The following is a 132,551-nucleotide window of genomic DNA, read 5'->3' on the forward strand; positions in this document are numbered from 1 at the left end:
GCCCTAAGGCCCCAGCCCCAGGAATCACTAGTGAGGAGGCAGGGTTCTGGCCTTCAGGTCCCCAAGGCGCAGCAGGCAGACAGGAGGAGGGGGGACACAAGGCCGCAGGGGAAGGTGTAGACCGCAGCAGGTGACGCTGTAGCAGAGGCCTCATTAATCACCTCTCCAGCCCCCAGCTCTGCAGTGGTGAGACCATATTAGATTTTAAATTGGAAAGCGGAGAACGTGGCAGTTAGCAGGGAGCTCCTTCCACCCCAGGCCCCTGATCACAGCCTCACAGGGGGGAAGGGACAGTGCAGTGAAAAGGGGGTTACCCTGACTGCAGCTCAGAGCAGTGTCCCCTCCCTCTCCCTTCCTCCTCAGAGCCTGGAGGGCTGTAAGATAAACGGCTCTGGGAAAGATTAGGTTAGGGTCCAAGGAGGAGACAGTTAAAATAAGGGGCCACGGCAGCCTTTGTGGGAACAGGGTCTTTCTGGGCTTACGGTTCTAGAGTGTGATCTTCCTAAGCAAGGACAAATGGTAATGACAAGTGGCCTGAGCATTAGCTTGGATTTGTACACAGACAGATAGGCGGACAGGCAGGCAGGCAGACGCTCAAACATACCCACACACACACACACACAAGCACCCATGCTACCAGATGACTATATGTCTTTTCCTCACCCACACGTGCCAGCAACAAAGCAGCCACCAATACAATAGCAGTGTTGATCCCAGGCTGTGAGACAGGCAGATTCTTGATGGCCATTTTACCTTCATAAGAAGTAGGACGGTCTTGTCCACGCTGCCTGTCAGCCTCAAATTCTCCACATGGAAATTGTAGAATACAGATTCCAAGCACCAAGAGCAGCCAGCAGTTCTGAAGGGAAGATGGTTCTGGCAGAGGGTTTGTGCCGGGCTCACAGGGTAGGAGTGTCCTACCCTAGCCCCATGGCTGGGCAGCTGCCCCAGGACTCTACCCCTGGCCCCCCGCCCCGGGGTACTCAGCCCTCTGCTGCTGACTGGGCAGTGAGAAAAGAAGAGAAAGCAAAACAGGTGTTCCCACAAGACACATACATGCCTGGGCTCACCTTGGTTGGAACACAGGAGGCCAGATGTCCCCCCTGCTGTAAAGTCAGAATTCTCTTGAACTGTCTCTGCTCCAGCCCGCAGAATTGCCCATCAAACACACACACACACACACACACACACACACACACACACACACACACACATACACACACAGACACACACACACAGACACACACACACACACATACACACACAGACACACACACACACACAGACACACACACATACACACACACACATATACACACAGACACACACACACACACACACACAGACACACACACACACACACACACACACACATATACACAGACACTCAGCTCCATCAACCTGGGGCTGGCAAGATGGCTCAGCACTTGCTGCTCTTACAGAGGACCCCAGGCAAGTACCCATCACCCACATGCTAGCTAACAATTGCATATTATTTCCGTTATAGGGGATCCGACGCCCTCTTCTGGCCTCTGTAAGCCTTACATTCATGTGGTGCGCATAATATACGCGCGGGCAAACGTATATGCAAAATAAAAGTAAAAAAATCTTTTTCTTTTTAATCTGTAAAGCATCCCTGTTGTTGAAAAAAATTTTTTTTTATTGCAAACAGTACTGCTTGAGGGCTAGACACCTCATGTCTATGATATGATCATCTCGGGAACTGTTGCTGTCCTGGTTCTGTTCCATCAAGTGTACAGTGGGGTGATACAATTTGAACTAAGTGATGTCCAGTGAGCTGACTCTGGTAAAAAAAAAATACTTGGGATGTCACTGTGCATGTGGTAAATGCTAGCTAAACAGCAGCTTGCGATATTTCCACGCACTAAACCCTTCATGGTTCACGCTGTTGTAGTATGTGAGAGTAGGCAGGACCCTTAACCCTTCTCCATTTTATCAAAGGGTGTGGACGCTTGGTTTGGCAAAGTGGCCTGGACAACATCCCCAGGCCTCACCTATCAGGGCCAGGGCCACTTCGAGGTGGCCTGACTCCTGGTTTTGTGCCACTACCTCACTTTTATTTGTTTGTTTTGTGTTTTGTTTTTCTGTGTAGCCTTAGCTGTCCTGGACTCACTTTGTAGACCAGGCTGGCCTGGAATTCACAGATATCTGCCTGCCTCTGCTTCCCTGAGTGCTGGGATTACAGGTGTGCGCCACGGTGCCCAGCTTCTCCTGGTCACCTAGGAGTCAGTGAGTGCTCTGACCCCTGAGGTATGGCCATGGATGGCAGACATTGGAGGGCTCCCTCTGTGAGCATCTGGCGCAGGTACCTTCCTAATCCCAACACTCTAACCCTGGCCCTACCCCTAATTTGCTGTGGAAACCCTTCTGGATGGTTTCCTCCTGGGCAAGTGGAAGAGGTGTGAGGTGCTCACAGAAGGCACAAGAACCCAAGTTCCAAAAACCAGCCACTTCTCAACCCAGAATCTGGCTGAGAGGAGCTGCCCCTGCTCTCAGTTTTCTTGTTGGTTTGGTTTGGTTTGATTTTTGAGACAGGGGTGGTTTTGTGTGTTTGTTTGTGTGTGTGTGTGTGTGTGTGTGTGTGTGTGTGTGTGTGTGTGTGTGTGTGGCCTTGGCTAGTCCTGGAACTAGCTCTGTAGACCAAGCTGGCCTCACAGTGATCCGCCTGCCTCTGCCTGCCATATGCTGGGATTAAAGTACATTTGGCTCCCGCTAGTATTTAAAGTCTGGACTTTATTGGATCAACAGGGGCTGAGCAGGAATGAGAGTGGTGACAAAGCATGATGGGAGACTAGTCACAGAAAGGGACAATAGACGTGGATGAGGGGACCCGCTGGCTTCTGCTAACAGACGTTCCCATCAATTGCCAAGGGCAGCTGCCCAGCTTCTCCCTGTTGGACCCACCTCTGGACCCACCCCTGCTGCCAGAGAGCCAGGCTTTGGAGAGCAGGATGGATCCTGGTTGTATAGACAAGCAGACCTGGGTTTAGGAACTGTGTCCCCTAGACTACCTTTCACCGAGCCAGCACCAGGGGCCAACATTTGAGGGCAGAGCTACATGGGGAGAGAGGTGAGTGATGCTGCCTGTATCCTTGCTACAGCGCAAGCTATTTTTTTGCTCAGGACCCGTCAGGAAGTATCCCAGGAGGTCAGAGGACAGCCAGGCAGAGATGGCCATCCAGAGAAGAGACGGGAATTGGACCTGGAAGGATGGGGGAGAGACAAAGGGGGGGGGGGAGAAAGCGTAGCAGGAGGATGGGTCAATATGAGTGAATGGGGCATTTAGGGGAGGTACCTGTTCTGACAATGGAAAATCTCTTTTCCCGTGCCCATCTCAAAATACTAACCCTCCAGGACGCCATCGAGCCTCCTGTCACCACAAGCTGCAGGATTCCCCACACGGATGTTCTAGTACAGCAGCACCCAGACTGGTGGGGAGATAGGAGGCCCAGTGAGAGCAGCCAAGAGTGCTAGGCTGCGGGTTCCGATCTTAGGCCTCTGCGTGGTCATGAATGAGTCACTTAACTACTTCTGGGACAATGGCACCAACTCCCCTGGATTGCGGAGGTGCCGACAGTACAGTCAGCATTCAGGGAGCCCTGAGGAATTAGCAGCAGCTCCAGCTGTTGGTCCCAGACCACAACAGGAAGTGTGTGTCCATTCTGGATCTTGTATTTAGCAACCTTAGAAAAACTACATATCCCATCTCGGGGCCTCAACTTCCCTCTATATAGTATGAGGGTTATATTGCCTCTCCTACCAGTACAAGCAGCCGCACGGTGGCGTTGAACCTGCTCAGAGGCTGGGTCCTGTGCTGGGGGCGGGCAGTGAGTGTGGAATCAGAAGCTTCTAGAACCGGACTTCAGGGCCCTGTGGCTCCGCCAACTTCTACCAGGTACCTCGGTACAGAGACGGCACTGGGCCACCACCCTGTCAGTGTGGTGATCAGACTCAGGCCTGGGAGTGCCCACACTCTCTGACACACAGGGCCCCCTTCCTTCCCTCATACTCTGGGATAATAGGGGTCTGCAGAGCCAGGCCCTCACTAATCCCCTATTAAAACTTGAAAGGGGCCAAGAAACCTCCAGAATAAACTCATTAATTTTTATGGGATAATAAATGGATCCCATTAAATTCTCATTCTTCCAATGCTGGGCCGGCTTAACCTTTAGCACTCAGAAGAGTGGACTCCCTGCCCACTGCACCCCCAGGCTCTCCTGGACCCCAATGTTCTCATACTCCCTCCTCCAAGCTGAGACTTGGTTCTACCCTATGGTGGCAGAATTCATCCGAACACATCCCAAAACCACAGGGCCTCTCCCCATACTGGACTTAAGCCTCTTAAGACTTTCTGACTCTGAGACGTTGAGTCTTGGTCATACATGGGGGGAGCCTGTCCACACTGGGCTTTGAAGTGACAGACAGCCCCCACCCTTCACCCCCCCCCACCTCCTTGTAGAAGATGGAGGTGGGGTTGGCAGGTGGAAGCCCTGTCTTTCAGGAGATTCTTGCTTCCAGAACTCAAATGTCCTCCCTTCACAGGCAGGGAGACAGTGCATATGATAGTGAGGCACGGTTTTGGAATTAGAACCCAAGGCTGAGTGGTGCAGAAAGATCTACAGATTCCTGATAGTGCTGAGGGCAGCTATTGTCTGGGACAGCAAATCCTCCAGTAAGAGACACTGTAGAATACCACCCGATTCACTGCTCATCTGCCGTGAGGCCCTAAGCCTCAGTTTATCTAACTGTAAGACAGAGACTATAAGACAGCTCCCAGGAGCTGGAAAGGACTCCAGACTTCCATCCTGAGCCACACCTGCCAGGTGTGGGACAGACACACAGGCCTTATCTGTGCTTGACCCCTTCGGGCTCTACCTGGAGGGTGAGGCAAAATAGGGCAGGGAACTACCAGGCTGAGGTGGAGGGGTGGGAGTTCTATTCCTAAGGGGGGGGGGCGGTGACACCAGGGCCGGGAGGCGGAGCGGGAGAGAATCCACTGGGGAGGCATCCTGAATGGCTCATTAGTGCCGATGAAAGCCTTTTTTCATTTCGTCTAAATACTTTAAACAGGGCTCCCTCCGATGTCTATTTGCATAGCTTAAGAGCTAATGCGGGAGGAGGGCCTTTGCTGCAGCGCCCAGGGCTGGGGGTTGCTGGGAGTCTCTACTGCTGTAGGGGACCGGCTGAGCGAAGGAGGGTCCTTTCCAGACCTAGACCTTTAGAGGGGCAGCCCCAGCCCCTTGGAGCTCTGCAGGGAGCTGCGGGAATTCTTCCCTGTGTCCAGGCACCAGGTGAATAGAGAAAACATGGATCATGGAAGTTTATGTGGTCGTACCCTCCCCCAGCTTTGTCCCCTAGGCCCAGCAAGGCCTAGAGGTGACTGCCCTCTCCAAGGATGATGCAGAACTAGGTCTGTTTTGTGGATGGCATGCCCCATGGTCGTAACATTGTCACCCAACAGGGATTGCTGTTTCCCAGAGAGAAGAGACCTCACTTTTAGCTAAATCCCCTCTATCCTGGTGGACAGCCTCCCTCTCTTCCTGTATCTCTGCTCCCAGGACGTTGCTGTCTACAGCGGTCAGAGGACACCTTTCCCACTTTTCTTTCCTCCTCTTCCCTCCTTGTTTTGTTTTGTTTTTCGAGACAGTGTTTCTTTGTGTAGCCCTGGCTATCCTGGAGGTAGCTCTGAAAACCACGTTGGCCTGGAACTCACAAGAGTTCTGCCTGCCTCTGCTTCCCTGGTTCTGGGATTAAAGGTCTGAGTGAAAGCCTGCCCAAAGGCAGGAGTGACATTTTTTGTTTGGTTGTTTGGTTGGTTTTGGTTTTGGTTTTTTTTTTTAGAGACAGGGTTTCTCTGTGTATCCTTGACTGTCCTGGACTTGCTTTGTACACCAGGCTGGCCTCGAACTCACAGAGCCTCTGCCTCCCGAGTGCTGGGATTAAAGGCCTAGGCCACCACTGCTCAGCCAGAGGTGACTTTTAAATGGCAGAGCTGACACTGGAACCAAGGTCTGTGTGCCTGTGTTCTAGTACTATTGAGTAAAGTTGGGTTCCAGGCTCAGGTGTGCTTTGGGAACGGAGTGGGGAGCTCCAGTCAAGACACCTTCCCAAGGCCAGGATCACTTCCAACCAGCAGAGCCCTTGGCTGGACCCATTCCTCTCCGTTCACTTGTGGCTTCTTCAAATGGCTAGAGTGTTCACTGCTGGGAGCATTGCTCCTCTGTGCCACAAGTCAGCATGGTCTGGAACGGCTGGCCGCCATCGGTGCTGCTCTTTATTCCCAGTTCTCACACAGCCATTTCAAATGCTGTAAAGACCAGGACTAGTCTCAGAGCCTTCTCACAGCTAACAAAACAAAAACAAAAAAAAAACAAAAATAAAAAACAAACACACACACACACACACACACACAAATCAAAAAACTGAATGTGGAACCAGCATCTGCTGACCTTTTCTTGGCAGTTAAGGATCTAGGGAGCCTAGCCGGCCACACACAGAATGCGTGTCATCTCGTCAGTTTAAATGAGTCAACCTAATCAATAAATAGTGAGCTAGACAGCCAGCCGCAGATCGACTCTTGGTTCCGGCACTGGGTGAATCTTTGCCTTTACCCAGCTGTGAGCTTTAAGCAACACACGAGGAAGATCCCTCTGTCATCGAGTTGCTGTGTCAAGCTTGCTGGGGGTTGTCATCACTTGCCTGTAACCCGGGCACTAGGGTGGTAGAGGCAGAGGATCCACCCTTGACTATGTAGCAAATACAAGACCATCCTGAGCTACGTGAGACCCTGTCTTGAAAAAAATAAACAAAATAAAACCAAACCAAAACAAACCAAACAAACCTTAGCCTCTGGAAGGCTGAGGCAGGAGGATTGAAAGCTTAAGGGCTTCTTGAGCTATGTATAGCAAGATTTAAAAATAAGAATAGTAATAGCAGTAATATCAGGTCTCGAAAGGGACTGGCTTGGCAGTCTGGCCCCTCAGAGCCTTTTCTGCTGGTCCCTGTATCACACTCTGCCCTTGAGTGGGGCCCTGAACTCACCCTGGCCTCTTCACCACAACCCTTGAAGGGACCCCAGGGATGTGTTACAGAGCCCCCCCGGGGGCGCCTCCAACAGTCAACTAAGGTATCTGGCCGTACCTCCTGCAGAAATGGTTTATCTCCCAGGGATTATCTTACCCTCGCTGACAGTGGGTGGCTCCTGCAGGGAATCAATCTGCTCATTTGATATGCTATCTCGATCTCATTTAACGGAGTGCTCCGGTCCCCCTAGATAACACAATCAGCTCAATCGACAGTGACTGGAGGTGCCCATTAGCAACACTCATTGCCCGGCACCCACCTGACTGCTGGCAGGAGAGCTGTGCCAGCTATGGTCACTTCCTGAGGCAGAAGCTCTCTGTGCTCCACCCCACCCCCATGCTTCCAAAGAGGAGTCCCACGGGTGCTCACCCTGAGCCACGGGATGCACCTCTTGATAGGAACCCCTGGAAAATAGAGAGTTCCAGCGGCTCCAGCCTGTGTGTCATGCTAAGAATAGTCACTCCTTACCTGGCAAAGACAGAATGACATCTGGGGCTGGGAGAAGTAGCCTTGTCCTGGCTACTACCTCAACACCCCCTACTCCCCCCCCCCCCGCCGTCACCGTGTCACTGATTTAGATGAAAGACATCCGGCACTGTCGAACCATCTGCTCTGGGGGATATGAGCCTGGCTGGGTATCTAGTTTGGACACTGTGATATCAGTGCTTGGCACAAATGCCAGGGCACATATGGGTTACTTTAGTGGGCATCTCAGGATGTAGCAGTTGGTCCAGGTTTTCCAAGGCTTTGCATTGCCTGGGCCCTGTGACCCAGAAGAGTGGAGAGCCATCCAACCTAAGCCTGCCTTTCCCACCCCAATTTTCTCCATCCTCCCATTCGTCTGACACATCAGAGCTGTGATGGTCTCCTGAACAGAATGTAGCCCATCTGCCACTTGTTCCTGCCTGCCAATCCATGAGGTGGGTGTGTGAGCCTGTGGAATGACAGCCCCACCGGCAGGCAGACGATTAGTTAGAGGAGCCCCGACCTCCCCTGCTAGCTCGCCTGCCCTGGTTGTACTTCCTTCCCGGATCCTCAAAGCAGCCATTTTGAGATCTGCAGAGATTGAGGCTATCCCCTCAGCCTTCTTGGAGCCGACAAAATTCTGTATGAACTGAATGTGGATCCAGCATCCGCTGACTTTTTCTTGGCAGTTAAGGATCTAGGGTGTCTGGCAGGCTCCACATGCAGAATGTGCGTCATCTCTTCCGTGGTATGTTTAAATGAGTCAACATAATCAATAGCAGAGCAATCCATACTGCTGACCAGAGATAGGAAATAAGTTTCATTTTCTGTAGCCTGACCGGTTGGTGATGGCTGCCTGGATAAACCGTTGGGAAGAGTTCTGAAGTTTCATGGGACTTCAGCAAGAAATTATCAGAATCGATCAGGGACATGTGCCATGAATGGGGCCCGGGGCGACATCCCATTCTATCTCCGTTAAGACCCTGCCTAGCATCCTGAGAAAGATGGAACAAGAGGGCATGATAACGCGTGGGCACGCGCCTGTTACGCTCAGGAGGTGGAGGAGTGTGAGCTTCAGGCCAGTCTTAAGTCTGTGGAGAGAGGCTGTGTCTCAAAACAAAAGAAAGGGAAATTCAATGAGACATGTCACATGGGAAAGGGAAATAGGATCTTTGCAACCAATGATAAAAATGAAACTAACACTCTTTGCCCAGACCACATAGCCCCAGAGAAATAGCCCTGAATGGATCTGAACACATCTCTGCTTTAGGACTTGGGCCTCCCGTCTCTAGTGACATTATAAAAAAAAATCAGGTGATAGGGCCGGGCATGGTGCGCACGCCTTTAATCCCAGCACTCGGGAGGCAGAGGCAGGCAGATGTCTGGGAGTTCAAGGCCAGCCTGGTCTACAAAGTAAGTCCAAGACAGCCAAGGCTACACAGAGGAACCCTGTCTCAAAAAACAAACAAACAAAATCAGGAAAGGCATGGGACACAGGCCTTTCATCCCAGCCAGCACTCTTAGGAGGCAGAGATCTCTGGGAGTAAGAGGCTAGCCTGGTTTACATAGTGAGTTCCAGGACATGCAGAGCTATACAGAGAAACCCTGTTTAAAAAAAAAAAAATCAGGGGGGCTGGAGAGATGGCTCAAGAGTTAAGAGCACTGGCTGCTCTTCCAGAGGACCCAGGTTTAATCCCCAGCACCCACATGGCAGCTCATAGCTGTCTATAACTCCAGTTCCAGGGGATCTGACACCATCACACCTATGCACATGAAATTTTTTTTTTTTGATGGCTCACACTTGTATTTGAAAAGACTGTGGGTTCCAGGGAAGCCTGGGCTAAAGAGGGAGACCCCATTTCAAAGCAAACATACAAACAAAAACCCCAAAGGCAGGGCCTGCGGTAGGAGCCTGGCACCCGATACATCTCCAGGTCACCCTCCTGAGACAGCAAGTCTGAAGCGGACCTGGCTACATGGGTCCCTGTCTCAAATAGGAAACACCAGGGCTTCAAAGTCAGACCCAGAGATGAGGGGTCAGCCGCCGCCCATCATGTCACTAGTGCCGTGAGATGACTGGTGTCCTCGGCCACCACACCTGGCTTCGGGCTTTGTGCACACTAGGTGAGTGCTCTACCAGCTGAGCTCCTGCCCAGCCTTCATTTGTTTCTGAAACTATTTAAAATCAACTGAATGCAGCAGATACTCCAGCAAAAATTTTTTTTTTTAAATTAAAGAATTAAAGAAAATCAGAATAGGAGAGGAGAGAAATCATTTTCTGAGAAGCTAGAGCACTGGGATTTCACGGGGACCAAGCAAAGAATCCAAGCATGAGAATATCTAAAATAAAATTCCAAATGTGAGATATGATCCCTGAAACTAATGGCCAGCAGTTTCACTGGGACACAGGACACGCACTTGAATGTCTTGTCATTTCAGCTAGAAAAGTCACTGTGCTGATGGACACCACTCTTGTTAAAAATCCTTGTCTCTCCCACTAATACAAGCTATATAACTCCAAACAGGGCACTTTCTTTTTCTTTTTTTTCTTTTTTTTTTTTTGTTTTTTTTTTTTTGTTTGTTTGTTTTTGTTTTTCGAGACAGGGTTTCTCTGTGTAGCCTTGGCTGTCCTGGACTCACTTTGTAGACCAGGCTGACCTCGAACTCACAGCGATCCACCTGCCTCTGCCTCCCAAGTGCTGGGATTAAAGGCGTGCGCCACCGTGACCGGCTTGGCACTTCCCTCTTATTTTCTTTCTTTCTTTTCTTTTTATTTTTCTTCTCTTGAGGAAGGGTCTCTCTCTGTAGCTCTGATTGTCCTATTCATCGGCAGACCAGGCTTGCCCTAAACCATTTGCCTCCTGCATGCTGGAACCAAAAGGGCCACTACACCTTGTTTTTTGTTTGTTTGTTTGTTTGTTTATTTAAAGACAGGGTCCCATGTATCACTGGCCTCAAACTCACTATGTAGTTGGAGCTTGGATTTCTGATAGTCCTACCAGGGTTGCAGGTGGGAGCCATCATGCCCAGTTTATAAAGTGCTGGGTTCGAACCCAGCGCTTCATGCCCGTTATCTTGTTAGGCAAGCACTCTACCAGCTGAGCTATCGCCTCAGCTCTAGCATTTGCTTCTCACGACCCATCTCCTCATTAGTGAAATAAGGCCTTTGAGGTACATCAGGAATGGCAAATGTGTATTTGTCATGCTGTGGCTTCCTAGCATTCTGTGTTGAGAAGGACTCCGAAGCTGAATCTGGAAACAGCAGGGGAAAGTGCAATGATCGATTTGTAATGTCTGTCTCGGTTGCTGGAGGAGAAAGGATAGCTCATGTGCCATCGTTGACGTATGTGATATCACCTCGCTTCCAGCCCTAAAATTTTATAGCTCCATGATTCTCAACAATGAGCACACTCTCCAAGGCTTCTCTGTCAAAAACAAGACGGATCTCCTGCCGCCCGTGCTGGGTGGGATGGCGTTCACTGTGGCGTGGCGGGAGAACCTCTGATCGTTCGTTATTGTTTCAGGGCTCTCCTCAGAGACTCCAGTCATGGGGGAAGGTCAAGCCACAGGCATCGGGGAGATGGATGGGGAGCTGACCGCAGCCCCAACACCTGAGCAGCCAGACCGAGGAGGCGCCCACTTCGTCAGCACAGCACCCACTCTTAAGCTTCTCAACCACCACCCGCTTCTGGAGGAATTTCTCCAAGAGGGGCTAGAAAGGAGTGAGGAAGTACCGAGGCCGGCCCTGCCCTTCCAGCCAGACTCACCTACACCCTTCACGCCGAGCCCCCTCCCCCGCCTCACCAACCAGGACAGCCGCCCAGTCTTTACCAGTCCTACCCCAGCCGTGGCTGCAGCACCCACCCAGCCCCACCCCAGGGAGAAACCTTGGAACCTAGAGTCAGAGCTCCTTGACCTTCATGTCACGTCTCCCCTACCTCCGGGACCTAGTATGGCAGTGCCCACCCTGCACCCGGAAGACAGACCCAGTACTACACCCCCAAGTCGATCATGGACTCCAGCCCAAGAGGGTCCCAGGGACATGGGCAGACCTTGGGTTCCAGAGGTCATGTCTAAGACCAACGGGCTTGGTATCGAGGGGACCACGGCCACCTCCACAGCTTCAGGGGATGACGAAGAGACCACCACCACCCTTATTACCACCACCATCACCACAGTCCAGCCTCCAGGTCAGCTATCCCTGCCTGGCAGGGATGAAAGTGAGGGTGGAGGGCACACCGTGATCCCTAAGCACCTCTGTTTCTGACACTGCGCCAACCTGCGCTGCCCTTTGCACCAAGCCTGTATAAAGCCTGTGGATTGGAACCCCCCAAGTTCAAGTTCTGGTTCTTCCGACTCTAACACAGCTCTTGGGGTTTTATTTGGTCTCTCTGAGCCTCAAGTGTAAAGTGGAGATTAGAAACCCTACCTGGGAGCTGGAGAGGTCGCTTAGCAGTTAAGAACACTTGCTGTTCTTGCAGAGGACCTGGGTTCCTAGCACCCACAAGGCCGCTAACAACATCTGTAAATCTAGTTCCAGGGCATCTGATGCCCTCTTCTGGCCTCAATGGCTGCCAGGCACACACGTGGTGCACATATATCCATATAGGCGCGCACGTGCGCGCGCACACACATACACACACACACACACACACACACACACACACACACACACACACACACACACTAGCTGACTCTACTCTACCCTGCCAGAGCTGGTCTTAGCCTCCTGTCTCCTCCTGCCTCCCAGGCCCCTGTAGCTGGAATTTCTCAGGCCCAGAAGGCTCTCTGGATTCCCCCACGGCCCCCAGCTCACCCTCTGATGTTGGCCTGGATTGCTTCTACTACATCTCTGTCTATCCTGGATATGGAGTCGAGATCAAGGTGAGTGGTCTGGATCCACCGAGAGCAAATTTACCCTTTTCCCAAAAGAGGCCTACGATGGGGAGAGGTAGAAATGCTTAGGGGTACTAGTTGGGTGGGGGTGCCTAGGGCTTGGGAGATAGACAAAAAAAAAAAAACACAAAAAACAAACAAAACTGGTTGGATTCTGTCTTGTGCACCACCAGCAATGGCTGGGAAGGCTCCAGGGAAGGGCAAGTGTGCTCAGCCTCTTCCTCGGAACTTGACAGACAGGTTAGGAGAGCACGAAGCTGAAGCTCAGCCTTGGGTGGGCAGGGGACGGGGTGACTAGGAGTTCTGCATCTAAAACCACGTGGGAGGGAGCGGAGACAACACAGGACCGACCGGCCACCTGTGACGAAGCTGTGGCACCTCATTCATGTGCCTGGTCTTGTCCTGTAGCAAGCGCTGGGGCCTGGGATGCAGAGGTGCTGAAGACTGACATGGTCGCACTGGGATCAAATCTGTCCCTGGTCTCCTCAATAGCTCATCCTTCTCTGGGATTGAGAAGATGCTTGAAGCCCCAGATCTGAGCCTGGACATCATCACTGATGTTCCATGTGCTGGCTTGCCTGCTTTCTTCTTCTTTCTCCTCCTCTTCTTCCTCCTCCTCATCTTCTTCTTCCTCCTCCTCTTCTTTTTTTTTTTTTTTTTTTTTTTTTTCCCCAGAGACAGGGTCTCTCTGTGTAGCCTTGGATGTCCTGGAACTCACTTTGTAGACCAGGCTGTCTTCGAGCTCCCAGAGATCTGCCTGCCTCTGCTTCCCTAGTGCTGGGATTACAGGCATGCACCACCATGCCTGGTTTCTACAGGCTGTCAGCCTCCACAAATCCAGACCTTTCCTTTTGTCACCCCAAACCTGCTTGCCATCCCAGTAGATCCAGGTCAGAAACTATGGATAGGGCCACCATGATACAATGTGGATCATTCCCCCAAGCAGCATGGGGTCCTTTGGTCCTACGCTAGTCTAACCAGCTCACCCCCAAACTGTCACTGTAAGTGTCCCCAAAACTCTCATACTCCCCTGCTTCTCTTCTTCCATCACCCCAACCACAACCACCGTGTGGTCCACCACCCATGCCTCCTAGTGATTTAGTGGCCAAAGCACATGTTCCCTGTTATTTTCCCTTTTCCATGCAGCAATCACTTTTCACAGATGAGAGTACCACTTCTGTCTCCCACCCTACCCCAGGGAGACTCTGGATCTGGGCAGTCCTGGGCCCACCTGTTACTTCTTGCCTCATGGCCAGCTCCCTCTTTGTTTTGTTTGTTTGTTTATTTGTTTAAATATTTATTTCTTTATTTATACAGTATTCAGCCTGCATGTGAACAGAGGGCACCAGATCTCATTACAGATAGTTGTGAGCCACCATGTGGTTTCTGGGAATCGAACTCAGGACCTTTGGAAGAGCAGCTAGTGTTCTTAACCTCTGAGCCATCTCTCCAGCCCTCCCTCTTTGTTTTGACTAGCTTGCAACTGACTGAATGGACTACAGCTTCTTTCTCCCACAAACCCCAGCTGCATAGGCCAATCCCTTTGCCTGGATAAACTTAGGACACAGCACTGGTGTCAGTTTCTCCAGGCGGTCTCGTCTTGTCCTCAAAATCTTGGGCCACCATCTACCATCCGAGCCCTTGCCATTCTCCTGTTTATAGCTGTCCAGTTCCTAGATAGAAGGCCTTGTAGTACAGGGATCAACACGGGCATGGAGGAAAAACCATGGACGTTTGACCTGCATCTTTTTTTTTTTGTTTGTTTTTCGAGACAGGGTTTCTCTGTGTAGCCTTGGCCATCCTGGACTCACTTTGTAGACCAGGTTGGCCTCGAACTCACAGCGATCCACCTGCCTCTGCCTCCCGATTGACCTGCATCTTAAAGACTGTTGCAAGTAGGAAGGAGAGCACTTCACCTAGCTAAGGGAAGCAGCCAGGGAACCAGGAGGTCCCGGGAGGGAAGCGCAGAAGTCTGGAAAGCATTGCCACCGTGCTCCCTGCTCACCTCCCCTGGGCTTGCTTCCCACCTGTCCCAGCTTATACAGGCCTTGGATCTGGGCAGGCAGCCAGCTGCACGTGTCTCCAGGCAGCACCTCCAGCTCGCTGGCCCTGGGGGGGGGAGGGAATCAGCTTTAGGTCTCTCAACCAGGTAGGGAGGCAGGGGCTCTCCTACCCATACTGGCTTCCCCTTTATTTTTCTGCAACTGTTTATTCCTGTTCTATCAAGCTCCAGGCCCCTCATTCCAGGCTGACTGGAAGGACAATTAGGAACAGCCACCACCCCCCCTCAAGCCATTAGCACTCAGCGCCGCTTAATTAAGGTAATTAATGTAAAATCAGCACCAAATGAGAGGTGGCACCGGCTGTGGCTCACAGGGTGGAAGGTGCCAGCTGCAGGTGTGAGGAAGGAGATGGGAGGGGGCAAATGCCAGGCTAGGTACCCCATTGCAAACTTGGACTGGTTTTGCCTGTCCCTCAACTCTGCCACCCCAACTGAAATCTTAGGCAAGTCTGGGTCCAGCCCTGGTTCCCCATCCCCCCTCAGCCTGGAGTGTGCAAGATAATGTGACAAGATTTGCTGATGGCTCTGCCTGGCCCTACTCTTGGTGCCTAGGCCAAGTCCAAGCCCCACCCTGGGTGCCCACCCATCAGGCATCCCTGGGTCCAGCACTGGCACACTCTTCCATCAGCATGCAAAAGCGGTTACCAGGCAACCTTGAGATGAAAGCCACAGCCCTGGACTGCCATCAGGAAACATGGCATGTGGCGGCCCGCCTTCTACCTCATCCTTATAGATGTGGTCTGAGACAGAATCTGAGGCTGGCGGGGGCCGGGGGAGGGTTACCGGGGCGGGGGGCGGGGTGGTGGTGGTGGTACACAGAGTGGCCACAGCCAGCTCTCCACCTACTCTAGGGAAAGAACAAAAGATGGCCAGGCATGGTGATGCACATCTTTAATCCCAGCACTCGGGAGGCAGAGACAGGCGGATCGCTGTGAGTTCGAGGCCAGCCTGGTCTACAAAGCGAGTCTAGGACAGCCAAGGCTACACAGAGAAATCCTGTCTCAAAAAAAAAAAAAAAAAAAGATGGAACAGCAAGATATGAGGTTGGGCTATTTCTGGCTGCCTCCCCTAGACCCAATCCTTCTGGACATACCCCAAAGGCCACTTGGGACCTGGAAAATGACTGATACTATAGATCAATATGCCCACTACACAGCTGGACAAACTGAGGCCTAGGGAAGGGAAGGATTTTGCCCAAGATCATTCAGTCAGTCAGTAACTAATGGGCTTTGATTAGCAGGTTTGTTTTACAAAGAGACCTTGAGCACCACGTGCCAGGCTCTGTGCTAAGCACTGAGGATGCAGACAATGATAAGCAGTGACCATAGGATGCTCAGTGCAGGTGGAATTTGGCCACAGAAGAGCTGTGGGGTTCCAGGCTCGGGGTGCCTCCCGCACAACCCGGAAGGGCATTCTAGAGGCACACACACCCACTCTGAAGCCTGCAGGATGCCAGGCCAGCCAGGGCTGGAAAGGTGCAGGCGTGACAGGCTTGTCCCCTGGAGGCTCTCTGGGATGTTTTGAGAAGGCAGAATAGAGATGAGTGGCAGGAATGGAACTCAGCGGTGGGTGACCCCCAGTGTGAACCCCGCATCCACAAAGATCACCAGGGCAGTGTGAGGAGGAGCCAGGGAAGGGATTGTGCCAAGTGTCCACAAACCACACTTCCTGAGCAGGTCAGCCAGATTCCAAGCTAAAGCGGCTCTTCATCCAACCCTGACTCTGGCCGACCTCTTGCTCTTTTGTTTAAGGTGCGACCTGGGACTACCAGAAACTCTCAAAGCCTAGTTCTCCCACCACAGGCCTCCATGGCCTGTTTCACTCCATGCCTACCCCTTTCTCTGCAATGCTGTAGGTCTCCATGGCCTCTGAGGGACTGAGCCAGGAGGAGGCTAGGTCAGGTCCTCCGTGGTCCAAGGAGTCTGGCTTGCTTCAGCTGAGCATTGCGTGCTGGGCTAGGCTCTTTCCTGAAAGATCCAGAGAAACCCCTCAGGACAGAAGACATAATCCCTGTGACCCACATGGGTCCTCTCTCTTCCCCACATAGCCAGTCTCTCATGAGGACTCTAGGCCATTGTGGGCCTGATGCCTGCATCTCACTACATTTGGCATTCTAAGAGCCTTGCTGCTGCCAGCCTTCATCTTGGCTTGGCTGCTCTCTGTACCATCTGGAGCCTGGGCACAGCTGCCCACCGTCCCTGCCCTCACACCCAGGTGGCCCCATTGGCACACAGCTTTCACTGGCCAGCTGTCAATTTGACGGGCAGAACACCCTACCCTGCTGAGCCGGGTCAGCCCTGACCAGCCCTGATGAGAGCATCAGTTATATATGATGGGTTTGGGGTGACGGTTCTGGGCAGTTTCTTATTTTCTTGGCTCTTGGAGAGCCCATCTCAGAGTGGCTGGAAGACATGGCTCCATGATTTTAGGTCCTTCATCCCATCCCTAAAGCAGACTACACACACACACACACACACACACACACACACACACACACACACACATACACACACCCCAAATCTTAAGGGACTAGAGTCTGGTTCTGCCTTCTGTAGCCCAGCTCTAAGCCCCTGACCTTCTCTGGGCCTCAGTTTCCTTCTCCATAAAGATTAAACTAGACCAGTTCCTGTCACCCACTCCCTCTGATTCAGAACACTCCTTCCTAGCTCAGCCATGGCCTTACTTCTGAGTAGCTACAAGCAGAGGCCTCTGCTAGATGTGGGAGTGGCCAGCATCTGGGAAGGAGCGGGGGATGGGGTGGGGGGGTGGGGAGTGGGAGGGGGCGGGGGTGACATACAGGCTCACCCTGGCGTCCACTGTGATGCTGGTTGTGTACTCATGTAAATGAAGGTTAAAAAAAAAGGTAGCATCATCGCACTTGCCTAGGAGGGTCACACCATTGGAATGTGTGTATGTCAATCAGAGGCTCTCCCTCCCTCCCTTCTTCCCTCCCTCCCTCCCTCCCATCCAGGAAAGACCAGCCCCACTCAAAATGGCCATGTTTTCTACTTGAACATCCCTCTAGTCTTCCGGAAGCAGGCCAGTGCTGGACAGCCCAGGGTCCTATGGGAATTGTCCTCCAAGCTCTCTCTGCTTCTGTCTCCTGCTGCCTGGCCCCCAGGGCCCCTCCTGTCACTGGATGGGGTGTGGGAAGCCAGCCCTCATGAGCAGAGCTGACATTTCAATCTGCCTCCCCGACTCCTCAGATGCCTGCAAATTACATCAAGACTTCATCTCCCCCCCCTTGTCCAACACCCAGCCCTGTCTGGCCCCTGTCAGCCTGGCCCTCCAACAAGTGACAAATTACATTCCAGCTTCTGCAGCAGGCTTGCAAGTGGGTCTTCTAAACCCAGAGGATCAACACAGCACAGCCAGCCATGGGCTGCTCAGGGAACATATCCTAGCTCCCTCAGGATGAACTGGGAACCAGACCCCCCCTTCCTGAGCCCAAAGAGGGGGTGCAGGAAATCTCCGCTAGCAATTTCCTAAGCTTTACAGATTGCCAAGAAAAAAGATGGCTCGTGGGAACTCAAATCCTAACGTCTTGAAAAGGCCAGGGCAGGCCAAGCCAAAAATCCACCTCCCTGCTAAACCTGGGGCCCTGAAACCTGGGAATAAAGATGTCTAGAAATCTATTTCTGCAGGTAATATGCTCAGGAGACTGGGAGGGAAAGGAAGCTGCCTCGTACCTCCGGCAAGGCAAGACTTTGCTTCTTAATAGCTGTGTGCCCTTTTCAAAGTTGCTTAGCCTCTCTGGGCCTCTTCCTGTTAAGGAGGACTTTACCACCTCGACCCACTGCAGATGTTCTATGGATGGCCACTGTGGACACATCTGCAGCACCCACTCTGAGTCCAGCAGAACGAGAGCAGGTGCAGGAAGTTAGAATTCAGATGGGAGCTGTTAATCCGTGAGAAACTAGGAAGAAAACGCTTCCTTGATTTCAACCCCTCTGCCTCCTCCTACACCCAGCTCCCCGCTCTCCAAGGCACTCTGAGACCCACCTGCACCGCGATGATCTGCGAACAGCTAACTCGCCCCCCCCCCTCTCTCCCCTCGAGGATTCCTGCTGCCTGCATTCACTGCCACTTAAGGCAGAATTGTATGCTGCCTGGCATCTCTCGATAATTACAGATTCCACGTGTGTGAGGCTTGTTTTCCCAACTCTGGTATCACACAATCTCCAAGTTTGAAGGGACCTCATCCAGCCTCGCCTGCTAGGGATTCCCTGAGGGATATCCCCAGCAGATGGTCAGGCAGCCGCCACCCAAATGTGCCTGGGCGGGGAGCTCCTGGCACAGAGAGAGTGCTTCTGCCCCTAGCATCCTGCCTTGAGCCTGCTCCTCAATACCCCCGGATCCACCTGATATTTCCTCCCTGGCAGGGATGGGAGCTTCTCCTGCCAGCAAGCCCCCCCCCCCACTGTCTCCCCAAAAACATACCTATCTTCAGTTCAATCAGGGGAGTCCCTCTAAGCCTGGTAGCACTTGTCTCCCTAGACCTGACTGGGGGTCAACATGTTGTGTTTGTCAGCTCCTAGGGACACACCTGTGAGGAAGAGGCCTCTGGGGACCCACATAACTCTCTGTGCTAAGACTGGCCTATGAAGAGGGTTATGCTGACCCAGAGTAGAGGCTGGGAAAGCCACTAGGGCTGATTGAGTGGGAAGTTTGAACCTTGTCCTCTGAGCAACCTGAAGCCACCAAATGAGTTTTGAATGGGAGAAAGAAGAGGCCTGACCTGGGCCAGAATGAGAGGAGGGTAGGAAGGTAGGATGTGCTCAGAGGCCATTCTCAGAAACGGCGGGTGCAAGGAGGTGGAGCCAGCTGAGAGGCTTGGAGGATAAGATCAGAAGGGTTTGGTGACTCACTGGGCACCACTTAACCAGTCCAGGCACTTAACTCTTGAAGGCCCAGTCTCAGCAACGAGCTACAGCCAGCCTGTAGTGCTCAGAGATCAGTCTCTATTGCTCAAGTAGCTCATTAAAATCTGGAGTATGAGTTCATGGATCTGAAGTGGGGGGGGTGGCGGGGCTAAGGGTTGCCCCGTTTCTTTTCTTTACTTCCTTTCTCTCTGTGTGTGCATGCATGGCTGGTATGTGCGTGGGAGGAGGTTGCTAAAATTGCTACATAACCAAGGATGACCTTGGTTACATAGCAACTTCTGAACCACCTGTATCCACCTCCCATGTGCTGGGATTTCGGGCATATGTCACCACACACGGTTTCTGTAGCACTCAGTGTTAAACCCACAGCTGCTTGTATGCTAAGCAAAGCACCCTACCGACTGAACTACATTCCCAAGCCTGGTTCTGTTTTCCTTAGAAGTTCCATGGGATGTAGATACTGCTGGGTAGCAAAGCTCTGCTGGGCATGGTGGCACACACTTGTAATCCCAACACTCAAGAGGCCGGAGGGGGGCCGGACGTGGTGGCACACGCCTTTAATCCCAGCACTTGGGAGGCAGAGGCTGGTGGATCACTGTGAGTTCGAGGCCAGCCTGGTCTACAAAGTGAGTCCAGGACTCACAGCCCAAGCTACACAGAGAGACCCTGTCGCGAACTCCACCCCCCCCCAAAAAAAAGAGGCAGGAGGATCATGAATTTGAGACCAGCCTGGGCCACATAATGAGACTCTAGTAAAAAAAATAATAATAAAATAAATAAATAAAATGAGGCCCAAATAGTGTACTTGTCCAGGAACACAGGGTCAAGACCCGTCCCTCTGTTTCTAGGCTCTCCATCCAGCGCTCCACCTACCAACCCACAGCATCCTTTCCTCTCTGGTCAGAATCTGCTGTCGTCTGGTCCCTGAATGGAAGCATAGCACCCAGAAGCATGCTCAGGGATTAAGGGTCTAAGGGGCAGAATGGTATCAAAGGGGCCTCTGACAACCAAAACAAGCGATCAGAGCAGGTATCGTGGCATGAGACAAGGCCAAGCTGAGGGGCCAGCAGGGACCATGTTTGGCAGAGCCTGTAGAGCTAGCAGCCAGAGTCTGATGTGATACCACAGGCTAGAGGCTCGGTGGAGAGATGCTGGGTGATTTAGACAAGAAATCCCTGTGATGAGCAGCAGGAACTGAGAGTATTAATAATGGCTTCGGTTCAGAAAGTATTGATGTGAAGGGAGGCGTGGGTTAAGCCCTCCAGGCAGGGAGGCTGCCGAGGAAGCCGCTCTGCTGATCTAGGTGAGCCATTATAGTGATGAGCTAGGGAAATGGCCGTCAGGACAAAGTGGAGTGACCAGATCTGCCATCCATCCCGGCGGACTAAATGACGGATGGATGCAGGCCGTGAGGGAAGAGGCAAGGCGTGGGTGCCCAGGTAGTGAGTGAAGCTATTGTCAGCTGCGTGGGGGATCTGCTGGCTGGGGGAAGAGGTAGCTCACCGCAAGGCATGCTGGGAGTGAGGAGTACGAGGAGCAGCATGGAACAGGGATTTCCAGGGCAGTCCAGGCACACGGTCTGATATGTAGGGCCTCACACTCCTGGCCGGACCCTTACGAACCATCAAATCTTCTACAAGTGAGAAAGTAGAGCCTAAAGAAGGAAACAATAGGAAGCGGTCGGTGGATCTGCTCACAGTCTCCGTGAACTTGCTTAATACCTCTGACCTTTGGGTCCCATCACATACTTACGATGGGCTTTTCCTGTGTGAAGTGCCAAGAACGGGGCTTCGGTGGGGGGGCTCCCAGTGTATGAGAGGCTTCTCCTGCGTGACACTGATGAAGTCATTGGGCAGCAGGGCTCAGGCACCAGACGTCCTGATAACACTGCCCTGTTCTCTCCCATCTGCCTGCAGGTGGAGAACATCAGCCTCCAGGAAGGGGAGACCATAAGCGTGGAGAGCCTCGGGGGCCCTGACCCACTGCCCCTGGCGAACCAGTCCTTCCTGCTGAGGGGCCAAGTCATCCGCAGCCCCACCCACCAAGCAGCCCTGAGATTCCAGAGCCTTCCACTCCCTGGTGGGCCTGGCACTTTCCATTTCCACTACCAAGGTAAGGCCTGAGCAACTGAGAGAGAGGAGCCAGCCAGTCGCGACCCGGCTGGTCTCCTGGGTGGCTTTGGTGTTACTACAGTCTGGGTCGTGAGTGGCTGAAGGGATTTGACAATAACCATCTGGAGGTCTGTAGCTAACCAGCCTGGCTTTCCTCACCCACCTGGGACCCAGCCCACATGGCAACTCAGAATGCCTCAGGAAAGGTGCAGGCCACACTCTGAGGAGATCTCTTGCTGGCTGCTGACTTTGAACAGGGTCATTCGGTTTCTCTGATTTTTTTTTTCCTTCTATTTTTATTTTTTTTAGTACACTAGTTGTCATTTTTAAATTTTTCACATTTTGTGCATTTAATGAGTTTATTTATTTGTTTTGTGTGAGGGCGGCTTGTGGGAGTCAGAGCTCCCCCTTCTGCCGTGTGGGGCCCCAGGGATCAAACTCAGGTCATCAGGCTTGGGAGCAGGTGTCATTATATCTCATCATCTCTCTGGCCCTTATTTTCAATTTTAATAAGTAAGATAATTTCACGTTACATAGGGAATCAAGACTAATCCATTCATTACCGATAAAATTTTGGAAATATTTTCTGTAAAATGTTTAGTATTTATACTAGGCTTGGTGGTGGGTGCATTTAGTCTCAGCACTGGAAAGGCTGAAGGAGGCAGATCTCCATGTGTTCGAGGCCAGCCTGGTCTACATACTGAGCTCCAGGCCAGCCAGGTCTGTGCAGTGAGATTCTGTCTCAAAACCAACCCCCCCCCCCCGCCCAAAGAAAGCAATTAAAAGTATTTGATTGCAAATTAATCTGTTGTAATATTTCTACAAATTCAGAGTCCAGTCCCCACCTTCACCACAATTCTCATTGATTTTGAAAATATTTAAAACTGCAGAAAAGTAAAAAAAAAAAAAAAAGACAAACTGTCTTACATGTCACAGTTCAGAATTAACCAGCATCTTCACATATTATTTGTATCACATATTCCTGATGCTCAGAGAACAACTTGACAGGAGACGTCTTCTTCTTTTACCATGTAGGTTCAGGGGGTTGAACTCTGTCAAGCTTGACAGTAGATGCCTTTACGGGACAAGCCTTCTCACCAGCCCTTGTGTTGCTCAGGCTGACCTCAAATTCACCACGACCCTCCTGCCTCGGCCTCCAGAATGTAAGGATTACAGGCCTGAGCTACCATGCTGACTGGAATGAATGTTTATAGGAAGTGCTGGAGCTGCTTTCCCAGTGCTCTGGGCCACACTCAGTGCTTTTCCCTTCTCTGCTTGTCACAGGCCGTCACTATCTGACCCCTCCCTTTCCTGCTGTAAAGTAAGGCTAAACCATCTAGACCACCAAGTGACGGCTTGACTTTAAACAAAAAAGCACTTAGCGTGTCCTCCACCAAGGTTTGCAGGATGGGGGCGGGGGGAGGGTGGCAAAGCTGCCTCTTCCCCATAGGGCTCCTTCTGGCCCATCCCTTTCCCTGGGCTGGAAGTCAGTTCCATCCTTTGCAGGGTTTACTTTAATTCAGACCCTGGAGCACCAATAGGGAAATAATTGGTAGGAACAGTCAAGGCATTGTCTTGCATTGGCATGGACCACTTCTGCAGCCCTGTGGGGGGGGGGGGGAAGGGCTACCGGGTGGGCCAGCACTCTGGAGCTAGGAATGCTCCGACCCTGTCTGCTCACCTTGGCAGGGCCAGGGGTGGGTGGTGGGGGCAGCCTGATGGGACAGCAGGGATCCTAGTGGTGGGCAGAGGTTGTTCAGGCTCTCAGCAGAGGTGGGTCCCCCACCCAGGCAGGGGTGACCATCTGGGTGACCCCTCCAGCCTCCCTAATGGCTCATCAATCCTCCTCAGCAGCAGGCATAATTTCATGCCACAGTAACCTTTTCTCTTGCTGCAAATTCCTTTGCACAGAACTCCAGTTCCCTCTTTGTGTTAGCAGAATGCACTGGAGGCCAGAGGCCTTAGCAAGGGGAAGCAGATCCCTAGGAGACACTGGGAGAGCTGGCCCACTCCTGCTCTTTTATCCCAGAAGCCCTCCCTCCTCTGCCCAGTTTTTGTCAATGATCAGCTCTTTCCTTAATGAGTGTAATTCCCCTAATTATAGACTGTAATTAGCCCTGATCCCAGAGATGGGAACAGGAGGAGCCTGTGCTCACGGGCGCTTCTCATGGCCCGGAGAAAGAGGGTGCCAGAAGACTGAGTGAGGGCCTGGAAACCACACCTATGCAGACTGCTGTCCAAGCTGACAGAGGAGGTCACAATTATGAGCTTCCACACGGTCCTTGTGGCCAGATAGATTTCTCTGGCCCAGGCCCAGTCTGGGTAGGGAGGGAGCGTGCCCGATAGGCTCCTCCCTCCTCCATCCTAGCATTCCTGGCACTGGACTTGGCTCCAGAAACAAGCTGCCAGCAAGAAAATAACTCAACAGATTGTGGTGGTGCAGACTCCCTGGGAAACGGTTGGTTGTCATGGCAACGGGAGGAAGCTCATCTTGGGAAGTGGCACTTACTTACCCATGATGGAGTCTGGGGGCGCCTTTCAACACCACCACCCTCCCGCTTACACATCATCCCAGCCCACTCCCTTCCCAGGTTGTGCTGGGACTCACAGGGAAGATGACATTGCAGGTGCTGAGCCTGACACCTGGCCTATGGCTCCCAGGGTGACAGACAGCTCCTCACCCATCCTCCCTGGCCTAGCCTAGCGGGGAGCGAATCGTATGCTGAACAACCTCCAAGGTCAGCCTCATCTGCTGCTACGCTCACAGGTCTCCTCAGGCCAGGATTCCATATTAACTAGGGCCAGGTAGGAAGCAGAGAGCATCGAGAGCCTGCAACTCAAACCCCTACCCTAGACACATTTGCAGCATGATGAGGGTTCATAGGCCCCTTGAACCTCAGTCTCTCCCAACCTCAGCTTTCGTTATCATTACGTGGGTTAACAGCCCCTACCCCTACGTTCTTTCTCCCAAGAATATTAGGGGTACTAAGCGAGAAGGGGTCTGCATTTAAACTGAGGGGATCCTGACCCCAGAACCCATCTCCCAAACATTGTTTTTAACCACCTGCCAGTCACAACTACCTCTTGTCAGTCTATCAGTCACACCGTCAAAACTCTCTTCTTCTTTTCACACAGCAACTAGGAATAAGAAGGTGCAATAAGCCTCAAAACTGAGTCACAGTCACCTCAAGTTGTGGGAGCCCATCTGCCCAAAGGCATCCCCTTTTTCTTCTCACATCAAGGCGCGGTGACACAGCCAAGGCTTCTCCTCACTTTTCTCCTTGTCTGCTCCAGGCATTCTTAGAGCCTAGGCAAACTCCCCGTTTATAAGCTATTTCTGGGGCTTAGCCTAAGGCTTAGGGTTTACCAGGCAATTTTGTGGGATTTGCTGCCACTATGTGGTCACAAATGGTATGGCAACTCCAAAAGCTACCAGGTTTCCCAGAGTAGCTAATACCACCTCCAACTTCAAAAAAGTAAGTGCCAGGACAGCCAGGGCTCTGTGTAACAGAGAGACCCTGTCTATTGGGGGGGTGGGGGAACCCACCCCCTCCACTGTCTTTAAAAGTCATTTGCTGACCTACTGACCTTGCCTCTTAGTAATGTCGGAAGCTACATCTATAAAGTGTCACCAACACAACTGACTAACCCTGAGCTTAAGAAGGAAGACAATAGGTATGCCGAAGAAGCAGACACTGCAAAGAGCACCTCAGCCCCACACAAAAAACTGCAGGCAACTATGGGATGCCGAGAGCAGGGAGAAATAGTCCCCCCCCCCCCCCCAAGGAAGAGCACAGCGATTGGTTAGCCAGTACCAAACGGCCAGCCCTGAAAACATCCATACATGTAACATGGCCATACTTAAGAGCATATATGTACACACTTATACGTATATGCATGTAACAACAATTAATGAAAAAAAAAAAAAAAGGCCGTGAATTTGAAAAGGGGCAAAGAGGGTATGTGGGAGGGGCTTGGATGGAGAAAAGGGAAGTGATCAATGATGCCATTTATATTATAATTTCAAAACTGGAAGAAAAATTTCAAAAACAAGGCAACAAAGATGCAAGAGGACTTTATTGCTGGTATCGATCTGTGTAAGGTTTCTCGGGAATACCGAGACCGTTGCTGTCTGACTTCAGTCTCTCTTGAAATTCGTGTTTGCTTCCTACGGGAAAAGTAGCATCCGCAAGTCATCCATCACATTTCTCTTTTAGCGCTGAGTCTCAAATATGGGGGGGTACCCTACCCCTGGGCTATGATATATGCACCCAGACTTCTAGATGACTTGTTATCAGTTAGATGCCAAAGGGCTGGTGGCTTCTGTATGGTTTGGTTTGGTTGGTTGGTTGTTTTTGAGACATGCTCTAACTATGTAGCCCAGGCTGACCTTGAACTCGGGACCCTTTGGCTTCAGTGCCCCAGAGATCACAGGTGTACCACCATACCTGCCAGGCATTTCCAGCCTCACTTAAGAAGAAGGAAACAGCTGGGCAGTGGTGGTGCACACCTTTAATCCCAGCACTGAGGAGGCAAAGGCAGGTGGATCACTGTGAGTTTGAGGCCAGCCTGGTCTATAGAGTGAGTTCCAGGACAGCCAGGGCTACACAGAGAAACCCTGTTTCAAAAGAAAAAGAAGAAAAGGAGGAGGAGGAGGAGGAGGAGGAGGAGGAAAGCAAATTGTGGGTGTAGGTGTGGTATCACTCGCCTTTACTCCCAGCTCTTGGGAGGCAGAGGCAGATGGATCTCTGACTTCTGAGTAGCCTGGTCTACAAAGCGAGTTCCAGGACAACCAGGGATATACAAATCGGGGGGTGGGGGGTGGGGGGGGGGGGTGGGGGTGGGGGGAGGAAATGAAGAAGTAAAGAAACACAGAGAAAGCTTAGGTCGGCTGCCCAGTGTGTTACTGGACTTGGGTCAATCTCCAAGGTTTCAGCTCTCTGCTGTTCTGCTAACCAACCCCCACTGACCTCTACAAGGGAACAAATGGGAGGCTTCTGTGGAGTTTCCATTGCTTCCTCTGAGCCCAAAAACACCTGGAGCAGGCTAGGCAGGCCCTCCTCTGCCTTACTGTCACCCATTCTCTCTCTACATAGCCTATCTCCTGAGCTGCCACTTTCCCCGCCGTCCAGCTTATGGCGATGTGACAGTCACCAGCCTCCACCCAGGAGGCAGCGCCCGCTTCCACTGTGCCACTGGCTACCAGCTGAAGGGTGCCAAGTTTCTCACCTGTCTCAATGCCACTCAGCCCTTTTGGGATTCCCAAGAGCCTGTCTGCATTGGTGAGTGGGTCCCCACAGAGAAGGCTTGGTGCCAAACAGAAGTGCAAAGTGGGAGGGGGGGTGTCATCTCTGATTTCCATTGCTGCCTAGAACTTTCAATCATTTTCTATCAGGAACTCAGAAGATGGTCACACAGATCTGTGGTATTGAGCCAACCTACATTTACACGTCAGCATCACAGGTTGGGTTCAGAGTTGGTTTTCAATGTTGGATGAGCAAAATATGTGCCTGGATTATAGAGTGGAGGTGGGACCGGTCAGGGATGACCCGGGCCTTGGCAGACCGCTAGCCACAGGTGGCCTGAGATACCTTCTGCAGGAGCTCTCCAGGCATCCCCTGCCTGACTGCTAAGGAATGCTCAGCGCTGACCCCTGTGGCCTGGGGCTGCCTCTTCTTCCCCTAAGGAAAGGCTGAGCTGCTTGCCTGGGCCCACCCAGCAGTGAGGGTTTCTGGGACATTTGAACAACAGAATTCATGGAAGGTGAGGGGGCCTGAGAAGGGGTCTGACTTCTGCCCGCAGAGCCCCACCTGCAGTTCCAGGGAAGGGGGAAAGACAGAGATGCTGAAGAGATGGGTCAGTGGTTAAGAGTGCTTGCTGCTCTTAAAGAGGACTGGAGTTCTAGTCCCAGCACACAGTCAAGTGGTTCACAGTAGCCTGTAACTCCAGTTCGGGGATCCACAAACACTGCCCTTACATATACACACTCATATACACGTAACTTTTAAAAATATAGTTTATTAATTTATTCATATTACATCTCAATGGTTATCCCATCCCTTGTATCCTCCCATTCCTCCCTCCCTCCCATTTTCCCCTTCTTCCCCTCCCCTATGACTGTGACTGAGAGGGACCTCCTCCCCCTGTATATGCTCATAGGGTATCAAGTCTCTTCTTGGTAGCCTGCTATCCTTCCTCTGAGTGCCACCAGGCCTCCCCATTCAGGGGACATGGTCAAATATGGGGCACCAGAGTTTGTGTGAAAGTCAGTCCCCACTCTCCACTCAACTGTGGAGAATGTCCTGTCCATTGGGTAGATCTGGGTAGGAGTTCGAAGTTTGCTGCATGAATTGTCACTGGCTGGTGCCATAGTTTGAGAAGGAACCCTACATATAACTTTTAAAATAATAAATAAGCAAGAAGCACAGATCACTAATTCTAAAACAGGGAGTAAAAGGTACCAAGGAGCACTTGGAAGGCAGAGGCAGGCAGATTGCTGTGAGTTCAAGGCCAGCCTGGTCTACAAATTGAGTCTAGGATGGCCAAAACTACACAGAGAAGCCCTGTCTCAAAAAACTAAAAAAAAGAAAAAAAAAGAAAAAAAGTGCCAAGGAAGTCATAACGTAGCTGGCATGGTAGACACAACTGTAATCCCAGCATCAGAAAGCTTGAGACATGAAAGTGTTGAGTTCTGGGACAGCCTGAGCTACATAGCTAGACCTTGCCAAAGGGTGGAGGTTGAGGCGACCTGAGAAGAAAGCAGTCATCCATTCCCAGTTGGTATTAAGATAGCTCCCCGGAGGAGGTAGCGCTGGAGGAGTGTGCGCCATCCTGCCCGGCTTTTGAACTGTATTTCCTTTTATATTCTGCCTAGTGCTGGTCACCAGACATGTTCTCTTGCCTCCAAGGAGCGCCATCTAGTGAGGAGGCTGAAAAGTGGCTTAGTGTGGACAACACTGGGATGGGGTAGTCTCCGTGTGGCAGGTGTATGTGCAAGGGAGGTGAATTCTGTGTGCAGAAACAGCACGACCTAAGAAGTGTGTCTGAAGGTTTCAGGGAGAAAAGACTGGCAAGGAATGAAGAGAAATCTGGCCACAATGGCCTTGAACTCCATCCATCTAAGGGCCATTGAAGGATTCCAAGCCATTGAGTTCCATGCTGAGACCAAGCAGAAAGTTAGAGTGCTCCTCTATAGAGAATGAGAAAAGAGCCGGGGAGGTGGTGGCGCACGCCTTTAATCCCAGCACTCAGGAGGCAGAGGCAGGTGGATCACTGTGAGTTCAAGGCCAGCCTGGTTTACAAAGCGAGTCCAGGACAGTCAAGACTACACAGAGAGACCCTGTCTCAAAAAAAAAAAAAAAAACCAGAGAGAGAGAGAGGGAATGAGACAAGATACATCCTGGGCCCCCAAGATTAAATTCTGCTCTTGTCATCCGGAGCCTTTGGGACAACGGTGTTCTGTGTGAGCAATGGTGGTCTGGCCCCTAAGAGCAGAGCTGTGTGTGTGTGTGTGTGTGTGTGTGTATGTGTGTGTGTGTTGTAACAAGAACTGTCTGGAACCAGTTTCCTGCTCCAGGCCCCCCCTTCCCAGCCTTATTCACCTTCTATGAATTCTGTTGTCCAAATGTCCCAGAAACCCTCACTGCTGGGTGGGCCCAGGCAAGCAGCTCAGCCTTTCCTTAGGGGAAGAAGAGGCAGCCCCAGGCCAGAGAGGTCAGCATTGAGCATTCCTTAGCAGTCAGGCAGGGGATGCCTGGAGAGCTCCTGCAGAAGGTATCTCAGGCCACCTGTGGCTAGCGGTCTGCCAAGGCCCGGGTCATCCCTGACCGGTCTCACCTCTATTCTACAACCCAGGCATTGTTCATCCAACAGTGAAAACCAACTCCAGGACTCTAGACCTTCCCTGAAAGACATGGTCTCTGCCCCAAGAGGGTCCTAGCTAAGGGACAGACTGAAACAGATAACTGACTGTTTTATGTTCTGAGGTTCAAATCCAAGGCCTGTCCTCACGCTAGGCAAGCCAGAAAACTAGTTCTAGAAAAATAGCAAGGCGTCTTGCTTGCCGTCTCAGCATTCTAGATGCTAAGCTAGAGCGCTGCAAGTTCCAAACTAGCCGAGGCCACGCAGGGAAACCGTATCTCAAAAACGGAAGACCAGGGGTGGTGGCCCATACTTTTAAATCCAGAATTCAGGAGGCAGAAGCAGGTGGATCTTTGTCTTCAAGGCCAGCCTGGTCTACATAGCAAGTTCCAGGCCAGGGCTACACAGTGAGACCCAGACCCTGTCAAAAAAAAAAAAAAAAAAAAAAAAAGCCAAGAGGAAGAAGCCAGGTGTAATGGCACATGCCTATAAGAGATGGAGGTAGGAGGATCAGCAGTTCAGAAAAAGGAGGGGAAGGAGAAAAGGGAGAACAGAAGGAAGGGGAAAGGAAGGAATGGCATATGTCCAAGAAAGTTAGAGTCTAGCCTAAGAGCTTTAATTTAATAGAGTCAGCTTGGGGGTGGAATTGGGGCTGGTCAGTAGAGGGGAAAAAAGGCTTGCCCGCAGTCAAGCAGTGACAGCTCTGTCTACAGTCAAGAAAGCTGCCACACCGTAAAGGCTCAGGGATGTGGATGCAGAGATGCAGCAGGTGGGAGCTGCAGGACTGGTTTTCAGCCTTCCCACGGCAAAGATGGTGTCCAGGCAAAGTCCCTAGGGCCCCATGCAGAGGGTACAAGGCTGGGGTGGGGAAGAGGTTTGGGAGGCTGCTTTGGCCAAGCATCCGTCTCCTGCCACCCACAGCTGCGTGTGGCGGAGTGATTCGAAATGCCACCACTGGCCGCATTGTCTCTCCTGGCTTCCCCGGCAACTACAGCAATAACCTCACCTGCCACTGGTTGCTGGAGGCTCCTGAGAGCCAGCGGCTGCACCTGCACTTTGAAAAGGTCTCCCTGGCAGAGGATGACGACAGGTGAGAGGCTGTCCTGCCCGGATGGGAGTGCCTGGCCTTACAATCACCACGTAACTGCCCCCTCTTCTGGGCCAGGCTCATCATCCGCAATGGCGACAATGTGGAGGCCCCGCCAGTGTACGATTCCTATGAAGTGGAATACCTACCCATCGAGGGCCTGCTCAGCTCTGGCAGACACTTCTTTGTGGAGTTCAGTACTGACAGCAGCGGGGCGGCGGCAGGCGTGGCCCTGCGCTATGAGGGTGAGCCTGCTGGAGCCTAACCAGGGTGCTTAGGCTCTTTCTCCTGTACCCCTATCCTCTCTGACTGCATCCCTTCACTCCTTCCAAGTTTGGACCTGCTCCCTGCCCCTTCCCTCCAGTTCAAGATTCCCATTCCGTGTTTTTTTTTTTTTTTTTTTTTTTTTTTTTTTTTTTAAGGAGCCCTTTGCTTGCACCACAGATTTCTAGCCCAAGACAATGAATCCTCCAGGTTTTAAAAAAGTAAAACAGGCTTCAGCACTGGGCTGGTGGTGGGGAAGTGCTTCAGGAGGCACTGTAGACAGGAGGCATGTACAGGCATGGGCTCACTAACTCATTAAACAGTTATTGAGCGCCTTCTGGATACTAAGCATCAAACTAGCCGACAAGAATACAATGGTTATTCAAGATGCTTTCCTGGCCAAATAGGGTTGGACGCCCTGTTCCTCTGCCTCCTGTTCCAAGCCCAGGATACACATTTCCCTGGAGGAGGGAGGGGTAGGAGAACACCTGTCCTCTGGCCTACCCCAGCGGAGGCTGAGCGTGGCTGCGCCCGCCCTGTGGTTCACAGCCTTCCAGCAAGGGCACTGCTATGAGCCCTTTGTCAAATACGGCAACTTCAGCAGCAGTGCACCCTCCTACCCTGTGGGTACCACCGTGGAGTTCAGCTGTGACCCTGGCTACACCCTGGAGCAGGGCTCCATCATCATCGAGTGTGTTGACCTCCATGACCCCCAGTGGAATGAGACAGAGCCAGCCTGCCGAGGTCAGCAGGCACCAGTGGGTTGGGTCACCCAGGGCGGCAAGCAGGGTGGGTGCTTAGGAGCCAGCCACAGAGCCAGGGGCCAGAGACCTTGTTGAGTATAATTGATATTTCCCCTAGAAGGAGGAGGGGGCATCCCCTAGCAGTGGGTGGGCACTCCTGTGGACAGGTGGCAGCCCTAGGACACCATATTGGAGAGAACGCGCCTTCCCGGGCCCCCCTTCCTTGCAGCCGTGTGCAGCGGGGAGATCACAGATTCTGCGGGCGTGGTGCTCTCTCCAAACTGGCCGGAACCTTATGGCCGAGGGCAGGACTGCATCTGGGGTGTGCATGTGGAGGAGGACAAGCGCATCATGCTGGACATCCGAGTGTGAGTGCCTCGGGTCAGGCAAGCCGGCTCCTGAGGCTGGGGACACCTCTTGTCCAGCCCATCTTGGGCCCCTCCCCCAGCCCGTCCTGCCCTGATCTTCCTCCTCTACAGGCTGCGGATAGGCTCTGGGGACGTGCTGACCTTCTACGATGGCGATGACCTGACAGCCCGGGTCCTGGGCCAATACTCAGGGCCCCGTGGCCACTTCAAGCTTTTTACCTCCATGGCTGATGTCACCATCCAGTTCCAGTCAGACCCTGGGACCTCGGCGCTGGGCTACCAGCAGGGATTTGTCATCCACTTCTTTGGTGAGTTTGTCCCCTGTCTGACTCAGACTGTTTAGACTCCAAATCATGGCAAGTCAAAGAGTGCAGGGCAACCAGGAACCTGCGAGCTCTTTCAGACAAGGGGAATGTGGGAAGGCCCCAAGTGTCACCAGGAGCTTTTGCTTAGAGCAAGAGAGATCCGGGGAGGCAGCAAGCAGAACCTCCTAACAAAAACAGGGAGCTACAAAAAAGTGTTGGTGCCTTCCTTTCTGACAGCCTTGAACGGAAGTGATGACCTCCCTCACCCTGCTTTGCTCATCTTTCAGGCCCGAGGAACTGGCCAAGTGCTTCCGAGAGCAGAGCAAAAAGCCAAAGTGACAGTTCTAGAACCTTGGAGACTCAGTGATGTCAGGGAGCAAGCAAAGTGGGGGTCGGGGCGTGAGAAGAGAGGATGGGTCCCTGAGCCTGCGCAGGCCAGTCTAGGCCCAGGATAATCTTCAAGAACCAAAGGAACCTCAGGGTTGGTGCCAGCTAGCACAGTCGCTTTGCTGCTGGCCGAGGGGCTGCATCTGCTTGCTTCTGTGTCCCCAGAGGTACCCCGCAATGACACTTGTCCAGAGCTACCCGAGATCCCCAATGGCTGGAAGAACCCATCACAGCCTGAGCTGGTGCACGGCACCGTGGTCACCTACCAGTGCTACCCTGGTTACCAGGTGGTAGGATCCAGTATTCTCATGTGCCAGTGGGACCTAAGCTGGAGCGAGGACCTGCCTTCATGCCAGCGGGGTGAGTGTGCCTGACTCCTGTGTGCTGAGAGAAAATCTAGCACTGGTCCTGTTTCTGCTAGCATCCTTCTTCCTCCTCCTCCTCCTCTTCCTCCTCCTCCTTCTTCCTGTCCCTCGGTTTCCTTAACTGTGAAATGGGATGGCCCTTTGTCAGGGGACTTCCAGATGAGTCTCCTGGCTGACTGAAGGCCAGACAAGCGCTTGCTGACTCAACACATGGGAAGGGGATCAATGGCTTTGTGGACCTTAGTGAGTGGGGAGAGGGGAAAATGGTAGGCACAGTCAGGCGTGGAGTGCTATATACCCATCACCTCAGCATTCAGGAAGGTGAGGCAGGAGATTCAGGAGTTTGAAGATTGCCTGAGGTACAGTGGGAGACATTTTTGTCCAAAAAAGGGGGATGGGAGAGAGATAGCTGGGTGGCTAAGAGCCCTTTACTGCTCTTGCAGAAGACCTAGGTTTGGTTCCCAGCATCCACATCACGCAGTTCACAGCCTCCTGTAGCCAATTCCAGGAGACAGGAAACCTTCTTCTAACCTTAGTCACGCACACACACACACACACACACACACACGCACCTAAATTAAAAAAAAAAAATTGGGGCCTAGAGAGATGGCTCAGTGGTTAAGAGCACTGTCTGCTCTTCCAAAGGTCCTCAGTTCAATTCCCAGCAACCACATGGTGGCTCATACCATCTATAATGAGATCTGGTGCCCCCTTCTGGCATGCAGGTGTACAAACAAGCAGAATAATATACATAATTATAAGTAAATAAATCGTTTTTTAAAAAAATGAAGTGAAGAAACAAAAAGGCTGGGAATGTAGCTCACTGCTAGAGTGCCACCTGGCATTCATGCCATCCTGGATTCCAGCACTGCAAAAAGAAAAAGAAAAATGTAGACATTTAAATGAGAATAGAGCCATATAGTCCGGCATTAGCTGGCCTGTAACACTTGAAGAATGCCAGAATTAACAGCCCCCCTCTTTCTCCATCTCCCTCCCTCCTGCCCCTCCCTCACTCCCTCTCCCCTTTCTCTCTGTTTTTTTCTCCCCCCCCCCCCCTTGCTCTCACTCTCTGTTGTTTCTAGCCCAGACTGGCCTCAAACTCCTATGAAGCTGAGGATTACCCTGAACTTCTGATCCTCCTGCCTCCGCTTTCTTTCTTTCTTTTTTATTTTTTTTAATATTTATTTATTTATTTTTATGTTCTTCCTGCACGTACACATGCTCACCAGATCTCATTATAGATGGTTGTGAGCCACCATGTGGTTGCTGGGAGTTGAACTCAGGACCTTTGGAAGAGCAGCAGTGCTCTTAACCTCTGAGCCATATCTCCAGCCCCCTCCACTTTCTTAATGCTGGGATTGCATCCACTTTCTGGAGTGCTGGAGTTTCAGCCATGTACCACCAGGCCGGGTCTATGCAGTGCTGTGCATGAAATCCAGGGTTGCATGCACGCTGTGAGAGCACTCTTACTGAGCTCCATCCCCAGACACTGAGCCTTCCCTGCTTCCCTCCTTCCCTCTCCGTCCATAGTGACATCCTGCCATGACCCAGGGGACGTGGAACACAGCCGTCGCCTCATATCCAGCCCCAAGTTTCCTGTGGGGGCAACTGTGCAGTACATCTGTGACCAGGGCTTTGTGTTGACCGGCAGTGCCATTCTCACCTGCCATGATCGGCAAGCTGGCAGCCCCAAGTGGAGCGATAGGGCCCCCAAGTGTCTCTGTAAGTTTAGAGTGGGGAGGCGGGGAGCCTTGGTCGAAGGACCTGTCACTGTCTCCTGATTCTGCCTGCCTTGCAGTGGAACAGTTTAAGCCATGCCACGGCCTGGGCGCCCCCGAGAATGGTGCCCGCAGCCCCGAAAAGCGGCTCCACCCAGCAGGAGCCACCGTCCACTTCTCCTGTGCCCCTGGTTATGTGTTGAAAGGTCAGGCCAGCATCAAATGTGTGCCTGGACACCCCTCACATTGGAGTGACCCCCCACCCATCTGTAGGGCTGGTGAGTACTACCACACTCCCTTAAGTACTACCCCGACCCCTCCCACGGCCCTGGTCTGGACCATACAACTATTCTAGTAGGAGCAATTCCACCTTGAGAATCAGAAGCCCTTGGCTACACTCCTTCCTGTTCCCCAGTCTCTGCTAGTCTCTGACCTAATGTCAGAGAGACAATTGGCTTGGTCCATCAGGCTCACCCTCTGCCCCTGGCCTTCCCCTCTTGTTCCAGCCTCTCTGGATGGGTTCTACAACGGCCGTAGCCTGGACGGTGAGTCCCCGTGCTTGAGAGCCAGATATGGCCCCCTCCCCTCACCCCTACCCCGCTGCACCTGGTTCTTGCAGCTCCCAGACCATGGGTTCCCACAAATCAAAGGCAGAGAAAGAGCAGTGTGGGCCTATTCGGCCATAAGGCTTCTTCCTCACCCTAGCCAGCTAATGGGAGCTGGTCTCTGGATGCCCTTGAGAAGGGAGGGGACATAGGCTCCAGGGGACAGGGACATCAGCTCTAATCCCACCCATCTTTTGCTTTTAGTTGCCAAGGCACCTGCCACCTCCAGTGCCCTGGATGCTGCCCACATGGCAGCTGCCATCTTCTTGCCATTGGTGGCCATGGTGCTGCTGGTGGGAGGTGTGTACCTCTACTTTTCCAGGTGAGCCTTTTTTTTTTTTTTTCCTGTTCTGCATGCCCAACTCACCCCTGCCCTGCACTCCTGACTCACAGGGCTTTTCTGTCCTCACAGGTTCCAGGGGAAAAGTCCTCTGCAACTTCCCCGAACTCATCCTCGTCCTTATAACCGCATCACAGTAGAGTCGGCATTTGACAATCCGACTTATGAGACTGGAGTAAGTATCCATGTTGGCCCAGATGCCTCTGCAGGACTCACTCTTTGGCTCCTCATGTGGGTATGCCTGAGGGTCCTGCCAAGCCCTCCTACTTTCCCCTTTGCCTTGGGAAGGCGGGTTCTGACTTGACAGATCTCCTACACGTTTCCAACTCCCCGCAGTCTCTTTCCTTTGCAGGAGACGAGAGAATATAAAGTGTCCATCTAGGCGGCGGGAGCGGCCTTGGGATGCACGTGCAGTCCTGCGTCACAGGCCAGTGGCAGGACTCCCAGCTCTCTGCTATCCCCTCACCTCCTGTACATACCACCTGGGAAGAGACCACCAATCCCTCACAAAGTCGTGGCCTCCCCTGCCTGCAATGCCCACGGTGACCTATTTTCTTGGTACCGCTGCCCGCTTAGGGCCCTTCTTTGGGTCCAAGTCACGGGGCACCTGACTTGGGCAAGAACATAGCTGGAGTGCATTACCACCAGCCAGTTTTCTCCTGCTTCCCTTATGCCCTGGACCTCCAGTCTGGGAGCTGCAGGCGGAGCAGGGCCACTTTGTACACGTACTCACCATGCAACCCTGGCATGTGGGAACTCCAGAAGAGCTGACTTGACAAGCGGCGGAAATGGGACCAGGGCGCACTGATGAGGTCAAAACCGGTGGCCAAAATTGTTCTCAACAATGACTTCTTGCCAACACCAGCCCCTCGGGGAGGTGTCTAGTCCCTGACTACAGGCTCAGAATTGGACAGATACTCCTTCTGCCCCGTCCCGGGGAGGTGATGATTTTAAGGAATCCTAAAAGGTTTAGAGACTCTACCCCAAGCTCAGGCTGGGCTCCACTGGATACTCATGGTCCACACCAAAGCAGGACACCCTATTGCTCCCCGGCACCCCTCTATCCCAAGGAAGGACAGATCTTCCTTGATGTTTATCTGGCTGTTATAAATGTCCCCTTCCCCACTATGGATCCCCTTCCTGCCACTGTGTCATGGCATGCCAGGAGAGGGCAGGTTCACTCTGGAGAGGAGCAGCTGTCCAAGGACCCAGGAATGTGGCACAGAACAGAAAGGCAGGAAAAAAACAAAACAAAAACAAAAACCCAAGAGGAAGCTCAGTCCGGACTGCGGGCCACTTTGTACAGATGATGTATTATATGGGGTCTGGGATCCAGCCAGAGGACAATCTTTTATTTCTGTTGTTTCCTTATTAAAATGGTGTTTTTTGAAGAAAAAAAAAAAATCAGTGTGGATGGTGCTTTCTTGGAGAGAGGAGAGGTGGCAGCTGAATGCAATTTGGCCCTTGGCATGTGGAGACCTGCTGGATGCAGAATAGGTCATTCCCAGATTTATGAGAGAGAGAAGAGGTAGATATAGAATGTTATGTGTTAAATAGGTGATGCTGCCCCAAAGGCGTTATTAGTATTACAGATGGCTGGGGAGACGAGAGGCTCCGGGGGTTAACGCCACGAGAATGTGGGAGCTCCGTAACTCGAGTGCTCATCAACCCCAATGCTTTGTTTCCTCCTCTTTGCCACAGTTAGAACCATAGATTGGCCCAGTCCCAAGGCCCTGTTAATTCCAGTGGACTGCCGAGAAGGCCAGAAGTCTGACGCATCATTCTTCCCGCTTCTTCTGCCGAGCAAAGCTTGAGAGATTGGAATGAGAGCCATAGACTAATGAGCCATACGTGAACCCTTCTACGTAAGGCCTAGCTTGGCTTGGCCTCAAAAACATCCAGATGTGAGCAAGAGGGCAGGGCAGTTCAGAGGCTCCCCAGACAGGCCAGAACTCCGCTAATGGCCTCTTTAAAGTGGCTGCTGAAAACACACATGCAGGCCTGGAGAGATGGCTCAGCGGTTAAGAGCACTGACTGCTCTTCCAGAGGTCTTAAGTTCAATTCCCAGCAACTACATGGTGGCTCACAACCATCTATAATGTGATCTGATGTATACTGTATACATAATAAATAAATCTTTTTTAAAAAAAAAGAAAACACACATATGAGTAACAATATACAAACTGGGCAGGCTGTACTTAGAACTACGTATATACATCATATATTCACATGTGTATATGACAATTAATTTCAAAAGATGTCATGAATTTGAAAAGAGCAAGAAGGGATATATGGGGGGAGTTGGAAGGAGAAAAAAAAAAGGGAGAAATGACATGATTCTCCGTTATCATCTCAAAAAATGAAAGAAGCTGAGCAGTATGGCACACACCTTTAATCCTAGCTCTCGGGAGGCAGAGGTAGACAGGAGCGAGCCTGGGCTACAGGACATCCAGGGCTACTTAGAGAAACCCTATCTCAAAAAAAAAAAAATCCAAAAAACAAAAATACGAGAAATAATTTTGTAAAAAGTGGTGACTGGCTGCCAGGATATACTTAAATTTCCCCTTTCCCTATGGCCCCTAAAACCTTCTGAGATGAAAATATCGTCCCAGGAGGCAGGCAATAGACAATTACGGGCACTCGGAAGCTATAAAACAAAAATTCCTGAAAGGAGGACGAGCAGCCACTAGCACCTTCTGCTTCTAAGTCTTCAGCGGAAGTCGCGGACCAGAAATTCCTCCCAGGCTCTGTACAAGAGGTTTCAGTTCCTTCATAGTGCAGTGCCTAGATTGACCACAAGAGGTCGCTTCCAAAGGCATCTGCATCCCACCTGCTCTCTCTCCTGAAGTCCCCTTGAATACCTACCTAGAGCTGGAGCTCTCCAAGGTGGCACCAAGTCCTGCCCGCACTGGGCTGACCTCATCCTCAGGCTCAAAAGAAAAAACAAACAAACAAACAAAAAAACAAAAAAACCCACCTCCCCTTGGTGGAGGGTCCTGGTGGCACTCAAAGAAAGAATAAGCTGGCTACCAAGATGAGACTTGATAGCCTCTGACCATATAGTGGAGGAGGAGGTCCCCCTCGGTCATAGCCCTAGGGGAGGGGAATAGGGTGAAAGCGGGAGGGAGGGAGGAACGGGAGGATACAAGTGATAGGATAACAATTGAGTTGTAATTTGAATAAGTTAATAAAATTAAAATTAAAAATTATTTAAAAAGAAAGAAAAGGAAAAAAGGGAGGGGTCTGGAGTGATTTGTTCCTCTGTCAACAGAGCCAACTTTTATTTTCCTCATTAGCCCACTGGCCGCTCCTGTTCTCAGTGCAACGGATGTGTTGATCAAAGCAAAGCCTTGCTCGCTGGGTGTGTGCCAGCAGCTTACTTCTCTGCCCAGTAACACCTCCAGGCTGACACAGCAGCACAGCTGTGCTCTGGGGAGCAGGAAGGATGCCAAGGAGAGAGGGCATATGAGGTTCCAACTTCTGAGGTTATGTAGTTGAAGGAGGCAGAACGCCTGGCCTCTTGTGGTCACGGAGCCTAGCTCGGGCCTCTCCTCTGAGAGTCACATCACAGTCCTATAGATACTAGTCTACTGTTGGCTGAGGCAACAGAAGAGCAGGCAATTTGCATGACATTCTCCACATCCCCATGACGTTATTCTTTCCAGGCACCAAAACAGGGCCACCAGAGAAGTCACACATACACACACACACACACACACACACACACACACACACACACACACCACACATACACCACACACCACACACACATACACACCACACACACACACACACACACACACAGAAACAGAGACAGATAAAAAAAAACTTCACACATTCATGTCCTTTTTGACTTAAGAGTCCTGACTGTCCTAAAAGGAGGAGCAACAATTCCTCGGATAATAAACATGTTATAATGGGCAAAGTCTGACATGTGAATCAAGAAATGTTTCCCTTTTGTTTTGTTTTGTTTTTTTTAAAGCATTTTATTTGACTTTAATTTATGTGCGTTGGTGTGAGAGTGTCCCATCTTGGAGTTACAGTTTGTGAGCTGCTATGTGGGTGCTGGGATTTGAACCCAGAGCCTTTGGAAGAGCAGGCAGTGAGTGCTCTTAATCACTGAGCCATCTCTCCAGTCCCAAGAAACGTTTCCTTTTTAGGTTTGCTATAAACTTAGTGCGTAACCTAAGCAAATCATTGCTCCATTCTGTGTATCTGGAAATGAAGAATTTAAATCAAATAGTCTCCACGTCCTTCCAAGTTTTATGACTCTGAGAAAGATGTGTGCAGTCGTAGCATACGTTAATCCAAAAAATGGGACTGGAGGCAGAGGCAGTTGTATTTGAGTTTATGGCCAATCTGGTCTACATAGCAAGTTCTAGGGCAGCTAGGGCAGCCGAGTAAGACTCTATCTTTAGAGGAGGGTTGGCGAGAGGGGGCCAGCACGCAATAGCATGTCACCAACATCGATTAACGCCTAGTGGGGCTCATCCATTCAGCGTCATCTTCAGGTAGGCAGAAATATCTGTCTATATCGGAAAACGGTTACAAGGGGATAAGAGCGAACACCCAAAGAGAGCACGTCTGTGCTCAGAATGCGAGGTGAGAGGTCCAAACTACAAATACCAGTATGCAATACGGTAGCTCTCAAAAGAATCCCTTCCCGGCAGGCTTTTCCCTTGCACAACCACCGGTACAATGCAGCGTCCGCGCGCGGAACTACAACTCCCACAACCCTTCAGACACATCGCGATTCTTACTCCCAGTGCGCAATGCGTTCCCGTTCACCCTTTGAACACTGCGCTTTGCAAGTTGGGGATTGAAGTCAGCTGTAGGCAGGTAGCTGGGCGTTGCCAGGATTACGGACTGTTTTGGGCTTTTGACTTCCTCTTTAAGAGTAGTTCCCAGGGACAGTGGTAAAGAGAGGGCAGTAACAGACAGCTCGAACTATCCTTGGTTTCCATCGCGACGCTTAGGCAGCGATACTCGTGCCAAAATTAAGTGTCTATAATGGAAATTAAGTGGAAACAGCAGTCAGCCAACCCGTCACCAAAAGCATCGTTTTTTGTTTTTTGTCGCAATGGCATTTTTCCCCCCCTCTTTACCAATATGGCGGCCTGGTCCAGCCACACCTGCCACCGGAGCCAAACAGTTCACTACAACATCCTTACGAGTACTGCTGCAGCCGAAAGCCTACCAGCTCCACATATCACATGCTCCTCCTGGGTTGTGACTGAGGACCCCAAGGGCATGGTAGCCCAAATACCACCACCAAAATGGCGAAAGGAGACGCTTTTCTTGTGCAGGCCGCCAGGTGACAATACGCCTGCGCGTGAGGCGGGTGTGTTTAAGGGAAGGGAGGGTAGCACCCCAACAACGCGTGCGCGGGAACAGAGCCCGTGGTCCGCACACAAACACCAATGAGGGAAGCGTCCCCAAGTTCTTGCGGCTGCGCCGTGACCCCTACGCTCTTTCCCAGGCGCCCGAGCGAGCCCTCAGGTCCCGCCCTTTAGTCTCAGTACGCTGGCGCACGGCGGAAAGGCGGTGCTTCTGGGCTCCAGACGAATGCCAGCGCGGCTGCGCGCTGGGGGGTACCCCATCACCGCGGCTGCGCGGGAGCCAGGCCGCCGGCTGTCACTGCGGTTGCGCGCGGCGAGCGGCGATCCCGGGGCGCCTGCGCGGGTGGCTTTGCGGGCGCTCGCGGTAAGTTTGCGCCAAGTGCGCGGCAGCCGGGACGCAGACGGCAGCGGCGGCGAGAGGCGGAGCCCGGGGACCACCCCCCTTCATCCTCCCCCGAGTCACCTCACGTACCGCAACCTCACCTAACCTCTCACCCCCACCCCCACCCCTTCTCTCCGGTCCCCCCCAACCCCGGGATGGCAGCGTCCTCCAGCCTTCCCGGCCGGACCAGCGGTCGCCAGCGCCAGCTTTAGCCTGTGGGCCTAGGCCCCGCCGAGGACTGACCCCCCCCGGAGCCGGGATCCACTGTGCAGCCAGCCGCCGGGCCGGGGCTGAGGGGTTGCTCCCCTCTCACGGCCCGTGGGGAGGACGCTGCCGTCCCAGGGACTGGGGGCCGGGGGGTGGGGGGGAGCCAGGGCGAGGAAGTCGGAACCTGTGTTGGGAAGAGAGAAGGGGACCGGGGGTCAGGAGTGCCCCCTTCCCCCGCCTCCCCCCTCCCCCCGGGGCTGGGGGGGCCGGAGCAGTGAGCGCCCAGCCCGGGAGGTGGATGAATGTGGGAGAAAATGGAGACCAAGACGATCGTGTACGACTTGGACACGTCGGGGGGGCTGATGGAGGTAAGAGTGGCCCTCACTCTCTTTCCCCCAGCGCCGGGAGGGAACCTCCGCCCCACAAAGCCTGCCCTAAGCTCGAAGCGCCAGAGGGCCGGGAAAGGGGAGGGGGGTGTTTCTTCTTCACCCAGTCTCTTCCCTCCCATCTTTGCAATTGGGGTGGGGGGGGGGAACTGAGCTCAGCTTCCGAGGACGTTTGCAGCAGTTTCACCTACCCGCCGCCCTCGATTCGCTCCTGAGGCTTCAGCCCACTCCATCTCATTGCACCGGCAGGCCTCCCCACCCCCTTCTTGTCGGTCCCTTTGTGCTTCCCCCTTGCACGTCCGGGTGCCAAGCTGAGGGCCTCTCCTGAGCCTGGCTTTGGAGTCCCCCACTGTCCATACAAGGAAGTGGCGAGAAGGGAACCGCGCACCCTCTCCCCATCCCCCCCCCCACCCTGATCCTCCCCATTTGGAAGGAGCTTTCCTGGTTGTGCTGCAGGAACGCAATTAGGGTGGGCTTCCCCCTGGTTCCGGGGACCGAGAGGTTTCTGGAAGCAGCCTGGATGGGAGGGAGAAGGACAAAAGGGGGTAGAGGGGTGGGTGACGGAGAAGCCGCGACGGGGGGACTACGGGCCGCCCAGGAGCTCCGAATGTGCACACACGCCGTTTGTATGTGTGTGCAGCAAATCCAAGCTCTGCTGGCTCCCCCAAAGACGGACGAGGCAGAAAAGCGGAGTCGGAAGCCAGAGAAGGAGTCCCGGAGAAGCGGCAGGGCCACCAACCACGACAGCTGCGATAGCTGCAAGGAAGGTGGGGATCTCTTGTGCTGCGATCACTGCCCTGCCGCCTTCCACCTCCAGTGCTGGTAAGGGCTGGGGACCCCCCCCCCCCGGAGCCCCTTTGGCAGACCCTACTCGGTACATTCCTTCACCAGGCCTGTAGAAATAACGGAAGCTTGCAGCCGCTAGCTGACTCGGCAGCCGCAGGGGCGAGCGCCTCTGCGCCCCCTGCGCCCCCCGGTATTTGCCGGGATCCGGCCGATTTTCGGGAAGGAGCAGCGGCGTGTCTGAACCCCGAGATAGGGGTTGGGAGGAGTGAGATGAGCCCCTTCTGAGATTGGAAGTAGGTAGGGAGCCGGGACTGAGCGGGCCAAGTGCAGCCGGTGGCGGGGGAGGAAGGGGAGGAGCTCCAGATCCAGTGCCGCTTGGCGGCCGCGCGCGCCCGCCGCCCTCTGGGCTCCTGCCTGGCTGGGCTCTCCTTGGGGTTGGTGCGCGAAGCCCTCGGCCGCCCAGTTCACCCTGGTCTCGACTCAAGACAAGCGGGTGCTTGCGACAGTGCTGGAAATCATGGAGGGTGTCTCAGTCCACTTCTCTGTCTCTGTGTTTACAATATGGCGACCTTCCTTTAAATTATATTTTTATTCTCAGCGCCATTTTGGCTGCATATATGATTTGCAAACGTCTCCGGGAGAACGGTGGGGGTGGCCCTTGATCCCTTTCTGCAACAGCTCCTTGAGGGCCGGGGCTGGGATCTCGCCGGCTTGATCTCTTTCTCTGCAGCTTGCCCCCTGTTGCCACTCCGGAGCTGCTGTCCTCCTCCCTCCTCACTCCTCCCTTCCCTGCTCTGCTGCCTCTTAGGAAATCGGGCCGGGTTAGACAATTAAAATTGCCCTTGGGCGCCGATTTCTCTTCTCTGCTCTGGATCAACGAGCCCTTCGCCTCAAAATTCTTTGCTGCTGGGGCAGGATTGTGTTTGGTGGCCCCGGAAAGGCAGTTTTAGGGAGCTGAGAGCTGGGGAACCTGTGTGCTCTCCCACCCCAGCTGAATGGGGTGGGGGAGGGGGGCTGGGTTGCCTGCCCGCTGTGCTGCTTGATCCTTCCAGAGCACTCCAGCAAAAAAAGAGTTTAAACTATCTTCTGCCTTGAGACCACCTTTCGGCTCTGAACAGAAATCTCTCATCTGCACTTGGAATCAGATAGCCTCATGTTCTGTTTAGCAACAGTTGACTGAGGCTAGTGCCTGGGAGAAGAGGGCTCCTGGGGGGTGGAGGTGGGGGGGGGGCTGTTCTGTTTGTTCCCACTTAGATTGAGAGGGAAGAGGTTGTTTGTTTCAAGCCCTCCTTTTTAGCCTCTGCTGCCTATTTTTAAAGTCCCTTGTTTAAAAAGAAAATGTTTAAGGCCTCTTTCCATAGTTCCATCCTCCTGTCTCTCGGATTGTGGAATAGTGGCTGCTGTATTTGTACTAATTGCAGGTTTTATTACACAGATGACTGATATTGGGCAAATTAAGACTGTGGTCAGGAGTTATGTGGGATAGTCCCATTACTAATTCCAAGGCACTTTTGCCTAGGAGAGCGCCCCATCTCAGCTTGTAATGTTCCAGGGACAAAAATTATTATCCTGGAGGAAGCTTTGCTACTGGCCTTTAAATTTTTATTATGAAATGAGTAATGCCTGCAGTGAGGTCCTGTGAGTTTTGTTTTTAGTCTTTACTTCCTCTGAAGTGCCGTAAACCTGGAGAAAATCCCTCTGGTCCATTTCTTTTGCTTTTTTTTTTTTTTTTTTTTTTTTTTAAATTTGGGCCATGGGAGGGTTAAGATGGCCTCACTCTGTAGCTCAGCTTGGCCTTGAGCTCACAGTCATCCTCCTGCCTCAGCCTCCAAAGTGTGTATCATCATGCCTGGCTCTCCCTTGCTGCCCTTGAGCATGGGACAGATTTGTATCTGAGTCTGTGTTGCTCACGTTTTGTTCTTATTATTGTTGTACTTACTTGATATATTACTAGGGCTGTTTTATTTCTTCTCTTTCTCTTTTTCTTCCTTTTTCTATAATGTTTGAGACAGTCTTGTGCTGTGTAGTCCTGTTTGGCTTGGCTTCATGCTTGTTAAATAGCCCGGGATGACTTCAGGCCATTGCCAACCATCCTGAGTCTCCTGCAAGCTGGGATTACAGATGCGCACCACCACGTCCAGCTGTGTTTTATTTTTATTTTTTTTAAAGTGTGAGTAATATCACCTCTAGGGTGAAGTGGTTATTAAATAAGATTGGTGACTCCTGTGGCGTGAACATCTGATAAACCGCATTATCTTTTTAAAAATCTCATCTAATAATGTTGAAACTGTTTTATTGACATCCGAAACATCTAAAGAGCATTTGCCGCACAATCATGAGGAACAGAGTTGAGATTCCAGCACCCACACAGCAACCTGGGGTGTCCTACATAGGCCATTAACTCCAGCTTGGGGGAAGGGAGGCAGGGCCAGCGGATTACTGGCACTTAAGTGGCTTCCAGCCTTGTTGGGATCAGGTCAGTCCAGGTCATAACTTGGCTGAGAAAGCACCCAGGTTTAGGAACCCAGCTCAAAGGAACAGGCAGAGAGCAATAGAGGAAGAGGCCGCGTCTTCCCAAGCTCAGGCGCATGAACTTGGACAAGCGTGTACCTTCATGTACACGCATACAGACACGCTTTATTTTTAGTTTTTTTTTTTTTAATTACATTTATTTATTTGTGGGGGGTGCCTGGAGCACAGGTGGAAGTCCAAACAAGAGTCAGTTTTCTCCACTATTGTGGTTTCTAGGGATCAGACTCAGGATGAGGGTGTCGTGTTTGGCCACAGGTACCTTTACCTCCTGAGCCATCTTACTGGCTCCTAAAATAAATAAATCTTTATATTTAAAAAAAGAAAATGTGGCATGGAGAAAGTATGCTTCCCCCCCCCCCCCCCTCCCCGAAGCCTAAACCCAGGATCTATTAGATAGATGCGTGTAGATCATGTCAAGTTTTAACTCTGGTTTTTGCTTTAGCTGCCAGGAGAAGGGGAGGGGCTTTATGTGGCAGGAGAAGGGGAGGAGCTTTAGCTGGCAAGAGAAAGGGAGGGGCTTTAGCTGCCAGGAGAAGGGGAGGGGCTTTATGTGGCAGGAGAAGGGGAGGAGCTTTAGCTGGCAAGAGAAAGGGAGGGGCTTTAGCTGGCAGGAGAAGGGGAGGGGTTTAGCGGCTGGGAGGGGCTTGTCCATGCCATGCATCTCATTGCCTCTTGCAGTAAGTGAGGTAGGCTTTGCTTCACATCTTTGGTTCTCCCTTCGAAGGTGTCAGTACTGAGTGTACCATTGACTTACCTCAGTTACTCGCTGAGTCACAAAACATCCTGAGAATTAGTGAAAGGGCAGGGAGCCGTCTTGTAAGTGAGCATTACCTGGGTGCTTTCATTTTACAAGTGAGGGTTTTCCCCCCACTTTCTGCCTTTTAAGCCACGTTCTCTCCAGCAAAATTGAAACACTAATTCAGGCAGGCTTGTGTGGCCAAGCAGTTAATGCCTCAGAGGATTTGATTCCTGAGTGTGTTTTCGATGGTTTTCCTGTTGCCGCTTCCTTGTGTGGGGTGAGGTGTGTTTCCTCTGCTTCCCCCTAGAGCTGGACTTAGATAACCATAGTGTGACAGTGCCCCCTGTGCGCAGAGTGTGTGACTGCTGTAGGTCACAGTTTCAGCGCTGCTGCTTTCTTCATTGAAGGTTCTGTGAAGTGACCGGGTAAGGGTTTGCTTGCCAGCACTCTAAAGAGTGGAGCTAGAGCACTGAGAATTCCAAGCTTGCCTAGCTTATATAGAAAGACCTTATCTGGAAATAAATAAGTAAATAAATAAATAAGATGAAACAGAAAAGGCTCTGTGTGACGAGTCCTTTGTCTGGATTTTTGCCAGTCTGCTTTATAGTAATCAGCATATACTAAAATGTCCCAGAAGTGGTTCTTTTGGTGGTATGGTACTAGAAATTGACCCTAGCTAGAGCGTGTTTATCCTCCTGCCTCAGTTTCCCAAGTAGCCAAGATATAAACCTGAAATACCAAGCCTAGACAGAAGTGATTCCTAGGTAAACCGTATCTCTTGAGATTAAGACACAGTACTAAACTGTTTCCTTACTGTCTTGCTTTTGTCCTGCCTTTTTTCTCAGGGATCAGTACACTGTGGAAAGTCATTCCAGTTAGGTTCTCTCTGGGTTTTCTGTTAAGATTCTCTGGGTTAGGAAATGGAGCTGTCCTGGGCGTGGTATTATAACCTCGGTGACAATAGGAGTTTCTAAGCCTGCCCTGGAGAGCTGGAAGGCTTCCAAGTGTTCCCTGGTGATTCTGACTCTTACCTTGTCATCTTACTGAAAATCTGATCCACACAGACTGATCTCTGAAAATCTGTTAAAAAGTAGAATAACTGGGCTGGAGAGATGGCTCAGCAGATGTTAGTTGCGGTTGCTTTTCCTGAGGACTGGAGTTCCGAGTCCAGCACCCACAGGTTGGCTCACAACTGTGTGTAACTAGTTCTGATGAATCTGATGCCCTCTTCTGGCCTCTGTGGGCACCGGGCACATAAGTGGTGTGTGTTAGGTCAAACACCCATGCACATAAAATAATAATTATTATTACTATTATTTATTGTGGATTTTTTTTAAAGGATAGGGTTTCTCTGTGCAACCTTGGCTGTCCTGGAACTCACTCTGTAGACCAGGCTGGCCTCAAACTCACAGATCTGCCTGCCTCTGCCTCCCCAGTGCTGGGATTAAAGGTGTCTGCTACCACCATCTGGTTTTTTTTTTTTTTTTTTTTTTTTTAATGTAGGCTAACTGGTAGAGCATAGTTGTTGGTGATCCGTCTTTCTGAGTTGGGGAAGGATTGTTGTCAACTGATGAGTGACTGCCACAGAGCAGCGTGATGAGGTGACTGGAAAGCAGCTGCTTTCTTCTCAAAACTTTTCATGCAATTCTGCTCCAAACAGACAGGGACCGAAATGGTCCGCCTGAGAAGTGCATCCACTTCAGCAGACCTCAGCGTGGTCCCTTCCTGTCAGACAGATTTCTGTAGCATTTGCCTCCGCGCGTTATATTTGGAATTGTTGGCTGGCTTTCCTCTCTCTGGTGTTGGCAGCAAGATCCAAAACGAGGTTTTCGAAGAATAAGAGTGAAAAGGTCTCTGTGCACAGCGATGCTAAGCTCCGCGTGGAGTGTGGTTTCCAGTGAGTCCTGACAAAGGCTTCACACACAGTAGTAGCATTAGACGTTTCCTATCTTGAAAAAAAATCTTTCCCTCTAAACTTTTAAGAATTTTCTGCTTTTGTTGTGTTTGGCTCATTGGACTAATTGCCAGTCAGTGAATTAAAATAAGTGGGTTTGTTTTGCATTATTTCGTTTTTTTATCTCCTGAATTTGTTTTCGACATTGTAAGTCTTTAGAAACCTGATCCTGAGGAACTAACTGAAGGTGATGGTGCCCTGGATCCCTTTCCCTCACTCTCCCATGAACTAAGATCATCCCACAACAAACCTAAATTGCTTTTATGTTACTTTATTTACTGTGATGAATTGGGGTTAGTTGTGTTTACAGCAGTCCATTTAAAAATGGAGATTCCAACTTTAGCTCAGGTTCATAATCCGTGCTTCTGACTTACTGCGGGGCTTGGCTGTTAGGTCTTAGGAGATCAGTGGTTGGTACAAAGAAAGAATGCTCATTGTTTAAAAATGCTAGACTAGGGCATTGGGCAGGGAGCTGGCCTGACAGTGAAAACACTTGATGTGTTAGTATCTGACCCCCAAACACACACACATAGCAGGTAGGTGTGGAGGCCACCTGTAACTCCAGTCCAGAAAGGCTGGGCACAAGATTCCTGGAGCAAGCTGGCTTGCAAGACGAGTCATATTGGTGAGTTCTGAGTTTGATGGAGGACCTGCCTCAAAGAATTAAGGGGGAAGAGGGAGGAATCAAGGAAGATTTCAACATCAACCTCCAGTTTCCACAAGCACACTCGCCTGTACACACACAAACTTAGAATAAGGCAGGGACAGGAGACTCCTCACAAATTTCAGCAAGCCCAGTCTCACTCCTATAGTGAGTTCTTGGCCAGCTAGTGATACATAGTGAGGCCTGTGCCCTGCCCTTTTAGGAGGTAGGGTAAAGATTAAGAACGCCAGCAGTTTTTCAAAAGGACCTGGTGTGATTCCCAGCACCTGCATCAGTTCACAACAGTATGTTGCCAGGGGCAACAGCACCCTTTTCTGAACTTTGGCATCAGGCATTCACATGGTACCTAAGCACATGCTGACTAGCTGCCAAAATTACATATTTTTAATTCAAAACAACTATGGTGTAATTTAAAAAAAATAATGATTTGGTATATTTGTGGCCCAAATGGTTTGAGTTTAAAAGGAAATAACAGATCCATAAAAAGTAGGGAAGGCTGTGCTTGGTGGCGCACGCCTTTAATCCCAGCACTCGGGAGGCAGAGGCAGGTGGATCGCTGTGAGTTCGAGGCCAGCCTGGTCTACAAAGCGAGTCCAGGACAGCGAAGGCTACACAGAGACACCCTGTCTCGAAAAACCAAATAAATAAGTAAATGTAGGAAACGAAGTACATTTTGGTGCTGGGATCAGTACTAGGGCCTTTCAAGTGCTAGTCAAGCATTTTTCACCTAACTCTACCCCAGCCCAAGTGCTTGGCTTTGTTTTTGAGACTAGGCCATGCTATACCACCAATGCTGCCCAAGAATTCAGGATTGCCCTGCCCTAGTACGGGGATGCCATTAGATTATGGACACAGGAAACCAGTCCTAGCTAGATGGCCGTTTTTGTACAAATTGAGGCTTTACTTACTTAGTGGCACTCTTGTAGTTTTTGGGGTTTTGTGGTTTTGTTTAATTGAGGACCTTTCTAAATTATACTTAATTAAAGGTAGACTGCAATTATGGCATCATCAGTCCCTGCTGTTCCTCAAGGGTCTCTCAGTGCATTACAGACATGCTCCACCAACACTTAGGATGACTTCTGACTTTGTAAATGATTGTGTTTTGTTTTCAGGCATAAGTACGCAAAGGATGTTTAGATCTCTTTTGATTTAAATCTGGAAATAAGATTCATATTGCCTGGTTTGCCTCCAGGAGTGTTGGGATTTTTGTTTTGTTTTCTTAGGTTTTTCGAGACAGGGTTTCTCTGTGTAACCTTGGCTGTCCAGTCCTAGACTTGCTTTGTAGACCAGGCTGGCCTTGAACTCACAGCGATCTGCTTGCCTCTGCCTCCTGAGTGCTGGGATTAAAGGTGTGTGCCACCACCACCTGGCTCACTTTGTCTATTTTTAATTGAATTTTTTCCCTCCAAAAGTTTTTGGCATTACTGGGCCTGGAATCCCAGACGATATGCTCTACTACTGAGCTAAGTCCCAGCTGTTGTTATTGCTGCTGCTGCTGCTGCTGCTGCTGTTGTTGTTGTTGTTGTTGTTGTTGTTATTATTATTATTATTATTATTATTATTATTATTATTATTATTATTATTTTAATTGGATCCTAAGAGATACAAGTCCCTTGTCAGATGTATGATTTGCAGGTTATCTCATTCTGTTGGGTGCCTTTTCACTTCCCTTATCTCTTTTTTGGTGTATGTGTGTGTGTCCAGGTGCCCAAGGGAGTCAGAAGAGGGTGTTGGGTTCTCTGGAACTGGAGTCAGCATGTAGATACATACATAGATAGATAGATAGATAGATAGATAGATAGATAGATAGATAGATAGAGTTAGTTAGGGAGGCACTTGGCTTAATAAGGGGGGGCTCTACATAGAGCTGAACAAGGAAGCAGGTCCAGTTCACCTCAGTGGGCAGCCTTCAGGCTGTAAACATCTTGGGTGGGGACAGAAAGCTACAGTGGACATTTTCTGCATACACTGTCAACATTTGCACTTGGAACAAAGGAAAGTTTGCCGTCCCTCCAAGCCTTGCTTGGGAAGACTTTTGTTACTCCCTGGCCGAGGCACTGGGTCCTTGGCATGGCTGTGCTCATGCCAACAGCACACGCTCACTCAGCTTCACTCACTGCCTACACTTGAACTCTGTTCCTGCAGCCCATAGGTGAGAGGAGAGAACCAATTTTTCCCCCTCCCTTCCTTCCACAGACAGGGTTTCTCCATGTAGCTCTGGCTGTTCTGGAACTCTCTGTAGGCCACGCTGTCCTCAGACTCACAGAGGTCCACCTGCCTCTGCCTCCCAAGTGCTGGGATTAAAGATGCGTGCCACCACCATGCAGCTTGGAGAACGGCTTCTTGCTGGTGTCTTCTGACCTCCGTGCACGCGCACCCATATATACACACAGTAAATAAGTGTGTGCATGTGTTTGTTTTGTTTTGTGTGTTTTTTAAGTAATACACCTCAGTGAAGAGAACCTCACTGTGTGTTTTGGGTTTTTTTGTTGTTATTTTTTTGTTTTGTTTTTGTTTTTTCGAGACAGGGTTTCTCTGTGTAGCCTTGGCCCATCCTGGACTCACTTTGTAGACCAGGCTGGCCTCGAACTCACAGTGATCCGCCTGCCTCTGCCTCCCGAGTGCTGGGGTTAAAGGCGTGCACCACCACGCCCGGCTTTCACTGTGTGTTTTGATTTAATACTGTTTCAGCATTTCTGGGTGACTCTGCAAAAAAGTCTAAGGTTAGGAGTTATACTAGAGCGGATTCTTGGTAAACTGGTTGCCTGGCTAGCATCCATAAAGCCATGGGGTCGGTCCCCAGAACTACATAAATCAGGCCTGGTGTACACACCTGTGATCCTGGGGCTCAGGCAGCAAGTCAGGGATAAGGCCCCCTCGGCCACATGCCTAATGACATGAGTTTGAGTCCCAGAGCTACTTAGTGAGAGAACCAACTCCTGCAAGCTGTGCTTTGACAGCCACATCCAGGAAGTGGCGTGCATTTGTCATCTGTCTCCCATAAATAACAAAATAAGTTAAAAAAAAATTTTTTTTTAAAGAAAAACAACAAAAACCCATTATCTGTTTTAGGCAGGACATTTGAGTACTTTTATTAGAGTTTAGGTTTAAAAAGGAATGTTTTCTTGTTTTTGTGTATGGGTGCTTTGCTTCCTTGTTTTTGTGTACGGGTGTTTTGCCCACATACATGTCTGTAACGTGTGTACAGTACCCATAGAGTAGAAGAAGGCATCAGATCCCATAGAACTGTTAGCTACAGCTCATGAGTCACATGAGCCAATGTGACTGCTGGAAATTGAACCCAGGTCTTCTTTAAGATTTATTATTTTATGTAATAATATCAATGCTATATAATAATTACAGTAATATAATATATATACCTTAAATAATAATATACATAGTATATAATTCATGTATATCTGCGTGTGTGTGCGCGCGCGCGCGCGCATGCACGCGCACACGTGCGCTGCGTATGGGTGCCCATGGAGGCCAAAAAAAAGCATCACATCTTCTAGATCTGGAGTTATAGGTGGCTGTGAGCCACCTGATACGGATGCTGGGAACCAAACTAATATTCTGGAAGAGCAGTAGATAGGCTTAACCAGAGTCATCTCTCCCAATTCCCAAAAAGGAAGGATTTTTGTGGTTTTTACATTTATTTATTTTGAGGCTGTAGAGATAGCTCAGAGGTTAGGAGCACTGTCACTTCTTCCAAAGGTCCTGAATTCAATTCCTAGCAACAACATGGTGGCCCACAACCGTCTATAGAGATCTGGTGCCCTCTTCTGGTGTACAGGCACGCATGCAGGCAGAATACTATACAAATAATAAATAAATAATTCTTTTTTTTTTTTTTTTAAGAAATACTTACTTGCCCAGCACTCAGGAAGCAGAGGCAGGCAGATCCCTGTGAGTTCGAGGCCAGCCTGTCTACAAAGTGAGTCCAGGACAGCCAAGGCTACACAGAGAAGCCTGTCTCGAAGAAGCCAAAAACAAACAAACAAAAAACTCTACTTTTATGTATGCATAGCTGTTTTGCCTGCATATGTACTGTGTACCATACAGAGATCAGAAGAGGCCAGCCAGTGTCCCAGTCCTGGAGTTAGAGAGAGCAGTAAGATACCATGTGGGTAATGGGATTGGACTCTGGTCTTTTGGAAGAACAGTCAGTGTTCTTAGCGACCGAGCCATCTCTCCACCCCCAAGAAGGAAGGTTTTGGGGGGACGGTGTTTGAGACAGAGTTTCTCTATGTAGCCTTGGCTGTCCTGGACTTGCTTTGTAGACCAGGCTGGCCTCGAACTCACAGAAATCCACCTGCCTCTGCCTCCCGAGTGCTGGGATTAAAGGTGTGCGCCACCTCACCCGGCTAAGAAAGAAGGCTTTAATTGCCTTAGTTTGACTGGTAAAAGTTTGAGGTGGAAATAGCTCCATGTTGATTAATGTTCTGCTTTTTGAACTGGTTAACAAGTTCATTGTACATTGCAGCACACCCTTGTTTTTATATCTTTATGAAAACTTAGGTAGTGATAAATATGGCCAGGTGTGATAGTAATTCCTGTAATCTCAGCACTTGGGAAGCAGAGGCAGGAGGGGCTGTGTGAGACCTTGGCCTAAAAAAAGGAAGACAGACCGAAGGCAGTAAATAAGGAATCAGAGGCAGAGAATATTTGCCCACATTTTTGCTTCTGTGACATGCAGGTATCCTTTAATGGAAAATGAGTTGCGTCTTTCTCTGTTACAAGTGAAAAAATAATAGGAAACAGATGGCACTAAATGTATGCTTTTGACTACAAGTGAGTGTTAAAATCCATCTCTGAACTCAGCCGGGTCTCCAGCGCATGCACACTTCCTTGGGTGTGTGGTTAAATGGGCCACTCAGTAGGAGAGCCTCCTTCTGCTTCTGATGGCTCTGACAGTAATTAGTACACTCTTCTTAAGACCAGTATTGGGGTTTTGTTTTGTTTCACTTAGTTAAGGGTGGGGACATTCGCCCCCTTGTGTGGAAGTCGGGCAATTCTCCTTGTCCACATAGAGGTCCTAAGGATTGGACTGAGGTCATCAGGCTTGATGGGCAGAGCCTTTTGCCTGCTGAGCCGCCTCCCCAGCCCAGTGTTCTTGCTTTAAGGTGCCAGAATTCCAAATCAACAGAATGGAAAACAAAGTCTTCCTCAGCCATGCACACACGCGTCACCCGAGCACAGCACGGCCAGCTCTTTGCTCTGTTTTTTGTGGTTACTTAATCCTTCCTCTGGGGTCCTCTTGGTTTCTCCTCATGTAGCCATTCTTTACCTGCTAATAAAAGGACCTGGCTAATTCTGTCATACCAGACATCTTGGCTGCCTGTGCTTTGTTGGTGTTGAAGTAAGCTAGATGTTAGGAAAGTGTGTACGGCTTAAGGTGAATAGCTTGTATGCTTGCTGCAGGACTTACATTTGTGTGTGCACAGATAGCCCAAAAGTGGGCCAGAGGGGAAGCCGTGGCTCTCTGTCTCTGAGAAGTGTGTTCAACGTGTAATTAGGTCACTGCAGGTAGAAGTGGAAGGGTTTGAAGGCCCAAGTCAGCACTTAGCCGTGGCCTAAGACCTGGACAGTATGGCCTGACAGCATGCCAGGAGATCAATTCAGTCCTAAAGGATGGGGGCGGGGGAAGGGAGGGAAGAGGAGAAGCCTGAGGAAGTAAGGCCTACGTAGTAGTCTTCTCCTCTGCCAGAGGATGGGAAACGAAGCAAAAGTTTCCTTAGGATTAAGTAGGAACTTACTGCCTAAAATTGAGTTAGTTATTTAAAAGAAAGAAAGAAAAAAGACATTGTTCGTATTTTTAGTTTTCTAGGTCTTTATAGAATTTTATGTGCAGTATTAATGCCTGGCCCAGATTTCAGAGTTGTCTCTGTGATAAGAGTAAGGCCCACTATCGCCTTTTCCTTGCTAGTCCTCTAAAATTTGGTGACAGAAGCTGGGTGTGAAGGCTCACACAACTGAAATCCAGTACGCAAGAGGCTGAAGCCAGAGGATCACCAGAAGTTCAAGGCCAACCTGGGCCACAGTGAGATTGTCTCAAACAAAATAAAACACAAAGTTTGACATTAGAACAGTACTTGGGTGTGGTGGCGCACACCTTTAGTCTCAGCAGAGGTAAGCTGATCTTTCTAAGTTCAAGGCCAGCCTGGTCTACAAAGCAAGTCCAGGACAGCCAGGGCTACACAGAGAAATCCTGTCTTGAAAAAAGAACAGTACTTGGTTTTAGTTTTCCATACCTCTAAGACTCTTTTTTTAAAAAAAAAGATTTATTTATTATTTATACAGTATTCTTTCCACATATACACCTGCCCACCACAAGAGGGCACCAGATCTCATCATAGATGGTTGTGAGCCTCCATGTGGTTGCTGGGAATTGTACTCCGGACCTTTGGAAGGGCAGATGCTCTTAACCTCTGAGCCATCCCTCCAGCCCCTACCTCTAAGACTCTTATTGTTGCCCAGGAGTATTAAAGAATTACTGTTGAAGCTGGGCAGCGTGGTGCATGCCTTTAACCCCAGCACTTGGGAGGCAGAGGCCAGCCTAGTTAGTGTACAGAGCAAGTTCCAGAACAGCCAGAACAATACAGAGAAACCCTGTCTCAAAAAGACAGAAAAAAATTACTGTTGAGGCCAGAACATTGACCCTTTGCCAAAGTTGGGTAGGCTGCAGTATCTCCCAGGAGGTGAGGGAGGAAAGCGCCCTTTACCAGTGCTGCTGCCAACCCATCTTTTACAAAGAATTAAAAATGGCAAGAACATAAGCTAGGCGGTAGTGGTGCACGCCTTTAATCCCAGCACACAGGAGGCAGAGGCAGGTGGATCGCTGTGAGTTCGAGGCCAGCCTGGTCTACAGAGTGAGTCCAGGTCAGCCAAGGCTACACAGAGAAACCCTTTCTTGGAAAACCAAAAAAGAAAAAAGAAAAAGAAGAATTGTAATTGTAAGGTCAGGCCACGTCTTGTTGCAAGGGGAGCAGAGGCAAAACTCTTCCTCCCCCTGCTTCCTCCCTCCAGAACTGTAGTAGTGCTCCTCCCCCTGCCTCCTCCCTCCGGAACTGTAGTAGTGCTCCTCTCCAGGTGCCCTCTGCTAGGAAATGCCACAAGCCAACTCTGCATAGAAGGCAATAGAACTTGGGGTATAGTCAGCTAGTTGAAAGGATTGTGTGCCGTAGAAGTGACACAAGTAGCTATGGTTCTCAACGGGGCATTTGTAGTTGCCTGGCACTTCATTAGTTTCCTTGTTAGCATTGTCACTGAGGCATTGAATGAAAAACTCACTCCTATGTGCTTTGTAGCATTACCTGTATTTGAGTGAGTGGTTAGGCTAAAGTAAAGAATCATTATTTAGGCACCCCATGACACTTTTCTCTCAGTGTCCTTCTGTATAGCTATTTTCTTTGCCTTTGATGGGGTAGGCCATGTTCGAAGCTAAAAGCCATTGCCCACACAGATGTCCAGAAGAAGCTTGCTGGTTTGCTGACTCTTAAGTCTCATTAAATTTTGTTCTCTTAAAGTATACAATGTTACATTTGGATATGCTGATATAAATTAATTTTCAAAAAAAATTTTTTTTAATGGGCAATGGTGACTCACACCTTTAATCCCAGCACTCAAGAGGCAGAGACAGGTGGATCTCTCAGAGTTTAAGGCTAGCCTGGTCTACAGAGTGAGTTCCAGAAGACACAGACACACACACACACACACACACACACACACACACACACTCGGCTTTATATATGTTTATTTTAATGTGTGTAAATACGTTTATATACTTTTCCTTAGTTAGCACACTCCTGAAGAGGGAATATGAGGTCTAGAACAGCCTCGAGGCTGAACACACAGCTCAGCAGTGGAGCACCTACTTGGCATTCTCAGGGACACTAGTTTCTGTCCCCAGGATCACTCAGAACGCTGCAGGAGGGTGAAAGTGAGAATGACCAGCCCTGGGACCATTCCTTAAAAGAATTTCCTTTTTTTCTTACGTAAGACAGGGTCTCATGTAAGCCAGCAGGGCCTAAAACTCATTATACAGCCAAGAGTGGCTCTGAAATCCTCATTTTCCTGCCTCTGCCTCCCAAGTTCCAGGATAACAGGCATGCATCACCGTGCCAGATTTATGGAATGCTAGTAATTGAACTCACAGTTTTGTGCCTGAGCTTTATCGCTAGGCTGATGAATTTTTTTAATTTTCAAAAAATTTTTAGCTGGCTGAGAAGGCAAAGGCGTGAAGCTCTCTTGAGTTCAAAGCCAGCCTGGACTACACAGAGAAACTGACAAAAAAACAAAGTTATCTGGGCACCATGGCACATACCTTTAATCCCAGCACTCAGGATAGAATTGGAGGCTAGCCAAAATTACATAATAAGACCCTGTCGAAAGAAAGGAAGGATATTTGTGTGTGGCATGTATGAGCACATGCCTTGTCACACACATGGAAAATAGAGGAAAACTTTGAAGAACTGGTCTCTGCCCTTCCATCTCGAGTCTGAGGGTGGAACTCAGGTTGTCAGTGTCGTGTTTCAGGAGCTCAGGTTGTCAGTGTCGTATTTCAGGAGCTCACTTACTCCGTGAGCCATCTCGCCGGCTCAGAGAGGGAAAGAGATTTAAAAATATATATATATATTTATTTATTATGTATGCAATGTTGTGTCTGCATGTTCAACTGCACACCAGAAGAGGGCATTTTAAAAAAAATTATTTATTTATTTATTATGTATGCAATGTTGTGTCTGCATGTTCAACTGCACACCAGAAGAGGGCACTAGCCCTCATTCTAGATGGTTGTGAGCCAGCACGTGGTTGCTCCGAATTGAACTTAGGACCTCTGGAATAGCAGCCAGTACTCTTAACCTCTGAGCCATCTCTCCAGCCTGAGAGAGAGATATTTAATTAAACTTCCCAAACATTCCTGGTTTAAGTTTAAATAAAGGCATATTTTCTCTCCCTTTTTTCTTTTAAGATTAAAAAATAATTTAAATTTATTTCTATTTTATGCATATAAGTGTTTTGCCTGTGTGTATGTGTGTATACCACATCTGTGTTTGGTCCTTTGGAAACTGGAAGGTATCAGGTCCCCTGGTGCTGGAGTCATAGCTGTAAGCCACCATGTAGATGTTGGGAACCAGACCTGGGTCCTCTGCTGGGGCAGTTAGTACTCCTAACCTCCGAGCCGTCGCCTCAGGTTGAAAAGGCTTATATCAGGATGACTGCTGTGAGGGTGAAACAGAACTGGTCCTGTCAGCCACCGTCTTTCCCGTTTTCGCTGGTACCAACTTTTGAGCTAGCCTGGGGCAGCAGTGTCAATCTGAGAGAGTCAACGTGTTGCAAGTGTGCCTTGTCTTTTCTCTCAGTCTTCATGATGCTGCTAAGTGTCTGTGGGGGCTTTTGATCTAGTAGTAGGTGAGTGAGGTTCATGAACTGTGACATTCAAAATCAGAACTGCTTGGTGCTGTGATCGGCTTGGTGAATACCGTGTCTCACACCGGAACAGGGCGGGGAGTGCGCTGCACCGGGGCAAGCCAGCAAGCCTTTCTCTGGGTCCGCTACTTCATTTTAACTGAAACTGCTATAAATGCCTTAGAGAGCTTAACCCTTGGAGACTGATAGTTTGTGACAGAAGGGGCCCTACCAGCTCATGTGACTGACCTCTTAACAAGCTCAGGAGAGAGAGGTTCTTGGTCTGCTGTATACAGATAGGGTTTGTACAGTGTCTCTGTTGTATACCTGTATTACAGGGAGTATTTTATCAACCCACAGAGAAAATGGGATGTTTTTCTTGAATGTTTTTTCCTTTTGTTCTATGAGACATACCAACTCCTTTGGTTAAGTGAGATTTTTCATTCTTTTTCAGGCTGCCATTGACTCCAGTTTTATGTCACTGTTGCTTAGGTGGATGGACAGTTGCAAGCCACACATCGGTCATCTCACTTTTCTTCCTTTCCTTTTTTTTTTAAACCTGCTCGTTGTGACACAAAGGAAGGGTTTGAAGTAGACGGCGTTCTTTCTGCTTCGCTGTCTCCCTCTCTCTGGCCTCTCTTTGTTCTCCTGTTCCCCTCCCCCTCTCCCTTCCAGTTCCGTAGTGAAAAACTGCTTGTGCTGGATGGATAATTAGTGCAGTGCTGTGGAGCAACAGGTCCCATTGGTGGTGACTATGTTAATGTTGTGCAGGTTCGTGTGTGTTAATAGGCCAGGGAGATGCATGCAGTTGGACTCAGATCAATGACGCTGGCATAGGACTTGACATAGGCGCTCTCAATTAGGGCGCCAAGAATCATGACAGTACTGACACCTTCCCTTTGTGGTGGTGCGCTGCAGCCTCGTCAGAGAAGGAAAGACATCTAAATTAAAACCGGTCTCCAGTCTTTGGCTGGAGGTTGGAATCATCTGGCGATGGACTTGATTCTTAGACAGAGAAGTCTGTCAGTGCGGGCATCTCAGTGACCCAGCCAGCAAGAGGTGGCTATAGTTTTCTCTGTTTGACTCCGGATTTTGACCAATCTAGACATTCCTCAGTGATAGAGACGGGCCATTTGAATTTGTTTGTGGGAGTTTAGCTGTGTTGGAGTCAGGCAGCAGAGGTTGGCTTTAAGAAGTATTGGTTTTGGGCAGGTGTTAGGGCACATGCTTTTAATCATAGCACCTGGCAGGTCGAGGCCGGTAAGCTCAAGGCCAGCCTGATCTATGCAGTGAGGTTCCAGGTGAGCCAGGGCTGTACAGTGAGACCCTGTCTCCAAAAACTGTTTTGTCTTGAAAAAGGTAATATCAAGCCAGGCCGTGGTGGCACAGGCCTTTAATCCCAGCACTCAGGAGGCAGAGTCAGATGGATCAATGTGAGTTCAAGGCCAGCCTGGTCTACAAAGTGAGTCCAGGATAGGCAAAGCTGCACACAGAGAAGCCCTGGGAGGGGGCAGGGCGGTGGGGTTGGGTTCTCTGGCCTAACAGAAAAGCTGTGCCAAAATCAAAAGGCCTTTCTTTTAGTTGCCTGTGCAATCTATGAATACTCAGAGTTTAAATATATGTACACACTTGTGGATGTCAAGGTCAACCTCTGGTTGTTATTCCTGAGGATCCATCCATCTTGGTGTTTGAAACAGGGCGTTGCTCATCGGCCTAAGGCTTATCTATTAGACTAACCTGGCTGACAGGTAAGTCCCCAGGGACTCCACTTGTCCCTGCTTTCCCAGCTCTGAGATGACATGTGTGCACATCATACCCAGGTTGGTTTTTACATGGGTGCTGCACTGAACGCAGGTCCTCATGATTGTGTGGGAAGTGCTTTACCAACTGATCATCTCCCAAACTCCAGGTACTATATCAAAGCCAGAGAATTAAGTCGAGGCTCTTGCTCTGTTGGCTAAAGAGTTAGCAGTTTTGCAAGATACGCCAGCGCAGGTGCCGAAGACACTGTTAGGACAGAGTCATCCTAGGACATGGGCGCTTCACCGGTGAAGATGCTGCAGTGCTCTTATGTACTTAAGCACCCATCTAGGAAAGTTGTCCCTACTCCCAGAGCCTTTGTCAGATCATTGTTTCCAAACGCAGAAATAAATGCTTCTTCAATTTTGGCTTCCTCTAGAATCCATGTGTTCGCGGACTGCCTGTCTTTAAAGTGTCACTGGCTGAAAAGCCATGAGTGATAGAGTGCCGTCCACCACAATACCAACTGATGGTGTGAGTCTGTCTGGAAGCGCTGACTTGTAGTTGAGTAAATGCGCTGTTGATACTAGGTACTTTTTTTCCTCTGCCTGTGATTTCTGGAAAAAGCTGCTGTCTAAAATCCCAACACTTAGCACATTGCCTGGCATAAGTGTCCAGTAAATGTTTGAGTGGACAAATAAATTATTCTGATCCTCTTCCTGGATCTCTGTTTTTGATGGGGTAGATGATCAGCTGTGTGGTGCCCACTGTGCTAACTGACTGGCAAAGGGGAACGCTCATGTTGGAGGTTAAGGTCCTCTGCTAGGCATCCCACTGTGTCTCCAAATAGCTGGAGTAGTACTAACAGTTCTTTAAAACAGCTTGGTCCTTCCGGTCCCAGGAGATTCTTTTGGGTACTCAGGTTACTCTACAGACATGACCACGTCCAAGAATCACACCACACACAACCAGTCCCAAAACAGGCACAGAAATGGAATCCAGAACCTCCGATAACAAAGCTATGATAGAGTGATCGGCCCATGTTTCTAAGGAACATCTTACCAAGTAGTAACAAGAGAGCCTGAAGGAGCTGCAGTCAGACCATGCAGAGGCAGTAAGTGCACATGCCAAGACCAACAAGACCCTTTGTAAGCCTGAGAGGGTTACACCCAGGATGCCAAAGGACCCCAACCACAAACTTACCTCAAGCTTAGAACAAGGATTTGTGGCTCCCAGGCCAAGGGCCACAGGCTCTGCCAGCCAAAGGCTACAGCACAAACCAAGGCCAAAAGTGTAGCTAGCTCCAGTTCAGGCCCCTATGAATGGGTCTGTCAGTGTGACGACAAATGGGCAAGTATGACCTTCTACACTGTAGATGGCTGGTTTCTTTTATGAATAAACTTGAAGTAGCTCTGTTTAAAAACAACAAAAATACTTGCTTGGTAAGCCAAGCATTTGCTCCTGTAGTCTTAGCTCTTGGAAGGTGAAGATGAGCGATTCAGAAATTTAGTCACCTTCACCTACATGGAGAACAAAGGCAGCCCGAAGTCACGAGTCTGTGTCTTAAAGAAGAAAATAGCTTAATTTCAAGATTTGAGAGCCAAGAGCCTGATTGAGGTTCTAAGTTTGCTAAAAAAACAAAACAAAACTGGTTCCGTGGTTTTAGATATATTAGTTCCTCATCTGTATATTGAGAATAAAAATTATTCCAGTGTGGTAATAAAGAGCAAGTAAGAGCATCCGAAGCTAAGAAGTGTGGCAGCTCACACATTTAGCCCAGGCAGTTCAAACTCAGGGCATCCCTTTGGTCTGTTTTACTAAGATGTTAGGGGGTGGGGGACAATGTTTTGAGACAGCCTCACTGTGTAGTCCAGGCTGATCTCAAACTCAAATGATGCTCCTGCCCCAAGCATCCTAAATGGTAAGGTTACAGATGTGATCCCCCATGCCTGGCTTTGAAGGCCTTTTTAATCAGAAGAGCGATAGGACGAGACTGGAAGAGGGGCCTTTTTGAAACAGGATCTTGCTTTGTAGCCTAGACTCTCGTCAAACCTGCTATTTTGCCTCCATTTGGTGAGTTTTGGTATTATAGGCATATGCCAGTACATGCCCTGCTCCGGAATTCCTCCAGATCATTGTGCTAGCAACGTTGAGAATCAAGTGAATCCTAAGAGGACGCCGACACATCATTGACAGCTTGGCAAAAAAAAAAAAAATCTAAGCCCATACCACCTTGCCTTGTCCTTCTTTGTGTTCCGTGTTTGACACAGGGTGTCTCAGTACCGTGCCAGCAGACAGATGAAAAGGACGATGAAAACCGACTTAGATTTTACTATGACAGCTGTTGTAGGCCTTCACAAAGGGCACGTTTATCTCATTACTTTAGACATGGTCTGTTTAGAAGGAGAGAGAAGTAGGGAAGATCTTACCAGTGATGTTTACTTGTGATCCAATAGGGCTGGGAGACCTGTCCCAGCAGGCCACTCTGTCACTAGTTTCTGCTTGACAGAACTCCAGAGGTTGTACTAAGAAAACAGGAAGGATGGAGGCAGTGAGCTTTGGAGGAATGGTGAGCGGCTGACATGTATATCCTGGAGGGAAGTGGCAAAGCTGGAGTGAGTGCCCGGAGGCTAAGGCCAGTCCCCATAAATGTGGGAATGTTCTTTTTTTTTTGTCCCCATCTCTTTCCATATTTCTCTTATTTTCTTAGCATTCCATATAAGTGTCTCCTAAGAACCAAAGGCAGGAATTTCTTAAGTGTAAATATGGATGGAGCCGTGTTCTGTTCAGCTTTGTTTTCTCTTTGGTTTTTCCCGAGACAGGGTTTCTCTGTGTAGCCCTGGCTTCCTGGACTCGCTTTGTAGACCAGGCTGGCCTCTGACTCCCTGAGCGTTGGGGTTAAAGGCGTGCGCCACCACACCTGGCTGCTGGGGTGCTTGTTTGTTTTTTGTTTGTTTGTTTTCAAACTTTGGTGTTCAGCAAGCAGAATCACCTTAAGAGCATGCCTGTGACGCAAGTTACTAACTCCTAGAGTTTGCATTTCTGCATTTCTTTTTCTTTCTGGAAAGAAAATTAAAACACCGCCAGGGTTGAGCTTGCCGTATAGCCAAGGATGACCTTTGAAACTTGCTCCTCCTGCTTGCACCTCGGGAGTCCATACCTGAGGTGTGCCCACTAGACAAGTGTCTGCCAACTGATATTCCCGGTCCAAAAGTTACACTTCTTATGTGTTTCCAGGTGTTGAGCTTTTAAAACAAGATATCAGTTATATGAGCAATATAAATGCGACTCTTCTGGAAATTGATAAAATTGTAACGTAACTTCAATGGGAATGAATGGCCCGAAGGATCTGTAAGGTCAATGCTGCACGGCTTGGGTGTTGTTTGTTGTTTGTCTGGTCTGGGTTTCTCTTTGATTTGAAGCAGAATTTCAAGCAGTCTAAGCTAGCCTGTAACTTACTATGTAGCCCCCGATGGCATCAAAATCAAGATCTCGCCTTAGCCTTCCAAATTCTGGAGTTTAGGAGTGTGCTGTCATGCTTGATCTAGCTCTGTTTCTGTTTGTTTGTTTGTTTGTTTTCCATTTTTGGCTTTTTGAGACAGGGTTTCTCTGTGTAGCCCTGGCTGTCCTGGAACTAGCTCTGTAGACCAGGCTGGCCTCAAACTCACATAGATCCGCCTGCTTCTGCCTCCCAAGTGCTGGAATTAAAGGCGTGCACCACCATCACCTGCCTAGCTCTGGTTTTTAATTCAGTCTTTGTTTTATTAAAAATGTACAGACAAAAAAAAAAAAATGTACAGACACAGGCTAGAAAAGATTACTTCCGGGCTGGAGAGATGGCTCAGAGGTTAAGAGCACTGACTGCTCCTCCAGAGGTCCTGAATTCAATTCCCAGCAACCACATGGTGGCTCACAACCATCTATAATATGATCTGATGCCCTCTTCTGGCCTGCAGGTGTACATGCAGCCAGAGCACTGTATACATAATAAATAAATAAATCTTTTGAAAAGAAAAGATTACTTCCAAGTTAAGGGCGCATGCTGTCCTTTCAGAGGACCTGCGTTTGGTTTCCAGAATTTACATTGGGTGGCTCACAGCTGCCTGTAACTCCAGCTCCAGGAGATCAGCGCCCTCTACTGGAGTCTGAAGGTACTTGCACTCCATGCACACACCCACACACAGAGAACAAAGGAACTCCACCTCTCAGGAAGCGTGAGATTTATGAGTAATCTAGAAAGAACTGATGGACAAGCCATATTTTGTAATCTATTAATGTATGACAGACTACCGAAACTCAGTGGCTCAAAACAGAAACTAATTTTCTCAAAATTTTGAGGCTGGAGCTGGGCTCAGTTGGGTGTTTTCTGTTGCACATGTAGTTGGCCAGACCACAATTATTTGGAGTCTCATCCGATCTGCTGTGTCTAAGGTGACTCATAGCAGTAGTTGGTACGACCTGTTGGAATTCAGCTGAAGCCATTGGTTGGAGCGCTCAGACCTCTTCCCTGTGACTCTTGGCATGACAGCAGAGCCCTGAGACCCAACATTCCAAACATTTAAGATTGGAGTTTACAGATTGCTTAAGACTCAGGCTTGGAAGTTACACCGCATCGCGTCTGTTGCATTCTGTTTGACAAAGCAAGTCACAAGACAAACCTAATTCAAGAGGAGAGCAAAGGACTACTTGTGGGTGGAAGACAAACCAAAACCGGGGAGCCCCACCATGGGCTGAGCAGAGCAAGTTTTAAGAACGGATAGTTTCAGGGTGTACAGCTTTCCTACCGGAAGGGTATGGAAAAAAAAAGAAAAAAGAAATGGCAAATGATCAATTTAACTAGAGGGTCTGGGTACCTGAGGAGGCCTACCAGGTTAGAATGGACTATGTGACAAAGTTCTGAGCCATAGAGAAAAGAAGAGTTGGGTTTGGACTTTGAAAACAGTGTGGAAGACCTGTTGGTGAGGCCTAGTTTGGAATTTGGGAATGGCTCCTCCAGCTGTCAACTAGTACTGACTCCTTTTCCTGTAAGCGCAGGGTCAGTAGCTGTGCATCTGGCTTCTCTTTCTCAGATGAGGTGGTTACAAAGGTTGTTGCACAGGCATCTTGAAGGACGTGAGCGCTCTAGTGGTGCTCCAGAACTGGCCACAGCAGTAGCTTAGGGTGTGCAGCATGGGCCAGATCTATTTTAAGCTGCCTGCAAGGGTTAGTTACTTAGTCTTGCCCTTGTCTTTTCCCCACAGTAACCCTCCACTGAGTGAAGAGATGTTGCCTCCTGGGGAGTGGATGTGTCACCGGTGCACTGTTCGCCGAAAGGTAATGCTGCTACCTTCTGAAGGCTTTCCTCAGGGTGCTAGATCTAGGCCAGGGCGCCGATGCTTCAGAGTTAAGGTGGCTTGGTCCTCAGGGCATTTTCGTCCTTTCTTGTCTCTGCCGACTCTGGACTTGTCATAACTCTCTATGTTTGCTCTAAGGCCTGAAACTCTAGCCGTGGGATATGAAAGAGGGCCGAAGAGTATGTTAATTCATTTAGTCATGGTTAGTCACTAGTGACAGGCAGTCTGGTCCTATTGGCCTCTTAGGAACTAGCCTGAACGTGGTGTCATTATCTGTGGCTCCAAAAGAGAAGGTTGCTCCTCAGTTCCATGGGGTCTCCAGAGGCTTGGTCAGCTGTATTGGAGGAGTAGATTTGGAACCCCTCTGCCCTGATTGTCTGATTTCTCTTTGTTCGCCTTCTCTCTGCTCTGTTAGTTCAGTGCTGCCTGAGTTATGAAGCATGAGTATGGCTCATTATTTTCTACTTTGAAGTTTAGTTTTCTGGGTTTTTTTTTTTTCTTAATGGACAGCGAGAGCTAAACTTTTCTTTATCAAAAAAGGAAGTAGGAGCCGGGTGTGGTGGCACACGCCTCCCAGCACTCAGGAAGCCAGTCTGGTCACACACTGAGTTCAGGACAGCCAGAGCTACACAGAGAAACCCTCTCTTATGGGGGGTCGGGGGATAGGTGTGTAGCCACCAGATTATATTTGATCCCACCGTCACATTAAAGACTGTAGATTAGAATTTGTCTGTAGGCTACCCTGTTTGCTTCCCACACTAATTGTATAACCAGAAAATTTCTTGTGACATCACTGCTGTTTGTTTGGTTCCCAACATGATGTCATAGTCAGTGATGACTTCCTCAATTGCAGAAGCAGAAGGCGCTGATCCAGAGATTGTGTATATGTGTGTAACTCTTTTCAACCTTTCAAGGGGCGAAGAAGCATTAGTTTCCCATTGTTTGTATGATGGTTCCCATTAGAGCAAACCAGAGCCAAATCAACCACCAACCAGAGTTGTGTGTACTTTGATTGCAACTGAGGTCCAAAAACCAGGCTATCCATCAGGATGCCTAGCCTCCCAAAAACCAGGCTATCCGTCAGGATGCCTAGCCTCCCAAAAACCAGGCTATCCATCAGGATGCCTAGCCCCCCAAAAACCAGGCTATCCGTCAGGATGCCTAGCCTCCCCAAAACCAGGCTATCCTGTGAATCCCTGTAGAGTGCAGCCTTATCCATTCAGAAAACCGTGCAAAGAAGGTAGGCTCAAAGGGGCTGGGATCCGCAACGAAAAGAGGTGAAAACTTGGTGCCCATTGTATGCCGGGTGCTTTACTCTTACTCCGCTTAACTTGTGCAACTCTCTAAGTTCTGGTAGTAGGTCTGAGTCATGGAGAGGAAGGAACGGAGGCTGTGAAATGCACAATACTTTTCCAAGGACCCAAAGGAATGGACAGAGTTGAGTTTGGAGCCAGATTTTATCTCATTCTAAAGCTCTGCTATGTCTTGAGTTGTCTGGAAACAGTGCTGCTTGCTAGGATTAGCATGCGTTTTTCCTAGCATAGGTCATTTCTCCTGAGATGCTGCTGTGGCCCACTTTCACATAGACCTCTGTCCTCTGCACCTAATGGTTCCAAATCGGCCTTTTCCACTATCAGCAGCAGCAGCAGCACCAATGCTCCCCTCTGGACCTCATGAGCTCCCGGTGGTCAGTCCTGTTGTGATTCCTAGTGGAAGCTAGGTCCTTTCCCAGCTCAGCGCCATGCATGCCTCTAATACATGCAGGCCTCTCTCTTGCCATCATACCTGTAAGAGGACAAAGGTGTCAGTGCTTTCCCTAAAGGAGAAGTTTCTGAGTTGCCTAGGACCCAACTTCCTGGAGATCAGTAGGACAGTGCTTCTGTGATTTTAGAGTCTTGGAGAAAAATGTATTGTCAGTGACCCAGTCCTACGAAGTGCACTGTAGTCATTTCCACCTCGTGCCTTGTAAGAAGTGTCACTTCTAGAGTTTCTAGTTAAGATTGAAAGCCAGCGTTCCTGGTCACCAGGCTTGCTGCGTTGGTGCTCTCCGCACGGCACCCTTCCATGCCAGCTCCTCTGAGAACTGAGCTCTCCGGCCTGTTTAGCCTTTGCAGACTTTTCTCTATTTAAAACTATTTTCAAAGCCTTTCATAGTCAAGATGCTCCCAGCAAGTAACAAAGACCTTAGTTTGCATTGTGGTGTTGTTCTAACCTTAATCTCACGAAATTTGTTCTTACTAAATTTAGTTTTTTAGCTGCTTGCCCTGTGTGTATATAGATGTTAAACATTATAGGATGAATTGCAGGGTTTTCTTTTTTTTTTTTTTTTTTTTTTTTTCCAAACTTTCCATACGGTTTTTGGTGCCTTCTTTGGATTTTGGTGAGTTTGGTTGCAGCTGGAGTGATGGCTCAGCAGGTAGGAGCACTGGCTGCGCTTCCAGAACTGGGGGTCCCTTCCCAGCACCCACGAAGCGGCTCACAACTGCCTACAACTCCAGTTTTGGGGGACCTGAGGCCATCTTCTGGCATTTGTGGATATCAGAAACACACATGGTGAAGGGAAAACACACAAAATAAAACTTCAAGTTTAATAGGCTGCAGCCTAAAGCACCTAGGTGGATGATTATGTGATGTGTAATGGACTTTGTAATTTTCATAAGTGGTCTAGCAAAACACTGTATACCCACCTCTATTTTGTTCTTTTCATGATGGGCCCACCTATTCATTTGCACAGAAACGAGAGCAGAAAAAGGAGCTGGGCCACGTCAATGGACTGGTGGACAAGTCTAGCAAACGGACTACATCCCCCAGCAGTGACACTGACTTGTTGGACAGATCAGCTAGCAAAACTGAACTCAAGGCTATTGCCCATGCCCGGATCCTGGAAAGGAGAGCCAGCCGGCCTGGCACCCCCACATCCAACGCCAGCACAGAGACTCCCACCTCTGAGCATAACGACGTCGATGAGGACATCATTGACGTGGACGAGGAGCCAGTAGCAACAGAAGCGGACTCTGTGCAGCCCCAGCTACGGCGGCCTTTTGAGCTGCTGATTGCTGCCGCCATGGAGCGGAACCCTACCCAATTTCAGTTGCCCAATGAACTGACTTGTACCACTGCACTACCAGGTTAGCGGCATCCTCTTCATTCCCTTTCTTGCCCTGGCCTCCCAGGGCACCATCTAGCCCCAGAGCAGTGCTGCCTGCAAGATTGCTGCCTGCAGCCACTGTCTTTTGTTCCTGCTCCTGGCTCTGCCCGGAGAAGAGCATCAAAGGTTTTGGTTGTTACAGTCCCTACTCAATTTCCCACTTTCTTCTGTCTCCTGTCCCCTGCGTCTTTTTTTTTTTTTTTTTTTTTTTTTAAGATATAAGCCAAGTATGGTGACGCACACCAGTAATCTCAGCACTTGGGAGGATAAGGCGAGAGGATCATGAGTTTGAGACCAGCCTGAGCTGCATGTTGAGACTCTGTCTCAAAAACGTAGAAAGGGCTTAAGAAGATGGCTCAGTCATTAGAAACACTAGGGACTGCAGAGGACTGAGGTTTGGTTTCCAGCCTTTACATAGTGACCCACAGCCATCAGTAAGTCCAGTTTCAGGGGATCTGATGCGCTCTCCTGGCCTTTACGGGCACCAGGCATGCACATGGTTCATAGACATACATGCTGGCAAACACTCATGCCCATAAAGAAATACATTTTAAAACTTAGTTAAAAGAGACGCTAGAGAGATGGCTCAGCAATTAAGAGCACTTGCTCCTCTTCCAGAAGACCTGAGTTCCATTCCCAGCACCCACATCAGGCAGCTCACAGCTGTCTCCACTCCACCCTCTGGGATCTGGCCGTGGCCTCTGCAGACAGCCACACTCACATGCACAAACCCATGGCCTACATATATGCACATAATTAAATGTTTTTAGTTCTTAATAAATGAAAAGAAGCAAAGTTTAGGAATGTAGTTGGGTGATAGAGCATCTCCTCACCATGCACAAAGCCCTGGGCTTTATCCCCAGCGTCTCCTTCCCTTTGCAGATAGTTAACCACTCCTGTGTGCCATGAGAGAGGGGAGAGAGTATGTATGTAAGCAAGTATCTACATGCGCTTGTGTTCTCTTCCTAAATAGTATACTACACTAACTGCTCTAAACTTTGAGGGTTTTTTATCCTGATAATGCAGTCCAGTGGTTTTAACATTCGTATAGCAAATCATTAGTTTTTTGTTCTGGCTCCATAACAGCCCATTGTATAAATGTGCTATAATTGATTTAAATAGTTTTCTATTCATTGCCATTTAAATTGTGCCTAATATGTCTTCTAATTTATTTATTTTTATGTGTATGAGTATTTTGCCTGCAAGTATGTCTTCTGTATCATGTGTGTGCCTGGTGCCCACAGAAGCCAGACGAGGGCGTCAGATCCCCTGGGACTGGAGTTGCCGATGGTTGTGAACCGCCCTGTTGGTGCTGGGAATTGAACTTGGGGCCTCGGAAACAGCAGCCAGTCCTTTAAACCATTGAACTATCTCTCTAGCCCCTCCTAATATTTTATTACAAAGGTAGTGTTTCAGCAAATAACTTTGTAAATACATCATTGTGCGCCTTTAAGATGTGAATATACCTATAGGGCAAGTTCCTAGTATTAGAGTAGCTAGGCCATGGCTGTAACAGGAGGTTTGATAGCTACTATCAGATTGCCCTTTTTACAAAGAAAATCAAGTCATGGCTTCTGTTTGATATGACAGTGCTTCTAGATCTTTATTTTTCTTCCTACGGAAAATGAAATTAACTAGGCATGCTCTCTTAAATGCCTGCAGTTCCACACTTAAGAGGCAGAAGCAGAACTGTCAAGAGTTCAGAGCTCTAGCCCGAGCTACATAAATCAATTCTTGGCCAGCCTGGGCTACAGAATGGGACCCTATCTCAAAAAACAAAACAACAAGAACAAAAAAACCAAAAGAGGGCTAGGAAGGTGGCTCAGAGAGGAAAGCATTTGCCATGCAGATGTGAGGGCTGGGGTTCATATCTTCAGAACCCATGTCTTCAACCAGATGGGCACCATAGCCTACCTGTAATCTCAGATTGCGGAGGCAGAGATGGAGTAAACTGGCTATTGAGACAAACTAAAATGGTGAACTCCACAGAAAGAATCCGCCTCAATATAGAGCAGAGCACAATCAAAGAAAACATCTGACATCAACATCACACGCACGTACATGTGCAAAAACAAGAAAATTGGCAGGCGTAAAAAGTACATATATGCCAAATGTGGTATATGCCTTTAATCCCAGCATGGGAAGGCAGGAAAGTATATCTCTGAGATTGAGGCCAGATTAGGGATTCATAAGAGAGGAGGAAGAATATGAGTGGATGGATGAATGGATGGATGGATGGATGAATGGATGGATGGGCGAGCGAGCCTGTCAAGCTACTAGCAAGATAGCTCGTACGGTAAACACCTTTGCCTTGCCATGCAAGCCTAATGAGTTTGGTCACTGGAACCCACGTAAAACTGCAAGTAGAGAAAAGTTATCTTCTGATCTTTACACACAAGTGTGGTATGTGTGCATCCCCACATTGTTTTTTAAGGGTACGTATAGTTATGCTTGTTGTCACACGTCTTTCATCCCAGCACTTAGGAGGCAGAGGCAGGTGGCTCTCTGAATTCTAGGCCAGCTTGGCCTGCGGAGCAAGTCCCAAGTCAGCCAATGCCTATGTCAAAGTGGGGAGTCAGGGTTGCCTATAGAACCTGCTCTTCTAGTTTCTATAGAAACGTGATTAAAGCCAGGCATGGTGATACACACCTTTAATCCCAGCACTCAGGAGGCAGAGGTAGGTCGTTAGCAATGAGTTCCAGGACAGCCTGGTCTACAAAGGGAGTCTAGGATAGCCAAGGCTACGCAGAAACCCTGTCTCAGATGGGGGGCGGGGACGCAGAAAGAAAGAAAGAAAGATGATTAAATTGCTCAGTTATCTTTATAGACTAGTCTTTGTTGACTGTATCTTGGACATATATATAAGTTGTGTGTGTTGTGTGTGTTGCTACTATCACAGATTTGTGATTATTTTATATTGGTAAAATCATTGTGTTTCTGCCACAAAGCAGATGACTTCTGCTCCTGGTTGCCTTGTGTCTGTCTCCTTATTTTCTTTTCCTTTTTTTTTTTTTTTTTTTTTTTTTTTTTTAACTTATTTTACTTTTTTGTCGCTTGAAACCAGCCCTAGGGTCCTCAGAAAGAAACTGTCCAAATCATGCACATGCTTTCACATGGATCTGTTCTTTCACTTAGTGTTTTCACATTCCAACAAGGAACCCTGCAGCCAAGGACAGCTCAGCACCACCAGCTTCTTTTCTAGGTTCTAGCAAGCGGAGAAGAAGGGAGGAGACCACAGGGAAGAATGTGAAAAGGACGCAGCACGAGTTAGATCACAACGGCCTAGTGCCCTTGCCGGTTAAAGTCTGCTTCACGTGTAACAGGTAACTGTTTTTTCCTATGCTTACATTCAGCAAAAGGATTTGGGCTTGCTTTGTTTGTTTGTTTGTTCGTTCCTCTGTCACCCCTTGTAGGCCCTGTGTATAAATTAAATGTGGACAGCCTATATTCTGAAGGCATAAGCACACAGGGCTAACTTGAATATGTCAATAACAAATTACCTGAAGAGACAAAGTACAGAGCCGTGTGTGTGTGTGTGTGTGTGTGTGTGTGTGTGTGTGTGTGTGTGTGTATGTATATATATATATTGCATGCCTATGATCTCAGCACTTAGGAGGTGGTAGTTTGAAGGGTCTGGGCTAGCCTAAGCTCACAAGGCCCCACCTTTCCTTGAGGGGTTATTGGTTAATAGGGAAGAAAAATACCATTTTATTTAATGGTATTGCCACTGAAAAGTCCATATTTGGTAAGTAACCCCTTCCCAGGACACATGAGCAACCCTGATTAACACAGTGGACCAGACTGATGAAACGGCTCACTGGGGCAATATTCTTACATCATCGCAATGTGACCAGAAGGACAAAACCAACTTCAACAAGTTATTTTCTGGCCTGTGCGTGGGAACTGTGATGCATGCGCATCACGTGCACACACAGACACAGACACTAAATAAATGTAAAAAAAAAATAATAATAATAAGTTTAAACTCTGGTCACACTTGTGAAATTCAGAGGGACTTGTTGGGAAGAAGGGAGGGTAAGAGGTATTGAATCTGCGACAGCCAAGGCTACCCAGAGAAATCCTGTCTGGGGAAAAAAAAGAAAAAAGATGATGATATGAAGAAGAAGCAGCGGCAGCCACCAGGTGTGTAGGACACACCTGTAATCACAAAGGCCTGTGAGTTCAAGGCTAGCCTGGTCTACATAGTAAGCTTCAGCCTAGCCAGAGCTACATAATGAGACCCTGTCAAAAAAATTAAAAAAAAAAAAAAAAAAAAAAAGCACAGATCACAGTACAGAAGTATTGTTTGTTACCTTACACTGATAGTGATTACAGTTAGAGTTAAACTGGAGAGTGAGGGGCCAATGAGATGGCTCAGTGAGTTAAGGTGCTGCCAGGCCTTGCGCTTGAGTTTAACTCTAAAGGCCCATATGGGCCCATTTAGGAAAGGAGATTCAATCCCTAAGTGAACACTGTGACATGGCTGCTCTTCCTCCCTCCATATACACATTTTAAAGTGTTACGGATATCTATCCATGGAAGTTGGTGTGCTTCAGACTGGACACTTTCCTTCAGAGAGGCCCTCTCCTCAGTCACAGGAACCAGAGGCCTCAACAACTGAAGCTGCACTTGTTGGCTTCAGTGTGTCAGAAAAACATGGCTGGAGCAGGATACGCTTGGCTCCCTGTACCCGGTGGGTCCCCCTCCTCCTGAGCTTTGGCACCACCAGAAAAATGAAAATCAGAAGACTCCTAGGCGGCTGAGGATGCAGACGTTGGTTGAGTACTTGGCTGGCATCGTTGGGTACCCAGCATCCCTTAAACCCAGGATGGTGGCAACAGCTGTTATCCCAGCCCTCAGGAGGGAGATGCAGGAGGAAAGGGAACTCAGAATCATTCCTAGGTACATCGTGAGAGCAGGCTGCACGAGACTATTTCACAACCATCCCCTCTACCAAAAGAAATATTCACAGCAAAAACTGGGAGACTGGATGGTGGTCTGTTAGAGCTGTAGAACTCTATGCCAGGAAGAGCCATGGCTGCAGCGCATCTCTGGGACCATTAGTGTTTTTTACAACCTCTCTGAAGCATGCTTACATTAATACATACAAAACCATTTTCTTGCCTCCAGCCACATTTATCAGTCTTTCTATACAAAAGAGAAATCTTTGGTTGTGTAGCTACAACTCCAGAAAGACTGCTAATACTTTTTTGTTTGTTTTGTTGTTGTATGTGTGTGGTTTCTATTTGTTGTTCGTTGGTTGGTTGGTTTTGGTGTTGGTGTTGTTTGTGGTTGGTTGGTTGCTTGGTGGTTTTTTTGTTGTTGTTGTTGTTTCGTGTTTTGAGATTATTTCTCTGTGTAGCCTTGGCTATCCTGGGCTTGCTTTGTAGACCAGGCTGGCCTTGAACTCACAGTGATCTGCCTGCCTCTGTCTCCTGAGTGCTGGGATTAAAGGCGTGTGCCACCATGCTCGGCTTAATACATTATGTTTTTATTACATTTGTGTGTGGGATGATAACACACATGGGACAACATGTGTGTGTGCAGATCAGAGGACAACTTGAACCCTGGCTCTCCCCTTTTATCAATGCGGGCTTGGTGGCAGGTTCCTTTAACACTGAGCCAGTTCACCGGCCTCTTTTTGTTTTTAATATGGAATGCTTCACGAATTTGCGTGTCATCCTTGCGCAGGGGCCATGCTAATCTTCTCTGTATCGTTCCAATTTTAGTATCTGTGCTGCCGAAGCGAGCACACCAGCCTCTTTTTGTATGTTTTAAGTGAGAATTCCTTAAAGAGTAGATGAGAGAGCAGAGCTGGGTGCTAAGCATTTGTTGTTCTTGCTCTGACAGCCACATTAGCCATACTCCAGAGAAACATGTCATTCACAAGGTGCGTCCTCCCTAGAAAACAAAACAGCGAAGAAGAGCCTGGTTTTCACGGGACAGCCCTGCAGGGAGACACGTGTGCGCAGGGCTATGAAGACTGAGGGAAACGGCTCTTCTGCAGAGTGGAGGCAGTCTTGAATTCTCCTGTCTCGCCACATAAATCACCTGTCACCTCTTGTTTCTTTACAGGAGTTGCCGAGTGGCTCCTCTCATCCAGTGTGACTATTGCCCGCTTCTGTTTCACATGGACTGCCTCGAGCCCCCGCTCACTGCCATGCCCCTGGGCAGATGGATGTGTCCGAATCACATCGAACACGTGGTGGTAAGTACAGTGCTGTCTAGTCAGCTCTCTACAGGCCCAGCTGGGGCGGGGACTGCAGTCAGCTTTGTGCCAGAGTTGAGTGTGGTCTTGCAGGTGCTGGTTTCAGCAGACCATCCCAGCTCTGTTTGCTGTGTCTTGCTTGGCTTCTTGCCTTTTCTGCTACCTTGTTCAGCGGTATAGGCAGGCTTCACTTGCTTATTTGTTTGTCATTTTTACCCCATGATGAATTAAATGGTTGCTGTTACCCCTAAAGAGTGGATATTTGAGCCAGCCTTAAGAAACAAATGGAGGGGCTGGAGAGATGGCTCAGAGGCTAAGAGCACAGTCTGCTCCTCCAGTGGTCCTGAGTTCAATTCCCAGCAACCACATGGTGGCTCACAACCATCTAGAATGTGATCTAGTGTCCACTTCTGGCCTGCAGGCGTACATTCAGGCAGAGCACTGTATACATAATAATAAATAAATAAATCTTTTAAAAGAAAGAAAGAAAGAAAGAAATGGAGTCGGGTGTGGTGGCACACGCCTTTAATCCCAGCACTCTGGGAGGCAGAGGCAGCGGGTCTCTGAGTTCGAGGCCAGCCTGGTCTCTAATGTGAGTCCAGGACAGCCAAGGCTACACAGAGAAACTCTGTCTCCAAAACAGAAAGAAAGACAGACAGACAAACTGTTGGCAGTCAGGGCTGCATGTGGCCCAAGCACTAGTTCTGTGTATGCTGGCACATCCCAGGTTTTCAGTGAGCAATTGAGTGAATGAAAGTGAATGGTGTAGACTGGAGAGATGGCTCAGGTTAAGAGCACTGCCTGCCTGCTCTTCCAGAGGTCACGAATTCAATTCCCACAACCATCTACAATGTGATCTGATGCCCTCTTCTGGCCTGCAGGTGTACATACAGGCAGAATACTGTATACATAATAAATAAATTAAAAAAGAAAGAAAGAAAGTGGTGTAAAAAAATCTTGTTTTATGTCCCAGTGGTCATAATAGTTTCTTTCTTTTTAATTTTCATTTTCTTTTTTTATTTTGAACCCCAGGCTGAGTATAGGCTGGGCAAGTGCTCTACCATTGAGCTACAGCCCGAACATGTTTTTGGCTTGGGAGTGGGTTTTGTTTTGTTTTGGTTTTTATGTGTATATTTTGCCTACGTTTATGTAAGTGCACCAGTGTATATGTGATGCCTATGGTGACCAGAAAATGGTGTTGAACTCCCCTAGAGTGAGATTTAGAAGTGTTTGTGAGCCTCCATGTGGGTGCTGGAAATTCAACCTGGGACCTCTGCAAAAGTATAACACTGAAGTCTTCTCCAGCCCCATATATATTTATTTTAAAGATTTATTTATTTATAATATAGACAATGTTCTGCCTGCATATACACCTGTACATCAGAAGAGGGCATCAGATCTCATTACAGATGGTTGTGAGCCACCATGTGGTTGCTGGGAATTGATCTCAGGACCTCTGGAAGAGTAGCCAGTGCTCTTAACCACTGAGCCATCTCTGCAGTCCTTTGGGTTTTGTTTTGTTTTTGTTTGTTTTGTTTTGTTTGTTATTGTTGTGGTTTTTTGTTTTGTTTTGTTTTGTTTTTTGTTTTTTTTGTTTTTTGTTTTTTGTTTTTTTTTGAAAGCCCTCAAACTCACCATGTAGCTGAGAATGACCTTGAACAGCTGAGCTGTCTATTGTCGCCCCAAGTGCTAGAATCACAGATGTGGATCACCACACCCAGCTTTAGTATTACTATATTTTATTACTGCTACTGTAACTGTAAGCAGATATGTGTTCTTAAGTTATTTCTCTACTTCCCCAATGTGGGTACTCGGTGATGAGTGTTCTTACCCGAGCAGCCATCTTACTAGGGCCCTCTTTCCTGTTTGGTTCTGGGAAGCAAACTCAAATCACCAGGCTTGCTTGGCATGCACCTTCGTGCACTGAGCCGTTTCACTGGCTCTACAGACGCTTTCCACACTGGTTCCTCCGGTAGAACAGACACCTGTTGTCTGCCATCTGCAAGAGAGGTGGTCCTGTGTAGTCACGCATAGTGAGGGTGACTTCGTAAGAAGGTGCTCCCTCACAAAAACAGCCTTTCCGAATCAAACCGCTGCTGCTTAAGACATACCATGAGGGAGTAGAGGCGCAGCTCAGGGGTGGGGAGAAGAGACAGGAGGGAGAATTAAGAAGCATGCGACAACCATGGAGCCTTCATTACACCGTGTGCTGAGCACTGCAGGGTCAAGGGCCAGAGTGCTTGCCTAGCAGGTATGAAGCCCTGCGTTCACTCCTGCACTGCTCCTAGCGCACACACACTGTACATAGAGAGGAACAGCGCCCTGTCTTAGATCCATACCATTCAGAGACTGACCTAGGAAGAAGCTACCCTCTGGGGCTTTGTCTCCTAGCCGCTTCCTGCTGAAACAGATAAAAGAGCCGTAAACAGTTGGCCCAAATATGCATCCTAAGGAAAAGCTCTCCAGCAGGTGAAAAATTACTAGTTAGTTAATTACATTGCCCACTTAATTTGCTAACTAGGAAGCTGCAAGAACAAATCTTGCTGGGTTCACACACATATACCTATTTTGGTTTGGATGGTTGGTTTTTTGTTTGTTTGGTGTGGTTTTTTTTTGTTGGTTTAGTTTAGTTGGGTTGGTTTTTTCAAGATAGGGTTTCTCTGTGTAACAACCCTAGCTGTCCTAGACTGGTTTTCTAGACAACACTGGCCTTGAACTCACAAAGATCCACCTGCCTCTGCTGCTCTAGTGCTGGGATTAAAGGCATATGCCACCACGCCGAGTGAGAGCTTTGTTTTTTAAGCCCAGAGAATGGGCTAGCTGGAAGGGGCAGCACCCTTAGAAATTCACAGTGGTGTTTCTGCTCTGTCCCCAGCTGAACCAGAAGAATCTGACACTGAGCAATCGATGCCAGGTGTTTGACCGTTTCCAGGACACCATTTCACAGCATGTGGTCAAAGTGGATTTCCTAAACCGAATCCATAAGAAGCACCCTCCCAACCGCCGTGTGCTCCAGTCTGTCAAAAGAAGAAGCTTAAAGGTGAGTCACACTCCAGTTAGTATAGAGACCACATGGTGGTCTCTGCACAGACTGATCACACACAAGAACACTGAAGCCCCATAGATGTGTCTTTGCTATCTTTTTTCTTTGTTTGTTTTGTTTTTTGGTTTTTCGAGACAGGGTTTCTCTGTGTAGCCTTGGCTGTCCTGGACCCGCTTTGTAGACCAGGCTGGCCTCAAACTCACAGAGATCCACCTGCCTCTGCCTCCCAGGTGCTGGGATTAAAGGCATGCACCACCATGCCCGGCTGTCTTTGGTGTCTTGGCAAATAATAAATGTGACCTGAGGATAGTAGTCAGGATTACAAAGGCAAAATTCCAGCTGTGCTTTTGAAATCTATCTATAGTTCTCCAGAGGAAAAATAACCTTCAGCCCATCACAAGCCCATTTGTGCTCCATTGTGGCATGTAACATTTTTCTTAGGATTGATTTCTTTTTTTTTTCTTTTTTTTCTTTTGATGTTCATTGGTATTTTGACTGCATGTACGTCTATTTGAGGGTGTCAGATCTCTTGGAACAAGCAGCCATGTCTTAGGGTTTCTGTTGCTGCCGTAAAACACCATGACTGCAAACAACTATTTGGGGGGGGGGTTGTGGCATTTATTTCAGCTTACAACTCTCAGATGGCACCTCATTGCCAGGTAGATCAGGGCAGGACCCTGAGGATAAGAGCTGATACACAAGCCGTGGATGAGTGCTGCTTACCAGCTTGGATCTCAGGGTCTGGTTCACCAGCCCAGAGCTGGAACTGCCCGAAGGGCAGTCTGGAAAGGGTATTTTCCCAATTGGAGTTCCCTTTTCCCAAATGATTCTGTCTTTTGTGCCAAATTACAACTAGCCAGCCTATTTGACTGTCACTTACTGTCTGTCCCTGTTATGTGGTCCCCTTCTGAGAACTCAGATGAGGTGACAATGTGATTAATCAAGCAGACAGCCTTGTAGGAAATGAATAGTAATACCCAGCTGAAATTTTAAGAAAAAATGTGTCTAAAGGAAAGTTCTGTAGGCTAACATATCACAAAGACAACTGAAGTCTTGATGTGATACTTAGTATTTATATGAACTTGACTAAACTATATCCAAAGAGACTCAGAGAATTTCCTTCATTGAAAAACAACTGCGTCCAGTATGGCCAAGGCTACACAGAGAGACCCTGTCTCGAAAAACCAAAAAAAAAAAAGAAAGAAAGAAAAACAACTGCAGGGTGGTGGTGCACACCTTTAATCCCAGCACTTGGGAGGCAAAGGCAGGTGGATTGCTGTGAGTTCAAGGCCAGCCTGGTCTACAAAGTGAGTCTAGGACAGCCAAGGCTACACAGAGAAACCCTGTCTCAAACAAAAAGAAAAACAGTCGCAGCCAGGCGTGGTGGTGCACACCTTTAATCCCAGCACTTGGGAGGCAGAGGCAGGAGAGTCACTGTGAGTTGGAGGCCAGCCTGGTCTACACAGAATGGATCTGTTTGATTTTAGAGCATGGAATGAGTATTTGATTTTTTTTTTTTCTTTTATTATTGCTATTGTGAGTGTTTTCTTTTAATTTTTAATGTTTTTGTTTTCTTGAGTTTCTGGAGACTAAACTGAACCTAGGACTTGTTTTTGCAGGTGAAAAGTGCTGAAATCAGGGTTTTGTTTGGTTGGTTGGTTTTGGTTTTTCAAGACAGGGTTTCCTCTGTGTATTCTATATATGAGTACACTGGATGACAGAAGGTGGCATCGTATCCCACTATAGATGGTTGTGAGCCACCATATAGGTGCTGGGAATTTAACACAGGACCTCTGGAAGGGCCATCAGTGCTCTTAACCCTGAGCCATCTCTCTAACCCCTGGAATCAATATTTTTAAAAATTATTTCAAGCTGGAAAGATGGCTCAGAGGTTAAGAGCACTGACTGCTCTTCCAGAGGTCCTGAGTTCGATTCCCAGCAACCACATGGTGGCTCACAACCATCTGTAATGTGATATAGTGCCCTCTTCCGGCCTGCAGGAGTACATGCAGGCAGAACACTATATACATAATAATAAGTAAATAACTCTTTAAAAAAAAAATTATTTCAATCATAGATTACGAGCTGGCTGCCAGAACAAAGATTGTTCTTGAGTGATAATATTGATTTTCTCTCTCTCTCTCTCTCTCTCTTTGGTTGTTGTTGTTGTTTGGTTGGTTTGGTTTTGGTTTTTCAAGACAGGGTTTCTCTGTGTAGCCTTGACTGTCTTGGATTTCCTTTGTAGATCAGGCTGGCCTCAAACTCACAGTGATCTACTTGCCTCTGCCTCCCGAGTGCTGGGATTAAAGGCATTTACTATCACACCCAGCCCCGATAATATTGAATCTTGGTAACTCATAATTTCTTTTTTAGAAAAAATATCTTTTTAAAATTAGACATTTTCCTGTGAAAATGATACATTTTCAACTCCAGACATGGTGGCACATGCTTTTAACCTCACCACGTGGGAGCCAGAGACTGGTAGATTTCTAAGTTCGAGGCCAGCCGTCTATAGAGTTCCAGAATGGCCAAGTCTACACAGAGAAACTTTGTTTCAAAAAACCCAAAAGAGAATCCTGAAAAGATGACTTCAAAGAGTGCTGACTGCTCTTCCAGAGGACCCGGGTTCAAAGTACTCAGTCTCTTTATTCACTTGGTGTAGAAGGCTTAGCACAGTGTATACCCACATCTGAACTCTTTGGAAATCGCCCGTTGTCGTGCTGATTGAAATTAGCAGTTCCCAGCTCGGTGTGGTGGCGCTGGCGCACTCCTTTAATCCCAGCACTTGGGCAGCAGAGGCAGGTGAATCTCTGAGTTTGAGGCCAGCCTGGTCTACAAAGCAAGTCTAGGATAACCAAGGGTACATAGAGAAACCCTGTCTGGGGGGGGGGAAAAAAGAAAGAAAGAAATTAGCAGTTCCCAAAAATGACCACTTGGTGGCGCCCATATTTTAAGCTCAATCACACTCTTCCCCATCACCTTTCATGGCTTCATTCCAGAACTAGCAAAGATGCTAAGTGTTAGAGACTGTACAGCAAACTCGTGGCTGGGTAACTGCTTACTCCTTAGTAGACCAGTTCTCTCAAAGTCAAGTGTTTTCCTTTGCAGAAGTAGGATATAAGGTGATATGCCTCATACTTCTAGTTAGTATATCTAAAAGTAATCCAGACTATTATTTATTTACCATGTATATTCAGAACATAGCCTGGATGCTGAAATGAACAAATTAGGAGGCCTTGATTAAATCCTTTAATTGGCTTCCCCCAAATATTTTTCTTATTGTTGAGGAGAAAGTCTGGGTTATAAATTGTTTTTGAGACAGTCTCTCTACATATCCCTGACTGTCCTGGAACTCACTATGTAGACCAGGCTGGCCTCAAACTCACAGAGATCCACCTGCCTCTGCCTCTGCCTCTGCCTCCCCAGTGCTGGGATTAAAGGTGTGCACCACCACGCCCAGCTGGATTTTTCCTTTTTTTCTTTTTAATTGATATAATAGATATATTGTTTATATAGTGTTCCGCCTGCATGTTACGTGCAGGCCAGAAGAGGGCGCCAGATCTCATTATAAACGGCTGTGGGCCACCATGTGGTTGCTGGGAATTGAACTCAGGACCTCTGGAAGAACAGATGGTGCCCTTAACCTCTGAGCCATCTCTCCAGCCCACTTTTCCTTTTTAATAGCACCTCAAGTGTACCTATACTCTAGGGTGCATTTTGTTGTATTGTAATAACATTTCTGTGTTTTCTCCCCTAGACTGTGAGGTCCTTGAGGGTGGGTTTTGGGTTTATATTCATCCCTAGGCCTCTAGGGTTTGGAACAGTGCCAGGCCTATTAGGCACTCAGTAAAAGTTGGTCGGTGTATGAGTGACTTGTTGTGTGGCTCTTCATTCTTTAATAATGTAAGTCAGGGTGTCTTTTCTTTGTTCAACAAAGAAGTCTTCACTTGTCTCGTGAGTCGTGAACGAATAGATGAAGAAAACCAGCATTGCTTAAGTGCTCATGTTAGTCGGGCGTCATGCTCAATCTTTCTGCTGTGAGTGTAGCCCCAGTTACCTTCACTTCTCAGTTACTAGTCAGCCTTATGCATCCTCACTGAGAAATACACACCTGCAGCCTCGACCACCCCACAGCCCAGTCTAGCATCAGTCCTGCATGTTCAGGACAAAATGGAAGACACCGTGCCGTGGGTCTAAAATTCTGCGAGGCCTTAGACCTAACGAGGAGCAATGGAGGCCCTACCTATTGTTTTCTCCTTTTTAGGATAGATGTCTATGCTGGAGTCAAAGGGAACCCAAAACAGATGCAGCACACTGAGCCTCTTTGTCTTTGGTAGACCACAGAGTCCCTTGCGTATCAGCACTACAGATGAAACAGTATCGCGTTAAGGCAGTTTCCGCTGGCCATGCTGGCTCTATCCGCCTGTCTTCCCTCCTATCCTGAACAGGTTCCTGATGCTATAAAATCTCAGTACCAGTTCCCACCCCCTCTCCTTGCCCCTGCGGCCATTCGGGATGGGGAGCTGATCTGCAATGGGATCCCTGAGGAATCACAGACGCACCTTTTGAACTCTGAGCACTTAGCCACCCAGGCAGAGCAGCAAGAGGTGAGTAAACGCAGAACTGGGCTCCCAAATCCAGACTCTCTTCCATGTTACCAGAAGCTCAGTATCTGCCATTCCTACCTCTACCCTACTTCGACCTTAGTCCCCTAAAAGTTACCTGACCCATGGAGAATCCCAAGGTCAGAAGCCAAAGGCAAGTAAGAGCAGTCAAACAGGCTGCGAGCTGGGCAGTTCTGTGGTGGGCGACGAGCAGACCCACAGAGGGTTAGATGGTAGGGCCAGCACACAGCAGATCCTGGGGCATTTGCGGAATGTTGGTCACAAGCTGAACCTTCAGGGCAAAGCCAAAACGGAAATCCCAAGTTCCACTGACAACGTAGCACCGCCGAGTGTACCAGTAAGTCTTGCTTGGGACTGAAGCGGGGTCCCTTCCTGGATTCGTGTCGGAACCTTGGACACAGTGCTTGTCGGCCCTGCTGTAGCCCTGGCCGCTGTGGCAGGATGAACCAGCACCTCCCAGGCCTCTCACCTCCTCTCCTCTCCTTCCATTGCAGTGGCTCTGTAGTGTTGTTGCGCTCCAGTGCAGCATATTGAAACATTTATCTGCTAAGCAGATGCCTTCGCATTGGGACTCTGACCAGACAGAGAAGGCTGATATTAAGCCTGTTATTGTGACTGACAGCTCAATCACCACCTCCCTGCAAACTGCTGACAAGGCACCTCTACCTTCCCACTATCCCTTATCCTGCCCCTCAGCAATTAGCACCCAGAATTCCCTGGGCTGCTCTCCACCCCACCAACCCCCAGCCCTAGAGGACATCAGCTGCAGTTCTTGTGTGGAAAAGTCCAAGAAAGCCCCCTGTGGGACTGCCAATGGGCCAGTGAACACAGAGGTAAAAGCCAATGGCCCACACCTCTACGGCAGCCCCACTGATTCCACGGATCCCCGGCGACTTCCTGGCGCCAACACCCCTTTACCAGGCCTCACACACCGGCAAGGCTGGCCCCGGCCCCTCACGCCACCATCGGCTGGGGGGCTTCAGAACCACACCGTCGGCATCATTGTGAAGACAGAAAATGCCACTGGCCCCAGCTCTTGTCCCCAGAGGAGTTTGGTACCTGTCCCAAGCCTGCCCCCTTCCATTCCCAGCTCTTGTGCCAGCATCGAGAACACCAGCACTTTGCATAGAAAGACTGTCCAATCACAGATAGGACCTTCGTTGACAGATTCGAGGCCTCTGGGCTCACCCCCAAATGCCACCCGGGTGCTCACTCCCCCACAAGCTGCAGGAGACAGTATCTTGGCCACAGGCGCCAACCAACGATTCTGCTCACCAGCGCCATCATCAGGTGAGTGATGCCCTGCATTCTTACTAGTGGATACATAAAAGTGTAAAACATTTTATCCCCATGAATGCTTGAGGCCTTGCATCTCTGTATCAGTGATCCATCCTCCCTGTGTTTCCACGACAGGAGAAAGGCTGTGTTAGCTTGTCTCAGCTATAAGATGGGACTGTTCTCACTAAGTCACTTCCTTAGGGTGGCCTGCCAGGTCAGTGGCAATACTGGAACTGCAGCTTGGGTCACCAGCCCCTCCTCTCACCTTCCGGACCTAGTCTTCTGCCTGTCTGTTCCATCACGTCAGAAGGCGCATGCTTTCTGGAGCCACTTGGGTCAGCCTGAGGTTCAGTGTTTGCAATTCACATACGAGACTAAATCTACACCTGATGCAGATTCTCAGAGCCAGCTCATTTGAGGAGAGTGATGTTCACGAGCAGGGACAGAAAGCAGCGTTGCCTTTCAGATAGCTACCAAGTGGGATGCCTGCAGAGGTTGGTCTGGCCCCAGAAGCTTCCCCTTGGCCATATGCCTACGGAAAGTCCCATAGATCTGTACTTGGCCCAGTTACAGACTTGTCCTCTCAGATGGAGTAGGCAGCATTTGGACCTCAGGGTTGCTGACCGCAGCATCTGAACCAGGTTTTAATATGCTGCTGCTCCCTGTGGCCTCCCACATGAACTGAAGTCACCCTCCTAGTCAGCTGGGAGCCTCAATCACCAGGTGCCCGTGGCTGCTTTGCATCGGAGCCCCTGGTCCTAGCCCCGACTGTGTAACGCTAGTGTGAGCAAGTTTTGCAACAGGCAGTTGTGCTTGAGCAGACAGAGGTGCAGGTGCCACCTAGAGTAGAGGTAGGTGGCCATGTATCAAAAACTAAAGCGACCTCACCACTTGCCCCAGAGTAGTAAATTGCAACAGTTCTCAGTGCTCTGGAAACTCGTGCGTGCCCGGGTGTGCTGCTGTTCCATCTACCCTTCCTCACCACACGTTTTTAGCTCTAGGAGTTCCAGAACCTATGGGTTGAGAATCAAGAAGGGAACATCACCTTGGGTCCGAAATCCAGAACTGTCTCAGCAATGGGGGATTGGACCGGTGGGTTTCCCTCAGGCGACGTAAGTAACAGTCTTCCTGCTCCGTCCCCAGATGGCAAGGTCAGCCCCGGCACGTTATCCATAGGAAGCGCTTTAACCGTACCCTCTTTCCCAGCCAACTCTACTGCCATGGTGGACCTCACCAACTCACTTCGAGCATTTATGGATGTCAATGGAGGTGAGTGGTGTCCCAGTGGCATTCAGGCCCTTTTGAAGTGGGAGAAGGAGACGGGGCTAAGCAGTTATCATTTGAGCACAAGAGTGGCCGAGAAGGCTCCATCTCCTGTCTCTGCCTTCTGGGTTTACACAAAATGTAATCAACGATGAAGAAAAGGAGGAGAGCATAGCTAAGCTGAACCAATGGGAAAGAACAGAATCACAGTATGGTACTGGCAGGACAGACCCAGGAGACTTGCTTCCATCTGTAGAAAACCCCGAAGTGGGTAGAAAAGGTCAGTCTGTATCAGACATCCGTACCTTTCCCCACAGGCAGCTGGGGGCTGTGGTTCTGCCTTTCTTTACTTAATTAGCCTACCTTACAAAAGAAGCCGCTGGACTGGGCCCCTGTCCCTGCAAATAGCGTATGAGAAGCCCACTTTCAGATCCTTGGACCACTTTGGACTTTATATTGTTTGGAAAGAAAAGTCACTTGCTGGATTTGCCCTACAGCCCCCATCTGCTTCCACATTTCATTTCTCTCAGCGTTTTTGATGTTTCTCTTTGGTTGATAGAAATCGAGATAAATATGTTGGATGAGAAGCTGATCAAGTTTCTGGCCTTGCAGAGAATACATCAGCTTTTCCCCTCCCGGGTCCAAGCTTCACCGGGCAGTGTTGGGACACATCCGCTCGCTTCTGGAGGGCACCACACAGAAGGTGCGCGTGCACACACCTGCCATCGCACCATCAGGTCTCCTGTCTGGTGTGTGTGAATGACCACCTTGCTCCACGGAGAATCTCCGCTTTCAGCAGCTCAGATTTCTTGTACCTTTGATGGGTTTAATAAAGCACCATGGGTTGTTTTTTTTTTTTTTTTCCTCAGCATGAGCAAGATGAACAACTCTTTGATCAGACTTGGGGAGTTGGCTATAACTCTCTTTCACACAAGTCCGCTTTGATTCACAGCAGGGCAGCTACCAGTACTTTGGGGTATATGTTTTCTGTTTGGGGTGTGCTTTCTGCTCAGTTACTCTGTAATATTTTAACTAGAAGGGCTTTTCAAGGTGAGAACTAAAAAAACAATAGGTAAGCCTCCTGCAAATTCTCAAATGTTAATTCTCCTTGGTTCTCTCTGAGCCCTTAGCCCTTAAGAGCCTTGCCAGCAGGAGCTTACTGAAAATACAAATTCTAGAGCCAGGGGGATAGCTCAGATGCCAAAGAGGTCTGAGTTTGGTCCCTAGAACCCTCATTAAAAAACTAGGAATGGTGATCCCAAGCTGAGCAGGTGGAGACGGGGCCCTGGGACTCGCTGTCAGCCTAGTCCACTTCCTGAGTTCTAGGACAGTGAGGAACCTTGTTTCTAAAAAATAGAATATGAGGCACAGCACCAAAGGTTGTTTGGTGTGTGTGTGTGTGTGTGTGTGCGCACTCGGCCACGAGAAATACAAATTTGCAAATTCTAGATCCTCTCTAAGTTCAAAAATCGGGGTTTTTGGGGTGTGTGTGATGGTAGTGGTGGTGGTGGTGGTCGTAGTGGTAGCAGTTCTAGAAACCAAATCCGTTGATTTCCTGGACAAGTACTGTACAACTAAAGTATAATTAACAAAATCCATAGGCAGTTGATGTGCTCATTATTATCAGTTGGAATATACCTGTTAGGCTAACCAGGAGCCGGGAACTTAAAAGTCGTAATATCCTCAAATTCTGTAACCATCTTCAGTGAAGATCTTTCCTGACCTGTGTTGGGAGTGTGATGGGTGGGTGGAGCCTCCCCCTGAAGTAGCTCTGGGTCAGGTGTGCATCACTCACTCCGTGGGAATTTTTCCAGGACACCAACCAAAAATCAGGTTTCATTGGTTTGTTTGGGTCACAGGTTCTGGGTTTCTGAATGACCCTATCCCTATGTTTGTCTTGTAGTGCAAAGAAAGGAGGTACAGGCCCGAGCTGTGTTCTACCCCCTCTTAGGGTTGGGAGGAGCTGTGAACATGTGCTATCGAACCCTCTACATCGGGACAGGTGAGCCAGCCAGGAGTCTGGAGGGCAGAGGTAGGTGGGTCCAGACAGCCCAGTGGGTGCTTCCTTGGCTCAGGCCCTTTAACTGCTTCTCAGTAGGGTCTGAAACCCTGTAGGGAAAGACTTGGAAAGAGGACACTTCCTTATACCTGGGTATAATCAGCTCACACATAATTCTCCCCTATTTGTTTGTTTTATTTTTGGTCATTGAAGTGATTTAGATAGCGTCTCCTCTGTAGTCCAGGCTGGCCTTGATTGATCTCATGTCTACCCTCCTGCCTCAGCCTCTCAAGTACTAAAACTACAAATGTAGCCCACCACACCTCAGATCACCCCTCATCCAAAAGTTGGCCTTTAAAGTGATAAGGCCTAAAGGCCCTGCACGGTTCTGTTCACATGCAGTAACTCACTGCTCTGTCTGGGTAGCAGCCATAGGTTGACATATTTAAAGCATGTTAGCTTTAGAACAAGAGGAAGTACTGGACTTGGGGACCCACATCTGTAATCCTAGAACTTACGAAATGGAGGCAAGGAGATCAGGAGTTCAAAGCTACCCCATTACCAGAAAAGAAAAAGTGAGGCCCTGAGCTACCTTGACGTTTCTACTAGCCAGACACTAACTCCCCTCTTACCTCCCCCCACAGACACTAACTCCCCTCTTACCTCCCCTGCACAGACACTAACTCCCCTCTTACCTCCCCTGCACAGACACTAACTCCCCTCTTACCTCCCCTGCACAGACACTAACTCCCCTCTTACCTCCCCTGCACAGACACTAACTCCCCTCTTACCTCCCCTGCACAGACACTAACTCCCCTCCTACCTCCCCTGCACAGACACTAACTCCCCTCTTACCTCCCCCCACAGACACTAACTCCCCTCTTACCTCCCCTGCACAGACACTAACTCCCCTCTTACCTCCCCCCACAGACAATAACTCCCCTCTTACCTCCCCTGCACAGACACTAACTCCCCTCTTACCTCCCCTGCACAGACACTAACTCCCCTCCTACCTCCCTCCCCCCACAGACACTAACTCCCCTCCTACCTCCCTCCCCCCACAGACACTAACTCCCTGCTACCTCCCCAGCATATAACCTTACTTACAGTCTGTTCTCTGCCTTTTCCTTGACTCCTGCCACCTTGCAGGAGCTGACATGGATGTGTGCCTTACAAACTATGGTCACTGTAACTACGTGTCCGGGAAACATGCCTGCATATTCTACGATGAGGTGAGGGGCAGAGATGAGTGGGGGAGAGCTTTCCCAGTCCAGGGTCTTTCCCAAGAAGTGGGTTCTGGGCTGGCGCAGGGGCAAGGGTGAAAAGCCTGTCCTCTTTCCTCCTGTCCATCTTGGAAGGGGAGACTCAGTATGAAAGGCTTGATGTTCCACCATGGCACCCTGCTTACAGGAGCAGGCCCGAAGGGGGGTGGGCAAAATAGAAGGAAGCCAGACTCTATGGGTGTGTCCCCCAGTTTCATAGTTATGTGCCAGTGGATATCGGATCAACAGGAGTCAGTATTGAGTAGGCATAGCACACGTGATACAGTTACTAGGGCAGGCTGACAAAGAGGTGAGTCTTGGTGAATTCTGAAAGAGCCAGGCTGTAGCTGAGGAAGAGTATGAGAGCTTGCTAGGTAGCGAAGCAAGCCCTATGTCCTCTCCCCTTTTCCCAAGGCTTCTCACAGCAACCCCACATCGTATCTCTCCTCTTCCTCCTCCTCCTCAGAATACCAAACATTATGAGCTGTTAAACTACAGTGAACATGGGACAACGGTGGACAATGTGCTGTATTCATGTGACTTCTCCGAGAAGACCCCGCCAACCCCCCCAAGCAGTATTGTTGCCAAAGTGCAGAGTGTCATCAGTAAGTTGGAGCAGAGGCCTGTGGCCACAGCTAAGGCCCCCGTCACCTGGTCCTACCATGCTGTCAGTAACCTACAGTTGTTTGCCTTCCCAGTCCCATTGGCCAAGCTCATTGTTGGTGGCCTGGGAAAGGCCACCAAGAATCAAGTGCTGAACACGCACATATGTATCAGACCTCTCTGGGGACTTGAGACTCCACCAACCCCGTCTGAGCATCCCTCAGCCCTGGTCATACCGTGTATAGAGTGGGGAGCCGCAGGGGCCCAGTCCTGCCAATCATCCCAGACAGGTCAGCTGGTCACTGTTCCCCTCCTATGATCATCCCCCTTTTTCCCAGGGCGCCGCCGACACCAGAAACAGGATGAAGAGCCAAGTGAGGAGGCAGCCATGATGAGTTCCCAGGCCCAGGGGCCACAGCGGAGACCCTGCAGTTGCAAAGCCAGCAGCTCAAGCTTGATTGGGGGCAGCGGGGCCGGCTGGGAGGGCACGGCCTTGCTGCACCACGGCAGCTACATCAAGCTGGGCTGCCTGCAGTTCGTCTTCAGCATCACTGAGTTTGCGACCAAACAGCCCAAAGGCGATGCCAGCTTGCTGCAGGATGGGGTCTTGGCCGAGAAGCTATCTCTCAAGCCCCATCAGGGCCCTGTGCTGCGCTCCAGCTCCGTTCCCTAGGCCGTTGGCCTGGACACTCAACCCAAGACTCCTGCAATGCAAAAATGTACACGAACCAAGCCCGGGTGTTTTCTATACCAGAAACCCTTCAACTACAATCTTTGCATGAAATGAAGAAAACCTTTTGACTGTTTTTTAAGACTTTTTTTCTTTTCTCGAGTTCTAGGGGGCATTTGCACATATATTTGTACTCAACATTTCATGGGAAAGCGGCAGACCCGAGCTGAGGAACAGCATGGGCAGGGAGGGGAAGACCCTGGTCTGGACACTTCCTCCAGCACAGCCCCTCCCCCGACTCCTGCTCCTTCCCCCTCTACGCCTGCCCGCTGTTGTAAAATAATCAGAAACTTGTTCTATTTTGTGGCAGTGACAATAGTTTTATATTAAAAGAAAAAAATACAGTTTTCATACAGCAAAATCTATACAATATCATTGTTTTATTTAATATAAAGATCGCTACCCACTTCTCTCCACGGTTCCCACCCTACAAGTTACTTCCCTTCCTGCAACGGTTGCACTACAGGTAGCTACTGTGTATATGGGCAAATGAGAAACGAATTCTTTTTCTGGCTGTCCATCTATTTTATTTCAAATAAGGAAAAGTGTATTTGGATTTTGTGTAAATACATCTAGTGATGACATTTTTTCAATGTTTTTAATAACCGTGTACAGTACATGTGGTAGAGTGTTTTCTCAAATTGTCTATTGTAGCGAAGGCGTTTTTGTCGTAAACCTGTTCTGTGTCCTTTTTTTTGTCCTCTTGCCACTTCTCTTCCTCCCCACCCCAGCTACTTCTTCTTCCCCACAACTAGTACAGTGTACATAGTAATTGTAATGTTTTAGACTTTACAGAAACTTTCCTGTATTCTGTATATAAAAAAACCAAAAATACTTCAAATTATGTCTTCTGCCTGTCTGTCCTACCTGTCATCATGCTTAAGGGAGACCTGCACCAGGTCTCACTTTCTGCACCCTTTGAATAATCATCAATCTCAAGTAGGCTCCCAGGGAGGTGTGGTGGAGAGGGAGGATGGAGAGCGGGCCTCAGCTGCCCGAGGGCAATGGAAAGGTAAGTACTTGCCTTTGGGGGCGGGGCTGTTTCTCTGGGGGGCCAAAATGTGAGGTCCATTCGCTAGACCAGTGGTCCTCAACTTTGCTAATCATGACCCTTTAGTACAGTTCCCCCAGCCATAACATACTTAATAACTGTAAATTTGCTAGTGTTATGAGTTGTAAATATCAGATATTTGGCATGTCTGATGTGAGACCTGTGAAGGGGTCGTTCAACACCTCCCCCCCCCCCCCCCACACTCACACACCCAAGAGTTGAGAACTGCTACTCTAGACTGCTGCTTTACCCTAATTCTTACTCTCTGGGCATCCTCGCCGAGCTGAACTCCCTGCTTTGGTCCTGGACACAGTAGGCAGTTGACTTCTTCAGGAAGTTCTTCTGAAAACAGTCTCCTAGGAAACACCTGTGTTCTGGCACTATTCTAAGTGGTACCTATTCATATATTGGAGTCTGTTGATGTCTGTAAGTGTGCTCCAACGACAGTGCAGATGAGTAGGGAGTTTCCCCGGCTCCCAAATTTAGGTGTAGTCTTGTCTCTGCCATCCTGCCTTTACTGCAAGGACTTCTCAAGCCGGATGTGATGGCGCACGCCTTTAACCCCAGCACTCTGGAGGCAGAGGAAGGTGGATCGCTGAGTTCAAAGCCAGCCTGGTCTACAAAGCAAGTCCAGGACAGGCAAGGCTACATAGAGAAACCGTGTCTCAAAAATAAATAAATAAATAAATAAATAAGACTTCTCAAACTCCTAAGGACAGAGGGAAGCTTTGTATTCTCGGCATTAACAGGTATTAAGTAGCTGTCTTAGACAAGCCCTTGCCGGGAGCGTCTACACCCAGATATCACTTGCTCACCTTTCCCTCAGTCACTTCTGGGTAATGGAGTGTCTATCCTTGCCACCTGTGAGAACCGTCCCAGAGACAACTTACCTCCTGATACTTCTTTCTTTTGGAAGGTGGGAGTCAGATGTAATACCCACTATTTTGGAGGTTGAGGTAGGAGGATCTCAATTTTAAAGCTACCTAAGGGAGCTAACCTCAAAACCCGAGAGAAAGGGGTAGGGTCATAGAGTCAGGAAATTACACAGTTGAGTCCTGAAAACCCTGCCAGTGCCATCGGGAGAAGCCTCAAGTCCCTCTGCCTGTACCTGCAAGAGTCCTAGAAGCAGAGGGCTGGATAATGAAAGGATGAGAAATTTAAAGAGTCGCTTCATTGAGGGAAAAGCATCCAGGACCCGACTCCAAACACGGACCCATTCATGTGCACAGGACTCCAGACTGAGACTGCTACATACTCACACCTAGAGTAAATAGAGATGTTCATTCAATCACACGCGTTGGTGGAGACTACAGATGCATGCACAGTCTGGAGGGACTCCCGCAACGAGCACAGACACCTACGCAGTGCTGTCACCCCGGCGCGCGCCCAGAATCCAAAAGCACGCCCAAACCCAGAGCTGTAATCTTAGGGCCTGGGCGTGCACACACCCACCAGTCCCTCGCGCAGATGTTCCCTGTACATACCTAGCACACACACTCGGGCGTTCACAAGCCTAGGGGGCGCTCCCGGGGTTCGAAGGTGTTCGACTAGGCATGTCGCCAGGGCATGCAGACGCACGCCTAGGGGGCGCTCGCAGAGCCCACGCGTGCGCGCACGCCCCTGCCTAGCCTCCCGCCTGCCGCCGCCCTCAAAAGGCCAGGGCGGGAGCGACAAGGCCCGGGCGGGAGCCGGGAGCACAACCGATATGGAGACGCTGCTGCTGTGCGCCGGGCTGCTGCTTGGCTCCTACGTGCTTGTCTACTATAACCTGGTGATGGCCCCATCGTGCCGCGGCACCGGCAGCCTGCGGGGCCGCACGGCCGTGGTCACGGGTGAGTGCGCGCGGGCGGGCGGTGGGGAGGCCGGGCGGGTGACCGCGGCCGGACCGGCTCAGCTGGCTCCCACCCGCCGCCCGCAGGCGCCAGCAGCGGCATCGGGAAGATGACAGCGCTGGAGCTGGCGCGCCGGGGAGCGCGCGTGGTGCTGGCCTGCCGCAGCCGGGAGCGCGGGGAGGCGGCCGCCTTCGACCTCCGCCAGGTGAGGCCATAAGGGAACGTGGGGCGCGGGTGAGCCCGGGACGCGGAGGGCGGAGCAGAGCGACGCGAGGAATCAAGAATCTGAGAGGAGAGAGCCTCACTGTCCCTTAAACACAGAGGAGGATGCAGGCACTACTGTGGACACACAGGGGAGGAACATCAGAACCAAATTCCGGATGAGGCTTGCTGAAGGAGTCGCTAGGTGTCGAGGCCTGTGAGAATCCGAAAGAGTTAATGAAGCTACGTGTGATCCCAGCCCAGGGCCAGGCGCTCAAGGCCATCCTGGGCAAAGGAAAGACAGAGAAGGAAGAGGCTGGGCTAAATGAAGAAACGCAGAAAGAATAGCAAGTGCTAATGCCATGAGACAAAGTCTAATTCGAGAGACAGGGGGCGAGGGACGAAGCAGGGAATGAGAAGAGGAATATAACGGAGGGACTCTGAGACACAGCCAGCTTCTTGGAGGTCCCTAAATAACTGCGTTGTTTAAGCCGTGGACCATCCTGATGGCTTTTTCAAACGAATCCCTTATAGCTGAGTGGTACCTAGACTGCAGAGGACGAGAGTAAGCGGAGTCAGTCTCAGTAGCACACACCTTTAACCCTAGCACTTGAGAGGCAGAGACAAGTGGATTTCTGTGAGTTCAAGACCAGCCGGGGCTACATCGGAAGTCCGTGTTTCAAAAAAAAAAAGTGTTTGAGAAGATCAAAATCTCTTAAGTTTGTTACAGCTGGTCATGGTGCACACATGTAATGTATACATCTTAAGGTAAATAATAATGGAGAGAGGAGATGATACATATATTAACTCTAGCTCGGGCAGGCCTTGAACTTGGTTTTGTTTTTGTTTTTGTTTTTTTAGGCAAGGTTTCTCTGTGTGGATTCCTGGCTGTCCTGGACTCGCTTGGTAGACCAGGCTGGCCTCGAACTCACAGCGATCCGCCTGCCTCTGCCTCCCGATGCTGGGATTAAAGGTGTGCGCTACCACGCCCGGAGGGCCCTGAACTTGTGATCCTTTGACTCGGACTCCTGAGTAGCTAGGATAACCAGTGTGACATACATATGTTTCATCTGATTTGAGCCTCACTTTTTTTTTTTTCTTCAGTAAAAAGTATTGAGCATTGTTGCTGTTTAAGAGAACAGAGGCCCAAAGAGATTAAGTGTCACGTCACACTATAGACAAAAGTCAGGATTTGAATCCACACACCAGTTACACTCTGATGTATAGCGGCAGGGTTTAGTCATGGTGGTGCCTGGGAAGAGGGAGGAAAAGGGAGCTGCGTGGTAACAACCCTAGCGCTTGCTGCTCCACAGGCGAGCGGAAACAATGAGGTCATCTTCATGGCCTTGGACTTGGCCAGTCTGGCCTCCGTGCAGGCCTTTGCCACTGCCTTCCTGAGCTCTGAGCCAAGGCTGGACATCCTCATCCACAACGCAGGTAAGAAGCAGCAGATCCTACAGGTGGGTGGCTGGTACCCGCAGAGATTGTCCCTCACAGGTGGGTCACAAAGGTTGTCCCTCACAGCTGGGCGGCTGGTACCCCACAGAAGTTGTCTCTCACAGCTGGGTGGCTGTACCCCACAGAGGTTGTCCCTCCAGCTGGGTGGCTGGTACCCCACAGAGGTTGTCCCTCACAGGTGGGTCACAAAGGTTGTCCCTCACAGCTGGGCGGCTGTACCCCACAGAGGTTGTCCCTCACAGCTGGGCGGCTGTACCCCACAGAGGTTGTCCTTCCAGCTGGGTGGCTGGTACCCACAGAGGTTGTCCCTCCATCTGGGACCTACCAGGGGCCAGCAGATACATCTCACTAGTGAAGATTCTAGAGCTGGGTGTGGTGGTGCATGTCTAATGCCAGCACTCAGGAGGCAGAGGTAGGCGGATCTTTGTGAGTTCGAGGCTAGCCTGGTCTACAAAGAGAGTCCAGGAAAGCCAAGGCTAAACAGAGAAACCCTGTCTTCAAAATTAAAACAGAGAGGGAGAGAGAGAGAGAGAGAATTCTAAGACCCATGGGGCACCTGAAACAGCAACTCATCGCCTACCTTCTGCCCTAGGCATCAGTTCCTGTGGCCGGACTCGGGAGGCCTTTAACCTACTGTTGCGAGTAAACCATGTTGGCCCTTTTCTGCTGACACACTTGCTGCTACCCCGCCTGAAGTCGTGTGCCCCAAGCCGTGTGGTAGTAGTGTCCTCAGCTGCCTACCGGCGTGGTCGTCTCGACTTCACACGTCTGGACTGCCCAGTGGTGGGCTGGCGCCAGGAGCTTCGGGCATATGCTGACAGCAAACTAGCCAATGTGCTGTTTGCCCGGAAGCTTGCCACCCAGCTTGAGGGCACTGGTGTTACCTGCTATGCGGCCCATCCAGGTGAGGCCTGACTCTAACCACTCCTAATTACATTGCCAGCATCTTTCTCCCTCACTGTGCTCACCCAGTCTCCTTGCTGAGTCACAAGATGGAAACATGGTCAAGGAGAAACCTGTTCTCGCTGATGTTGCTGGATTTTTCCCTCCTGCAAGCTTGGATGCTGGCCACTAGGTGGGGAACAAAACAAGCCCTGATGGTGGTACTGAGGGCTGGGACTGCCCTTAGTGTGAGCTAGACCCTGAGTCTGCGCTGTATTGAGGGTTGGAACTGCAGTTAGTGTGAGCAAAACCCTGAGTCTACGCTGTTTGCCTCCTTACTTGGGTTTGGGATGTTTACTTGTTTGGTTTGGTTTTGAGACAGCATCTCACTGTGTAGACTAGGCTGGCCTGGAGCTTGCTATGTAGACCAGGCTGGCCTCAAATACTCAGAGATCTGCCTGCTTCTGCCTCCAAAGTGCTCAGATCAAAGGTGTGGGACACTACTCCTGACTTTTTTGCAAGTTTTTTTTTAATGTGTGGGTATTAGTGTTTTGAATATATGTGTGTGTGTGTGTGTGTGTGTACATACATACATACATACATACCTACCATGTATGTGTCTGGTACCCACAGAGACCAGATGCCCTAGAACCGGAGTTAGGCATGGATGTGAGCTTCCATGTGGGTGCTAGGAACCAACCTGGGCCTTCTACAAGAGAATCAAGTACTCTTAACCACCAAGCCATCAGCCATCTCTGGAGCCCCTGGTTCGTTGGGTTTGGTTTTGGTTTTTTTTTTTGAGAGTTTTACTCTGGAACCCACATTGGCCTAGAATTGTATGTAGTTCAGTCCAGCCTCAAATTTGCCCCAATCCTCTTGCCTCACTCAAACCACCATGCCAAGCTGAGACCGGGTTGGATTCCCCCAACACCACCAAAAGAAAAGAAAAGAAAGAAAAAAGTTACGACAGCAGTAATGTTAAAATAATATCATCCAGGCATGGAGCCCTTCTCTGTGAGAACCCACTATACCACAGGCATGATTGACAGCCCTGGGGCAAAAACAGCCTCCAGCTGAAGCTCAGTCTCCAGGGCCTAAACATTATGCAAACGAAAACAAAGATCTGTCCGCTGTGTTTGCACACATGTTTAATCCCGGCACCCAGAGCCGTATAGTCAGACCCCATCGTCTCTCTGAAAACAAAACAAAACAAAAGCCAAAGACCTTACCCTCGCATCCAGTGCCAGAATGACAAGGAAAGATAACCAGGGGAAGGGGACCTGAAAGACATAAAGGGGCCTTTGAAGCTCAGAGAGCAGAGTAGCAAGTACAAAGGCAGTGCTGTAGGACGGCTGATGTGAGTAGGACAGAGAGGAAGCGGTGATGGCAAAAGATGAGGCTGGAGAGATGGGCAGAGCTGAAGTTTGAAGCCTTTCACCCTGAGTAAAAGAACTGGTTAAAAAAAAACAACGACGCCGGGCGGTGGTGGCGCACGCCTTTATTCCCAGCGCTTGGGAGGCAGAGGCAGGTGGATCGCTGTGAGTTCCGAGGCCAGCCTGGTCCACAAAGTGAGTCCCAGGACAGCCAAGGCTACACAGAGAAACCCTGTCTCGAAAAATAAATAAATAAAAGTGACTCACTCCGTCTTTAGACAATAGGCCAACAGGCTAGCAGCATCTGCCCTGCCTACATTATCAATCTGCATTTTAGAAAGCCATTGCCTGGGGCTTCTTTGTAATCACAGTGACAATAATATTACTGATCTTTATTAAGATTTTATAAGCCGGGCGTGGTGGCGCACAAGCCGGGCGTGGTGGCGCACGCCTTTAATCCCAGCACTCGGGAGGCAGAGGCAGGCGGATTGCTGTGAGTTCGAGGCCAGCCTGGTCTACAAAGTGAGTCCAGGATGGTCAAGGCTACACAGAGAAACCCTGTCTCGAAAAAAAAAAAAAAAAAAAAAAAAAAAAAAAAAAAAAAAAAAGATTTTATTACAGTTACAGGTCCCTAGTGTTTAAAACTGTGGTTGATCAATCTTAGGTGCTTAAAAAATGATGGCTAGGGCTGGAGAGATGGCTCAGAGGTTAAAGGCACTGACTGCTCCTCCAGAGGTCCCGAGTTCAATTCCCAGCAACCACACAGTGGCTCACAACCATCTATAATGTGATCTGATGCCCTCTTCTGGCCTGCAGGTGTATGTACAGCCAGAGCACTGTATACATAATAATAAACAAATAGATATTTTTTTTTTAAATGATAGCTACACAAAGGAACGAGGCCCAAGCTAGATGAAAAGATGGTATGAATTTGAGCACTGTGGCTTACACTAGTCATCCCATAGGAAGCTGAGGCAAGAGTGTTGCTGTGAGCCCAAGGCCAGACTGAACTATGGGGGAGGGACACTCTCTCTCTCTCAAAAAGAAAGGAAAGGACAAGAGATGTAGCTCCATTGGTAGAGTGCCTGCCAGCACGTACATAGCCCTGGGTTCAAATTCCCAACACACAAACAGAGACACACACACACAATAAAGAAATGATAGAGATTGGACACTGCATAACTACAACCTGTGGGGAGATCGGAATGTACAGAGCATTAGGCTGGTAGCTTCCTAATGGGTTAAGTCACCTTGTCGGGTCCCCCGAATACCTGGTCGATGCTAACCTGCTTTCCCAGGAACAGGATTCTGCCATCCACTCCTAGCTGCCTGGTGCCTGGGCCCCCAGCTGCCTGCCTCTACAACTCTTCTTTTCTTCCTGCCCACAGGACCTGTGAACTCGGAGCTCTTCCTACGCCACCTTCCTGGATGGCTGTGTCCTCTCTTGCGCCCACTGGCTTGGCTATTGCTCCGGGCACCTCAAGGGGGTGCCCAGACACCCCTGTATTGTGCTCTGCAGGAGGGCATTGAGCCCCTCAGTGGGAGATATTTTGCCAACTGCCATGTGGAGGAGGTCTCCCCAGCTGCTAGAGATGACCAAGCTGCCCTTAGGCTGTGGAAAGCTACCAAGAAGCTGGCAGGGCTTGGGCCTGAAGAGGATGATGACACCGATGAAGAAGCCCAACCTCAGGATCCAGGGCCCCCATCTTCTCTGCGTGCCCCCAGCCCTGAGAAAACCACAGTTTCTGGACCTTCTCGTAGCTCTCTGGGCTCACCAGACTTACCCAAATTGATACAGAGAAGATTTCAGGTGAAGGCTAAACCTACATCCTAAGTTTCCTAAACCCCCAGGCTAGAATGCTTTTATAGCAACTCAGTTTCGTGCCTGGGCACTGAGGGGTTGCCGGGCTTTTACCTCGGTTGTTACTTGGGAGGACCTCTTGTTATATCCTAAACAACCCTTTTCCCAGTGAAAGGAAATGAATACTACTTCCTAAGACTGACAGTAACCCCGTATCCAGAGACAATATGTCAGACACTGTGTTGCTCTGAAATTTGATTTTCAGATTTCTGGGCCCTCCCCGGGGAAGGGCTGGGGACTTTTCGGTTGATGCACTGCAGATGTTGAACGTTATTTAACCCAGCCCTTGGCAACTTTCTAGCTAGGTAGTTAATTTACCCCGGTTTTTTAATGGAGGCGCAATTAGGAAAGGACTCCGTAAGGACAAGGACTGGGGTTTTGAGGCCCAGGGATCTGCTGTAGAACCGGTGCATGAGGTGACGCAACGCGAAGTGTTCCTACTGAGGTTGCCCCAAAGGTGCTAAGGGGCTGAGCCCCCCAGGAATAAAGCGAGTTGACTGCGGACGCTCGGGCTCCCGCCTCTTTCTGCAAAGCGGCCCCGCCCTCCGCCGCCACACTTCCGGCGGGGCTGCGGCCGCAGAGGGGCGCAGGCGGGCGGGGCTGGGGGAGGCGGGATAGGCTGGGCGCGGCCGGTGCTGCGGACCCGCCACAGCCCTCCAGGTCGCTGCGGACCCGAGGCCTGCTTGTCTGCCCGCGGCGCCATGGGCAATTGCCACACGGTGGGGCCCAACGAGGCACTGGTGGTCTCAGGTGAGGGGGACGGCGAGGGCAGGGGTGGGGCGGGGAAGGACGGCGGGGTGGGGGGGCATGCGGGTCCGCGGCAGCACCTGAGCCACTCCCTGAAGAGCAGGCAGTCCTCCCATGGCATAGTCTCGGGCGCTCAACCCCTTCCTCCATGGTGCGTTTAGGGGCTTCTAACGTACGCGGGTTCCAAGGGCCGGTCTGGTAGCTCTGGAACGCAGGTGCCTGACGGGGAGGGGCCCGGAGCACGGGTCCCTCTTTTCCGGACGAGGCCGACCCGTTAATTCCGAGCAGGCTGGGGCTTGCCAGGACTTACTGGCATCACCCGCCCTGCAAACGCGGGTGCGGCCTCTACAGTTGGGTAACCCGGCTGTGGCCTGTACGGCTCTAGATTACAAAATGCCGCAAGCTCTAGATTTGGCTGGGTGGGGCTGGGGGATTGTAGCACTGGGAACCTTAAAGCCGATATTTATTTACATGGTGCATTTCGGATCTCTTAGGAAGGTAGCTCAAGCCACCAGGGGCCCTGTTGCATGCAAACTCGAAACTGTAACCTGTCTTCCCAGCATCAGCACTGATTTTCAGCTTGTATGCAGAATTCATAAGGCTGACTGCCAAAGAGAAGTGGAAGCCCTGAGCCAGGGCTTATAGCTGCCATTCTTAGGGAGGTGTCATGAATCCACCCGGCCCTAAACATGGCTTTAGAAGTGTTGTCTGGACCTCTTTACTGAGACATCCCCAGTCCCTGCTAAAAGCGGGAGAAATGAGATACCCTATCTCACTGAAAACCCGCAAGCCTTCGGGCAAGAAGGGAAAGCGCAGAGGCCAACTTTGGCATCCTAAAGCTCAGGCTTGTATCCCTCTTTGCCTTTTAGAGCCATGTAATGGTTTGGGTAGATTTGGGGTTCTGTTTGTTGTTGCTGTTGATGGTGGTTGGTTGGTTGGTGGCTGTTGTTGTTTTGAGGGGGCAGGGAGTTTTTTGTTTTGTTTGAGGTTTCACTGTGTGTGGTGTGTGTGTGTCTGTCTGTCTGTCTGGGAATATGTGTAAGTGAGTACAGGTGCCCCAGATGTTGAATCCTCCTGGAGCTGGAGTTACAGATGGTTGTGAGCCACCGGGCATGGATACTAGGAATTGAACTTGGGTCCTCTTAACCGTTGAGCCATCTCTCCAGCGCCTGTGTTTGTTTTGAGAAAGAGACTTGCTTAGTACTGCTGGCTGTAACTATGTAAACAAGGTTGACTAGGAGCTTGTAGTGTGATTTTTTTTGTTTTGTTTTGTTTTTTGTTTTGTTTTTCGAGACAAGGTTTCTCTATGTTATCTTGGCTGCCCTGGGCTCGCTTTGTAGTCCAGGCTGGCCTTGAACTCCGCCTGCCTTTGCCTCCCGAATACTGGGATTAAAGGCGTGCGCCACCACGCCCTGCTTTGTAGTGTGATCTTGCTGCCTCTGCCCTCCTCACTGGTGGTATTACAGGCGTACACCACCACGCCCAGCTCACTTTTGTGTGAGTGTGCTACAGGGCTGGAAAGCAAACCCTGGGACTTCAACTCCTGCTAGTCAATCACTGCACAGCACTCCTCACTCAGGCCTGGAAGCGTTTTAGACATCAGAATCTGGGGCTAAGTAGATGGTTCAACAGGTAAAGGAGATAGCCACCAAGCCTAGTGATCTGTGTATAAGCCCTGGGATTCGTCTGTTGTAAGGAAAGAACCACCTGATGAAAGACACACACACACACACACAGAAAAGAAATGTTGAAAGAAAAATTTCAAGCTGGGCACGGTAGTGCACGCCTTTAATCCCAGCACTCAAGGAGGCAGAAACAGGTGGATTGCTTTGAGTTTGAGGCCAGCCTGGTCTACAAAAGCGAGTCCAGGACAGCCAGGGTGACACAGAGAAACTTTGTCTTCGGGGGGAGGGTATTTTTTTTTAATTTCACTGGATGTAGTTGCTCATGCCTGTAATCCCACCACAAGCGAGGCAGAGGCAGATGGGCCTCTGTGACTTCCAGGACATCCTGAGCTTTGTATAAAGACCCTGTCCAAAAAAAACAAAAACATTTTCAGTGAATAAATTAAACCAAAATCTGGGGCTGGAGAAATGGCACAATTAAGAGCACTTACTGAGCCGGGCAGTGGCAGCACAAACCTTTAATCCCAGTGCTCGGGAAGCAGAGGCAGGTGGATCTCTTTGAGTTTGAGGCCAGCCTGGTCTACTAAGTGAGTCCAGGACAGCCAAGGAATACTATTCCTAAAAAGGACCTGGGTTCAATTTCAAGCACCCACAAAGCAGCTAACTCGAGACCTGGAGAGATGGTTCAGAGGTTAAGAGCACTGGTTGCTCTTGCAAAGGTCCTGACTTCAATCCCCAGCAACCACATGGTGGCTCACAACCATATATACTGAGATCGGGTGCCCTCTTCTGGCCTGCAGGTGTGCGTGCAGGCAAAGCACTATATATACATAATAATTTTTTTAAAAACAAAAAATACTTAAAAAGAAAAAAAAAAGCAGCTACCTCCAATCCTGGGGCAGACGCCCTCTTCTGGCCTCTTGGGTACTTTAAAATAAAATCTCAAAGACAAATCATTAGAAACAAACCCAGAATCTGCACTGCCCTTTTTCCTGTGGCATTTCAGGCAGCCCAGACTCTAGGCTGAGGAGGTCAAAGCTTGAGTTCTGCCTTGTGGAGAGTCTAGGGTGGGGAGGGACAGGGACGACACAACACACACAGACCTGAAATGAGCTGTTCTACCCATCTTCTACCTTCCTGGTAGCCTGCTTCTCAGGCCAGAGCCAGCGCAGTGCTGGGCGGAAGCTGTTCTGGGGGTGGAGAGAGGAATGTCATGGCTAAGAATCAAGGCTGGGCGGAGGAGGCTCTGAGGGAGGGATAACACCTAACATAGCATAGTTACCTTGGGACTTGAACAGATCCCCCAAGAGAGCAGAGCAGAGCAAAACAACTGCTGGCGCTAGTCTGTGTGTCCGTTGGACCTGCATCTAAGTCCAGAGGCGCCCAGCCCTGTGTGAGGAAGAGAAGGCTCAGAGTTCCAGTACTAATCTTCTCGTTTCTTGTTGTTATCCAGACTCTTTTCGTTCTGTGACGCGAAACTATTTTTCTCTTCCTACTTTCAGAAATTTTATTCATTCTTAGGACTGGGGATGTAGGTTAATTGTTAAAAGTATAGGCGTACCCGAGAGCAGAACCTGTCTCTAATCCCAGCACTTTGCTGGGGCGAAGGGGGCAGGAGAGTCAGAAGTTCAATGTCATTCTCATCTGCTTAGAGTTGGAGGCTAGCCTGGGCTACCTGAGACCTTGTCTCAAAGGAAACAACATTATTTTCCCACTTTAAAAATTTTTTTTTGAAGCTGGGTGGTGGTGGAGCACGCCTTTAATCCCAGCACTCAGGAGGCAGAGGCAGGCGGATCACTGTGAATTCGAGGCCAGCCTGGTCTACAAAGCGAGTCTAGGACAGCCAGGGCTACACAGAGAAACCCTGTCTCAGGAAAAAAAATTAAAAAGAAAAAGAAAGGGGGAAAAAAAACCAGTTTAAAGGAGGGCTGGAGAGATGGTTCAGCAGTTAAGAGCACTGCCTGTTCTTCCACAGCCCCCATGTCCATTCCTCAGCACCCACACAGCAGCTCACACCTGTCTCTAACTCAGGTTCAGGCGATTTGGCCCGTTAGCACATACATCCTTGCAGGTAAAATACCAATGCACATGAAATATAAATAAACAAATCAAAATATCCTTTAAAAAAAAAAACATTTTATTTTATTTTATTTTATTTTATTTTTTTTTTTTTTTTTTTTTTTTTTGGTTTTTCGAGACAGGGTCTCTCTGTGTAGCCTTGGCCATCCTGGACTCACTTTGTAGACCAGGCTGGCCTCAAACTCACAGCGATCCGCCTGCCTCTGCCTCCCGAGTGCTGGGATTAAAGGCGTGCGCCACTACACCCGGCTGCAAAAAAAACATTTTAAAGGAAAGGCTGACTGGTACCTAGCAGCTACACTAACAGCTGCTGAAATGGCCTCCTAATGTAATCTCAAGTTGAGGCAAGAGGAACAGAAGGAAGGAAACTCTGGATTTGTTTGTGACACGGTTTAACTGTGTAGACCAGGCTGGCCTCCAACTCACAGAGATCCACCTGCCTCTTAAGTGCTAGGGTTACAGGTATATACCACTAGCTTGGGGGTGGGGGGGTGGAATTAAAGGAAAACTTTTAGTTTGGAAAGGGGAAACATGTTTTATTTTCACTAACCATAACTGAAAGTTAACGGTCCCCCTATGACTGTGCCGGCCACAAGCCGAGACACTCCTGGCAGATGTTTCCTTACCACCCTGCAGCTGCTGCCCTCACAAAGTCGTCTGTACTTATTTCTAATTTGAAATTAAGCCAGTGATTGTATCTGCCACTAAATCTTTTTGGGGTTGTTTTCTGTTTTCTGAGACAGAGTTTCTCTGTATAGCCCTGGCTGTCTTTACTAGAACTTGGAGGTACACCTGCCTCTGCTGGATTCAAAGGCCTGCAAATCGTGTGTGTGTGTGTGTGTGTGTGTGTGTGTGTGTGTGTGTGTGTGTGTGACCTACATTTATGTCTGTGTGAGTGCAGTGTCCAAGGAGGCCTGCAAATCGTGTGTGTGTGTGAGTGTGAGAGAGAGAGAGAGAGACCTACATTTATGTCTGTGTGTGTGAGTGCAGTGTCCAAGGAGGCCAGAAGACGGCATCAGATCCTCTGGAACTGGAAGTACAGACAGCAGTTGTTGCCTAGCATGTGGGTGCTGTGAGCTGATCCCCAAGGTCCTCTGCAAGAGCAGCAAGTGCTCTTGATCACCAGACCATATCTCCAGCCCCTGTCATTTAATTCATTAGTAAGAAGTACAGAGCCAAGGATACAGCACAGTTTGTAGGCTGCTGGCCTAGAATGCAAAGCCCTGGGTCTGATTCCCAACGCTTGTGAGGTGGAGGTAGGAGAATTAGAAGTTCAGAGTCATCCTCAGCTACGAAGCTGGAGAGATGGCTCAGCGGTTAGGATGGGGATCCAGTGTCCTCTTCCCGCTTCTGTGGGCACTGCAAACATGTGGTGCACAGACATACATGCAAGCAAAACCCACACACACATTAAAAAATCCAAAGCCGGGCTGGAGAGATGGCTCAGAGGTTAAGAGCACTGTCTGCTCTTCCAAAGATCCTGAGTTCAATCCCCAGCAACCACATGATGGCTCAAAACCATCTATAATGAGATCTGGTGCCCTCTTCTGGTGTGCAGGTGTACATGCAGGCAGAACACTGTATATGTAGTAAATAAATAAATTTTTAAAAAAAAATCCAAAGCCAAACTGACATCATAAAACCCTGCCTTAAAAAGAGCTGTTTTCAGCCGGGTGTGGTGGCGCACACCTAGCACTCGAGAGGCAGAGGCAGGCAGATCGCTGTGAGTTCGAGGCCAGCCTGGTCTACAAAGTGACTCCAGGACAGCCAAGGCTAACACAGAGAGACCTTGTCTCAAAAAACAAACAAACAAATAAACAAAAGAGCTGTTTTCAAGCCGGGCCTGGTGGCGAATACCTGTAATCCCAGCACTCAGGAGGTAGAAGCAGGTTATCTCTGTGAGTTCCAGGACAGCCATGGCTACAAACCAAAAAAAGTCAAAAACAAACAAACAAAACAAAAGAGCTGTTTTCATAAATTACCTATTTGGTTCTTCTAGCATTTTGTTGCCCTTTATAATTTTTTTCTCTGGTATTTGATTTGATACATTTGTAGATATTTTCATAATGAATCCATAGATGCTGCTGGAATATTAAAAGCATTTGACTGGGCATGGTGTTTCATACCTATAACCTTTTATTTTGTTTTGAAGGTTCTGTTTTTGGGTATTTGTTGTTGTTGTTGTTTGTTTTATTGGTTTTTGGTTTTTCGAGACAGAGTTTCTCTGTGTAGCCTTGGCTGACCTGGACTCAATTTGTAGACCAGGCTGGCCTCGAACTCACAACTATCTACCTCTCAAGTGCTGGGATTAAAGGTGTGTACCACATGCCCTGCTCATGCCTGTAATCCTAGCACTGAGGAGACAGAGGCAATAGGATCACCACAGGCCAGTTGGAACTACCTAGGAAGACCCTGTTGCAAAGACAAAACAAGAGGCTGCAGGGATAGCCCAGTGAGTATATTTCTTGGCCCCTTCCCCCGAACCCATGTCAAGAGTGGGTGCTACAGCATGTGCCTTTAACTCTAGTGCTGACAGGAAGATGGAGTGCTGACAGAAGGATGTAGAACCTGATGGCTAACTGGCTGACACAGTGAGCTGCAGGTTTAGTGAGAGATTGTCTCAAGGGTGGAAAACAGTGAAGTGGTTGAAAAAAGATATTCCAATGTCAACCTCTGGCTTCTACATGTGCCTTCATGGACAAGTGCATGCAAACACACACACACACACACACACACACACACACACACACACAATGGTGCTTGGGCTAAAAATAATCAGAAAGCTGGGAGATACCTTTCAGGGGAAGAGGCTGCTGGGAGTAGGGGCAGCCTGCCAGGTCCCAGCTTCCTGTTTCTGCCTCTGGGAACCTGGCATTGTTGCCCTTGGCTACAGCCAAGCGTGACTGTGACAGACGGCTCCCAAGGTCAAAGACTGAGTGAAAGGTAAAGGATAGATGTCCACCACTCTGTCCCCCTCTGTCCTCCACAGCGACTGCCTATTCCACAGTGCATGGAGGAGCCTCCTAAAGCTGGTCAAAGGCAGCTAGCCATGGCCAGGCCAGAAGATGCAGGAGCCGTGATTGTCTTGGCCTTCTTCCAATTTCACTTGGTCCCAAGATGGTTTGGGTTTCAGAGTAACTGCCTCTCCTTAGAGGCTCCCTCTTACAACACTTTCCAGGCCAGAGAGGATCACGAATACTTACCTTGAAAAGCAGCCCCGTGTCTTCGCCAGGTGTGGTGGCGAATGCCTTTAATCCCAGCTGCTAGAAATTGCCAGGTGCTAAGATTATGCATACATGCAAATTCCCCCCCCCTCCTCAGGAATTTACAACCTAGTATTTAAGACAGGAGGTTTGCAGCTGGGCATTGTGTTGCACACCAGCACTAGGACACGGAGGCAGGTGGAGCTCTGTGAGTTCCAAGCCAGCCTGGTCTACAAAGCGAGTCCAGGACAGCCAAGGCTACACAGAGAAACCCTGTCTCCAAAAGCCAAAATGAATAAATTTTTTTAAAAAGCCTGGCGGTGGTGGCGCACACCTTTAATCCCAGCACTCGGAAGATAGGCAGAAGCAGACGGATCTCTGTCCATTCGAGGCCAGCCTGGTCTACAAAGAGAATCCAGGACAGCCAAGGCTACTCAGAGAAACCCTGTCTCAAAAACAGCAGCAATAAATAAATACAAAACAAAAGCGGGGATGGGGGTAGAGGGAAACCTAAAAGAGCCCAGATTTGATTCCTAGGACCCACAGTCCTAGGTTGGCTCACAGTCACCAGTAACTCCAGGCCCAGGAGCTCTAATGCTGTCTTCTGGCATCAGGAACACACAGCGGTGCACACACATACAGGAGACATGGAAGAAGTGCATCCTGGGAGAATCTTACCAAGAGGCTCACTGACCATTGTGAGTCAGGTGGCAGGGGATGGAGAGGCAGCCCATGGGGGTGAGGAAGTCTTAGGAGTCCAGGAAGCGCAGTGCATCTCATTAGGGCTGGTGCTCTACTCCCAAAGCCCCAGAGCATTCAGAGCCCCAGAGCTGTCCCCTTGTGGGAACAGGCAGAGAAGTGAGGCCTCCAAACCAAGGCCACTTTGTGGTAGTGAGAGGAGACAGGCGAAAAGCGTCAGAAGGAAGTGGTCCTGAAGACCGGCTGTGGCCAGGCTCGGCATGTTCTTTGTTTAGAAATGAATAAAAACAAACAGTTGCAAAAATTCTCACGGTGAGCTCCGTTACACAAGTTCAGGAGTGTTAGTGAAGGCTGTAGAGGGAGCTAACTGTGCAAAGAAGTGCATAAGAAACAATGAATCAAAGGAAACAGAATTTTGGAGTTTAAAAAAAATGAGAGTTTCCATGAAAGCTGCAGGATATTTGCCTGCCAAGGCTAAGGGCTAGGTGGTTATATTGTCCCTGAGTACAAATACCATCACTGGTAACTACAAAACAAACATCACTCTTCTCAAGGTAAGGGACACAGGGGGTAGGGAGCCCTTGCAGTAACCCAGGCAAGGCCCACGGCTGATACAAGCCTGTGACTTCTGGTGCAGCATGTTGTTGTTTGTTTGTTTGTTTTAAAGACAGAGTCTCATTATGCAGCTCTGGCTGCCCTGGGACTCACAGAGACTGCCTGTCTCTACCTACCAAGTTCTGGGATTTATTTATTTTTGGGTTTTTTGTTTGTTTGTTTGTTTGTTTTTTAGACAGGGTTTCTCTGTGTACTTTGTAGACCAGGCTGGCCTCAAACTCACAGCGATGCACCTGCCTCTGCCTCCCAGGTGCTGGGATTAAAGGCGTGCACCTCCACTGCCCAGCTAAGTTCTGGAATTTAAAAAGCTGGGTTTTTGGGGTTTTTTAGCTATAAGATTGAACCTGGAGTTTTGTTTTGTTTTTTCTTCTTTCAAGACAGGGTTTCTCGGGGCTGGAGAGATGGCTCAGCGGTTAGGAGCACTGACTGCTCTTCCAGAGGTCATGAGTTCAATTCCCAGCAACCACATGGTGGCTCACAACCATCTATAATGTGATCTGATATCCTCCTCTGGCCTGCAGGTGTACATGCAGGCAGATCTCTGTATACATAATAATAAATGAATAAAATCTTTAAAAAAAAAAAAAAAAAGACAGGGTTTCTCTGTGTGGCCTTGGTCGGTCTGGACTCTCTTTGTAGACCAGGCTGGCTTGGAACTCACAGAGCTCCACCTGCCTCTGTGTCCCAGTGCTGGTGTGCAACACAATGCCCAGCTGCAAACTGCCTGTCTTTTTTTTTTTTTTTTTTTTTTTTTGGTTTTTCGAGACAGGGTTTCTCTGTGTAGCCTTGGCCATCCTGGACCAAACTGCCAGTCTTAAATACTAGGCTGTAAGTCCCTGAGGACAGGGAGAACTTGCCTTGCATGCATGTGTAATCTTAGCACCTGGCAACAACATAGCTGTTGTCAAATCTCAGAACAAGCAGGCCGGGGGCGGTGCTGTTGGTGGCGGCGGCGGAGGCAGCAGCGGCGCACACCTTTAGTCCCTGCATTCAGGAAGCAGACAGAGGTGGATCTCCGAGTTCAAGGCCAGTCTGGTCTACAAAGAAAGTTCCAGGACAGCCAAGGCTACACAGAGAGACCCTGTCTTGAAAAACAACAACAAAAATCTCAGAGCAAGCAAAGGCCTGAGTTAAGCTGGGTGTGGAGGTACACACACTTGTAACCTCAGCACTAGGAAGGCAGAAGCACAAAAGTTCAGGATAGCCTGAGCTACATAGTAAAGCCCAGTTTCAAAAAGAGAGTAAGAAAGAAAGAAAAGGCACAGCCAGGCATGGTGGTTTGGATCTGTAACACAGCCTTAGGAGGCTGAGGCAAGAGGATCACTGAGCGTTTCAAGGCCAGCCTGAACTTGTCAAGTTCATAGTTGAAGACAGTCCAGCTACAGTGTTCAGTAGGCAAAGGTGCTTGCCACCAGTCCTGATGCCCTGAGCTCATTCCTCAGTCACCTCCTACAAGCTGTCCTTTGACCCATGGCACACACATTCCTGCACACACACAAATAAATGTAATTTAAACCCAGTTTTTTTGTTTGTTTGTTTGTTTGTTTTTCAAGACAGGGTTTCTCTGTGTAGCCCTGGCTGTCCTGGAACTCACTCTGTAGACCAGGCTGGCCTTGAACTCACAGAAATCCTCCTGCCTCTGCCTCCTGAGTGCTGGGATTAAAGGCGTCTGCCACCATAGCTGGCTTCACAATTTTTAATATGTAAAATGGGCCCACGTTGTTATTAGGGGACGGAGGGCAGCTGGCCCCCAAGGACTGACTGACTGACAGCGATTTGCTTTGCTCTCCAGGGGGCTGTTGTGGTTCCGACTATAAGCAATATGTGTTTGGCGGCTGGGCCTGGGCCTGGTGGTGTATCTCGGACACTCAGAGGTAAGGGTCTAGGGGCTCTGGAACCTGTCATCCTGGTGGGTGAGAAAGAGGGGGTTTCCAGCGGGCCCACTCCCTTCACACAGCCGGGTTGAGCACCTGCCGTCCCACTTCCCACCTGGTAGGGGGAGAACCCCCTGGGGAGAAACAGAAATGGGCTGCTCAGGGATACAGGAGGCACATATCAGGAAGGCCTGTCTTGTGGGTCTGTCGCAGTTGGGTTTTTGTTGCTCTAATGAAACAACATGACCAAAAGCAGCTTTAAGAGAGAAGGAAGTATTTCAGCTCACGACTCTCAGGCCACGCTCCATCACTATAGAAGTCAGAGCAGGAACTCAAGCCAAGGACCTGGAGGTGGGAGCTGATGCACCGGCCATGGAAAGGATGCTTACTGGCTTGTCTGCCAGGGCTTGCTTAACCTGTTTTCCAAGACCACGTTCAGGGTATCAACGCCCATACTGGGCTGGGCCCTCCTACATCAGTCACTAATCAAGAAAACACCTCATAGGCTTGCCTGCATCCAGCCTGCAGAGGCATTTTCTCAAGATTCCCTCTTTCCAGATGTCTAGGTTTGTGTCGAGTTGACAAAAACCAACCGACACAATTCTCCCACCCACCACCCCTCATTGACTGGGTGCCCTTTCCAATTGGAAGCGGTCCTGCTTCTGTCCCAAAGAGTGCAGAGTCACACCAAGGCAGAATCTTAGCTCCTGTGTTCCAGCTCAGTTACCCGGAAGTCCTGCCAGGCTTATGTCTGCAGTCCCAGCACTCAGGAGGGCCAAGGCGGAGGATTGCCGTAAACACAGCACCAGCCTAGGCTGCATAGTTCCAAACACAGGAAAACCCTGACTCGAGCTGGGTGTGGTGGTACACACCTTTAATCCCAGCACTCGGGAGGCAGAGGCAGGCGGATCCCTGTGAGTTCGAGGCCAGCCTGGTCTACAAAGTGAGTCCAGGACAGCCAAGGCTACACAGAGAAACCCTGTCTCGAAAGAAAAAAAAAGAAAGGAAAGAAAGAAAGAAAGACCCTGACTCACAAAAGTCTTTAATTATACAGACATGCTGGCATATGCTTGTAATCCTAAGCACTTGGGAAGTGAAGGCAGGAGAATCAGGAGTTCAAATCCAGCCTCAGCTGCATAATGAGTTTGAGAGCCTGTCTCAAACACACACACACACACACACAAAAGCCTTACCTATACACTATTTGGAAGAGGTACACAGGGCCTGAAGAGATGGCCCAGTGGTTAAGAGCACTCACTGCTTTTCTGAAGATCCTGAGTTCGATTCCCAGAACCCACATGGCAGCTCCTAACTGTCTGATGCCATCTTCTGCTGTGCAGATGTACATGCAAAGTACCCGTATACATTAAATAAATAAATAAATAGAATCTTTAAAAGAAGAAAAGAAAGGGGTGGAGAGAGGGAGGAAACATCAGGTGGAATCTACGTGCAACCCCTCCTCTACAGCCCTTGAGACAGTTCCAGCAAGGGCAAGAATACAGAAGTGACCTGTAACAGTGGTGGGTTAGAGCAAGGCCTCAGGCGTGTAAGAAATCCCTGCAGGGGGCTGGAGAGATGGCTCAGTGGTTAAGAGCATTGCCTGCTCTTCCAAAGGACCCAGGTTCAACTGTCTGTAACTCCAAGATCTGACACTCTCACACCAATGGACATAAATTAAAATTAAATAAAATATTTTTTAAAAAGAAAAAGAAAAAGTCCCTGCAGGGGCCTGGCAAGACAGCCTGGAATCCTAAGTCAGTACGGAAAATCTCCAGACTGCAACCTAACAAAGGCAGGGAAGTCTCGGCTCCCAGAGTGCCCACCATCCAGCTCTCCCTGCTGGGGCCTCCAGAGCTCAGCGCAGGGCCAGGTATAGCCTCCCCGGCCACCTCAATGCCCACAACCCAGGAGCATTCTAGCCACGGTTCTATCAGTACCGCCCTCCTCACGGTGCAGTGTGTGCATCCGACTCGGCCTGCCTTTGAAGGACTTGGCACAGCCACGATCTGTGTCACCCAGCTGTGGCACCAGCAGTTCTTCCTCGAGGCTCGGTGAATCCCCTTGCTTTCCTCTGCTGCCAACATCCTCAGCGTCCCTGGGGCCCTGATGTGAGCGGCTCTTTTTTCCTTACCTGAGGAATTCTTCCACTTCTGGCATCTGAGCTGCAGCCTGCCCCCCCCCCCCCCTTTCCTTCCTTCCTTCCCTCCTCCTTCCCTCTCTCCTTTCCCTGAAGAAAGTTCTGGTGGCTTCCTGTCTTGAGCCAGGTCAAGTTGTGGTGAAGCAGTTAGTATTTGTTCTGCATGTACAAGGCCCCGGGTTCCATCACCAGCACTGAAAATAAGAGTGTAAACAATGCTCTTAGGCCTAGGGGTGCCAGTGTTAAGGGAGCAAATGAAAGCCACCTTTGCATGCGTGGCTGGAGTCCCAGCTGCCCCCAGGAGGAGGTCTGTGTTGCCTGTCCCTCCCAAGCCTTCCCACCCCATCCACCTGGTTCTGCCTCTCCCCTCTACTCTCAGCCTCTGCTTCCCCTCCCTGGGCTTTATGGAACTCATTCTTACTATACACAGCCTGCCTCTGCCTCAGCCACTGCCCTGCACATGTGCACACAGCTGGAGGGAATCACACAGCCAGCCTGCAGGCACCTTGTTTTCTTCTCTTTTCTCTTTTTTCCCTTTTTTTTTTTTTTAAAGGGGGGTGCGGGGGAGGGCGTCGGGGTTTTTGGTTGGTTTTGGTTTTTTATTCAGGGTGTCCTGGAAGTTGCTCTGTAGACCAGGCTGGCCTCGAACTCACAGAGATCCACCTGGCTCTGCCTCCTGAGTGCTGGGATTAAAGGCGTGTGCCACCACCTCCACCAAAGTTTGTTTTCTTTACCAATACTCTTTCCTTTGCTCGTGCCCAACTTTGGAACTCCAAGTTGAATCACCCCATCACCCTTCATCCGTTCCCTGTGAACATCCTGGCATAAGATTCATTCTTTCCCAGCCTTCTTGGATCCCCCTTCCCAATTAAACACCCCAAACTTTCTTTGAGCTTTCCTGGATCTAAATTGCCTTTTTTAAGTGATATTAACCCCAACCTTGAGGGTCCATACCCCAAATAGGATTAAGTATTTGTTGTGGCTTATTAATTCCCAGAGTGGCCACCTCATCCTTATTTCTGGGAACAAGTTTTCCTATGTTAGGAGGCTGGAGATAAGGCTAAACCCCCCAGATTATGGCAGGAATCTCTTGGGAAGATGACACTGTTACAGTCTGGATGCCCTCTACATAGGCCTCCTGACCTCTGGCCCTGGGCTCTGGACACTAGTAGACCTCTCCCCCAGCCCAGCAGCTCTTTCTTGGAAAGGGATGGGGACAGGATGCTAGAAAGCCTCAGGCCAGCAGGGGCACCTGTGTTCTCCTGTAACCTCAACCTGAGCTGGCCTGGGTGGGTGGGAGTGCTGAGAGCAGCACATCGTGCCCTGATGTGTCAGGCGTCAGTGCTTATCTGGTAACCACTGTGTGTGTTTACTGTGTCCCTTCCTACCCTTCCTGTCCCTGCCTTTCCCTGTCCCCTGGCTGCTCCTCAGACTGTCTCTGGAGGTTATGACCATCCTGTGTCGCTGTGAGAATATTGAGACGTCGGAGGGGGTCCCGCTATTCGTAACAGGGGTTGCACAGGTAATAACTCACCTGCTTCCTCCTCTGTGTCTAACTTTCTCTTCCTGCCCTGCGGGGCCTGGCAGGTGGAAGCTGGATGGAGTCTCCTCCTGAGAGCGTGCCTCCCTCCCCACTTTTCTCTCTGCTGCTCTGGGTGCCAGGGTAGATTCCAGTAGGCCCCAGGTTCCTTGCCTTGCCCCCTTAAGACTACAAGTAGAGAACACCCAAGGGATTCTGGGAGTTCAGCCAGCTCAACCCAGTGACTATGACGCAGCCATGGTGGTCAGTCAGTTTTTAGCTACACACTGCTGAGCGGTCCCACAAGCTTTCTTCCTCTGTAATGTGCAGCATCTTGTCTTCCTCCCTTCAGCCCCTACCAGCTGTTACTAGTAGCTCCCCAGGCTGGGGAGGTGTAAACAGTACCTTGCCCTTCCCTTTCCTCAGCACTCGGTTGCCAGGCAGCATTCTCAGGCAAAACCCCAGCCTTCCCACCCCCTTCCTTATCCATCCCATCAGCTCTGGCAAGGAAGGGCAACCTCCTCACCCATTAGCCGTCGCAGCCCATAGAAAGGCAGCCTTCAGCACAGAGGCCCAAGTAGCAGCTCAGAATACTGTGCGGCACAAGTATGCCCAGGCTCCCCTCAGCAACTGCAGTTCCTACACCATTACTGAGCCTGCGTCCTCTGGCAATCCCCAAGTGCCTGCTAAACTCAGGTAAACAAAAATAGGAGGAGGCAGATTGTTGGGGTGCAACAAGCCCTTCTCAAAATTATTAATACGCTTGTGTAACCCCAGCCTGCATTTCCCATATGACCTGCCTAGGCCCGATACCAAAGGGTGTCCTTCAGGTCATAGCCGGTGGCCAGGGAGAGAGAGGGACCAGGCTGCTTCCCGGCAAGGGGCAAGTAGGGTTATTTATATACTGGCCATACCCTCAGCATGCCTGCCCGATAAGCAGAGCTCTCTAGATAGCCCCCTAAGGCACACAGGGTACCAAGTAGACCCAGGGAGTAAGTAGGGTCCCCTGAGGAACATTCAGGAGACACCCATGCACAGCCTCCATGACAGTCTGGAGTCCCAGTACCTGCTTTCCGTCCTGGGACACACATAGACTGCCATAGCCCAGCTTTCCTAGTCCCCATCAGCCAGCCCGAAGCACCACAGCCACTTCTTGCTGTTTTTCCTCACAGTTCAAGCCAGGATAACGAACAGAAAACATGTACATGTATGTCCCCCACTGCTTTCCCCGGGGCTCCCTGCTCCTACCGTATCCGCTCTCCCATGATCTTTGTACACGCAGCCAGCCACATGCCTCCGAAGACTCCTCTTTACCGGGACCTTTGGTCTGTCCCAGCTGGAGCAGTGAGGTACTGGACTCTCCCACACCCCAAGCCCTGGGCCCCCCAGACCCATGCCCCTGTTTTGCGTTTCTTGGCAGGATTTCCCTAGAGATTATGACGTTGCAGCCCCGCTGTGAGGACGTAGAGACGGCCGAGGGGGTAGCTTTAACTGTGACGGGTGTCGCCCAGGTATAGTAACTCAGAAGCCCCGCGCATGTCCATTGAGGTGCCTCGTCCCCACACTAGGGCTTTTGGGGGGGGAGGAGAGGACACCAAGCAGGGGATGTCTCTCTCCAGAACTCCTGTCACCTCGTCACCTCCACGACAGGATCATCATTGGAACGCTCCCCCTTGGCCCCTTGGCCACCCAGCAGAACTAACAGACCCTTTCTCTCCTCAGTGGCCCTCTCAAGACACAAGCAGTGCTGAGGGCTCCTGCCTCACTAACCCGCCCTCATTCTTTACAGGCCTTGGACACTACAGACCCCAGGGTTCTGGCCGCCCTTGTTCCCTGGGTGGCCCAGAGGAAGAGATTCTGTGAGGCACAGCCAGTCCAGCCTCCACTAGGGATTCTAGGAGTCAGAGGCTGCAGCTTCCCTCGCCTCCGCTGGGGCCTGGGAGGGGTGTCCCACCTAAGCCACCTCAACTGCACAGGACAGTGAGGTTCTCTACCTGTTATTGTCCCTGACAAGGGAGTTGGCAGGACACCTGGGAGGCAAAGACGCTGTCAGATACACCCTGAGGACCTTGTCCCCTGCCCTTTCTAGGTGTTTCCTACTCTATTTGCCTGTCTGTGTCCCTGCTGCTCATTCTGCTTTTCACACTCACTGCCCCTTAGCCTGAGGGTCCCTCCATCTATAGGAGGCTGCAGAGGGACAGCCGGCCAGTGTGGGAACAGTGGGCTGGAGGGGTGGGAAGATGAGCCCCAAGTGCGTGGGGAGAGAGGCCAGGTCAGGACCTGGGATCCCCAGCGAAGACAGACCTCTCAGTGTAAGAGCTCCCTGTGCTGCAGCCCCCCCCCTCCAGGGGTCTCAAGCCCCGTCTGCAGCCCCAGGGCCACAAGTCTGATGAGGGGTGGAGCAGTGCCAGCCTCTGCATCTCAGGGGTCTGGGCCTCCCTGCGCCTTCCAGCTCGCTCAGGTGTCTCTATGTCCTCGGCAGGTGAAGATCATGACAGAGAAGGAGCTCCTAGCCGTGGCCTGCGAACAGTTCCTGGGCAAGAATGTGCAGGACATTAAGAACGTTGTCCTACAGACCCTGGAGGGCCATCTCCGCTCCATCCTCGGTGAGGCCCTGCCCAGCCTCTGAGCCAGGGCCAGGAACATGTGCATGGCTGGGCCAGGAGCCTGTCCCACTGAGGTTTGAGCTAAAACATTTTCTAAGTTTTTAATTTCAAAGCTCAAGGTGGACTGAAGTTGCAGTTCGTGATAAGCTCAGCATGCAAACGGCCCTGGGCTTGATCCCCAGCACTAAGGGTAAAAAAAGAGGCAGGAGGCCGGGCGTGGTGGCGCACGCCTTTAATCCCAGCACTCGAGAGGCAGAGGCAGGTGGATTGCTGTGAGTTCGAGGCCAGCCTGGTCTAAAAAGGGAGTCCAGGACGGCCAAGGCTAACACAGAGAAACCCTGTCTCAAAAAAAAAAAAAAAAAAAAAGAGGCTTGGGAAAGCAGGTCCATTGATAAAGTGCTTGCCTGCAAGCAAGAGGACCTGAGTACCAGCCTCAGACACCCAATTTCTAAAATATCCACAACACGCTGTGAATGCTGCCACACACCTTTAGTCCCAGAACTAGGGAGGCACAGGCAGGTGCATCTCTGAGTTTGAGGCCAGCATGGTCTACAGAGCAAGATCCAGGACAGCCCGGACTACACAGAGCAACCATGTCTTGAAAAAAAAAGAAGAAGAAGAAGAAGGAAAGAAAGAAAATAACAGGCTGGAGAGATGGCTCAGAGGTTAAGGGCACTGACTGCTCTTCCAGAGGTCCTGAGTTCAATTCCCAGCAACCACATGGTGGCTCATAACCATCTATAATGTGATTTGATGCTCTCTTCTGGCCTATGGGTGTACATGCAGACAGAGTATTCATAATAATAAATAAATCTTTTAAAAAAAGAGAGAGAAAATACGGGCATGGTGGCGCATGCCTTTAATCCCAGCACTTGGGAGGCAGAGGCAGGTGGATCGCTGTGAGTTGAAGGCCAGCTTGGTCTACAAAGCAAGTCCAGGACAGCCAAGGCTACACAGAGAAACCCTGTCTCGAAAAACAAAAACAAAACAAAACAAAAAAACAAGGTGGGCTATGCCTGAGAAGTGATAGTCAAGGCTGACCTCTTGCCTTTTCAGACTCCTGTACACATGCATGTGCATGTACACATACAAACACACACAAAATGATACTAATAAAAATTTTAGAAGCTGGAGAGATGGCTCAGTGGTTAAGAGCACTAGCTGCTCTTCTAGAGGATCCTGGTTCAATCCCCAGGACCTACATGGTGGCTCACAGCTGTCTGAAACTCCAGATCCAGGAGATCTGATACCCTCACACAGACAAAATTCAGACAAAACATCAATGAACACAAAATTAAAATTTTTATTTTTTTTTAATTTCTTATTATGTATTCAGTGCTGCATCAAAAGCCTTCACATCAAAAGAGGGTATCAGATTACATTATAAATGGTTGTAAGCCACCATGTGGATGCTGGGAATTGAACTCAGGACCTCTGAAAGAGCAGTCAGTGCCCTTAACCTCTGAGCCATCTCTCCAGCCCCCAATTATTTAAATTTTAAATTAAATGCACAAAAATAAATGTCTTAGCCGGGCGTGGTGGCGCACGCCTTTAATCCCAGCACTCGGGAGGCAGAGGCAGGTGGATCACTGTGAGTTCGAGGCCAGCCTAGTCTACAAAGCGAGTCCAGGACAGCCAAGGCTACATAGAGAAGCCCTGTCTCAAAAAAAAATTTAAAAAATAAATAAATAAATAAATAAATAAAAATAAATAAATAAATGTCTTTAAATTTTTAAGAAACGCTGCTTTATTGTTTATACAGTGTTTTACCTACATATACACCTGCGCTCCAGAAGAGGGCACCAGATCTCATTAGAGATGGTTGTGAGCCACCATGTGGTTGCTGGGAATTGAACTCAGGACCTTTAGAACAGCCAGTACTCTGAGCCATCTCTCCAGCCCCTAATAATTTATTTATTTATTTATTTATTTATTGACACAGGGTCTCTCTGTGTAGCCCAGGCTGTCCTGGACTTGCTTTGTAGACCAAGCTGGCCTCGAACTCACAGTGATCCGCCTGCCTCTGCCTCCCGAGTGCTGGGATTAAAGGCGTCCGCCACCATGCCCAGCTTAATTATTTATTTTTAATGGAGACATTTAAGGGAGAGGAGGGCATTGAAGTGGCAGAAAGCAGACTGCTCAGATAGCTGCTCAGGACGTACTTGTTCATTCAGCACAGGGAAGCTCGGTGTTAAACACATGAGAAGGAAGCCCAGGAGATCCAGCTCAGACCGCTTGCCCCTCGCACGCTCCCCGGCTCACCCTCAGATCCCTCCCTTTCTCAGCTGGCCTCTGGAGACTGGCTTATGACCCTCTGTCCCTCAGGGACTCTGACTGTGGAACAGATTTATCAGGACCGAGACCAGTTTGCCAAGCTGGTGCGAGAAGTTGCAGCCCCTGATGTTGGCCGTATGGGCATCGAAATCCTCAGCTTCACCATCAAGGTAAGATATGGTAGGAAGGCCGGACTCTGTGTCCATCTGGGAGAGGGCTCCTGGCAGGAAGGACACCCTCTCTACTTAGGACTGCTCCCCAGGACAACTGTACCCGCTTCCTTCCTTAGGACGTTTATGACAAAGTAGACTATCTGAGCTCCCTGGGCAAGACCCAGACCGCCGTGGTGCAGAGAGACGCAGACATCGGTGTAGCAGAGGCGGAACGGGACGCAGGCATCCGGGTACGCAGGGTTTCCCCATCATGCCTCGGGTCGGGGAGCTCCTGGCTCATGGGCCTGTGGTCCCTCAGCCGGTCTTTAACACCTCCCTTGCTGCTCGCAGGAAGCTGAGTGCAAGAAGGAGATGCTGGACGTGAAGTTCATGGCAGACACCAAGATCGCTGACTCCAAGAGAGCCTTTGAGCTGCAGAAGTCAGCCTTCAGCGAGGAAGTCAACATCAAGGTGAGGAGCCAGAGGGGCCCCCCAGGATAGGGCCCAGGGGTGCGCCGGCCGTCCCCTCATGTGCCAACCCTCCTGCTGCAGACAGCTGAGGCCCAGTTAGCCTACGAGCTGCAAGGGGCCCGAGAGCAGCAGAAGATCCGGCAGGAAGAGATCGAGATCGAAGTGGTGCAGCGCAAGAAGCAGATCGCCGTGGAGGCGCAGGAGATCCTCCGCACCGACAAGGAGCTCATCGCCACAGTGCGCCGCCCCGCAGAGGCCGAGGCCCACCGCATCCAGCAGATTGCCGAGGGCGAAAAGTGAGGGCTCTTTTCCGCTGTAGCTTGGAAGCTACGTTACCCACTCATCCTAGTCTGTCCCTTTCCGTGAGACAGATGAGTTCCCAGGCCTGTTGTCTAGGAGACTCAACTATTAAGAGTCCAGGGTGCCTGGGGCCGTGCTTAGCACGGAGGACCTCCTAACTGGACCCCTCCCACCCGGAGTTGGGAGCTAGTGGCTTGTGTCCCACAACCCTTCAAATGTCTCCCGACCTTAACAGCCACTAGGAACAGAGAGAGGATGTGCTGGGCCCCAGGTAAGGTTTGAGGGCTCCACCATCTCTTAACTGCTCTGCGTGGCCTGGACTCTCCCTCAGGGTGAAGCAAGTCCTGTTGGCACAGGCGGAAGCCGAGAAGATTCGCAAAATCGGGGAGGCAGAGGCAGCGGTCATCGAGGCAATGGGCAAGGCAGAGGCTGAGCGCATGAAGCTTAAGGCTGAGGCCTACCAGAAGTACGGGGATGCAGCCAAGATGGCCTTGGTGCTGGAGGCCCTGCCCCAGGTGAGGCTCCCTCCCACCCAGGCGTGCACTCAAAAGTTCTAGTCTATTTGCTTGACCCATGGGCAAGTGGCAGGAGCTCTCTGGTCCCAGTCGATAACCTCCACGCTCATCAGGCGGGCAGGAGCCCTCCCGTAGGCCCAGGCTCCCTGTAGCCACCCCTTGCTGCCCAGGTTGCTGTGGGTGTGGCAAACATGGCCGAGTGGTGTGCTGGACAGCAGGCGAGCAGAGTCAGCACTCTCACTAAACTCCAAACACCCTACCTCCTAGATCGCTGCCAAAGTCTCCGCCCCTCTGACCAAAGTCGATGAGATTGTGGTTCTCAGCGGGGACAACAGCAAGGTGACGTCAGAAGTGAACCGGCTGCTGGCGGAACTGCCTGCCTCTGTGCACGCCCTCACTGGCGTGGACCTCTCCAAGGTGTGTGCCTTCCCAGCTGTGGTGAGAAACCCTAGACAGCGCCCCCCCCCCCCCCCCCCCCCCCGTGGGCCAGGCAGGTGGTGGGCCAGGCAGGTGGTGGGCCAGGCAGGTGGTGGGTCAGGGCGGCAGCTCTCATGTCGTCTTTCATCCTTGCAGATCCCCCTGATAAGGAATGCCACTGGTGCACAGGTCTGAGGTCCCCGCAGACTCGCATCCTTCGACAGCTGCCTGCCCTTCATCACAGGGACAACGAGGACGTCACTGACTCTGGTGCCTTATTTTGTAGGGACCAGAAGTGCTGCGTGTTCAGGCCATCCGTGGCTCCTTCCCTTCTCTCCTGTCTGCCTTTTCTTCCACAACCCTCACATCAACTGCCATATTCATCTAGTCTGTCTCCTTGTCCGCCATATGTGCCTCTCGCTCTGACTGTCTGTCTCTGTCCCCTTTCTTCCCACCCTCCACACACATCCTACAGTTAAAACTGAAGTTGACGTTGGTTATGATTCTCACTGTCTGTCCGTGAGGAGTGGCCTGCTGCTCCTCGGAATCCTGGTGCCTTCAAGTTCTACATGTATCTCTCTCTCTTCCCTAGCCCTGGCAGAGCCCAGCATGGGGACAAGGGTTCTGGGTAGTAGGACAACCACGCTCCTCTCTCCTGGTCTGGACTTTTTAGCCCTGTTCAGGAAGCCCACAGACAACCCACACACTTCTTGTCCTTTGGCCACGGTCTGTTGGCCCTGGAGTACTGCCCTTCACACACGCACGCGCACACGCCCAGGCCCAGGCCTGCTGTTGTTCCTGCCCCTCTCTTCCTCTACCTTAGAGGTGCAGAGGTGTGGCCTCCTGTCTAGAGCAGCTTCCTCTGTGCACTCCTGCCTTAGGAGGCCCTGCTTGTGCTCAGGGACATTTTGTCCTTGGTTGGTGGCATGGGTCAGAGTTCGATTCTACTGAGTCTATCTGGGGTCAATGTCTAGCTCTTTTGGGGACATGAAAGTTTGTAAACCTTCTTCCTGCTAGTGCTGTGCTTCCCTGGGCATGGGGCTCTACCAGGGGGCAAGGCTGTGCCAACCCTGAGAGAATCAAGTGCTGCGGACTGGCCAAACCTCACTCCCTCTGTGGCGTTTTCTTAGCCAGCATGGTGGGCTCTAGCCATGGGAAGCAGGCACATCTTCTGTATCTTTGCGCTATCGGTGCCGGAAGAACCCAGCGCCCCAGAACCCTTGTAAGGGCGCAGTGGTGTCCCGTGGTCCCAGTCCCTGCCCCGGCCTGTGTAGCTGCTCTGCATGTGAATGCTGCATGTCTGGGCTGGGGTTTGGATATTGCACTACCCCACTGCCTGTCCCCCTCTGGAAAAATAAAGATCTCTTATACCCACATCTGTCATTGTCTATTCTGTGAGGAGAGAAAGTAGTCCCCTACACACGGACTTCAGCATCGAGTTGCTCTTTCCTACCCTAGCCACTGGGAGGCATCAGCACACTGGCCTTGGCGCAGAGGCAAGCCCTGGGAGAAGATGGAGCGCTCACAGGTCCTCTGCCGGCCTGAGTCCTGCTTAGCAGTGGAGCCCAATTCCGAGGCTTAAGAGCATGAACTCTGACAGGGCTGCTTGTATTTTAACTAAATTTTAGTTCTCTTGTTGGTAAAAACTGAGTCTTCCAGGCTTCAGTATTTTTTTATTGCAATTTGTGGGCTTTTTGCTTTGAGACAGGGTTTCCTGTACCCCAGGCTGGTCTCAAATTTGCTATGTAATCTAGTCTGGCCTTGAGCTCCATTTTCCCCAGCACTCGGGAGGCAGAGGCAGGTGGATCGATGTGAGTTCGAGGCCAACCTGGTCTATAAAGTGAGTCCAGGACAGCCAGGGCTACCCAGAGAGACCCTGTCTCAAAAAACAAAACAAAATGCCACAACATCTGGCAAGATTTCTTAATATAAAAACAAGAGTAGAGCTGGGGAGATTTTGGCTAAGCGCTTGCTGTTATAAGCATGGGGACCTAGTTGGAATTCCCAGCACCCATCAAAAACAAGTGTAGCAGCACACACCTGTAACCCAGTGTAGAGTGGGGCAGAGATGGGATTGTTAACAGCCTGGCCGAAAAAGGTGAGTTCCAGCTTCACTGAGAGAACCAGGCAGAGCAATAAGGGGAGCACACACCTGTGCACACATCGGTGAGGTGGTTCAGTTGGTTAAAGTGCTTTCATACAAACCTGACTCCCCAGAGTTTCAATCCCAGAAATCTGCATAAAGGTGAAAGGAGAGCCAGGTCTGGGGCTGCCTGCCTTTAATCCCAGCACTCACTCGGGAGGCAGAGGCAGGCAGATCTCTGAGTTTGAGGCCAGCCTGGCCTACAGAGTTTCTCAGGGCTATACTGAGAAACCCTGTCTCAAAAAACAAAACAAAATTAAGTATACTCCAAAATTACTATACCATACCTGACATCACAGGCCTGAGTAAACACAAGCAAGAGGACCAACGCAAGTCCAGGGCCAGCCTGGGCTACAGAATGAGTCCTTGTTTCAGAAGAAGAGGGCTAGTGGTGTAACTCACATGCTCAGTGCCCTGAGCATTCATAAATCTTCCCTTGGTAATGGCGCAGGCCTGTAACGCCAGCACTCGGGAGGCAGAGGCAAGATCACTAGTTCTGAGTCATTCTCAGCTGTATAGTTAAGCTGAGGCCAGTCTGGGATAAATGAGACCCTGTCTCAAAATGAAAGGAAGGAGGGAGGGAGAAGAGGATAAAGTTCAGTGACAGAGTGATTGCCTAGCAAGTCAAGGCACTAGATCAAATTCCCAACCATTCCAGCCCAGCCCCCCCACACCCCAAAAAGGAGGGAAAGGTAAAAATGAGCACTTAACAAATCACTAATAGCCTAATACTATAATTTTTGGTCTTTGAAAAAAAAAACTGGAGAGGGTTTGATGTAATTCCTAAAACAAAACAGCAATCCTCCTTTGCACCCAGAGAACTTACTATTTTCAACACTTTTCACACAATTTGTAGACATTTTGGGGGCAAATGCTTTTTCACTGTTAATAAATATTATCCTACATACAAAGAAGAAAAAAAAAAAAAGCAAGTGGCAGGCACGGGCACTCACAGAATGGCCAAAAGATAAGTGAAAATGTGCATGGCTGATTGGATTTTCCAATGACAGCGGCGATATCCTCTTTGCCACATGTTCACTCCTCAGTGTGGCTTTGACATCCTCCCTGCTAGAGATAGAGCCCAATGCCTGTGTCCCTTCAAACTGGGTGGGTGGCTCTCGCTGTTTAGGTCACTGGAGTGTGGCAGAAGAGATACTCTGAGGCTGTGTCACACAAGATGACATAACCTGGTCTTATTTACTAGAATGTTCTCTTTACTGTTTGTTTTTATTTTGTCGAGACAAGGTCTCAAGTAGTTCCAGGATGACCTTGAACTCATGTCACCAAGACTAGCCTTCTTGCTTCTCCCTCCGCAACTCTGAGAATGACGACCCTGTGCCACCAAGATCAGCCTGGAAATACTCTGACCTCAAGCCACATGTGAGCACCGGCACTGTGTTAAGGTCCTATGACAAAGTCTAAGTAGAGAGACCAGAAGACATGCCCTGAGCTTTCTGGCCAGGTTCTAGCGGCTCCAGCCCTCTCTGGATTGCATCTATATGACAGGCCCCCCAACCAGACTGTGAGGCCGAACTCCTAAGATACAGACCCAGAACTCAAGAGAGGTCATTCACCAGTGGGGCACACCTTTAATCTCAGCACTCAGGGAGACAGAGGCAGGCGGATCACTGTGAGTTCGAGGCCAGCCTGGTCTACAAAGTGAGCCAGGGCTACACAGAGAAACCTTGTCTCAAAAAGCCAAAAAAAAAAAAAAAAAAATTGTTTTGCGGTCTGTGTGTGTGTGCATGAGTACATGTGTGTGTGTGTGTGTGTGTGTGTGTGTGGTATATGCACACATGCATGGGTGCATTCAGCCATGTAGGCCAGTGAAAGACCCAGAGTATCCTACTCTACCACTGTGCCTTAGCCCCTTGAGACAGGGTCTCTCATATAACTAACTGGGTGCTAGGCTAAAGACAACAAGCTCCAAGCTCCAGCCATCCCCAGTGCTGGGGTTACAGACATGTGTGGTCACTCTGGCTTTTTATATGGTTGCTGGGGATCCACACTTGGCCCCTCATTGCACAGCAGGCACTCTCATCCACTGAGCCAACTCCCAGCCTGTCTCTGTCTCTGTCTCTATCTGTCTGTCTGTCTCTCTCTGTCTCTCTCTCTCTCTCTCTCTCTCTCTCTCTCTCTCTCTCTCTCTCTCTCTCGGGTCTCAGAACTAGACTGGCCCCTCAAATGCACAGAGATCTGCCTGCCTCTGCCTCCTGAGTGCTGAGATTACAGGCATGTGCCACCAAACCCAGCTAAAAAAACCTAATTTTGGTTTTTGGGTGTTTTTTTTTTTTTTTAAGACAGGGTTTCTCTATGTAGCCTTGACTATCCTGGACTTCCTTTGTAGACCAGGCTGGCCTCAAACTCACAGCAATTTGCCTGCCTCTACCTCCCAAGTGCTGGGATTAAAGGCATATGCCACCACCGCCTGGCCAAAAACTAATTTTTAAAACAACTACAAAAAGAAAAAGAAAAGCTGGGCGTTGGTGGCACACGCCTTTAATCCCAGCACTTAGGAGGCAGAGGCAAGTGGATTGCTGTGAGTTCCAGGCCAGCCTGGTCTACAAAGCAAGTCCAGGACAGCCAAGGCTACAGAGAAACCCTGTCTCAAAAAACCCAAAAAAAATAAAAAATAAAAAAAAGGAAAAAAAACCTGTTTGGTTTTTTGGGGGTTTTCAAGATAGGGTTTCTCTGCATAGCCCTGGCTGTTCTGGGTCAGGCTGGCCTCAAACTCAGAGATCTGCCTACCTCTACCTGCCAAGTGCTGGGATCAAAAGTGTGCATCACCACTTAAATCTTTTACTCCTTTAAACTCTAGTTAATCCTGTGAAAATAGTCTACTGCTGCCCTTGCTTAGTGGACTAAAGAAACTGAGCCACACAGAAGGGAAGAGACTTATACAAAGCTATGCAGTAAGTGTGTGCCCCAGAGTCAGGATGTAAACCCAGGCTCCTAGACTTGAAGTTCATGTCCTTTCAGCCTGTGTGCCATAACAGGGCCCAACTGGGTCCGGATTGCTCAAAAACAATGCCTAGCCAGGGGAGACTACCAAAGTAGCCTAGGAAGGGCGACAAGCAAGAAGACAGAGCCCTGGTTACAGTTGTGAAGGATGCTGGTGAGGAAGCAGGGATGATTTGGGGTTGGGATGGGGGGACCAATGGATTCCCTGGAGACAGCAGGACTACAACCCCCAATGCACGTGGTCTCAGAGTGTACTCTAGGTTCTCATGCACCTGTGCAGGGCAGGAGAGGGTTCAGTGAGCAGGCAGAGCTCCTAGATGCTGCTGTCCCCACTTCCTGATGCTCCGCACTCCAGCTTGTATGGAACGTAGGCCCCACCCTGCTCCACACAGTTCCCAGGCCCCAGGCCTGAGGGCATGGCACAGAGAGGGTTAAGGGGGCAGGAATGTTTGCCTCTGGCGTGGGTGAGAACTGTCAGGAGCCTCCCTTGGGCTGATAATCATCAGTACCACCTATCTCTGCCATAGCAGCTGTGAGGCAGGCAAGGTGTCCTAGCAAGAAGGGAGGGAGGTAAGGGCTTCCTAGTGATGGCGGGAAGGATTTGCTTTCAGAAGCAAGGACTCACAGGCTCTGGGGATTTGTTTATACCAAGTAAGGACCTGCAGGCCTGTGACTAGTGACTGGAGGGGCGATGGCCTGAGAGTAAATAGACACGGGTCCCCTCTAATGCTGAGAACACCGATGAACAGGGTTAGGGAGGAGCTAATGGTAGAGTCCTTTCTTCCCCCATGTGTCTAAGCAGGTGTGCAAGAGGCACACACATTGCTATACACATCTTTGCAGGTATGCGAGTGAACACAGTTGCCCTTGGCTACAAGCCTTCTTGGAGCTGAACCGGGGAAGCCAATTGCAAAGCAGAGGGAAGGAGCCTGTTGTTTTACTCCATTGCACACAGCCAGGCTGGAGGTGAGAAATGTCCACCTTTATGATCTCACTGAACCTCACAACACGATGGAAAAGAAGGCACTTGCACTTTTTTCTGATGAAGAAGCTAAAACTCCAAGGTCATGGACAGGGGCCTGAGGCACTTAGCAGGTGCCAGTAAAGCTCAGATTCAAAGCCATGCTGTCCCCTCTGGTTCTGTATCCATCCTGGACAGTGGTCTGGAAGCAAGTGAAAACCCTAAGGCACACTTCCTGACAGCATGGTGAAGCTCTGCTTCAAGCCACGGCCAATCTGTGATGTCAGGACAGGCAACTGCCATGATGGCGGCTCACAGGCTGCAGGAAATTCACAGAAAGAAGTGCTGCTGGGTGTGAGCTGGGTGTGAGTACTAGAGGAGACTTACAAGAAGGTCTGGGACTTGAGTATGGTGGCACACACCTGTATTCCTAGCAGTTGAGAGACAGAGACAGGAAGATCAAGAGTTAAAAGTCATCCTTAGCTACATAAGAAGCTCTAGACTAGGGGCTGGAGAGATGGCTCAGTGGTTAAGATCACTGTCTGTTCTTCCAAAGGGACCCGGGTTCAATTCCCAGCAACCACATGACAGCTCACAACTGTCTGTAATTCAAGTTCCAAGGAATCTGACACCCTCACACCAATGTTCATGAAATAAAATTTTTAAAAAATCAAATTAGCTGGGCGTGGTGGCGCACACCTTTAATCCCAGCACTCGGGAGGCAGAGGCAGGCGGATGGCTGTGAGTTCGAGGCCAGCCTGGTCTGCAAAGCGAGTCCATGATGGCCAAGGCTACACAGAGAAACCCTGTCTCGAAAAACCAAAAAAAAAAAAAAAAAAAAAAATCAAATTAAATCTACATTAAAAAAAAAAAGAAGAAGAAGAAGAAGCTCAAGACTAGCCTAGGCTACATGAGACCATGTCTCAAAAGGCAAAAAGAAAAGAAGACAAGACACACTTGTAATATGGAGGTGGGAAAATCCCAACTTGGAGATCAGTTTCAACCACTTGTACAGCTTGAAGCCACTCAAAAACAAAATACACTTTTTAAAGGAAGGAGGAAGAAGAGGAAGGCCTGGGGCAGGATGTGTAGCTCAGTTGTAGAGTCCTTCCCTACCGTGTGGCAGGGACCAGGTGAGTGGAGGCTCCAGAAATGGAAATGAAAGACAGCCTGGAAGCCGGTGTCTTTCAGGTGCTTCCCCACACACCCTTCCACCGGATCTTCCCACGGAAGGTGGGGGAGCTATTAGCATCCTGGTTTTATAGACAAGGAGACTGAGGCAGAGACATGCATTAAGCAGAGTCACATGATCAGGTCAGTCTTATTACTGTAACTGGCAACGTTCCAGTCCGATTCTCTAGGCCCTGAAACTTAAATGCCCCCACAGAAACACATGAGACCCACTGAATTCTCAGTGCCCCGGAGCACAGAGCCGGAGCACAGAGCCGGAGCCTACATCTGTTGTTGATTTTCTGTCGTGCACTTCAGGTTTTCTATTGTGAAGTTGGCATGTTATGCAGTCACCTTTTGAAGGCTCTGGAAGGCTCCAAGAGCATCTGGGGACATGGATCATCATGAACACTTGCTTCTGGAGCCGAGAGGGAACACGCAGAGGACATGAGAAGACCTGGGGCACAGTCTCCAGGGTGGCATCTCTTTAGTGTAAGGCATTCTCTGGAAACTTCCCAGAATAAGGCCTGAGGCGTGTGAACCGCAAAGTGAGTCCAACATGAGCCCATTCACAGAATGGTTGTGAATACCCAGGGGTCGTACAACCCTGCAACAGGAGTTGGGGATGACAGAAAGGGAAGGACCAAAGCCTGGACACAGGGAAAGTGCCAGAGGGTTGGCAGTGTCACCGAGCAGTCAGGAAGGACCTGAGGTGGAGTAATAAACAGGCAAGTTCTCCTTTGTCATTTACCAACTACATGGACAGTTTAGGGTTGGGGAAATTTTCCAGCGTTTAAAGGCTTTTTTCAAGTGTGTGCGTGTGCTCATGAGTGTGCTCCATATGTGTGCAGGTTCCTGAGGAGGCCAGGAGTCAGATCCTCTGGAGCTGGAGTTCTAATGGTTGTGAGCTGCCTGATGTGGGTTCTGGGCCATCTCTTCATATTCCCCACTCTTTCCCCCCACATCTTTTTATATTATTATTATTGTTATTATTATTATTATTATCATCATTATTATTATTGTTGTTGTTGTTGTTATTATTATTATTATTATTATTATTATTTTGGGTTTTTTGAGACAGGGTTTCTCTGTGTAGCCTTGGCTGTCCTGGACTCACTTTGTAGACCAGGCTGGCCTCGAACTCGCAGCGATCCACCTGCCTCTGCCTCCTGAGTGCTGGGATTAAAGGCCAGCCTGGTCTACAAAATGAATCTAGGACAGCCAAGGCTACACAGAGAAACCCTGTCTTGAAAAAACAACAAAAAACAAAAACAAAACAAAACTCTCACAAACTGCTACCTTCAAGAGTTTAGGTAATCCCAGCAGCGTGGTATTTTCCTAGTGGGGCAGCTGCTGGGACTGAGTTCTGTCTGCACCTGTGGGCAGCACGCACAGGTGCACTTACCTGTTCTGCAGACATGTGCACTTCCCTAGGTATCTGTGGGTACCTATCCCACCTTCCTGGTCTCTCAGGGCCATCAATTGCCTGACATTCAGGTGGCAGGAACACTGAGTCTTTACATGATTTTCCACCCCTTTTTGGGCTGATGTTTTCCCTCTTAAATAATTTGGATTTTGTTTGTTTGTTGTTTTGGGTTTTTTGAGACAGGGTTTCTCTGTGTAGCCCTGGCTGTCCTGGACTTGCTTTGTAGACGAGGCTGGCCTCGAACTCACAGCAATCCACCTGCCTCTGCCTTCCGAGTGCTGGGATTAAAGGTGTGCGCCACCACCGCCTGGCTCCTTGTAGATTTGTAAAACTGCTTTAAATGATGTGTATGTGAGCACATAGTGAGGTGCACGTGTGGGTCCAGGTTCCCCTGGAGTGTCAGGTAGTTGTAGCAACTGAACTGAGGTCCTCTGCAGGAGCAGCACATGCTCTTTACTGCCCAGACTTTCCAGCCCCAGATCTGACAGTTCTTAACTTCACTTACCCGCTTTCTGTTGTTGCTGTTGTTGAATTTTGTTGTTTCGGTTTTGGTTTGATTTGAAGCAGTCTGTCTCATGTAGCCTAGACAGGCCTAGAATTCCTGCTCCTTTGCCTCTGCCTCCCAAGTGCTAGCACAGCAGGCAGGTTCCACTATGCCTGTTTTATTTATTTTGGGTACAATAGATAGCACCAAAAGGTGCATGCGTTAACATCCTCTATCATTCAGCTATCCCCCACCCCTATAATCCAAAGACTTTGGTTTTGCTTTGTTTTTTTCCACAGGGTCTTGTTATACAGCCATAGTTGATCTAGAAACAGATGTGTATCCCACTTACAGCAACCAACCTGCTTCAGCATTCCTATGCTGGGAACACAGGCACATGACGTGTGTGTGTGTGTGTGTGTGTGTGTGTGTGTGTGTGTGTGTGTGTGTGTGTGTGTGTGCCTACTCTGGTTTTACGCTGGCTATGTGGCTGAGGATAACCTTGAGTTTCTGATCCTCCTGCCTCTACCTCTTAGGTGCTGGAATAATAGCCCTGCACCACCATGCCTAGCTTAGTCTAAAGACTTCTGAGAAAAATCTAAATAAGAGTGAAGAACCTATGGCTGTGGAGGCAGAGGTCAGAGTTAGAGGTCGGGAGAGGGGCCTAGACTGGCTCACAGAAGCCTCAGGAAGGCCCGGAGGTTCCTGGTCTGAAATGAAAGCGGTTAGAATGGGGACAGGCCCAAGGATGTACGTGGTATTTCCTTACCCCATGCTTACTGGAGTTATATGACTTCCAGAAAGGGAGGGGGACCCCAGTCCAATTTGAGGGGAACTGGGGAGGCAGAGAAATGGAAGAGCGGCCACCAGGGAAGACAGACTTGGGAGGAGAAAGTGGCCCCCAAGTCCTGTTCTGGCCTCTGCAGGCATGATAAGCAGGTGCTAGGCCCTACCCTGATAGTATAGTCAGCTTATCAGGGAGCCCAGGCTATCTCACCCAGGCCCAGGCTCTGTTCCACACCCTGATCACAGAAGCCCCCACCCATAGTTAGGAGCCACAGGCACACAATCTCTGGCTGGTGAAGATACTTCTGCTTCTAGGACCCCTCGTTTTCTCTCAAATTCACCCTGGAGCTGGGCTTGAGCAGCATAGTGGGTGGCATGAGGCATGGTCCTGATGTAGGAATCCTTTACTCTACAAAGCAGCTTGGCTCGTTCCAGAATAGCTGGGGCTATTACACAGAGAGACCCTGTATTGGAAAGAAGAAGAATGAAGAAGAAGAAGAGGAGGAGGAGGAGGAGGAGGAGGAAGAAGCAGCAGCAGCTTGCCTGTCTGCGGGCCTTAGAGTAGAGGTGGCTTTGGCAGGGTCACCAGAAAGGAAAGGGGGTCACAGGAAGGCAGGTGGTGGCATGGCTAGAGCACCAGCCCAGCGGTGACATTTTCACACCTAGGTATTTCTCACTTGATTCTCACAGCGTGGTGGAGTATGTAGCACTCCTAAAGCCTGTGGAAGAACAACTTGCCGCCAGCCACATAGCTAGTGAGACAAAGGAACGGAGGGAAGCAGATAGCAACATTCCCAGTGTCCTGGGCCTCACAACACCATGGAAGGAGGGCATCAAGAGCTCCCATTTGACATTTGAGGAAGTGGGGGCTAAATTTGGTCCTAAGTCCTGGAGCCAGATGCAGTGGGTTGTGACTGTCATTCAGGGCCTGTCACTGTTACAGCTGAGCAATGTCAGTGTTTCTAAAGGGCTTTCTTTCTTTCTTTTCTTTTTCTTCTTCTTCTTCTTCTTCTTCTTCTTCTTCTTCTTCTTCTTCTTCTTCTTCTTCTTCTTCTTCTTCTTCTTCTTCTTTTTGAGACAGGGTCTCTCTGTATAGCCCTGGCTGTCCTAGACTCACTCTGTAGACCAAGCTGGCCTCGAACTCACAGAGATCCATCTGCCTCTGCCTCCTGAGTGCTGGGATTAATGGTACGCAGCCCAAGTGTTTTCAAGACTATGCCATAGAAGCAAGATGTGGAGGTGGATGCCTACCCATAATGCAGCATGTGAAAACAGGATCAAGTTACACAGGGAATTCCAGGCCAAACTCAGACATGGAAGAAAGGGAGAGACAGAGAAAGACTTTCAGATGCCCAACAGTAGCCTTCCCAGTGATCTTCTGTAGAGGTAGAGCAGACTTAGAACTAACTTACTTGAACTCCTGTGGCTAGCATCTGTGCTGTGTAAAAGTACTTTATCAAAGTGACCCTGGTGGCAAAGGCAATTCCAGTTACTTGGGAGGCTGAGGCAGGAGGATTGAAAAAAATCAAGGCCTGCCTGAACTATGTTGTGAACTTAAGTGTTAGCCTGGACAAAAGGAAGTAAAGGGAGGGCCAGAGGACTGAGATGCCATTCAGCTGTTACGGTGCCTGCCTGTGGGGCCTTTCTCAGGCTGGCTAACCGGGGTGCAGTGGAGAATGCCCGCAGCCCTTGTACTCAGTACAGACAGGGAGCTCAGAAGTTCAATGTCATCCTCGGTTACAAATGGAATTTGAGCTGGTGATGGCATCACATCTTTAATTCTAGCACTTCAGAGGCAGAGGCAGGTAGGTCTCTGTGAGTTCAAGGCCAGCCTGGTCTACATAGTGAGTTCCAGGCCAGCTAGGGCTACACAGGAAGACCCTGTCTCAGAACAAACAACGAAACAAGAACAATAAGAGAAGCATTGTCATCCATACCTACATAAGATTGTGTATAAAATATTAAATTAAATTAAATTAAACCCTCCCCCAATAGAAGCTGGGCGTGGTGGTACACACCTTTAATCCCAGCACTCAGGAGGCCGAGGTAGGAGGATCTCTGTGAGTTCGAGGCCAGCCTGGTCTACAAAGCCAGTCCAGGACAGCTAAGGCTACACAGAGAAACCCTGTCTTGTAAAACAAAACAAAAATCAAAAACCCGAATAGACAGAGAAGGTGTCCCTCTGGCAGGAACACTTAGAGGCCCCAAAAGAAAACAGTGCCAAGCAGCTGAGGGAAGGCCATGCAGAGCAGAGGTAGAGCCCACGCCTGTTCACGCTGGTTCACACCGGTTCCTCAGCAGAAAACAGAAGGCCTCTAGAGAACCAGAAGCTTAGGTGTCTCTGGGGGCCCCCCACCCCATACTAGTGTAGTTTGCACCTGCAAAGGCGGAAACCGACAGGTTGTCTAGGATAAGAAAGGGGCGGAACATCCCCCCAGGACGAGGGTCTAAATAGCAGAGGCTCAGCCGTGGGGAGTGTCTTGCCAGAAGTCTCCCCTTCCCCGTAGGGAGAGACTCAAACTGCTAGGCTGTCACTAAGTGTCCTGAGCTCTGAAGCAATGACCCCCTAAGCCCTTACACAGCTCTCACAGGGGCTGGGGCCTCAGGTGCTCTTCCATCTCCCAGCAGAGTTCCAGGCACCCAGGGGGTCTTGTCAGAATCGTGGGCAGGCAAGCTTTGACCCTGCCCATCTGGTTCTGGCTTTGGCTCAGCACAAATATGGTCAAAGAAGTCTAGGAGTGGAAATCAGGTGGACGGCTCCAATGAGCTTGCTCCCAGGTAGAGTCGATACAGATCCAGCTGCCAGGACCCTCCCTGTCCTACGCAGGTTCAGCTAACATTTCCAACCATTGGCCACAACAAAACAAGTGGGGCTCCAACAACTAAGGCTTGAATGATGGGGTGAGGGTCTTTCTCCTCCCCAGGCCTGTGGGGTAGTAACCTGGTTCACGGGGTGGGAGTGAAAGGTGGATCTCGCCATAACAAAGTCGCCCATTTAAAAGACAGGAGGCGAGACGGAGGCGTAGCTGCAGTGATAGGGTGCTTGGCCAGCATGCATTAGGCCCTAAGTTTCAAGCCCAGTACCAAAAAACTAAATAGAAGACAACCAAAAAAGGAGCCTGTGACTTGTTTTATGAAGCCAGCAGGGGAAGAGTTAACAAGCAGGGACTTCTAGAACCCGGGAAAAGTACTCCACCCAGGGGAGGGGCCAGAGGGTTAAAAGCCAAGCAGTCTGAGTGAGAAGAGGCGAGGCTGGCTCTCCCTGCCCAAAGGCTTCCCAGGACTGCAGCTCCAGGTCCAGGTAAGCACTCCGTGGAGTGGCTGTCAGCCTGTGAGAGGTCCGGCCAGAGGGAAGCTCTAAGTCTGGGTCCCTGAGAGAGCTGAACAGACCTTAGCTTCCTCCTCCACACCACCGGGGATAGCCCTAGCCCAGAATCTCGGAGGGAGTGGAAGAGTAGGAAGGGAGGTGTGTGTCCAGCCTTGACTGACCCTGCCCCATCCCGGATCCCCTGGCTCTCCAGGCCTGCGGCTCAC

At 49.8% G+C, this 132,551-nt stretch overlaps 4 protein-coding genes and 1 non-coding gene across 5 annotated transcripts; 4 read left to right on the forward strand and 1 right to left on the reverse strand.

Moving 5' to 3' along the window:
* Positions 1 to 10,957: 10,957 nt before the first annotated feature.
* On the forward strand, positions 10,958 to 35,945 carry Sez6 (seizure related 6 homolog). Its single transcript, XM_051158416.1, has 16 exons — positions 10,958 to 11,033; positions 11,094 to 11,759; positions 12,320 to 12,453; positions 21,327 to 21,522; positions 26,618 to 26,803; positions 30,303 to 30,471; positions 30,547 to 30,713; positions 31,282 to 31,476; positions 31,705 to 31,843; positions 31,955 to 32,151; positions 32,701 to 32,895; positions 34,431 to 34,622; positions 34,699 to 34,896; positions 35,428 to 35,545; positions 35,636 to 35,738; positions 35,916 to 35,945. Exons 1-16 carry the CDS (start codon positions 10,958 to 10,960, stop codon positions 35,943 to 35,945), a joined length of 2,961 nt encoding a protein of 986 aa, XP_051014373.1.
* Positions 35,946 to 41,651: 5,706 nt separating this feature from the next.
* Positions 41,652 to 90,033, forward strand: Phf12 (PHD finger protein 12). The gene is made up of 15 exons (XM_051158028.1): positions 41,652 to 41,859; positions 42,518 to 42,699; positions 64,944 to 65,016; positions 67,771 to 68,164; positions 71,387 to 71,507; positions 74,260 to 74,392; positions 77,268 to 77,432; positions 81,884 to 82,042; positions 82,555 to 83,350; positions 84,482 to 84,607; positions 85,161 to 85,304; positions 86,505 to 86,603; positions 87,750 to 87,832; positions 88,329 to 88,467; positions 88,804 to 90,033. The coding sequence occupies exons 1-15, from the start codon at positions 41,794 to 41,796 to the stop codon at positions 89,136 to 89,138; spliced, it is 3,015 nt and encodes a 1,004-aa protein (XP_051013985.1). The 5' UTR covers positions 41,652 to 41,793; the 3' UTR covers positions 89,139 to 90,033.
* Positions 73,831 to 73,937, reverse strand: LOC127200931 (U6 spliceosomal RNA). The gene has a single exon (XR_007832147.1). It is a non-coding gene; the product is annotated as a U6 spliceosomal RNA (small nuclear RNA).
* Positions 90,034 to 91,870: 1,837 nt separating the features above from the next.
* Positions 91,871 to 97,939, forward strand: Dhrs13 (dehydrogenase/reductase 13). Its single transcript, XM_051158029.1, has 5 exons — positions 91,871 to 92,078; positions 92,165 to 92,283; positions 93,593 to 93,716; positions 94,330 to 94,641; positions 97,381 to 97,939. Exons 1-5 carry the CDS (start codon positions 91,952 to 91,954, stop codon positions 97,824 to 97,826), a joined length of 1,128 nt encoding a protein of 375 aa, XP_051013986.1. The 5' UTR covers positions 91,871 to 91,951; the 3' UTR covers positions 97,827 to 97,939.
* Positions 97,940 to 98,453: 514 nt separating this feature from the next.
* Flot2 (flotillin 2) lies at positions 98,454 to 119,433 on the forward strand. Its single transcript, XM_051158030.1, has 11 exons — positions 98,454 to 98,603; positions 108,614 to 108,695; positions 113,772 to 113,862; positions 114,834 to 114,957; positions 117,283 to 117,401; positions 117,521 to 117,634; positions 117,735 to 117,854; positions 117,936 to 118,150; positions 118,486 to 118,669; positions 118,937 to 119,086; positions 119,243 to 119,433. The coding sequence occupies exons 1-11, from the start codon at positions 98,555 to 98,557 to the stop codon at positions 119,279 to 119,281; spliced, it is 1,287 nt and encodes a 428-aa protein (XP_051013987.1). The 5' UTR covers positions 98,454 to 98,554; the 3' UTR covers positions 119,282 to 119,433.
* Positions 119,434 to 132,551: the final 13,118 nt, after the last annotated feature.

The sequence above is a fragment of the Acomys russatus genome, chromosome 16 (assembly GCF_903995435.1).
Source record: "Acomys russatus chromosome 16, mAcoRus1.1, whole genome shotgun sequence".
NCBI classification, from domain to species: domain Eukaryota; kingdom Metazoa; phylum Chordata; class Mammalia; order Rodentia; family Muridae; genus Acomys; species Acomys russatus.

Coding starts and splice junctions, on each gene's coding strand:
- Dhrs13 (XM_051158029.1), top strand. CDS start 91,952: ATGGAGACGCTGCTGCTGTGCGCCGGGCTGCTGCTTGGCTCCTACGTG. Junction 92,284..93,592: donor CCGCCTTCGACCTCCGCCAG/GTGAGGCCATAA, acceptor GCTGCTCCACAG/GCGAGCGGAAACAATGAGGT. Junction 94,642..97,380: donor CTGCTATGCGGCCCATCCAG/GTGAGGCCTGAC, acceptor TCCTGCCCACAG/GACCTGTGAACTCGGAGCTC.
- Flot2 (XM_051158030.1), top strand. CDS start 98,555: ATGGGCAATTGCCACACGGTGGGGCCCAACGAGGCACTGGTGGTCTCA. Junction 108,696..113,771: donor TGTATCTCGGACACTCAGAG/GTAAGGGTCTAG, acceptor GTTTCTTGGCAG/GATTTCCCTAGAGATTATGA. Junction 113,863..114,833: donor CTGTGACGGGTGTCGCCCAG/GTATAGTAACTC, acceptor TGTCCTCGGCAG/GTGAAGATCATGACAGAGAA.
- Sez6 (XM_051158416.1), top strand. CDS start 10,958: ATGATTCTCAACAATGAGCACACTCTCCAAGGCTTCTCTGTCAAAAAC. Junction 30,714..31,281: donor CGTGGCCCTGCGCTATGAGG/GTGAGCCTGCTG, acceptor TGTGGTTCACAG/CCTTCCAGCAAGGGCACTGC. Junction 31,477..31,704: donor GACAGAGCCAGCCTGCCGAG/GTCAGCAGGCAC, acceptor CCTTCCTTGCAG/CCGTGTGCAGCGGGGAGATC.
- Phf12 (XM_051158028.1), top strand. CDS start 41,794: ATGTGGGAGAAAATGGAGACCAAGACGATCGTGTACGACTTGGACACG. Junction 68,165..71,386: donor TTGTACCACTGCACTACCAG/GTTAGCGGCATC, acceptor CTTCTTTTCTAG/GTTCTAGCAAGCGGAGAAGA. Junction 88,468..88,803: donor CAAAGTGCAGAGTGTCATCA/GTAAGTTGGAGC, acceptor CCTTTTTCCCAG/GGCGCCGCCGACACCAGAAA.